The 115,337-nt window shown below is 36.1% G+C and overlaps 4 protein-coding genes across 10 annotated transcripts; 2 read left to right on the forward strand and 2 right to left on the reverse strand.

The window, feature by feature from the left end:
- The first annotated feature begins 1,097 nt into the window (after nucleotides 1-1,097).
- Nucleotides 1,098-69,458, forward strand: pde4dip (phosphodiesterase 4D interacting protein). Of its 6 annotated transcripts, XM_051874181.1 has the most exons (44): nucleotides 1,098-1,483; nucleotides 4,909-4,961; nucleotides 6,381-6,448; nucleotides 26,100-26,213; nucleotides 28,594-28,670; nucleotides 31,699-31,822; nucleotides 32,599-32,762; nucleotides 32,899-33,055; nucleotides 33,893-33,946; nucleotides 38,620-38,757; nucleotides 38,929-39,048; nucleotides 39,285-39,377; nucleotides 39,572-39,940; nucleotides 40,041-40,145; nucleotides 40,874-41,011; nucleotides 41,102-41,281; nucleotides 41,366-41,560; nucleotides 41,661-41,939; nucleotides 42,013-42,132; nucleotides 43,184-43,238; nucleotides 45,216-45,331; nucleotides 46,946-47,115; nucleotides 47,217-47,352; nucleotides 47,432-47,576; nucleotides 48,533-48,649; nucleotides 48,756-49,188; nucleotides 50,462-50,697; nucleotides 50,791-50,845; nucleotides 57,375-57,619; nucleotides 57,733-57,876; nucleotides 58,347-58,553; nucleotides 59,618-59,887; nucleotides 59,988-60,119; nucleotides 60,258-60,383; nucleotides 62,103-62,292; nucleotides 62,418-62,539; nucleotides 63,060-63,188; nucleotides 63,309-63,401; nucleotides 63,511-63,707; nucleotides 63,882-64,013; nucleotides 64,248-64,386; nucleotides 64,466-64,512; nucleotides 67,236-67,326; nucleotides 67,756-69,458. In XM_051874181.1, the coding sequence occupies exons 1-44, from the start codon at nucleotides 1,458-1,460 to the stop codon at nucleotides 67,944-67,946; spliced, it is 6,492 nt and encodes a 2,163-aa protein (XP_051730141.1). In that variant the 5' UTR covers nucleotides 1,098-1,457; the 3' UTR covers nucleotides 67,947-69,458. The 6 variants fall into 6 exon arrangements, with proteins under 6 accessions (XP_051730141.1, XP_051730136.1, XP_051730137.1 ...); XM_051874176.1 differs by lacking the exons at nucleotides 1,098-1,483; nucleotides 4,909-4,961; nucleotides 6,381-6,448; ... (4 more) ...; nucleotides 32,899-33,055; nucleotides 33,893-33,946 and adding an exon at nucleotides 35,213-37,091 and having other exon boundaries at nucleotides 58,347-58,535; XM_051874177.1 differs by lacking the exons at nucleotides 1,098-1,483; nucleotides 4,909-4,961; nucleotides 6,381-6,448; ... (4 more) ...; nucleotides 32,899-33,055; nucleotides 33,893-33,946 and adding an exon at nucleotides 35,213-37,091 and having other exon boundaries at nucleotides 58,347-58,535; nucleotides 60,261-60,383.
- Nucleotides 27,030-102,623, forward strand: elp3 (elongator acetyltransferase complex subunit 3). 2 transcript variants are annotated; one of them, XM_051874184.1, is made up of 15 exons: nucleotides 27,030-27,034; nucleotides 83,457-83,556; nucleotides 83,685-83,823; nucleotides 83,933-84,003; nucleotides 85,088-85,151; nucleotides 85,264-85,332; nucleotides 85,518-85,672; nucleotides 90,260-90,421; nucleotides 90,934-91,060; nucleotides 96,886-97,079; nucleotides 98,111-98,201; nucleotides 98,286-98,351; nucleotides 98,438-98,665; nucleotides 100,323-100,404; nucleotides 101,920-102,623. In XM_051874184.1, the coding sequence occupies exons 2-15, from the start codon at nucleotides 83,480-83,482 to the stop codon at nucleotides 101,994-101,996; spliced, it is 1,602 nt and encodes a 533-aa protein (XP_051730144.1). In that variant the 5' UTR covers nucleotides 27,030-27,034; nucleotides 83,457-83,479; the 3' UTR covers nucleotides 101,997-102,623. The 2 variants fall into 2 exon arrangements, with proteins under 2 accessions (XP_051730144.1, XP_051730142.1); XM_051874182.1 differs by lacking the exon at nucleotides 27,030-27,034 and adding an exon at nucleotides 82,710-82,895.
- slc25a24 (solute carrier family 25 member 24) lies at nucleotides 71,179-81,960 on the reverse strand. The gene is made up of 10 exons (XM_051874185.1): nucleotides 81,514-81,960; nucleotides 80,345-80,471; nucleotides 79,909-79,996; nucleotides 79,421-79,532; nucleotides 77,257-77,415; nucleotides 76,726-76,878; nucleotides 76,066-76,173; nucleotides 75,695-75,862; nucleotides 72,201-72,351; nucleotides 71,179-72,118 (listed from the first exon to the last, which is right to left on the reverse strand). The coding sequence occupies exons 1-10, from the start codon at nucleotides 81,694-81,696 to the stop codon at nucleotides 71,937-71,939; spliced, it is 1,431 nt and encodes a 476-aa protein (XP_051730145.1). The 5' UTR covers nucleotides 81,697-81,960; the 3' UTR covers nucleotides 71,179-71,936.
- A 1,680-nt stretch (nucleotides 102,624-104,303) lies between the features above and the next one.
- Nucleotides 104,304-110,349, reverse strand: si:ch211-63o20.7 (Serine/threonine-protein kinase pdik1l-B-like). Its single transcript, XM_051876328.1, has 4 exons — nucleotides 110,191-110,349; nucleotides 109,072-109,762; nucleotides 106,832-107,057; nucleotides 104,304-105,973 (listed from the first exon to the last, which is right to left on the reverse strand). The coding sequence occupies exons 2-4, from the start codon at nucleotides 109,684-109,686 to the stop codon at nucleotides 105,741-105,743; spliced, it is 1,074 nt and encodes a 357-aa protein (XP_051732288.1). The 5' UTR covers nucleotides 109,687-109,762; nucleotides 110,191-110,349; the 3' UTR covers nucleotides 104,304-105,740.
- Nucleotides 110,350-115,337: the final 4,988 nt, after the last annotated feature.

A 115,337-nucleotide genomic window follows, 5' to 3' on the forward strand; every position in this document is an offset into this window, starting at 1 on the left:
TTCAGTAAACGAGGCTTTGTTACGTCATAAGTGTTTTGAAATTTCAATGGTTCTCGTGACTTTGGCTGTTTAATACACACTCCGAACCACTGATTTGAAACAAAAGATTCGTAAAGCTTCGAAGCTTCATGAAGCAGTGTTTTAAAAATCGCCCATCACTAGATATTGTTGAATAAAGTCATTATTTTGTTGTTGTTTTTTTTGCACACAAAAAGTATTCTCGTCGCTTCATAACATTAAGGTTGAACCACTGTAGTCACATGAACTGTTTTAAATATGTCTTTAGTACCTTTCTGGGTGGTTGAAAGTGTAAATAATCTTACTGTCAATGCAGGCCTCACTGAGCCATCGGATTTTATCAAAAATATCTTAATTTGTGTTCCGAAGATGAAAGAAGGTCTTACGAGTTTAGAACGACATGAGGGTGAGTAATTAATGACAGAATTTTCATTTTTGGCTGAACTAACCTTTTAACCTTTATGTCATTGTGTGTGTGTTTGTGTATTCACTCTAACCTCCATAAAGTTGCATGCTATATCAGTCCCATTCTCATTGAGATTGCATGTAAGAAAATGAAGTGGATTTTTCTCTGACTAAACTGTTACACAACTCATCAGCCACTCCCCTGGAAAATATGTAATGCAATTTCCATTTTAGTCCCCTTGAGTTTAGTCACACACTGTGGATTTTATAAATCATCCTGGAGTGAGACAGAACCTCACAGTTATGTCTGTGGTGATATATATATAATTTCTCTCTCTCTCTTTCTCTTTCTCTTTCTCTCTGTCTTTTACAGCTGAGTTAACTTTCAAAGGCTTCTTGAACTTAGTAACGTCATCTTCAGCTGAAAGAGATATTCTTCTTTAATGCTGTGTTTTACCTACAGACCTGTCTGAGCCTGTCTCTCTCACCGCCCCTACTCTCAGCTCATTGACAGTAACAGCTAGGGGCGAATAGCCCATTTACAACTTAAAGGATGCTCCTCAAGCCTGGGCAGGAAGGCCCAATGTGGTTTGTACCAGTTGGAAACCACACACACCCTCCTCCCCACACATACACAGAGAAACCTGTATTTGAGCATGCACGAACAGATCATTCTTTCAGGGCAAGCCAGTGGTGCTCTGTGTGTGTGTGTACCCTCACCTCTGTGCTGTTTACCACTTAGCAACCCTGTATGTGTGTTTCACTGACTTCTAGTCTGGCCTTGCCACGTCAAATGACCGTCTCTTGCCTGCAGTCCAGAGAGAAAATAGCAGCTTTGCTTTGCGTGTGTGTGTGTGTGCTTGTGTTTGGTTGGACTCCTGACCAGCCTGGTCTTTGGAAATGAAGATTTCTTCACTAAAACACTGGATTGAGATCAGAGCCACAGAAGAGAGCCTGGCTGTTCCCCTCTTTAGGAGCTGAGTTTGTTCCTGTCTGTTCTTTTTCAACTTTCGTGTGGTTTGGATGTCGTGAAGATGAGTGGATTTCTGTATCGTGGCAGGTAAGGTATTCACCTCGAACAGAGTGGGAAACATACTTCAGGAGAGAAAACAGCTTGCTTTCTGTTTTTGAGGAATTTGTTTTTATATTGCTGTGTGTTCCGCCATGTCTTTGGGATTTGTTTGTTGTTAGAGTTTGAATCCAGGCATAACTCGCGGTAATTTGAAAAACGTGGGAGTACAATGTCTGGTTTGCCTCATCTTAAGGCTGAAATCATTACATTGGTACACTTTGCATGAGTAAATTAAGTAAAGAAAGTTTTTCAATGCCATTTATGTTTATGCTACTCCGAACGATTGGGAATACTAAACTATGCCCCTCTGTTTATGCAATACCACTGTTTAAACAGCATTCACGTTTGAGCAGACCATTTGTCAGTGTGGGGGAGTTCGTTTCTCAGCTGACCACCAGCGTGATTATGAGTGACCTAGAGCAGGTGGTCATGACTCAGGGATCTTCTTGGCATGTTTTGTTTGTATGTGATGAAGCTAAATTGTAATTTTTTCCTTCTCTATGGAAAATCTGACTGCAATGGTGGCTGTTCACAGAAACAAAGAGGTACGTTACAAACTTATTAGCATAGGCCCATCCCCCACGATATGCTCACCTTAGTGGGTGGATCGTGTGAAGTTGTTGACACCCTCGGTCAGCTGTGTGTGGAAGACCATCTGTTTATGTTCCTTTTGCTTGCTGAACCCTTCTGTCTATCACTCTCTGTGGGGCAATAATCTGATGTGAGATGGATGTTCTTTGGCTTTTAGGAGAATCTGAAATCTTTTGAGTGGTTTGGTACGGATCATGTAAATTAGGCGCATTCTTTGTCTCTCAGATCAAAGTGAGGGAATTGAACGGCCCCATCTATCACACTACTGTCTAGGCTGTATTATTGTCTGAACCCATTTATTGGATAAGTGTTAAGAGCTCAAGTGTGACAGTCATCATCTAATGGGCCTTTAGGAAGGGACTAGAGGTATATCGTTTGGAAGTGGTATTCAAAAGATCATGAGTGGAAGACCAACTTTATTTATGAACATTCATCACTGGATATGTTTTGTTGTCAAACCAAGGCAGTGATTATTCTGTCTGCATTGAATCTGTTACATCAGGCACCCAACTGTATAGATTTTAGGTTACTATTTTAATTAGAGGAGTGATTCCCAACCAGTGGTACCCCAGGGGGTATTTAAGCAGGTTCCAGGGGGTAAGATTTTGCTTTTGCTTTGTCAAAGCTTTAAAACTGTAAAAGTAATCTGATTTGGTGTTGGTGAAGCAGCACTGTAGCCTGATGGGGATGTAGGATACATCCATTTGTGAAAGAAATTGTTTTTATTCAGCATAAGTGAATTAAGATGATCAGAAAGTTAAAGGCATTTATGATGTTACAAAAGATTTCTGTTTAAAATAAATGCAGTTCTTTTGAATTTTCTGTTCATCAAAGAATCCTAAAGAAATGCCATTGTTTCCACAAAAATAGTGAGCACAACTAGTTTCAACACTGATAAAAATAAGAAATGTTGTTTATTAGAATGTTTTCTGCACATTACAATGTATTCATTACAATGATTTCTGAAGGATCATGTGACACTGAAGACTGGAGTAATGGCTTCTGAAAATTTAGCTTTGCCAACACAGGAATAACTTATATTTTAAAGTATATTAAAATAAAAAAAGTTATAATATTACTGTTTTACTGTATTTTTGATCAAATTTGATCAGCCTTGGTGAGCATTAGAGACTTCTTTCAAAAACATTTAAAAAACTTTACTTTTGAAAAGTAGTGTAGCTGAAAAGGTTGAGAGACATTGACTGATTTTGCAAGATTCTGCATTTACAGCATGTTCCTTTCAGACAAGCATCCATGTGTTAATATGTCAAATTCATTTAACATCTTAGTGAATTAGCCATTAAAAAATTGCAGTGCAGTCAAATGTTTGCTATTATTGAGACATGTGAGCATGAGAGAGCATCGTTTTTACCGTATTACCCTATTAGACTGTCACTTACTTTAAATTGGCTATTTACTGATGCAGCAACAAACAGCTGCCTCATGACAATTGTGGTATGCTACTGAATACGCTGGAATATACCAGGGGTCTTCAAAAGAGGGTCCGCAGGCAGGTTTGACAATTAATGACAAAATCAAAATATGTGGTAGAATAGAATTTTAAAATCCATGCAATGTACAAGTTTATGACTTTGTAATGGCTATATAAATGTACACTAATATTCAAATGTTTTAAATTAGTTTTTTTTGAAAGATATTAATACTTTTATTCACCAGTGACAATAAAGACAATAAAGACATTTATATAATGTACAAAATATTTCTATTTCAAATAAATGCTGTTCATTTGAACTTTATATACATCAAAGAATCCTAAAAAAAAATGCATCACGTCTTCCACAACAATATTAAGCAACATTGATCATAAGAAATGTTTCTTGAGCACCAAATCAGTTGTTTTCTAAAGGATCATGTCACACTGAAGCCTGGAGGCTTGGCTTAAAACCAAGGGGCCCTTAGCCTGAAAAAGGTTGAAGACTCCTAGAATATACAATTACAAAATCGATGTCATTCGAAAATAAGCCAAGCACTCAAGCACTGAGTGCATGTGAAAGACGAGTCTGTCTCAAATGTCCTTGTGTCCATTTGTGCTGATGATCTGCAATCTGAGCAGCATTTTAGAACCTGTGGGCAATAATCAATAAGAATGTTTTAGGGGGTTAAATATTAATGTTTAGAGGAACTGCACTAAATGAGCACTAAGAATTTTGCTGTATATGGGGCAGAATGAGAGGAAAGCTACTAAGTTATGTTGTCCCACAGCTCATGTCAGCATTATGATTATGCAATTATATAACCTCTTATTATAATCATATCACTATAATTATCATAGTGCCCAAATAATACCTGTTTATAAGCAGTACAACTGACTGTGCTGTCCCAACAGATGCTAACATTGCGGTCTATTTTTACATCATAATGTCTGTTTGATAATAGATATTTTTTAAATTTGTTGTTTTGTGTAAGGTGGTATAAAGACTAGACTATTTGTCATCTATTACCAAATGTGAAGTAAATGGCAGGTTACAGGCATTCAGACCAAAATTAGGCATTAAAAATGATCAGGTGTGCTGATCAGGTGTCACTCGTTTAACATGAAAACTCGGTTAGCATGGAAACTCTAAAGGTTTGTGAACTGGATATTTATCTGACATTTGAGAATGTTTAAATATTACTAGAATCTAGTAATATTTAAACATTCTCAAATGTCAGAACCAAAAAAAACATTGTTTCATGTTCAAAAACTTGAACTTACCTAATACTGCATACTGTATGTTAGTATGTATGTAATACTAATACTGTATGTTCTAAAGAAACTGATACAAGACCGTGAATGTTTATCTTTTTATTGTATGTTTCAGACACTATAATGGACATAAAGCAGCCCGGCCCAAGAGCATGATCGATATGGGTGGTAAGTATATAATTTTAGAGTTTCCATTTTAAACAAAGTATAGACAGTTTTTGCAAGTATTTCCAAATGTACAGTTATTTTCAATAATGTCACAACACATGCCACTTCATGACTTGCCTAAGAAGACCTCTTACCCACAGTAAACCCACTGTAATACATGGCCTCCTGTGACTTTTTTTTTTTATAGAATATTGGCCAAACTTTGCCAAATCAACTCATTTAATCTTAGACCTGATTGTGCAAAACACTGTGGCAGTGACATTATGAAAAATGTTGAAACCCTTTGAGTCTTTCTGCTTGGTTGTGTTGCTTCTTTCTGGACATCAATTTGCACAAAGCTCTTTCAAAAAGATGAAGAGGCCGTTTACACGACACGGTTTTCAACTAAAAACAGAAAACTTTTTATGTGCTTTTGGCGTTCATTTACATGACAGTGGCGTTTTGGGGGCCTGAAAATGCAAAAAAGTGCAAGTTTGTTATCGTCTCCATGTAAACTACAAAAATGTGAATTTGTGAAAACGGTGACGTCATGCGTATTAAGTGTTCAGTCTATAGGCGTGTAGTGTTTCTTTACAAAGTGACATCGCCAACTACTGGCCTGGCATGCATAATATATCTGTCTAGTTGTTTCGCGGATCCGTGTGAACAAGGATCATTTTGACAACGTTGTCACCTGTACTCAAAAAAACGCAAAGGAAAAACTTTTCTGTTTTAGTACATCATTGTCTTGTAAACGTACCCTAAATCATCTCTCCCTCATCCTTTCCCTCCTCCTCTCCTCAGATAAAAGCACATACAGTATATTTCTGGACATATTTATGAGTTGCTAATAATAAAAAAATAAAGCTAACTATGGCTTAACTATGTTGAAGTAAAAGTTCCAGAAAACTCCCTCTCAGACTAAACCTCGCTGTGAGAGTGTTTGACATTTCTCTGGCACAAGTTAAAGTGTAGTGCAACAGGCCTGTGCCATGCACTCTTCTCCAATACACCCCCAGGCTCACTTCCAGTACACATCACTGGCACATATTAAATAAAAGTCCTTTAATAAGCTTTAATGAGGCCATGCTATGGTTTTAAAGAACTGCAAGAAGATTGGGCCTTACCAGTGTTTCTGTGATTACGTCCTGTGGGGGTTCTCCTCTTCTCATGCTTGGAAAAAACACATCATTTTAGCCCTGTTCCTGGAATTTTTCTGCTAACTTTTTTTTTTGTAATGGTTCGGCACAGTTCTGCTCTTATATATATTATATTATATTATGTTAAGTTAATTGTTTGAGTCTGGCCTGCAGCATCCTATTTCTCTCTCTTTCCAACAAAATTTTAGTCACTATCTTATTAATAAAGCAAAAACCCTGCAAATATATATTTATTTATTTATTTTAATAGAGATTCTAACTGTTGGTTGTATTCTTACAGATTCCTCCAGTGATGATGCAGAAAAGAGCTCTGTTCTGCAGACACATAGCCTGAGAGAGTTTGAGCAGGTAGGTGCTTGCTTCCTTTTCCCCGAAATTAGCTTTTGTATGCAACTGTAAGCCTGTGAAAGCCATTTGTCAGGCCTCTGAGTGGCTTTCACTGTGCTGAGAACGTTGATCTTTGGCATTTGCCTGCAGATACGGTGATCCAGAGCTAGTTGGAGAGCTTACTTAAAACACAGATGTAAATACTATACTTTGTTTTCCTGAGTAATCAGAACCATCCTCTTGTTGCACAGCTAATCGCTCCTTGTACCAGTTCTGACATGTTAATACGCCATCAAGCTGTCCTAGTTCATTCTGGGAATGCCAGATTGTGAACAACATCACTATTGACATGTTCTTTCAGCTCGTTGTCCTCTCTAATCACATTTACCCATGCTGTTGTCCAGTAAACACAATGGAATCCATCAAGATTCCTAAAAACTACGTGTGTACACGCACAGCCGAGTAAACTTTCATATGGTTTTTGTAGTATTTTTTTAATGTGATTTCCATAAAACACACTCTGGAGCAGAGCAGAATCTGGAATGTCTGCTTGTACGCACACTGCTGTGGTCTATCTGCATGTGAAATGCTTTCTGGGAAAGGAGCCAGCCTATTATGGCTGTGATATAACCTCAGCCTAAGTTGCTACCTTCATTTACGAGAGGCCTCTGTGAAAGGCTGCAGTTTTTTTCTTAGGAAAGGTTCAAGAGTATGTAAAAAAAACATTAAATAAAGACACAAAAGATGACAGACCACTGATAAGAATATAACATATAAGTATTCACTATCAAAAATGCTTTACAAAAATTCAAAGTTGATTTAGCTATTGTATTCTAACCCACTTAATTCAGATCAGTGTTAGTCAGATTTATATGCAGTTTAATTATCATAAATCTGCATATTCACTGCTTTATAGAGGAGAAATCTCATCTCATGCTCTTCAAAACTGTTGTAGTTGAAACTGGTCTACATAGTGTTTTTCATGGCTGGGTAAAAATGTTACATTTTATAATCTATAATGTATTATTTTCATATAACATATATACAATATATTTAAAAATGTAACATTTTAATATTTTATGTAAATTTTAAAATATAATTAGTTTTTTTTTCAGATTAATCACAATCTTCATTTATCCTTTGTGTCTTCGATTCTTAAAATCAGTTAAAAATTAGTTATGCATGATATCGGCCACCATATCAGTATCGGCTGATATATGTTCATTTTTAATGTTATCGTTATCAGCCCGATAAGAAAATTTGGCCGATTAAAGCCGATATATAATGGATTATTCACTGCTTTATAGATACATTGTTCTTTATATTAGTAACCATTCATTAGGATGAATAGGGGGTGGGGTTAAATAAGTTCGTCTTCTTCCCACTCCTTTTCGAGCTATAATAATATACAAACTGTGAACATGTCTGAAATATATTCATAGATACTGTTATTCCGATTGTTTCTTTTGTTTGTTTTTTCTATCCAGTGTGGGTATAATGTATAATATTGTACAATATATTTATTTTTCTGTGTACAGTACTTTTATTTTTTATGGCTCGAAATAAAGTAATCAAATCAAATCAATTATTTCCTTCAGCTGAGACACTTCAGATGTGTACTGTCTGCCATTATGGTTTTGAATTGCTTGAAATATGATTTGAAATCACTTCAGAAAAGAAAATACAGTTAAGTAATGTACAGCACAAGTCTGTCATATAGACTACATAATATTATATTGAGAACATTATAATTGTGTGCTTGGGACATGGCTTTTAATGGTGAGACTTTTGTTTTTGTTATCAAGCTCTCAAAAATTACATAACTTTGATTTAGATTTATCGGTTATCGGCTTTCAAATATTGAAAATTTTTTTCCAAAAATTTTTATAACGGTGCATCCCTATCTCTGATGCTATGCCTTTTGTCAGTGGCTGCATGATAATATGAACTGTAGTTGGATTTATAAAGAAATGGCTAGTTTTAGTGAATTAAAAACATATGGCACAAGCAGTGTAGTCTGATTCTTGTGATGAATGATTTAAACTGATGAACCATTTGAATCAATCTGAAATACTGTACAATTTACAATATTAACAGAGAAAGATGTAAGCAAAATGAACATTCATGCAGAAATATACTTAAATGAATCAAAATCGAATCTAATAGAATCAGGGTTATCTGTATCGAGACCTAATCCTATTGTTTTTGCTTTTCGATGGTGCATTTTTGCTAATGTTGTCATATGTGCATTTGAATCATCTTTTTTGTGTTGTACTTTTGTGTTCGTGTATATGTGAGAGATTTAAATGAGTAGCAGTGATCTTTTCTCTATGGATGAAACATTGGTGCTATTGAACACAGTCGGCCTCTAGCCTATATTCCTGTCAGTTGGAAGAGCTGATCGTTTCCAAACTCTCTTGAAATATGAATCTGCCAAAATATCATTTGTAACTGTCAAACAACTCGGTGGGGTGTGATTGGAAGGTTGAAGAGTTAAAAGTAAGGAAAAAATCAAAACACACTTCTTCAAATAGCCCTTTTTGCTGTATTGAAGAAATTGAAAGCATATGGTTGCACATTGCTCGTACCGACCACAAAAGGCAATTTAAATTAATATAAAAAGATGGTTTGTGCGCTATTAGAACCTCAGGACAAATTACAATTGCTAATCTGTTATTTTGCCCTTATTTTGAAGACTTGGCAGCAATGTGGAGTTTTTTGACAAACTCTGTCAAGACCTGATCATTGTGGCCTGGCCCTCTGTGTACCTTTCAGCCAGGAGTCGCCAAAATTCAGAAAGCCTCAGAAAACGAGAGCCGGTTCTGTCTATCTGGAGATTCTGAGCTCTGTGCAGCACTCCCTTCATTTAGTGTTTCATTTGGATAGAAAATAGGTCAAAATTTTCTGCATGAAGTGCAACACATGCCTTGAAGCATTCATGATTTTTTGCTCCTCGTGTCTGATTCATGTCACAAAGGCAAAATAACTGAGGGTTTAATCGCTGATTCTTACTGAAACAAGCCCAGCAGAAGGAATACACAAAATGATGGAGAAAAATATTTTAAACTGAATCGTGTAGCGTACATTCAAGTGCATTTTTGGCTTTTTAGGGAATCGATCAGTATTATTCCCCTCCATGCTGGATATCATAGACTCCTGGTTCATATCTGCTTAGTCAGAATGGGTATAACCGCTAACATGTGGCCTTTCTCTCCCAATCTGTACATATGAAAGGTTTTTTTTTCGTCTCCCTCTCATCTCAGTCAAATTCATCTGGATTTATGGGTTATTATTCTCTGACATGAGAGTGATACTTGATACAGTCCATCTAAATTGCTTTCATTTCCAATATGAAGGCTATATAGAACCTCCTGGGAGGAGGAAGCGGGAGGAAACGTTTAAGATTAAGATTGAGGGAGTTTTTTTTTTTGTTCAATTTTGGGCTGTTGAAAACACATGTAGTGCCATAAGTGTCTTGCGCTGCCCTCTGCTGGTTTGTTTCACAATAATAGAATATTCAAACCACCCCCTGACCCCATTTCCTTTTCCTTCCCCCCCACACTCTCACTGATCAGCACCATCAAGCATACAGGGAGAGAACTGAGGCCAGACAGCTTAATACGAGCCAGATCTTTGTAGTAAATCAGTGGTCCGCATCAGAGGGACAGAGCCATCATGCTGAGTAAATTATGGAGACAGTCATGGTTGATGATGATAATGTAGTGTTGGATCTAATCTGTACCATGTCTGTCTACAGACTGGATGCACCACGTTACTTTACTGAGGGTTTTCTACTGGATTATTCGCTACATCCTCACAGATCACCCCTATGTGTTGTGTATTCGATTACATTGTGAAGTATAGGAAAAGACTGCAGTAGCCACTAGGAAGAAATTGGGGATCGTTCAGTAGCGGTGTCTAAATATACCAGTAGTTCAATACCAAGCTAATAATAATCTAAGATATGTAATGCTGCCGCATTTTCTGCTCAAACAGCCATTCAGATTTTTGTATTCACTATGGTGTTTATATTTATTATTAAAGGGTTAGTTCACTCAAAAATGAAAATTCTGTCATTTATTACTCACCCTTATGCCATTCCACACCCATAAGACCTTCGTTAATCTTCGGAACACAAATTAAGATATTTTTGTTGAAATCCGATGGCTCAGTGAGGCCTCCATAGCCAGCAATGACATTTCCTCTCTCAAGATCCATAAAGGTACTAAAAACATATTTAAATCAGTTCATGTGAGTACAGTGGTTTAATATTAATATTATAAAGCGACGAGAATATTTTTGGTGCGCCAAAAAAAACAAAATAACGACTTATATAGTGATGGCTGTTTTAAAAATACTGCTTCAGGAAGCTTTGGAGCGTTATGAATCAGCGTAGGAAATATTTCAGGTACTACATAATATAATTTACTTATTTATTTTCCTATTTAACATTTAATTACTGAAATTATTATGCTAATAATATAATTTGTAATGAAAAGTTTGTATTAAATTAGAAAAATACATAAATCTAGTGAAAATACTTCTTTTTTTTTTTGGGGATCCCACTGTATGTTTGAAGCAGCCTTGTTCTGGCTTCAGATTTCAAACCGTCTGCTATTTCAAGCTCTATGCACAATGTTTACAGATTGAGTTTTGTGAGTGTATTTTTCAGAGGAAGTGTGTGTCACAGTATCTGTGTGCTTTTATAGGTATATGAGTGTGTGCGAGTCATTTTGAATTCGCAAGCCATCCCTGTCTCCATTTCAGTATTTTTATTATTCCTTGAGGCCATATGGGACCAATTACAAACAAAATATGCAGGGAGGGGCAAAAGCCATATTTTTATGAATTGCTTCAGCACTTAGTGGCAGACCTAATGCCGCAATTATTGTACAATAAAGCAAAGACATTAACTGAGGTCAAAGAACCAGCAAACCATACTATACTCTGTAAATCTTGACAGTCGCCGGCCAAATTGCATGGCAGAGCTGGATTAAAAAATGAAGAAACATTCAAATTTACAGATTTAATGAGACCTCAGATGATAAATGAGTTGCGGTCGGATTCCTGAATGACAGAAAGATCGGCCGAGTCTTTTTTTCCCTATTCAAAAAGGCTTTTAAATCATGAAGCAAACTGTTCTTAATTAAATGTAACCTGTCTTTTGTGTATGCCAGCACTACTCATATATCAATGTAGTGAGTCACTGTGTAAATAGGAGCGAGTGCTTTAAGCCAGGGCTGTGACACACAACTCTGTGCTCTGACCCACTGACTCTCTCTTCTGCAATAGTAAAAGAGCTTTGAAGCAAAGAAAAGCATTTATGCGTTTGTTTTTAATTTAACTTCTGTCTTGCTATATGTATACAGTATACAGCAATCACAAGGAAAACTCTCACGTGATCTTATTCCTAAATTACACCGATTCAGCTATGTCTATTAAATCAAGTATGATCACAGCGAACATTCAGATCTTTGTTGGCGTTGCCTCTGATCCAGAGAGAGCAGTTGTCAGGTACAGGTATGAAACAGTCTTTTCAACAAGAGTATTATTATTTCTTGTTACAGTAATTCAAATTATCACAGAAGTACTGGGATAAAAGCTTATAGTTCAGATGTAAACACTGCCTTTTGAAAGTAACTTGATGCTTCAAATAAAGATTGTATCAATTGCGTCGTTACACCAGTAGGTGGCGTCAAGTGACTGTTAATAAAATTGATTTGTCATTGAATCATTAAAAGAGATTCGTTCAAAAACACTGATTCATCCAGCAATGAAATGAAGTGTAGTCTTTATGAGTGAGTCATTGAATCATTCATTCAAACTGATATTTTAATTTTTAAATAGACTGTAGCAATTAACATATTGTCAGAACCTAAATGTTATTTTGTTTAGTTGTCTATTCAGAATTGTGGGAGAGTTGTGATCCCTATTTTAAACAAAAACGTCTTGATTCTCAATTTATCCAGAATTGTGCAGCTCTAGTGGACAGTCTTTTTATGAATGATTGATATGAATGATAGTTTTAATGATTGCTTTGTTCACTTCTATAGAAAATGTGTAATGCATTATTTTTATTGAGCCAATTATTTTATAATAGATCTTAGAAATGTAAAAATATTTTTATTTAATTAATGTTGATATATATAGAGCCCCACATCCAGCTTCACATTTAGAGGTCTCATTGTTGATTTGGATGGAGCAGAATTGGACTCTTTTTTATTTTAATGTTTAATCCGTTTCTTCTCCAGATGTTTTGCTGTTGGGTTCTTCAAACAGCTCTGTTTTGTTCCAGTGTTTGGTGGTTTTCCCCTTCATTCCATCTTCTGTTTCCTTGGCCCACTCAGGTTTTGCAGTTTATGCAGTTACATTTTCTGACATCTTGCCAGTACTCAAATGTTCTTTAGTTTCTCTGTCTGCGCCGTGCTTGCGCTCTGGCGTGGTAGTTTGGAATGGTAATAATACTAATTTCATCGGGGGCACTCTTTCCTGGGGGAAACTTAAAGGCCGTGAGATCATATTTTGAGATCTCAGTCCAGTTTTGACATCAAACGCACAGGCCTGCATGTTCTCAGGCGAGGCCGTAATCCGATTTTGAAAATATATCTAACGTCTTCTTTAATGAGCTAACTCGAGTGCCTCATACCCCCTGTGAAAATATTCTAACTGCCTATGAAATACAAGAATTGAACCATCAAACCCTTGTTAAAGCACTCAGAGCTCAGGGGATGATACTGTGCGGTGGAAGTACAGTGCCGTTATGTGTTCTGGCTGGTTCTGTAGAAACGGTGGGCCACTATAGGCCTGGGAGGATGGAATAGCGGTGTTTGTAAATACCACTCCAATTATCGGTAATGCGCCACTAATAGGAACCAGCTGAACGTTTATTTAATTTGTCAGGAAGGTAAAATTAAGAAGAGCAAGACTCAGAGTCATGGAGCCCCATTGAGTCTGTATGGTTCTCCTGTGCCAGTGTGTTTTTGTTATTCTTGTTGATTTTTTTAAGGCCATAATCAAACTTTAGCTGGTCAGGAAATGCCGGGGGTCGACTTACTCTAATTGGATTTCAGAATATTTTTCCATATCTCCTAAATAAAGCATACAACTGAGACAGAATAAATCAGATTATTATTTCTGAATGAAAAAGAAAAAAAAAATGGTTTAAACTACTTAAATCCCAGTCCAATTAGATATGTACACTGTCTAATATCATGTTTTATTTTTTAGAACTTATTTCCTGAAGCTTAAATAATCACAAGGATCTTAGTTAACGTTACATCCATTTAAATTTGCAAAGCACATTTTTTGGGATATGGGTTACCGACCATGAAAGTTTAGATACGTAAAAATAAGGGCTGGGACAATATATCGATGCATCACAAATAGAGAAATGATTCTGGATCGATTGTGATATTTTCCGAATGTATCGTGATTCTCTCTCTAATCGATTCTGAGGTTAGTTATAGGTTTGTGATAGAAAGTGTGTTTTAGAAACAGCCGTACTCTGCTTCCTTCCAATTCCTTACACACACCACTTGAACCTTCTATAAAATAATCATTCATAAATTTCGAAAAGGTTGAAGTGAATTACAAGGGTGTTTGCAGTGTGCCTAATAAAAGCATTCTGATGTGCAAATACATTCTCAGACTCAGTCGAACGCACAAGCACTTTTCTTCATGAGCATTCGAGCGTTCGGTTAAAAACTAGCATTTGGAAAATATCAGTATCGATCGACGAATCACGATGCATCGATTTTATTGTCCCAGCCCTATTAAAAACCTCTTATAAACACGGAGAACCAGTGTGAGAGATTCTCTCCGTACTATCACAGGAAGTATACATTATTACGTCGCACAACCAAGGTTGAAAAAAGCCTCAAACTTTTGTGGCAAAAGCCAGAAGCACTTGGCTGAATGTGTTAACCACTGATTCTTATAAAAGATTGAAAAAGGGAAGCCACGAAAGATTCAGATGGTCTGTTGTTCATTTGAGTACGCAGTGTTTGACAGTAGTGCTCTCAAATGTCACTCTGTAATTATATATAATGATAAATGGCAAGTATAATTGAAATGTCAGGCACCATCATTCTGTGTATATTTTGTATTTTTCAGTATTTCTCTTATATTTGTGTACACGTGTACAATGAGCATGTTGAGCACCCCTGAGGTCTTTCCACCGCAGCCTGTTCTTTATATAAATCCTTTGTGGTCAAGAAATAGTAGGTACATTAACTTAAAGTGCCCTAAAGAAAGGTCTGTGATTGTATATTGCCATTCACCCATATATAAATGGACAGCAGCAAACTGGTACAAACACATACCCATGTTTTTTGTCAGTCTTAAGTGAATGCTTACTCTAGGCTATTTGTAATTAGCGGGATGTGTAGAAGTTAAATGAAATTGTAAGCACTGTGTAGCTGCTTTCAGTTAAACATTGATTCTAATCTTTTCTAATTTAATCTAATTGGATTTGAATAAATTAGTTTGAAGAATAGAATAAATTAAAATAAAAAAGATGAAAAAAGTAAACTGTATTCATTTTAATGTTTTTGAAAAGGAATTGTAGGAATTGTACTTCGTCACAGTGTTTAAAAGTTAGCTGTTAAAAGCTCAAAACTGACCGCTATAAAGGATTTTTTTTCCCAACTGCAGAAATCTGTGTTGTCTATATTTCAAAGGCCTGTAATTTCTCTTTTCAGTCAGTGAATCCACACGGACAGATGCTGGAAGACTGCAGTGACCTGTGGAGGTCTGGTTGTTGGCTTGGTTGGACTTTTTTCCTGTGCTCTGGTTTTAAAGAATGACTGCTCTCTTTGTTTCTGAGCTCTGTTTAATTCGAAGCAACTTTCCCAATCATGTTAAGCAGAAATAGACAGAAGACAAAAGAGAGTTCGAGGGGAAATTCTGTTGAACGTCACACGTGGACAATAGCATCCAATGCAAAAGTCCATGACAATTGGCAGTGGGTTTCGGAGCTGGTTGAACTTGATCCCATAATTTAGTCTCACCATAAACACGCTGAATTAAAGGCAGATTTAGTCTTTGAAGTGCGACTGAAAAACCAGTGTTTTATTTTGCTTCTTCCAAACAAAATTCAGCCTGTAACATGAAATGCTCGCGCAGAGGAGGTCTCGTTCGCCGTGTTTACGGTTTGCTCTGGGAAAATGCCTTGGTGGACAGCTTGTGACACAGTAGTCAATCTCAGTCGCTTTTTGTTGTACTTCATTTAGGAAAGCCAGTATGATCACAGTGACTTGATTTGTTTTACAGTGACTTTTATGTGTACATAAACATAAGTGATTATTCTTTCACTAAGTGATTTCTCATTTGAGATCAGATACTTCTGTTAGACATAAGAAGCTGATTGCTCGTTTGACATTCTGCTAGAAATGGCAAAATCTTGTTGATATAGCAAATCCATACAGTGACGTGACGAGAAGCTCTCAGTAGAACAGCTTTGTGTAGAAATGTGCGGTGTAATTCGTTTTTCATTGCTTACATTCAGTACGTATGGTGCATCAATATGTTTTACTAGATTTGACATCAGTGATGGTAAAATGTATTAGTTAGATTTTTTTTTTTTATTTGAATCAATAATATAAAATATTAAAATCTAGGAAGGAAATACAATACTGTTCAAAAGTTTGGAGTTTGTAAGATTTTTTTTTATTGTTTTTGAAAGAAGTCTCTTATGTTCACCAAAGCTTAATATATTTAATCAAAAAATGTAGTGAAAATTGTAACATTGTGAAATTTTATAACAATTTAAAATAACTGGTTTTTTTTTTATTTGAATATATTTTAAAAAATAATTTATTTTCGTGATGGCAAAGCTACATTTTTAGCATCAGTACGCCAGTCTTCAGTGTCACATGATCCTTCAGAAATCATTCTAATATGCTGATTTGGTGCTCAAGAACCATTTCTTATTATTATCAATGTTGAAAACAGTTCTCAGTGCTTCATTTTTTTGTAAAAAAAACTGTAATACTTTTTTTTTTTTCGGGGAAAAAAAATATGAATAGAAAGTTCAAAAGAACAGCATTTATTTGAAACAGAAATCTTTTGTAACATTATAAACGTTTTTACTGTCACTTTTGATCATTTTAATGTATACTTGCTGAAAAAAAAAATCTTATTGACTCCAAACTTTTGAATGATAGTGTCTCAAGAAAATAGAGAAAATGAAGATGAAATAAAATAACAATAAAACTAATTGTAAAAAGACAATCAAAATACATAAAGTAACAAAACAAAGAGGGAAAACATAATGATGAAAAAGATTAAATGATTAAACTACATGAATTTGATAAGCTTTAGAAGTTTACAATTTTCTCAGGTCTATTCATTGTTATTGTTTTCATATTTAAAATGGTTTTAATATCTGACCTTCACTGATTCAACTGAACCTGCAGTAAGTAGAGCTCTCTGAGATAGGTGAAGTTTCCTAATAACTTACCTGCACCCACTGCTTTTTTCCATTCCTCTGTTTCCACTAGGGATGTTGAGGTCACTTCCTCCCTTGGCAGAAACTCAGAACTCACACCTCTGAATGTTTTTAGAAAGATGGCACAAGAAAAAGAGGGAGCAATAAGAGTGAGGGAGCGCCAGGCTTTAAATCTTCTGCCAGTGCAGTAACACCTTGGCACAACATTTCATCTCTCTGTTTTCCCTCTCATTTGCTCTCTCTTTCTCTCATATACTTTTGCTCTGCTAGAAACAGAGAGAATATGACCAATGTGGCATAGAACACCATCAACACCCATTCTGCCTGCTGCTTTATAATAGGCCTAATTTTAAAGTATGTGACTTATCACATTTTGTTTATAATCAGTTATCATTGGGAAAGTTTTTGAAGTTTTAACCCAGTTTAAGTATGTTTCAAGCTAGAAAAAGGACCTTGGTGTTTCTCAGGCATTAAACATGAACATGAGGGTTATAAATGTTAAAATGTTCTGAAAGAACCAGACTCACTTTGCTCAGCATGATGAAGTGATCCCTGTTTTCTCTGATGGCTTTATGTTGTTGACTGTGGAGCTAAACCTTTCTTTAAAACTCAGATTACTGTCCTTCCTCTCATTACCTAAAACAGATGTGGAAATAATGAATCGGTTGCTATCAGAGAGTAACATGTGCTGCAATCGAAGAGATGTATGATGTATTTCCTGAGTCATAGCGAAGAGGCTTAGCATTAATTGGAATTTAGCGAAAAGAAGAAAGATGTGAGTAAACAAATTAACAGACAAAATGGGAGATGGGAATAAGTCATCTTGTGTAGTTTGGTCATTTTGCAGCCGTTTTGTGCTGAAGCCTGAATCGAAGCCCAGAGTCTCAGCGGGAGTATCGGTCTGCTGAGTGGATGCGAGCTCAACGACGAGAGCCATCTGTCACACTCCATGCCCAGGGACGTCCACGTTTGCCTGGGTAAAATATCACAACCCTGCAAGGGCCGGGGAACTCTGACAGGAGCATCAGATCTTTGGCCAAGAAGGCTCTGGTCTGGTATTCAGTGTCAAGCTGAAAAGTAATTTCACTGTTAAAATGTATGGCTTGGATGTGTAAATGGCACCAGGATGTGATGTTCTCTCTTAATTTCCTCTAGAAGTTACTGTAAAGAATGCAGCTGAAAACTAATTGAGCTTTTTTAGTGTTTTTGGTTGGTTTCTTACACTATACCATTCAAAAATTTGAAGTCAGTAAAAAAAAAAAGTTCATACTTTCATTCTGCAAGGATGCATTTAATTGATCAAAAAAGTAACAGTAAATACTTTTGTAATGTTACAGAAGATTTCTATTTCAAATAAATGCTGATCTTTTGAACTTTATTCATCAAAGAATCCTGAAAAAAAGTATCATGTTTTCACAAAAATATTAAGCAGCACAACTGTTTTTAATGTTCATAAAAGTAAGAAATGTTTCTTGAGCAAGTATGCATTAAATTGATCAAAAAGTGACAATAAAGACTTTTATAATGTTACAGAAGATTTCAATTTCAAATAAATGCTGATCTTTTGAACTTTATTCATCAACGAATTCTGAAAAAAAGTATCATGTTTTCACAAAAATATTAAGCAGCACAATCGTTTTCAGTATTCATAATAGTAAGAAATGTTTTTTGAGCACCAAAACAGCATGTTAGAATGATTTCTGAAGGATCATGTGACACTGAAAACTGGAGTAATGGCTTCAGCTTTGCCAACGCTCAGAATAATTAATTGGTTTGAGTAGGACAAACTTAAATTAAACAAATTAGTTCAGTCAAATCAACTTTTATGAGTATCTAGCACTTTCTTTTTCTTTCAAGTTCACAGACTTGATATTTTAAGTAAACTGAATTGTTTCATTGTTTTGAGTTTTATGAACTTATTTTTTTTTTTTAATTTAGATGAACTTAAGTTTAACTGAAACTGGGCTGGGATTTCTTTTTCCCAGCATGCTTTGTCTATGGCACTTGAAAATGGAGAGTAAATGCTAAAATTTAAGTGTTATATCATTTTTTGTGCAAGATTAATGTTAAGTTGGAGATTTAGTAGTGATTAATGTTTTGTTATGCTAATTTAGAAGAGTTTCTGTTAATGTGGGTTTTTGGAGAGTTACCATCATGGTGGCAAGTGGTGTATGTGGCTTGGTTTGAGGGCAAGTATGTTAAATGCTTTATATTGCTGTACTCATTCAGCAAGTGCTGTACCATGCTATTGTTAACATGTTAGCAAATTAGCAATTTAGCATTTTCTGAATTAGCTTGTTATTGCTGGCTAAGTTTACGCTAATAAATTTTTGTACATTGAGGTTACATGATAATTTAAAGTTAACTGTATGAATTAATGTACTCAAACATTTCAAGTTAAGAACAATTAAAATGTATGAGTATAAAATAAAAATCTGCAAGTTCTGCTTACTTAAACTATGAATTTCTTAATTTTAAAATTTTGAGGCAAATTTTTTTAGTTTTGCCAACTTATTCAGGTTTACATAAGTAAAGATTTTATAATATTTAAATAAGTTTAAATAAGTAACATTTTATAATATATTCAAATAGAAAACAATTTTTTAAAATTATTTTTCACAATATTTTTGATCAAATAAACGCAGCCTTGGTGAGCCTATAGACTTCTTTCTAAACCCCCCCCGAACTTTTGAACCGCAATGTAGCTGCTCCGAACATTTTCGTTCTGTTGACACCTTTATGTAATGTTACCTTTACACTCGACATCATTAATCCCATTAGCTCCTTCTGAGTTAGCCACCAGGGTGACTTTACCTCATAAACGTTCTGCCAATGAACTGTTAAAGCCAATACGAGGGACCTTGACTTTTTCACAAAAGTGTAGTCACCACTGTAGGGGGTAGTGGTTCAGATACAGAACCTGCTTTCTGTACGGCAGTGTTGGTGTGTTGAGGTGTGTTTCTCATATGTGCGTCTGGCGTATGGCTTTCATGTTTGTGTGAGTGCTTGTGCTTGCGTGTTAGGCTCAGTGGGGCTGGCATAGTCTGTGGAAAAGCTCTCCGCTCGCTTCAGTACGATGCTGGCAAACAGGCAGAGGCTCCAATGTACACGTACCACTAGCACCATCCCGTGCCATCGCATCTGGAAATTATTTACCAGTGAGAGAGGACGAGGAGGAGATTGTGAATGGAAAAAAGAGGTTGCATAGGGGGAATTGAAAAAGGGGTTGAAAGAGTTCTCCAAAAACTGACAATTCTGTCGTCTTTTAATCATCATGTCATTTCAAACCCATGAAACAAAATATGCAGCATAAATGTGATGACTTGTGCTATATTATAAGTATGATAGCTTTATGTAAGAAAAGACTGAAATTTAATCACTGAAAATGACATGAATTTCTTTATATTAATTTCTAGATATTTTTAAATATCCAATTGGACCTAGTGTTATTTTTGTGTCATTATTATAGGTTACATTTATTTTATATTTTTGTTAATATTTTGAATTAATTTTTTTTTATATTTTCCATTTACATTTTAATTAGTTAAACTTTTAGCTATTTTGTTTTGTAATTTTTTTTTTTTTTTGTAAACGTGTCTGTCGTTTTTATTCATTTTTATTTCAGTTTGAAGTTAAATTAAATGAAAATTAAAATCTTACCTAGGCAACTAGCTAAAATAAAATGTTTGATTTTTAAATTTTTAAAAACATTTTTTTCCCAGTTTACGTTTATTTTATTTCAAGTAACAATTTTTTTTTATTGTTTTAGTTTTGGTTAACTATAATAACCCTAATTGGACCCCACTGACTTTCATTGTTTATTTATTAACATTTTTCAAAATATCTCCTTTTGTGTTCCACAGAAGGGAAATAATGACAGAATTTTCATTTTTGGGTGAACTATCCCTTTATTATTTGACATTTTGGGTTCAAAATTTGTATTTTTGCACCATTAATCGAAAGGAATTGTTTTAGATTTAGGTTAATGAAACAATAGCTTGAATCAAGCTCAAAGAGAGGTTCCCATTCGCCTCCCTTCCATCTATCTTTTCTGTCTCCATGGCAACAAGAAGAATGTCCTGTGAAATTGGCTCAGGAATCTGGGTCTCTGCAAGAAGGCATGAAAATACATGAAAATGCCACAACAAACTGTTGCTGAACTCATTAGTCAGATGTAAGGTGACTCATTACTTAAGACGATGCAACGGTAGTTGTAGATTCCCAGTTGTGTACAGCGGAGTGGCCGTGACTGTTGATTTTCTGCTTGATTTATGTCCGTGTTAAATAGAGCGCAGGCTCTGAGCTCTCAACCCTCTCAGGCTTAGCCTGTCAGACTGAGTTTCACACAAACACATCAGCCATGTGCTTCGGTCATCATAATTACAAGATTCAAATAAACACAGAAATGGTCCAAAATAATTGACGTCTTTATTGGACTGTAAAATTGTAGTTAAAATAATTTGTTCTGGATTTAATTTGTATCAGATGAGAGACGTTGCAGCCCTTCAGCATGTTTATAGCACATCAGGCTGTTTAATATGTTTTTATAGCATTATCTAAAGGCATTTCCCCATTGAGCCTCAAGATTACATTTGCCAAGGGGTACTTGCTGCCTCAGTCTCATTTATCATTTAATAACTGAAATATTTCACTACATGAATGAAGGGTGTCAAATTTAGTTTGGCACATTTTATGCTTTGTTTTTGCGTGTGTATGTGTATATTCCAAATTGTCCCAGAGAAAAAGGTTATTTCTCAGCAGTTGCTCATTCATATTGTAGTGTATAGAATAGTAGTTTTACATTTAGATTACATATGCCATCATCTAAAACTCACTTAAAGAGTTTATAATGGGAGTGAATAGTAACCGAGATTTTGAAGCCCAAATAAGCACTTTTATAATAAATGGATGTGCTTTTTTGGGCTTCAAAATCTTGGTTACCATTCACTCCCGTTATAAAGCTTGGAAGAGCCAGAATATTTTTTAATATAACTCCGATTGTGTTTGACTGAAAGAAGAAAGTCATTTACACCTAGGATGGCTTGAGGGTCAGTAAATTATGGGATCATTTTCATTTTCAACCCTTTAAAGTTCATATTTAAAAAAACTAAATTTAATAACATATCCATTTCCATACTGTACTCTGTAATGTTGCCTAAAATCACTGTAGCATTTAAAATGATTAATTTCAGGGGTTTATTTAGTGTTCTAAACAAAATAGTATAGAAAGTAGTATAGAATTATACACTACTGTTTAAAGGTTTCATTATTACAATTTAAAATGACTGTTTTCTATTTCAATATCTTTTAAATGTAATTTATTCCTGCAATAGTAAAGCTGAATTTTCAGCAGTCATTACTCCAGTCTCAGTGTCACATGATCCATTGAAATATGCTGATTTGATAATAAAAATGATTCTTATTATTATCAATGTTGAAAATAGTTGTGCTGCTTAATATTTTTTGTGGAAACCATGATACATTTTTTTCAGGACATATACAACACAAAAAGAAAATGAGAGATGTGTGTATCATTTGCTGTGTATGTTTCTGTTCTTTGACACCCTGTGTCACCTACTCATATTACGTTACATTCATTAATCTATTTGTCAGTGCAGTATTCCATAAAACTGCTGGATACTGATAAGATATGAGAGAAGTGAAGCAGCAGTTGGGACTCAGGAAGCAAGTGTCTCTGACACAGGGCACCATAGCAACGTTAAACCGTCTACAGTAAATGCAAATGAGGGAGACACAGAGCTGTTCACGAATACATTCCTGCACAGAAACAAGAGCGACCCTGGCTTCAGTAATTAAATGTGCTTCACTGCAAACTCTGCATTTTATATAGCTGTTCTGTTGTATTTTTAAGAGATTGTAATCATAGCAAGATGAATTTGATTAATAAGGCTTTAAATGTACTCTGTGTCTGGGAAATATCACACTAATATTATAGGAACTGCTGACTGAGTTTGTTGCTCATTGTCTTTATACATAGTTATTATTATGATTAATGACTCCTAGTAATGATTGATATATACTTTCATTCCTAATTTCTAACCAAAAGTCCATATCACTTGTACGGTTTGTCATCTGGCATTACTTTTATGGCAGACAAATCCCTTCATTTGCATTTTTTCGGCATGTGTAATCCTTTAAACGAGCCAGTTCCCATTAGCCCGCTCATAATATCAAAGCTCAAGCATTCAATAAGAGTCAGTCAGTCAGCTCTGACAGTGAATGGAGACTGCATGTACATGAACCTCAGTACGGCACACAGAAGCTCACTGTCTTTGGCCTCCCTGTGTCAGACCTCTGCCCGTCAGACAGCGACAGAAAGACAGAGTCCAGACGCCGATGTGTCTCTTTACAAACATGTCAAACCTCCCATTTTCCTCCCACAACGGAAAAGCTCAGACCTGTAGAACTCAAGTTCCCTCGCTGACAGACTGAGCAACGCAATCACCCTCGTGATTGGGCACAGACAGCAAGCGCTAGGGAAATATCCGTGACAGAACAGTATTGCATTTATGTAATCCAGTCTCACTGCCTCTAGCAAAGTCTAAGACTGAATCCAGATTTAAATGAAAAGGGTTTTGCTTAAATTTAAAGTGCCCAAGGCGATATTTCTACAATATGTATGAGCCCCTAATGAGTTTTTAGGGGTCTCCAGTTGTCGTTCCCAGTTGTCCTAGACTTTGAAGTTTAGTCCGCCAAGCTTTTTGTGCATATGAAATTTATCTTTGTAGTGAAATCAATCATGTTCAACTTCATTATTTATTTAAACCTTCTATTGATTAGTATTATTTTGTGCAATATTTTTTCATCTTACAAAAACTTTTTGAAGCTTGAATTGTGAACCCTAGCAACGTATATATACACAAACCTTTTTTTCTCTCTCTTGTGTAAGCCTTTGTGAAATGATTTTATAGGGAAATGGTGAATCTGTCTCCACATAAGTGTTTGGCTTGTTGATGTATATGTTGGTTGGGGTTCGAGGAGAGATCCAGTCCAGAATTCCTTAGTGACAGCTGGTGTAGGATACCTCCTGAATATAACCCTGAAAAGTACAGGGTCTTACTAATGTTCACTTTCTGCAGAGTTTAGAGCCATACTGCCCTCCAATGGTTAAAATTGTGACAAATAAAGATAAATTAAAGTGCATATTTACATGTAAATAAATCTTTAAGTGGGTCATTCTTGTTATTTATACATAAGATAAATTATTAAACTCATAATGTTTAAAGACATACACTATCGTTCAAAAGTTTGGGGTCTGTGAGATCTTTTAATGTTTTTGAGAGAAATAGTGCAAATCATATTGATTAGTTTTCTTTTGTCAAAATGTTTTAAATGATATTAGAGTACTATCTGGAAGAAAAATGTTATATCAAAATATTACTTTAATAATAATTAACTGAATAGTGGTTGCCTAATTATATTGGTAATTTTTAAATACTCACCAATATGGAACTTCTAAAATGAAAAACTATCAATATATGAAGAAACATTCCAGACATTTCTTCATTTTTCCTGCTCTAATCAAAATATTTGATCAAACCAAACATAATATTGTATTAATTGGTAATAAATTGCTTGGCTGCTTTTGACATCATATTCAAGGAAACATTTTTTTTGTGTTAAAGGGGTCTTATATGCTTTTTTTACATTTTCAGTGTAAAAACTGTAATGTAAACAACTTTTTTTTGTGTGCGTGTGTGTAATGTTGCTGTTTGTCCTTTTAACATTTAAGGGGTTTTCCCGTGACTGACAGCACTAGTCAAAGCATTTGTCAGTTGCGTCTTGTTCTGTGTTCACAACAATTCAGTCTTTTCAGTGTAAAAGTCTTCGCTACTGACTGACTCACTCATAAAGACAGTCTTTGCTGCCATCTAATGGCGTAAAAATGTAACTTCTGTTGCTGTTCACGGTCAGGGACTATTTTTTCCGGCAGAAGGAAGGCTTTAGTGAATGTTTACTTCATGAAAGTTGCATTGATACACATTTTTGGCCTTAATATTTGTATTGTGTGGTAACCGTTTAATAAAAGCAATAAGGTACTCGAGGCTAGTGCTGTATCGTGACTTATTCACAATACAGCACAGCCTCTTGTACCTTATTGCTTACTTATAGTATATGTTAATTATTATATCAGTAAGCGCTGTTTCTGAACTCCCTGAAAAACCTCTATTGTAGTCTTGAGTTTTCTTCCGGGAACACACACGTTATATCAAGGCATACGCAAAAAAAAAAAAAAAAGGGGGCAAGGCCTCATTGAGTTGCGTTAGTAGTGTGTTTAAACTCGCGGTTATGGTAAGGAGCGTGATGTTTCTGAAACACGCTCAAAGTGGTTGACCAGTCACAACACTACTACATCCAACCAATCAGATCACACTGTGCTTTGGAACTAAACAGAGTGTTACTGATAGACTGGGAAGTGAGGTGCTGCGAAAATGTAAATGGGGGAAAAAAATGCTTTTTTTTTTTTGTTTGTTTGTTTTTTTAATCAAGCATGAAAACCTATTCTAGTAGACCCCAAAAACAAAATCAAGACTTTGTAAAAGGGAATAATAGGTCTCCTTTAAACAAGTCTGTTCACTTATTGTTGAGATACATTTTTGAGGTCTGCAGTCGACCTGAATCAGACTGACAGCACGCTGTCAGTCACAGCAAATTGTTTTGAGAGAGACTTGAGGAACAGGTTTAGTAATAGTAGTTATCAGATAAAGGATGGCAGTTGCAAATTCAGTTGAATCTAATTGAATCGTCCACTTTTGGAATGAGCAGTCTGTGATTTTTAGCACGTAAGCCTCCTCTTCTCTCTCTGTCTGTTCTATTTCATTGTCTGGATCAGTTAACACATCAAGTGTGTCCATGATCTTTGAAGTTAATTCCTTCTGGTTGCTGTTGAAGTAAAAAAAAAAGATCCCCATAATCACTCTGACACCCCTCCTTCTTTGCATACACCACACATGGGGGGTGGGGGGTTAGATCCCTTTGAGAAGGAGGATCCTCAGTGTGTCACTTACAGTTCATGCAGTTTATATTGATGTTGTTGTCCTAGTTTTTGAAAACCTACTATTTCTTAGTTGAATTCTTTTCGATATCTTTAATAGCATTTAATGTGAGCGCGTGATTTAGGCAGTATGGCACAGGTATGAGGGGTCTGAGAACCCCTACGTGAAGGAAGCAGTCATGTTTAATGGCTACCGTACTATTTCACAGCACCTCAATGACCTGAAGAAGGAGAACTTCAGCCTCAAGCTTCGCATCTATTTCCTGGAGGAGCGTTTCCAGCAGAAATTTGAGGACAGTAGCAGTGAGGATGTCAACCGCCGGGTGAGTGTCACTAGGCTATTGTTAAGGTGTTGATGTAAACAATTAATTTTTGCAACAAGTTATGTACCAATTATTAGCCTAAAGGTGAGATTTGTGATATTTTGTGCCAGAAAATGCATATTTTATGAAAATGCATGTTTTATGATCATAAGAAAATATAGGGGCAAGTCACATTTTACTCCAGTTCATTGAACACATGTTGATATTTTGTGATGACCAATGTTATGGTAAGTTGTCCTGCCATTAAACAGCCTATTATAGCATTTTCATCACAATTTAACTGCAATTGTGCAATTAAGCAATTATGAAATTCAAAACAATTCATGAAACACCAAAAACTATAACAACAAAATATCAAACCATTATTTTGGTCAACAAATATTGCATTTAATAAGTAGAAATAAAGGTTTTACATTTGATACACACATGATAATTGTCACTGAATATGTTGGAGGTGACAATAAGCTTTTACATAAGTAAATTCTAGTACTACAGCACTTGTTTTGCTGGCTTGACAAATGCAAAGACCTAAAATAGCCCATAGATTAGAGCCGCAGACACCCAACCATCTAGTAAGTCAAACAGTGAACAACAACTGCAGCCTGGATATGTGGCTCTATTTAAATAAACAACATTAATATGGATCAGCAGTCTCTTGCACCTGTTACAAACTGACTATCGGCACGGGAAAAACTGGATTATGGGTAGAGTTGACTGGCTGACTCTGGTTGGGTTTGGTTACTATGGGGAAGTAAAGGTGACACTTTCAGCTGTTATCTTCCATATACTACTATACCAGTCTGGAACACAGAAAAAGAAGAGTGTATCACGATGCATCACTATGAGCTTTAAACATACTTTTGTTGCATATAGAGTGACATACAGGTCCAAAAGTCTGAGATCACATTGAAAATCTGCGATTAATAAATCAAAACTCTTCACTCAAATTTTTTTGCTGGTAATTTCTAACAAAAAAATGTCAGACTTTTGAACCCCACTGTATAGTTATGCATCACATGTCAGTTCACATATAAAGGCCCATTATTCCTAAGGTGCATGGTTATAATGTTTATGCATGGAGCATTAATATTGTAATGAAAACCACACCATTACAGTATACATGGCCCAACAATCTTGATTGGAACAATTTGATTCATTTTGATTAATTAGATGAACATGCATTCATGCACAATTGGACTTAGCTTAGCTGTTCTGGTAACTGATACTCTCAACTGAAGTGTGTGTGTGTGTGTGTGTGTGTGTGTGTGTGTGTGTGTGTGTGTGTGTGTGTGTGTGCAAAGAAAGCCCAAAGACGCTGTATTAGTGCCAAAACCAGGCTATTTCTGTGTCTGACCTTTTCAAATGAACCTGATAAAACAAATATTAGTCCCACTGACCCATATAGGCGGCACAAATCATTAAGAACGACTGATATATGACAGCTGCTCCTGAGTGCTTTCATTCATTAAACACCATTTTACTAGCAAAGCTCTCTGAGGGTTATGTATGTATCATTTCAAAAACATACCTATGCACACACAAGTACAAGCAGGCACTGATCTCTTGCCAGCTACATTGAGTATCTGGTGGTGAGAGTTATAAAAGTCTCTGTTGCTGTGGCCTGGTGCATTGTGGGAAGAGAAAAGTAAAGGGGTCAGGTTTGAGTGCGTGTCAGAGAGAGTGAAAGAGCAGGTGGTTGGCGCCTCTTGTTCTATTTTAGGGTCTCCTCACACCCGTGAGACTGCAGCTGCACGTGCAGAGAGCTCACGCAGGCTCTGCAGACTCAGCAGAGAAGATCCATGAAATATTTACAACTTTATTTTTAGTGTTTTTAATTGAGCATATTAATTGCAGATAAATGTATTCAGACAAAAAGTCTGGGTAACACTTTAGCATATGGAACAATTCTCACTTTTAACTAGTTGCTTATTAGTCTGCATATTGGTTGTTTATTAGTTCTTATAAAGCACATAATAATGTCTTATTCTGCATGACCATATTCTACATCCCTAAATCCTACCCCATACCTAAACTTCAATGCTACAATAACTACCTTACTAACTATTAATAAGCGGTAAATTAATAGTTTATTGAGGCAAAAGTCCTTAATAGTGAATGTGTTCCCCATACCAAAGTGTTACCAAAGTCTGTTGGTAGAAGTAAATATTGTTGGAAGCATGAATTTCTGATGGATGATTATTAGCTGAACAGAAATAAAGACAGGAATGTGATGTGGTAAAACAGCATGCACACTCAGAGATTTTTTTAAATGCTTTTTTGAAAAAACATATTTTTGAATGCAGTATATGCAAAAGCAAAACACAAAACATTTGTCAAAATGTGATTGCAGTGATTTTCAAAGAATCGCTTTGTTTTTCAGAACATTGAGCTGAAGGTTGAGGTGGAAAGTTTGAAACAAGATCTCCAGGAAAGACAGGAACAGCTTGACAAGGCCCTGTAAGTATCAAACAACACAAATATATTCTTTATATCTTTATATATTTTCTGTTTACAAATTACAGTCCCTACATTCACACAGCAGAATATGGTTGTCAGTCCTGAGTGCTAAATCCAGTTACATTTGCACATTTCAGTTATAAATTAAAGTATAAATTAACTAACTCCCTTACATTTTTAACTACCTGCATTTTCAGAGCTTATATGGACAGAATAATCTATTAGTAAATGATGATGACAGACCGTGGGAATGTAACCTTTTAGTTGTTAAGCTACACAGCTATAAGAAAAAATGGTAACACTTTACAATAAGGTTCATTAGTTAAACATTAGTTAATGTATTAACTAACATGAACTAACCATGAGCAATACATTTGTTACTGTATTTACTAATCTTCATTAATGTTAGTTAATAAAAAAAAAGTTGTTCCTTGTTTGTTCATGTTAGTTCACAGTGCATTAACTAATGTTAAGAAGATTTTAATAATGTATTAGTAATGTTGAAATTAACATTAACAAAGATTAATAAATGCTGTATAAGTGGTTCATTATTAGTTCATGTTAACTAATGTGGTTAACTAATGTTAACTAATGAACCTTATTGTAAAGTGTTACCGAAAAAATATAAAATGATAATATTAAGCTAAGTATCATATCATATAATGCAGATAGTGAAGCCAAACATAATCAGGAAAGCTGTGAAAGCAGCTGAGACAGAAGTCTGTGGTCTATGAATCTGTCTGTTCTTCAGTCTGGTGATCCTCTCTCTCACTCATAATCATGGGCTGCTTCCAACTACTATCAGCACAACTGCTTCTCATAGGCATGTGCGACTTATCTTGCTGTACTGCCAAATGCAAAAGGCCAGAGCCCACCGCCAAGTCCATGTCGAACACTTATCAGGTTTGGGGGGCAGGGCAGAGTGTCATGATGCCCTTTGAAACATGTACTGCAGCACACAGCCCTGTGACTTTATTTTGCTGATGGAGAGGGTATTTGAGCCCCTTTTTAGATACACTATCATTCAAAAGTTTTGTCTGTATGATTTAAATTTTTTTTTTTTTTTTTAAATAAGTGTATATTTTTAAATACCATGGCTGCATTTATTTAATTAAAAATACAGTAAAAAACAGTAATATTGTGAAATATTATTACAATTTAAAATAACTGTTTTCTATTTGAATATATTTTTTAATGTAATTTATTTCTGTGACGATGAAGCTGAATTTTCAGCATCATTACTCCAGTCTTCAGTGTCACATGATCCTATAGAAATCATTCTAATATGCTGATTTGGTGCTCAAGAAAAATTTCTTATTATTATCAATGTAGAAAACAGTTGTGCTGCTTAATATTTTTGTAGAAACCTTTATTACATTTTTTTAAGGATTCTTTGGTGAACAAAGTAAAAAAAAAAAAGCATTTATTTGAAATCTTTTTTTTTTTTTTTTTGGTAACAATTTAAAAGTCTTTACTGTCACTTTTTTGATCAATTTAATGAATCCTTGTTGAATGAAACTTTCAATTTTTTTCAAAAAACAAAAAACATTTGAATTGTACTGTATGCACCTGTCTATAGCGACAAGAGCTAATTCATTCTCAGTAAAACACACAATGAGCAACTCAGTCCTCACGTAAGTGGGGTTAAATTTCGTGCTTGATGGCAGAAGCTTTGGTTTTTCTTGTACGGTTGGGTGGAAGTGTGTCAGTAATGTTTAAATTTACAGTAGGATCCATTGGCCTTCAGGGGATCACCTATAAATGAGAGACCCCCTTCCTTCGTGTTATTCTTCAGGTGACATCATTGTTCTGTTGAAAGGCCAGTTGCGGTGTGTCTTTTCCATCACACGCTCTGTTCAGTTCTGATGATGTGTTTGCCGGTGACCTGCGTCCGAGTCTTAGGAATCACGCAAAAAAAATCCCCTCATAATTTCTCCTCACTTTTTTCTTCTTCATAGCTTCCTCTAAGACCCTCAGAACTAACATTCAGTTCACTAAGGACTAAAAAAACAAGCAGAACTGAATGATATCACCTCCCCAGCTAAATGACATGTCTGTAGGCTGTGATTACTAACTGTTTTAGTGACTGATCAGGACGATCATTCAAACCGCTCGTTGCAATAATGGATGTCCTGGCACGGTGCAGTTAAAAACCCAGAGGTGCCATTTGCTCTGGATCAAACAATTACAGTGGGGTCAGTGCCGCAGCTATCATCACGTTCAAAAACAGCTCCACTGCAGTGGAGCAATGGGGTCTGGAAAAGCCGTTATGAAGTCCTCGAGAGACTTCCAGAGCATTGCGCTGAGTGAGAGGCTCTCACAGACACTCCAGAATACTTAAAATGTCAGAGAAACACCCTTCACACACACAAAGAACTGTTAAAAACATCCCAGAGGAGACGTGAGCAAAGATTGTTACGACTCACCTTTGTGACTCTCTTCTTTTGCTTTAATACTCTTTGGGGATTGAAAAATGAAATGAAACTCTTTTACAGAGTCTGAAAGGTATGAATGTGCTCAGGGACAAAGATTAAATAAATCAAACAAGACCACTAGTAATGTTTTTCCCCCAAAGGACACTGATACATTTACCCAAAACATGATTTTTTTTAATATAATTTTTGTATCATTTATTTTTAGAATTTGAAATAATTATCTAGAGTTTTAGAATTAAATTAGTAAGTTATATATATATAATCACTATAAACACTGTGCCGTGCATATATGAATTGTCATTTATTTCAGTGAAAACACTTCCTTTCTTTGTAAATTAGGCTTTTTATAGATTCAGCGGTGTTTGCATAACACAATTTTGTTAAATTATTGTAATAAGTACAGTTCTATTGATCATGGCAGAAGTAATTAATTGTTTTAGCCTCTTAGTTAACTTAGAGACAAATCCACAATGGCACAGGCAGCATTCAGATCAAAAGCGTCCTTTTTCTATTTGTATCTATGGATTTGTTTTGACGCATTCTTTCCGAATTGTTCAATAAATCTGTTTTGTTTGTATTGTGTTACTTCACAGAACCACAGCAGAGAGTCTGACCAATCAGAATGAGGTGGAGGTGCAGCGTCGCTGTGAGGAACGGCAGCAGGAGATCGGACACATGCAAGAGATTTTGGAGACCAAGATCCAGCTTCTGCAGGAGGTACACATTACATTCCCACACACAAAACAAAAAACCACATCTACAGCCCTTAGTGTTTAAAACACTTTTGCTGCTTTTGGTTACTTACTCTTTTAAGTGTGTTTTTGAAACAAAGTCTGTATAAGAGACTTTATAAAATCCTATACTTATTGTGTTTTTTTTTATTTTATTTTATTTTATTTTATTATGCAGAACCAAAACTATTTTTTAATTATTATTTTTTTTATTATGCAGAACCAAAACTATTTTATTTTATTTTATTTTATTATGCAGAACCAAAACTATTTTATTTAATTTTATTATGCAGAACCACAACTATTTTATTTTATTTTATTTTAATATGCAGAACCAAAACTATTTAATTTTATTTTATTTTATTATGCAGAACCAAAACTATTTTTTAATTATTTTTTATTTTATTATGCAGAACCAAAAACTATTTTTTAATTATTTTATTATTTTATTATGCAGAACCAAAACTATTTTATTTTATTTTATTTTATTATGCAGAACCAAAACTATTTTATTTTATTTTATTTTATTAATATGCAGAACCAAAACTATTTTATTTTATTCATTTCATTTCAGTGTAGTTTTTTGCAGTTTATTTTATTGCATTTTTTTTTTTCACTTTCGGGAGGCTCAATTGGCAAGAAGTGAAGCAGAAAAAATTATCTTATTAATATGCAGAACCAAAACTATTTTATTTTATTTTATTCATTTCAGTGCAGTTTTTTTGCAGTTTATTTTATTGCATTTTTTTTTTTTACTTTCAGGAGGCTCAATTGGCAAGAAGTGAAGCAGAAAAAATGGCTTCTCTGGCTGACTCAGAGACCCGACGTTGTTTGGCCCTAGAAAGGAGGATGATGATGGAAATGCAGGGGGGAAATGAAAGCTTGTCTGCCATGGCACAGCATGATGAGATGGCTGAGAAAGACAGGTATACATTACAGCACTGACAAAGAAAATTACTGAATATACTGCAGTTAATTCAGGGATTGTTTTAAATAATGTTGATTATTCTGATATTCTGTTACTCAATCTCTGACGCCTTCTCCTCTCTTTGTTTCTCTTAGGTTAATAGCAGAACTGAATGAAACCGTATGCAGGAGAGCGCAAGAAGCAACCGATCTGAGTGCACAGAGGGACGTCCTTACTGCAAAACTAACTGAGCTGGAAGAGCAAGTGCAGAGCCTCAACTTTTCCCTCCAGCAGAAAGAGAAACACACACAGGTAGCTATACAATAGGACTCTCATTCATGTAAACGCACATGCATAGATTTAATGTGGCTCAGATAATCGTAACCCCTGCAGCTGCCAGTGTGTCACAGAATAATGCTTTTGGCCAAATAGCATACACACTCAAACATACACACACACACACACACACACATAATTGTGTGTTATATGGGACTGTGCATGTGACATCTGGCTCTTCTGTACTCTTCAGTGTGGTTAACTAGGTCACTTTGGCCTCTGGCCCCTGTTCAACCCCAAAAGAGAAAATGGGTTCGGATATCAGACTGTATTTATAAACACATACACACACAGTCATGCCGTTGCAAATAGGTCATGGCACATGCAGGAGTGATTCAATGCTTCACCCAGATTAGTATATTTACAGTATGGGTATAAATCACATACACAGGAAGATTTATATTTACTTCACCTTAGATTCATATGTAAAGTGAGACGTATAAAATTAGTATAGCCTGCGTGTAGATGATAAACTTGTTAACATTGTAACAACAATGAATCAAATTGACTAGAACATGCAAATTGACACACATGCAAAGGAAATTGTTTAACCCTATAAAGCTTACTGTATCATGTTTAATATGCAAATATCTAAGACCTCTAAATTATCAACATGATTAAAACTTTGCTGAAAACATTTTGTCTAAAGGTTCAATAAACTGTTCCATTTAAAATAATTATATGGCTTTACAGAGTTAAACAAAATCAACAAAGTTTACAGAGTTAACCAAAATCAAAGGTTATTTTAGTCTTTAAACTGTGGACATGGCTTGTTTTGTCAAGCAGCAGGCTACATAATTTTCTCTTTTTTAGACCCGCAGAGAAGAACTGGCTCATGGAAAAAGCAGCACAGCGAAGGAGATGCAAGTAAGACTTTTTCTTCTACTAATATTTTATTAGTTATTATAAAGGTATAAATGAATTGTCCAATTTTTAGGAAAATGGCTGTAATTTAACTGAACAAGCAGCATACCCAGTGTGCTGAGAGCGACATCTAGCGACAGTGTACAGCAATAGCAAGCTGAGACTGCACATATTTACAACCATTTAAACTTGACAACTGAACTTGTCGTTTATCATCCAATCCAATCTGTTTTTGTTTTTGTTTTGTTTTTACACTTTTTTGGTCTTTTCATGTATTTTACATGAAAGTTATGTTACTTTCAGTGCTGCTATTTGCTCTTGTAAATATTTTTTGTCATGCCGTAGAAAAAAAAGACTTAACTGAGGGGTTAAAGTCTGTACACAGAATAATAATGAAAAATCAGTTAATTTTACTGTCTCTCGGCAGCTCCCTGCCATCACTGTCACTGGTTGACATAAACAATGAGATAATACTACATTTGCCTGATTAGGATAAATAGGTTTTTGATTAAGGGTGTTTTGTGTTTTAGCACTGTTATGGTGTTCTGTCTCCGTTGTCTAAATTCTACAGACATTTGAATGAAAAATCCACACAAGGACACCACAAACTGCCAGAATGTGCAAATATGCCATAAAACATGACATAATTCAGTTATTTCTAGCTAGAATCAATTGTAATTTATAAGAGACTGATCCATCTATCCCCACAAGGTTGGTGTGTGGGTGTTGATAGCAAATCTGGATGTTTAAATCTTTGTAAAATCAACATTCTTCACTGCTGCCATTTACAAGCAGTGTTGAAATGCAGATTTGTATGTCCCCATTACAACTGCACATTTACTATAATGTTAATGAAAACAACCATTCACACAAATTCAGGATTGTAACCAGGAATATTTAGATCAGTGGTGTAAATAGATGTTATGAAACCAGGACGTCTGAAAATAAAAATCACTTTTCCAGTTGCACTTCCTTTGGTGAAAATGGAAATGAGTATGTAAAGCAGTGTCAGCTTTTGCTTGGCTTGTTCCCTTTGTTCGACCGGTATCACTGCATATACTGAGGGGTGATCGGAGAATTTACAAAAACACCGCTGACAAACAATAAACGACAAAAGGGCGATTTAGATAATAATTGTAATATAATTGCGTATTCGGAAGTCAACAGCCGTTGCTACGTTTTAAATAAGGAACATTTATTGTAGAAACGCATATTTGTGACACCCCTTTTTGGCCAGAAAATGGAACGCGCCATTTTCCCTGCCTCACTTTTGCCACATCGTTTGCTGCTTCACTGTCTGTACAGTGAGACCCGATTATACACACAGAATGTTTGCAAACCTCTAATGTAACCATCCGGGGATAGAATATGATATTATTTCCGTTTACAAGTCGTGTAATGGTGGTTATATAAAAATGATACGTTTTTTTAAACCGGAGTCGGTCGGTGGGATTTAAATGATGTCCTGTCATGTCGGCGTCTTCACAGAAGAGCGAATGAAACATAATCTGGACCGCGCGAGTGAAGGACAAAACACGCATCTTTATTTCCATTGACGAGGACGAGCATCTCAACATCGAAAACAAAATTTATTTCCAGCCATATATATATTTAAACAACGATCTCAAGGACATAATTAAGGACATAAAATACTACACCTTTAAGATATAATGGAATGACGGGGATAAATTAAAGGCGTCATCGAATCTATGATAATCAACCTGACGTGAATTTATGATAATTTACAATGACTATACAGATATATATATATATTTAAAAGATAAATATTAGTTGCCTTTATTTTTTTGAATGTCTTATTTTTCATTGATGGACACTGAAAAAAATAGAAATTGAAGAACTTTATGTCATGACACATTTTCACTTTCGCTCTTGGTATAGTCTTGGAGCAAACACCTGTAGATTATTATTCAGTTGAAGATTTATGATGTTGGACTCAAAGATGAAGGACGTGTGTCGCATCTGTGCAAGGGAGCTGTATGGTAACCAGCGGCGATGGATCTTCCACCCAACTGCCAAGCTGAGTTTGCAGGTGCTGCTGTCCTACGTGTTGGGCAAGGAGATGACCAGAGATGGCCGGGGAGAGTTCGCCTGCAGCAAGTGTGCCTTCATGCTGGACCGAATGTACCGCTTCGACACTGTGATCGCCAGGGTGGAGGCGTTGTCTGTCGAACGGATGCAGAAGCTCTTGTTGGAGAAAGACAGGCTCAGACAGTGCATCGGTGGACTGTACCGCAAAAACAATGCTGATGATTCTGGAGTGGATGGCGGTGCTTCGGACTCTCCTGTAGTGGACTTCTCCAGGTTGGCTGAAGTTGAATACAGTGCTCTACTGCAGGAAGATCTGACATACTCTGTCTATGAGTCCTGGGCAGAGCAAGGCACTCAAGAGCAGGTTCAAGACCACCAATGCCCTTTTCACAATCAGTGCCACGCGGCAGCAGATGCCACTTCATGTCCCAGACCCAGGAAGTGCAAAGGATGCGCTGCGCTGCGAGTGCCTGATTCAGATTATGAGGCTGTCTGCAAGGTTCCCAGGAAAGTGGGTCGGAGCACTTCCTGTGGGCCCTCAACACGTTACTCCGGTAGTGTTCTGGATAGCGCTGAGGAGACCGTCCCATCCGCTCCTCCACCAGAACCCGAACCTGTAGAGAACAACCAAACATGCCGCCCCAGTGATCCAGAGCCCGTCGGCATAAGTCCTGCCTCCTCTGTGGAGTCTTTGGACACTGCTGTAGATGTCACCCAAGAGTCTCATCCAAAAGTCCTTCCTAACACCATGCAGGGAGAGTCTGAAGAGGAACAATCAACTATCAGGGGGCCCGAGTCTAGGCCTGGTTCTGTCTGTGGACTTGATATGGCCCTCAACCTGCTTAAAAGCTTTGAATATCACCCTCTCCAGAGTCACAGAGGTAGTCGGATTCCTGTGCTCCTCAAACCTAACGCTACACCCATGGAGAGCCCTTACCCTCTGCTTCAGGTGCCTCCCACTGGGATAGAGTGTCCCCTTTCCCCCCATCTTCCAGATGCTCCTTCTAGCATCCAGCAGGAGCTTCAGCTAGAGTTGGCAGAAATGGAAGACCTGTGGTTGGATGATTATGTTCAGTGCAAGCCATCAGGGCTTCAGAAGGTATATAAGAAGACCTAAAGATTCTCATAAAAAAAAAATAACAACATCAGAATGAAGAAAAGGAGGAATTAATGAGGGTTGTTTGAAAAGAATCTTCTGTGGACTGTCCGTTTGTACATAGTAGGCCTATATTAAGAAAGAGGAGAGATGAATTTATAGGGCACAAGCTAGATGTTGATCAAGGACTCCCTCAGGGTTTTTTGTTCCCGGAGCTCTCCAGCTCTCTGATTGCTTTTGATTACTAGGTTACCCATCATATTCTTAGCAACTCTTTCATAGCAACAGTTGTTGTGAGCAACAATGCTTCCTGCCACAGGCCAATTCCAAAAGGATCATATATTTTTGCTCTTCTGAATACATATTGGCTGTGTAAATTTGGGGTTAGTTTTTTATTAAAGAAATTAATACTTTTATTCAGCAAGAATGCATTAAATTGATAGTAAAGACATTTATAATGTTACAAAAGATTTCTATTACAAATAAGTGAACTTTCTGTTCATCAAAGAATCTTAAAGAATGTATCAAGAACAAAAATATTAAGCAGCACAACTGGTTTTAACATTTATAATAGTATAATCAATGTTTTTTGAGCACCAAATCAGCATATTAGAATGATTTCTGAAGGATCATGTGACACCGAAGACTCAAGTAATGGCTGCTGAAAATTTAGCTTTGAAATTATTATTTTAAGGTTATTTTATGGTGTATATATATATATATATATATATATATATATATATATATATATATATATATATATATATTATTAAAAAACACTATTAAGTATATATGATCTTTTTGGCAAAATAATTTTATGTAATATATAATCTAACCTATCAAAAGGTACACCCTCATTGTGTGAGCCCATATAGTGACAGATAAGGAAACAGGCAGTGTGAGTAATCTGATCTTTAGTGTTCACAGTCTGCAGTATTGTACTGTGCACAGCCAGTTGTAATCACTGTATGTTACTGTAGACAGGGCTGGATCAGAAACATTATCCTCCAGTTAATGGTGCTACTGCTATTGTGCTAGACAAACTTTTATTTTTTGTGCATTATAGAGACTAATATTTTTTATTACAAGACAATATGATAGTCAGTAAATAGAGAAAGAAATGATGCTAAGTGAAAATGAAAAACAAGGAAATGAATGGCATGCCGCCATGGAAAAATAGGACTTCCTGAGGAAGTTGTAGAGGGAGGCTATGGTCATAACTGTTTGTTCAGCACTGCGTGTGTCCTCTCACTCACATAATTACACAGTTTTGTATATGCTCATTTAGTAATTACAGACTTTGATATTATACAAGGTGTTTGTTGAAAGTAAAGACAGCATTTGCAATATATTTAACTTCCATAACATGAATAATCAGTTAGAGATAATAAAGGCTTAATTGGATTGGTTAATGTTAATTTCCCCTGGCCTGTTGATCTTGGTAACATCAGCAGAAAAGAAAATTTGCATCAAATTTCAATATATTTTGCAGTAAACATTTTAAAGTATTTGTGATCTGTCTGTGTCTCAGAGGTTGATTGAGGAGCAGCAGTGTCAGCTGGCGGAGTATGAGAACGCAGCGGGTCAGTGTGTGAGTGAGCTGCAGAAGGCCCAACAGCAGGTCCAATCTCTCCAGACCAAGATTCGAGAAAGCGAGGCCAGTAATAAGGTATTGACATCAAATGTAAAAGCTGTTTCATCAAGCAGCGGTTATTTGTCTTTTGTTATTGTGTACTCTTCTTTGCTGTGTGTGTTGCTATGGCATTTTTATGTCTCAGCAGGCATGAGAATCATTAAATCATTATTGCACTGAGCTCTTCTGTTTTGTTTGTGTTCACAGAAGTTGCAACAAAGGCTCGGGGACATGGAAAGTGAACTACGCTCTGTCAGAGAAGCAGCATGTGGTCAAGAGAGAACAATACAGACCTTGAGTGACTCACTTAACACTAAAGACTGTGAGGTATGTCTGTCCCTTAAGCGCAAAGCAGTGACTGGAATACAGGCATTCCTCACATGCTTGAGTCACACTGTATGGCATTTGGACTTTTAGATAACGTGTGGGAAAAGTTAGATAGATTTGAAGTAGTATAGCCACATAAATCTGTGAACAGTACGTTCAAATGTAGAAAACAAAAACGGAATTCAAACTATATTAATAATGTAATATTAATATAAAATAATGTCCCTTCTTGCTAGATCACTGATCTCCACCGGCTCATTGACGAGCAGAATGAGCTTCTGCGCTCTCTAAAGCAACAGAACAACCATTACCAGCTTCAGCAGCAGCAGGTGAGAATCCTCCTTCAGTAAAGCTCAAAGATCACACTCCTCAAAGTTTCATGTGTATCATTTCTGTTAAATGCTTAACATTAGTTTTACACTTTCTCGTTGTCGAACACTGTTTTATTACAGCCGCTAGGGAATGACTCTGAAAAACCCAATATGATGACTATATCTGTTTATCTCACTTCTCGTTGGTGTAGGTGTCTGGAGTGACTCCGAGCCGTCTGCAGGCTGATCTGTTGGAGCTCCAGGGCTCTCTGTTCTCAGCCCAGCTTGAGCTGCAGGGCCTTCAAAGAGTACAGCAGCAGGGCCAGAGGCGAGAAGATGACCTGGCCCGAGCAAACCAGCGCCTCCAGGCTGACCTGCAGGGAGCCCTGCAGCACCACCAGGAGGCAGAAAGACACAACCAGGATCTACTGGCTGCTCTAGGGAGGGCTCGCATTGAGGTACAGCAAATGGAGGAGAAATGGAGAGACGAAGGGAGACAGAGAGAGAAAGAGGTCGAGGAAAGAGAGAAGACCATCCGAGAACTAAAGACTTCACTAGAGCACAAAGAACAACTGATACAAGTAAGACATACAAAGAACATTTTGATTATTAGTTCTAGTATTAGTACCGATAGACTTATTGTAAGGATGTTAATCTCTGATGCTATATACTCTTGATCAGGACTACAGCGAGATGGTGGATGGTCAGAAAGAGCCTGCCGGAAATAAAGACAACCTCATCTTCAAGCTCAAACAACGCATTCAGGAAAGAGACAGAGCATTGGAGGTACATAAGCACACATTTACAAAACATACAGTATTATTATTATTAATATTAATAAAATATATGAATAAATAAAATAAATTAATAAATATTTATTTTTATTTAATTTTCTCTGTCTTAATGATCTTTAAGTGACACAAAAATGGCCTTATGTACATTACTAATTTTAACTCAGTAAGATTTTTAAAGTTTTTTAAAGAAGAAGTTTAGGCTCACCAAAGCTTCATTTATTTGATTTAAAAAAATAAACAGTTAAAAAAGTAATATTGTGAAATATTATTACAATTTAAAATAACTGCCTATTTTAATATATTTTTAAATGTAATTTATTACTGTGATGGCAAAGCTGAATTTTCAGCATCATTACTCTAGTCTCCGTGTCACGTGATCCTTCAGAAATCATTCTGATATGCTGATTTGGTGCTCAAGAAACATTTCTTCTTATTATCAATGTTGAAAACAGTTATGCTGCTTAATATTTTTGTGGAAACTGTGATACATTTTTGCCAAGATTCTTTGATGAACAGAAAGTTCCAAGAACAGCACTTATTTGAAATAGAAACCTTTTATAAAATAAATGTGTTTGCTGTCACTTTTAATCAATTTAGGATTTATGTAGTTCAAAAGAACAGAATTTATTTGAAATAGAAATCATTATAAATGCATCCTTGCTTTAAAATTACTATTATGTATGAAATGTGCAATATCAAACTTTGCCTTGCCTGTCTCAGCGAGCTGTAGACGAGAAGTTCACATGCATGGAACAGAAGGAAGATGAAGTGCGTAAACTGCAACTGCTACTGAGAGAGAAAGAGAGAGACCTGGAGAAACTTCGATGTGTGCTTTCCAACAATGAGGAAACCATCACGGTATTGATGTCACACCCGCATACTGCTAAAATTGTGAATACCAGTATTACAGTTTGTTCAAAACTATTTTGTATGTGCTTATCTTTACAGAGTCTAGAGTTGTTGCTGCGTGGCAAAGGTTTAGAGCTGGAGCAGGTGTGTGAGGCCTGGCGCAATGCTCAGGGTGTTCAGCGTGAGAAAGAGGAGTCACACATGTGCAGCCTGAGAGAAAGAGACACTTTAATCAGCCAACTGCAGACTTCACTGCACACACGCACCAAAGAGGCGGAGGTGAACACACGCTTCAGATATATTGCATATCTATGTTCTTTTCAACTCTTTAGCTTCATTCATCCAACATGCATCTCTATGCAGGATATGACTGCGGTTCTGCTCAGAAAGGTGTCAATCGGGTCCAGTGAGGTGGCTGAGGAGTTGAAATCTCGGCTGCAACTGAAGGAGCGCTTGTTCCAGGAGCTTCTGTCTGACTGCACCAAACAGACTCAAGAGCATTACTCACAGGTCCAAGACCTGCTGAACACCATCAACTCAAGAGAGCAGTACATAAAGGTGACACTCTACCTCTGATCTCTAAACTACAGGCTTCATAAAAATCTAATGTATCTCTTGAGGTTTATATAGCTTTTTAACATGACACTCAATCTCCCAGGATTCTGCAGGGCGTGTGGGTCAGTTAATGGCTGAACAGACAGCTCGATTGCAAGAGCTACGCAGGCAACTTGGGTCGGCAAACCCTCAGTTAACCGAAGTCGACGCGCAGGCGCTTCAGGATGAGCTCCGAATGACTCTGCGCAGAGAAAGAGAGGCCCAGAACCAGCTTACCGCCCTGCGCTCCACCCTGGCATCCCACCAAGACCAGCTCCAGGCCCAGGCCTCAGATCTGGAGGCCTTAAGCAAGACTGTTAGCATCAAAGAGGAAATCATCAAGGTTTGTGTTTAGGCTCTGAGTTTAAAATTTGATCTTTTAATACATGTGTATATTTATCAAGTTTATTTTTCAGGATCTGCAGATGCAGTTGGTGGAGCCATCAGGTTTACCACTGGTAGAGCGCCTGACCCAAGAGCTGCAGGTGCTGAGAGAGAAGGTGGAACATCAGGATGCCACCTGCAATAATCACAAAGTAAGTAAAGAGCGTCAACACAAATAACTGAGCTTAAAGGGATAGTTCACCCAAAAATCTAAATTATTCCATGATTTACTCACCTTCAAACCATACTAGGTGTATATGACTATCTTCTTTCAGACAAACACAATCTGAGTTATATTAAAAAATATCCTGACTCTTCCAAGCTTTATAATTGTAGTGAATGGTGCTCCTGATTTTGAAGTCCAAAAAAGTGCATACATCCATCATAAAAGATATCCATATGGCCCCGGGGGTTAATAAAAGGCCTTCTAAAGTGAAGCAATGGGTTTTGTAAGAAAAATATTCATATTTAAATCTTTATAAACTAAAATGATTAGCTTCTGGCAGACGGCCACTCAGATCTAGTGCCAAAAGAGTAACATTTGACATGACGTATTGATGAATGCGAAAGCTCAGAGGATAGAGCAAAACAAAACACCGGTCACAAATTAGAAATCTAAAACAAGAATTTTAAAGAGAAATGTCGGAGGATTTCAATATAAGACAAGAGGAGCTTGAGTTTGTTGCACAGCCCTATTTGTTTAAACAGAGAGAGGCGTCTAAGCTTACGCTACTCCTACATGCTACATCATACATCACGTCAGGGGTTACTCTTGTGGCGTAAGTCGACTTGCGTAGGTATTTTAGTTTATAAAGTTTTAAATATGGATATTTTTCTCACAAAAACCCATCGCTTCACTTCCGAAGGCCTTTATTAACCCCCTGGAGCCATATGGATTACGGTTATGATGGATGGATGCACTTTTTGGGACAAAATCAAGAGCGCCATTCACTACCATTATAAAGCTTGGAAGAGCAAGGATATTTTTTAATATAACTCCGATTGTGTTCGTCTGAAAGAAGATAGTCATATACATCTAGGATGGCTTGAGGGTGAGTAAATCGTGGGATAATTTTCATTTTTGGGTTAACTATCCCTTTAAACAATATAGATTGAATCAGCAAAATATTAAACTACATGACATGTCTGGTACTGTACAATTTCAGCTTTTTATATGTGTACTGTATGATTATTATTTTTAAGCAGGCTGTTTTGGATCCACTGGTGTCCATGGAAACCGGACTTGCTGATTTTGGAGGTGGGGACAGGCTGCAGTTTGGTCTGTAATGTGGCCTCTCCTAGGCTGCAGAGGACAAATGATGCTTTTTGCATTTCGATCATGTTCATAATTACTAGATAAGCATGTTCTGAGATTAACAAATGTTTAAAATTAATAACACAAGACTGAATTGTGCATTTTTAGTTATTTGAAGCCACTATAGCCTCATAAATACTATTATAATGGATTCTAACAACATGTTTACTCGTGTTTCCTCTTATGTGTGCATGAAGTTTTTGAACGTTTTTTTTGTTTTGTTTTTAACAGTGCAATCATTTGTATTAGAGTTCATTTTGTTTAATTGTATTCATATATATATATATATTCCATGTAGTTAAATGTACTTTATTAATTTGAAGAGAAAAACAAAAACCTTAATATATTAATTTGAGGACTACAACAAAAAGTTGGTCTTATATTATTTTACTGTCACTGTGTTCACTGTAGAAACCTGTAAAAAGATTCTAGAAATACTGTAGTACCAAAAAAATTACAGTTTCACCGTATTTAAGTGCTGCTGTGTTAATTTAGAGTAATGATTTATTCAATAGGTTTAGAGCATTATTTTAATATATCATAAGTGTGTCTCTGCATGCAAAATAACAAGAACTGATGTTTGTAGCATGTCTCTTACAGATTGTTTGCACTGCTGAATACATAATGTCACTGCCTAACTGATGCCTTTATGGACATTTGATTGATATGTGTTGTGCTTTCTTAATTGGTTTTCATATTTTTTTGTATGTACCATGATCATTTTGACTCTCAGTAAATTATTTGATGAAATATACTCAAAAGGAAAAACACTGGGGTGAAATGTTGAAAACCTGTCTATTCTTTTTATACTGGGACATATATCGGGCCTTTCGGGCTGATATTTCTCTTCTATATCTCTCTTCTCTTTCCGTTATTTTCCATTTCCCAAAGTCACAAGCACAATAAATTCCCAAGTTTAAATACGTCAGTAAACCTAACCAAACACGTTCCCTTTTGTGTGTTTATAACTGATCCATACAGTATATGCAGCTGAAATACTTGTCAAAAGTCCTAGAGATGTTGTTTTCGGATATTACACAACATACACAGCAGAGCTCCTGTGTCGAACACAGTCCAGAATAATAACCCGGGCAATCACTCATTCTCAAAACCCAAGGTTCTCAGACCCTATCAGTAGTTGATTTATATCAAATCTGTCATGAAATGATATGATAATATCAAATTTACTCTGCTCATTAGTAAATAAATGCAATACACACCAGCCCTTAGCTCCACTTTGAACATTCGTAAATGTTTAGTGCGTGTAGCAGCTTCCATTTTATAAATGCTCCAATTTTAATATTCAATAATACTAGAATCTTGTTGACTGTAAACAGCTAAACCTCTTTCCAGAGTCCAGTTTCCCTGTAGTTACAATATGCTGATAAATTTAGCATCCCATTAGATGCATACAAGTCATAACATTTACACTTTATTTTCTATTCCTTTTTTAAAGTTATATTACAGAAAACTACAGAAAAAATTAATATACCATTGAATTTATAGCACTCAAAACAGACCTTTCCAATGTTCTGTGAACTTGCGCAAAACATATTAACTTGTACAGTAATGGAACAACTGGGCAGTGCTGCCACTCAGGAAATGAGTATTTATCTATTTGCTCTTGCTCTTCCTGTCTTTCTGCTTGTTTTTTGTGTGCTTACTGGCCTGGTGAATCTGTTTGTCACTGAGAGTCAAAATGATCCTGGATACGTGTGGTTTTGTGGTGGGATAGTTTGTGAATATGTTGCTGATGAAAGGTTACTCAGAGAAGCCCACTGTCAGTAAGACGAGCCTCTTTAGAGTATTATGTTCTCTAGTCTCCATAGTGACACATGCAACAGTCAGTGTCTGTGTTTGTGTGTGACTGCGTTTGGGTGTATTTCTGTACTAACAATGCATTACTAATTTTTCCTCTAGGTTTCACATCAGATGACGGAGAGGAGGATGATGAAGACTGCAATAGTGAGTTTGCTGACAGTGCCGAAGATGAGGAGCGCTCCAAACTGACTGCTCAGTCTCTGCTCAGCATACAGGTATGTCAACATGCTGAAATGTACTGTATGTAATTTGGTCATAATCATAAATATGTTTTTTATAGATGTCTGAAGATATAATATGTAAAGCACATCTGAAACATATTTTGCATTTATATTCAACTTAGCTTACTATATTATACTATGTTGCAGCATACAAAAACTATTCAATTCTACAACCATGCTGACTTGAACTATACAATAGTATTGGCAAGGCATGTTTATTTACATAGCACATTTCATACACAATGGTAATTCAAAATGCTTTATGTTATAAAGGGAGAGAGAAAAAATTCAAATGTAAGTCAATATTTACAAAAAAACAACATAAATTGGGAAGAAAAAAAACATAAAAAACAAAAAACAAAAATGAATATGTATTATGTATAATAGTAATAGTATAAGTAATCGGTAAAACTGTATTAGACCAGAGTTATTAATATTTTAAATTAGCTTTTAATTTTATATTTTCAGTTTTCATTTTCATTTTAGTTTAATTTTAGGTGATTTGTTATGTGGTTTTGTCATTTTTATTAGTTTTTGTTTATGTATATTTAATTTATTTTTATTTTAGTTTTGATTTTATTTCCGTTTATTTACTTAAAAATATTAATTTCAACATTTACTAAACATTTTTAAGGTCAAAAGTTGTATCTGTTAACATTAGTTAAGTTTTTCATCTAATATTTATATACTTTTTTTTAATTTCAGCTTTATTTCACTTAACAAAAATGTTTTTTTGTTTTTTTTTTAGTAGATTTAGTTTTGGTTAACAATAACAACACTGTACTATATTCAGTGGTCGATAAATTACTTACAAACTGTAATCCATTACTGAATACAAATTACATGATGAAAATTGTAGCTAGTAACGATATCTATTACGTTACACATTTTAGATAATATAATCTTGACTACTTTTTGATTACTTTTGACCTAACTCGTTTATGACATTGATTTTGAATAGAATAATCTTGTAGAATACTGATTTTAAAAAGCAAAGAGAAAGAAAATTTATTCCACTCTTTGTTATCAACAATGTAAAGTGCATTAAATATGGCCATTCTTGTGTGCAATTCCACAAACCTGGAAGACTTTTTGAACATATATAAACAATAGGCTTTTTTTTTTAGAAAGGAACATTTTAAAAAATAAAATAAAATTTTAAAAATGAGAAGAATTAGGGGAAAATTAATGAATTATGAATAATTTATTGCCATTTTGTGAAAATTAAGTAATCATGTAATCAATAAAAAAGTAACTATAGTCTGAGTATGAGTATTTTAAAATGTAATATAATCTAATTACAAGTATTTCATTTTAGGAATCTGATTGCGTAATCTAGATTACATATAATCAGTTACTACATAGCAATTACTATATTACACAATAACTGTACTAAATTACAGATGCTATACCAGTCTTCCATAAGACATCTGCCTGAAGTGTTAAATATCAAAATCCTGGAACAACTAGGTTAAATCATTTGTTTTCTATAAGACATCAAATGTGGATTGATGCATATAAAATGTATTGTATATTCACTATATACAGAGGCTACAATCATAGTTTATTTTGAAGTATAGCACAATCATAGTCTTTCCCCTTTCATAGAGCTGTGATCAGCATAGCGGTCTTAAAGGCTGCCAGGATGCAGTAGCTGAGGGCCCGGGCCTGACAGAGGTCAAGCTACTGGTGGAGCAGAAGAGGGCAGTAGAGAGAGAACTGATGGAGCTCAAGTCCCAGCTGGAAAAGGCTGGTTTCTCCTCTCTCTCTCAGATGAGGTACAGCTATCTATATATCAAACAAAGTTACAGACTCTATTTTACAGATAATAAATGTGAAGAAGTGTGAAATTCTTTTAATGTGTGTGCTCTTGAAACAGGAAAGCTTTCTTCAATCTACGCTCTGAAAATGAGGAGCTCAAGAGTATGGTGACAGGAAGAAAGCCTCAGAATGATGGACGGAAGAACACATCAGACAGGTCCGATAGACAATTGTTGGATTCATTTGGTACAGAGGTGAGTTTGACTTTACATCTGAGGATAAAAATTGTCCATGAGATTTTACTGCAAACTTTCATGCATATTTGTATTTCAGCCTAATGAAAAGGATTCTGTGCGTCTGAAGTCTGACCTTGAGCAGGTCCAGCAGGAGAGCAGAGAGCTTCAGGAGAGACTCATGGTGTCAGAGGCCACAGTTCAAGCTCAAGCTGAACAACTCAAAGATTACAGGGAACTGCTCAGTGAGTGTAAACACAACATCATCAGTGAAACTGAAACTGGCAGAAATGTTTGTTAAAGAAGGCCTTTTTGCGTATATTGCCTAAGAATGTCATTTTGTGATCCCACTCTTTTTCGTAAAAGTAAAATGCATTAAATTAACTAAAATGAATAAATCTGACATCATGAAATACAATAATTTAATTTAAGACTATGATTATTACAGTATGAATATTAAAGTCCCCCTGCAGTCAATAATTTTATCGCTTAAAACTCATCTTTGATCACCAAAATGACATTTCCTGTAAAAAAAATTTCTTCATGCCTTAAAATAGCTTGAATGTAACTCTACACACTTGCTTCATTTAGTATACGCGGTTCTATGAATATGCTAATTAGCCCTGCCTCCACTCACTCACACGAGCTCAGAGATCCACTCGGTCAACTTACTGAGGCAAACGCTGCACTTGCTGCACTTATTAGCATTTGCTTGACTACGTTATCAAACAGCTAATAATGTGTTGCTAATGTTACACAAACCATGTTTTCGTTCGCCATCTCAGAGTCAAGACAGCTGCCTTCTAAAAATCAGTATCCTTACAAATGCTTTGAACAACGTCAGTGGAGAAAGGCATATAGTTCATCATAACATTGTAGTATACATCATACACCCGCTATATTGCTAAATCTACCCGATTTTTCATATCAACAGAAAAATATACAGCGATAACCTGGCTTCACTTTGAGACTGCTTCAGAGCGGTCATAGTTAATGATATGTTGAAGCCTGCCGGCACGTTGACGTGATTGATTACAAGGTAGTTTGTGACATAAGAAACACCAGCGATTTCAAACCGCGTTTTTGAAACTGTCTGAAAATACTCTGCAATGGTGTTGACTTAACTTTCACCACGGGGGTACTTTAACAATTCTACACAAAAATAGCATTAAATGAAAGGTTTTTCTGGTCATTCATTTAGCGGAAACATCAGTAAAGCAGGACAATAAGCAGGTCCAAGTGGACATCCAGGATCTGGGTTATGAAACATGTGGCCGCAGTGAGAACGAGGCAGAGAGAGAAGACACCAGCAGCCCAGGTAATATATTTGGTGTTACCACTAGGGGGCATTAATATCTTATAGTCATAGTGCTTATTTTTACTTTCTGAACACAGTATCTAAATGTATGTATGGTCTGCTGCAGAGTTTGATGATCTGGAGCTGTGCACATCTCTCTCCTATCGTGATGGTGGCTCTCAGTGGTGGGGTGGTCCCAGCTCACTGAACTCTGGGAAGACTGAACATGATGTGACGTACCTGCAGCAGCTGGTAGAGGACATGCGCGGTCAGCTCTCCCAATCTCAAGCTCTGATCCGTAGCTTGCAGGCCCAAACACGTGATCAAACTCCAGGCAGCACTCCTCGTAAGGTCAACTGGGGCTTGGATAACTCTGAGGCACAGAGTACAGCTGAGGAGGACGAGGGCTGGCAGTCGTCTGACGGCTTCGGTTCTCTCCCCCGCCAGCCCAAGCAAGACCGAGAGCTTCAGGAGCTCGTCTCCCGTGTGACATCACTGGAGGAGCAGCTCAGGAAGGGCAAAGGTCATGCAGAAGATGGCAAGGCTGTAAACTGGCCGGGGTGAGTTTATTTATGTAATATTCTTGCAGGATGGCAAACTATACACTACGTTATAGTTTGCTTTTAGAAGTTAACATATATATTGAACGTAAATGCAAATAAATGTAACATTAATTGCAATTAATCACTTAATTAGCGATTTATGCAATTTAAAAAAAATTTACATTTAATTTATATTGCCTTTTTATTGATTTGTGTGTGTGTGTGTGTGTGTGTGTGTATATATATATATATATATATATATATATATATATTTGTGTGTTTGTATATACTGTATATATATTAAAAAGTATAATACATATTAAAATATTATAATGTATATTAAGTGTTTAATTGCAATTAATCTTACATTTATTTGTATTTATATTAAACATTTATGTAATCTTGTAACATTTCAAAATTTGCAGTACAATATTATTGAATAATTATATTTTTGAATACTATATACTGTGTGTGTGTGTGTGTGTATATATATATATATATATATATATATATATATTACATATGCAAGTTTAAGATTACAATTATATTAAATTAGTGCTGTCAATCGATTAAATTTTTTTTTAACTAATTAATCGCACATTTTTCTGTAATAATCACACATAACATTAAAGTTTTTAATTTATTTTTATATTGTAATAATTTCACATTTAATCTCCAAATTAATGTAGAAACAACATACAGACAGTATATTTTAAATATTTGATCTAACAGGTAGGAAATATCCAGAATCAAAGCAGTAATCAAACACTTCACAGACTTCACTGCATAATTTAGATTAAAATATAGATTAATGTTTATTCATTTCTATTAAAGCTACAAAAGTTATTCAGTTAAGAGCAGTGAGTGATTTTCTTTTTCTTTTTTTCTTTGATTATCATTAATGGTGAACTGCTTGGCATTAAATATTTTTAACACGGTAAACTGAAAAAATTAATCACATGCGTTAACGCATTATTTTGACAGCACTACATTAAATATAAATAAACATATGATTAATCGCAATTAATCACTTGTAATTAGTGATTAATTCTTTAATATTTTTCAAAATATGACATTTAATATATTTTATAAATGTATTGGGAATGTAATATAAAAATATATTATGATATATTGTGATTGATTTATTGCGATTTAAATATTGCGATTAATCACTTGAATTAATCAGTTTATCTTATAGTTTATTTGTTTAAAAATTAAATCAATTGATGACACAAAAATTTCACACCATGTATTTTCACTCTAAGTAATACTCTTACCATTCTCCATGCAGTAAGTTTGACACGCTGATCCAAGCGCAGGCCCGTGAGCTGTCTCACCTGCGTCAGAGGATGCGGGAGGGCCGTGGCGTGTGCCATATTCTGACTCAGCACCTGGGAGACACCACCAAGACCTTTGAAGAGTTGCTGCGCTCCAATGACATCGATTACTACATGGGACAGAGCTTCAGAGACCAACTGTCTCAGAGCATCTCCCTCGCCCAGAGAGTCAGCACCAAGATTAGCGGCCGTGAGTGACACATGCATATTTACCCATATACACCTGACAGTCTCTCCGAATGCCTTTCTGTAACAAAAGCATTTAATTATTTTATCATTACAGGGGATCACTCTGAAGTCCCAGATGATAAATCAGGCCATGAGCTGCTCGCAATACGGTGAGTCAACTAAAAGTATAATTGATCACACCTTGTCCTTATACCACTTCAGAGCTGAATAAGGTTTCCCTTTGCGGTCAGTACACCAAATCAGCCAGAACATTTGATGGGCTATATTGATTTGTTGAAATTTGTTTCATATTGACAGACTGTACTGACACAAATTTCAGTTTAAACTCCTAATAAAGAGCCTTTGAGGAGTGTCTTAGCTCAGCATTTTTCCTCAGTAAAAGCTAATTGCTTGCAGTGCATTAAAAATATGTTTTGTGTGTTCATAAAGCAGAGCAGCTTGTTATGTAATGATTAATTTTTTGCATTGCATGCATATGGTGGAATGATCACAGAGCATTTTGGTGTACTATTGACCTGGACACCAGCTGTGATGAGTTTTCACCCAGTAAGCATCATGGAAACGTTCGGTCTTTGCTGGATGAATCAATGTGAGAGACTATTTCAGTAATGAGACATGGTCAAGTCAGTGACTGGCATTTGAATCCTACATACATCCTCAGACTGGTTATATGTGAAATTGCATATTAACGTATTAATTTTGTCACTGCAAGTATATTATCGGCAAAGCACTCAAAAAAGTTTAAGTTAATCCAGTTATACTGAATGAATAAGTCAGGTTTTAAAGGACTATTTGGGGTTAAGGAAGTACAGTTTGTAAACTTAATTACGGTAATGCACTTACAGAGGAAGTGTATGGGATAAATTAACCTTTTAAAAGGGTTTAAAATGGGTTAAAAAGCTTGTATTTTGATTATAACACTAATAAATTATTCAGTAAAAAGTTTGATTTTTCTGATTATGCATTACAAAATTGATTGCATGCTAAAGTTGGTAAAGAAAACATATAGTCAAGTTCATCAAATATTGTTATAGTCAGAATGGAACTTTTTTTTTGACAGTTTTACATTTAAATCTGTTGACATGTGACCTTTAATATCGAGAGGTTGTTTAAGGTATTTGATTTCGGGAGTCTTTATTTCTTTTCTGTTTCCGGTCCTCTTTTCTTTCATAATCTCTTCCCCTACACCTCCATCACTTACTTCATTCTACTCTTTCGCGAGCACTGGAGTGGACTTATTTGACTTTGCCCGCAGGCCGGTTAAGCGATGCTGTACACTAATGCTAATGTGAACTGTCAGAAGCTTGCTACATAATGTCACTGCTAGTTCTAGGGCATCTCTGAAATGTTTAGAACTCATGGGACATTTTAGCAGAATTCATGCCCCCATTCCTCTACAGGAAATGACCCTTATTTTTCTTTCCTTTACACCATCATGCATTGTGTTGAGCGGTAGTCAGCGGGTGAGCATGCATGAGCTGGGAAGATCTGCACTGTCTGCCTGTGAACAGAATCATCTGTGTTTGTACATTGAACACAATGGCGGAGAAATGGATTTCTTAAGCATTTTTTTTGCAATATATTTTAAAAATATCAATATTTTTGAAGTTTCTGCTGGAACATCTAGACGGATTGACCTGATTATGAGAAGGACTTGCTCATTGCTCTCATCTCTGGTGGAATTGAGCTCTCCTGCATCCTTTTACATTTTTTGTGTTTATCCATATGCAACCCACTGTGTCTGGAGGCATTCCGAGTTATCCAAAGCTAGGATTGATTGGTTTGCTGGATGGGTTAGTTGAAGAGATGGTCTTATTTTGAAGAGAATAAAGAGACAACCACTAGACATCAGAGGAACAGTATTTCTTGTGAAATATTTCTGGTGACCAAGAAAAAATTAATTAATTTTTTTTAAAATATCAGAAGTGAACAAGATTCGGTTGTGTAAACGGGTTTCGCACATTAAATTTTCTACAGATACAGATGGAACACCGTACAAAGATATATAAAGTTTCCTGCACTATTCATTCAGTGGTGCTGCAACATCGCTACTGAATTTACATCGTCGAAAAATACAGCACGACCAATGTAAGAGTCAATAATTTCCGAATTATTGATTCTTTTTAGTGAATCAAAATTATACAACACAAACAGCTGGGATGCGAGAGTGCTGGATGATCACTGACGTACCGCAGGCTAAATTATATTGGGGTAAAGAGGTTAGGGGAACGTTCTGGGAAGATTAGGGGAAAGTTCTCCAAACTAACAGGGAACATACTTTTTACGTAAAGAAAACTTTCCTGGCTAACCAACAGAAAATGTTAGGATGTCTGTTCTGGGAACGTTCCCAGAACGTTCACATAACCAAAAATTTGTTACCTGGGAGTGTAGTCTGATTCGCAAATGAATGACTCTTATGAGTTGATTCTTTGTAGTGATTCATAAACATGCAGCGTAACCAGTATAATCCGACCAATGTAGTCTGATTTCCGAACGAATGACTCTTATCAGCTTGTTCTTTTTAGTGAATCAAACATGTACAAACAATCAGTGCAGTCCAATTCTTGAACAGATGACTGTAATGAGTCAGTTCTTTTAGTGAATCGCTTTAGCTTAAATCACTGTAGTTACTTACTGGTTGTTCAAATGACAATGTGTAGTTAATGCTGATGCACATTATGAGTAAATGAATGAAATATGTTAACATGTGTTTTTTGTTTTGTTTTGTTTTAGCAATGTTTTTTTAATATATTGTTAAGAGGAACCGGAAACAGAACCATTAAGTTCTTTATGATTCCCTTCCCTACTGCACCAAACCATAAATCATTTCCAAGGGACCATTTAACCAATAATACAATTCACTTCTTACATCACAGTGGATCTGTCGCCTTCATAATGGCTTTAATTGCAGTTTAGAGCCATCTTTGTCGATCTGGTAGTGCATGTCACCTCCTCATCCCTTATTTCCTTTGTAGCTCTGTCATAATGGAAGCTCACAGCCAGAAAAGGATGATATCCAGTGTGTAATCTCCTTCTGGAAATGTCTCTAATATTGCAGCCTTTAATGAGGTGGAAGAGTGAAAGGGTGCGCAGATGGCCAACCAGATGCACGGCTGGACTTAACCATATTTTGTTGCCAGTCGGCTCATTTGGCTGGAGCTTGTAATTGAGTGAAAACGGAGGGGATTTGCATCGGTTTGATGTCCTAAGTGTTTTATGTGTGTTTTCGTGTCCTCTGGAGAACATTTGCCCTGGGACAGAGCTGTCACATGGTTGGTAGCTGTGCTGTGACTACCCGTCTCTGGATTGGGTGTTGACTTCAGCACTAATCAGGTTAAGTTATTAAAACCTCATGAGTGAAATAGGTCAGAGGCAGCTAAAGCTGACAGAGAAAGAGAGCGAGAAAGATGAGAAGACGGTGGAAGAAGAAGACCACATCTGAGGCCATGTGAAAGAAGAGTGTGACTGAATGCCAGAAGAGGTGGGACGACAGAATATCGTCACATTTTCCTTTTTCGTATGTCTTCATTTGGATGGTTACGGATTGGAAAGCATACAGAAATAAGAAGGAACTTTTACCAAAAGCAATGTTGTGATGATTTACAAGAGGCATTTTTTTTAGGTTTCCTAATTTTATAAGCATTTAATAGTCTGGATATGCTTTGTTTGTTTATTGGCACACAGATGTGTCTCTTTTGACTGAAGCACTCTGTTTATGCGCAGTGGAACACATCAGCCCAACGGCAAGGACCACACATACACGCACACTTCACCATGAGGGTTTGTTGTGTTTAAGAGCTCATGAGGAAGGATGCTGCGTTTCAGGAAGACACACTGATTACCCTTTTCCTCCTTTGGGAATAAATAGAAAAGCACTGGTCTCTGAGAAGAAGGACTTACTGAACATTCAACATCAGTGGCTTTTGTTTCGTTGAAATTGAGACTCCAGGAATTTCAGGTTGGCTTTGTGATTATTAGTTCCTCAAGGATGTGTTTGATCTGTTCCTGTTGTCCAGGAAGGACTTGAAAAAGAAGAGAAGTTTGGGTAAGACCACGCTGGATGTCACAACAGTTGGTATTTTTGCTTATGTGGATGTATTAAAACTCTCCATTGTGTTTGGGAATAAACAGATCAGTCTCTTTGCGTTTAGTGTAATCTCGGGATTTGCTTTGCTCTTCACCCAACTGCCTGCTGGAGAATTCCCAACTCCTCCCCCATCACTCTCAATCTGGGCAAACCCCCCTTCCTTCGTCACACGAATGATCGCAGCCCAGTTACCACGGAGACCCAGTTGACAGGCGCTACACCGGCTGCCAGTCCTGCGGCCCCTGATCTGCTCCTCTGTGTTTCCCAGCCAGCCGTGAGTTTGGAAAGTCAGGATGAAGTGGCAGTGACCAAGCCTCAAGAGAGCATAAGGGGTCTGGCTGGGCGGGGGGCCATGGCTCCACTTTGGAAGAACATGCTGTCCAAAAGCAGCCCCCTGTACCGTGACTCCCTCTTCTCCTTCTCTCTGTGGGAATGGCAGGTGCAGAAGAGAGAGTTGGCTATTGTCAAGAAGCAGACAGAAAGGGAAAGAAGAACCTTGCACAGACAGATTGAGAAGTAAGAGCTTCAAAGTGTTTTACAAGTGTAAATAATTTTGTAAACTATATAAAACCAAAATTTGTGTTTGTATACTCTAATCTTACCATCCCCAAACTTTTGAACTGTAATGTTTTTGAAAGTCTCTTACGCTCACCAAGGCATTTATTTAATCAAAAATACAGTAAGGCATCTTACTAGGTCTTTAGCTTCTGAAGAAGTTGCTAGGTGTGTGGAATAGAAGAAATGCTTCACACTGCGGCGACAGACGGCAACAGACACTTCATCAGTTTTTGTCCGATCAGTGTGTTACCCCTGTCTGCGTCTGTTACCATCTGTTGGAGTGTGTTTTCGCCAATTGAACATATTGAATCAGCGCTTGTTGGGTCGTGGAATATCTGAGAGCTGACGTAGTGTAATCTAGTGATTGTACACATTGATCGGCGTCAGTCGGTCCAGTGTAAATTGACCTTAAAATGTGCAATGGATTTTGTTAGATATTATGTAGGAAATAACTGTTGCTGGTGTTAAACTTTGGTGCATATGATTGTGTGTGCGTATAATTAAAGGATAAGTGATTTGGAGATGGAGCACGTGTGAGATAGATGGCAGATGGTGTGTGTGTGATCTGGGTAAACCCTAAGTGACCAAATGTCACTGCGAGGACAGTAAAATGTGGCATTTTTGACCTTGTGTGGACATTTTCTTTGTGGTCCCCATGAGGAAAGCAGCTTAAAAATCATACTAAATGTTTTTTTTTTTTAATGTAATTCAGAAAGTTTTCTGCAAGGGTTGTGTTTAGGGTAGGGTTAGTGAATAGAATATACAGTTTGTACAGTATAAACATCATTGTCTATAGAAATTCCCCATAAAACATGAAATGTGATGTGTTTGGGAGGGGCGGTGTTTCATGTTTACCCTACGTTATTGGGACAAAATGTCCCCAATATCCAAAATAATTGACATTGTGGGGACATTTTTTGGTCCCCATGAGGAAAACAGCTTATAAATCACACTAAGTGATGTTTTATTAAAAATGTAAAAATGCAGAAAGCTTTCTGTGATGTTAGGGTATAGAATATACAGTTTGTACAGTATAAAAATCATATCTATGGAAAGTACCCATAATACATGGAAACCTAACTCTGTGAGTGTGTGTGTGTGTGTGTGTGTGTGCGTGCGTGTGTTTTTGTGATTTATGAGGACACAAATTTGTATAATGACATAGGTATTACACTAGCATTACGACGTAAACATGAAATATGAGGACATTTCATGAGTCCTCATAGCTTTAAAAACATACTAAACATAATAAAACTGTTTTATTAAAAATATAAAAATGGAAAATGTTTTCTGTGATGGGGGTGTGTGTGTGTGTGTGTGTGTTTTGACTCTGACAGAACAAAAACAGGTCTGTCCTAATTAATCCAGCTTGGAACAAATTGTGGGTACAAAATTAGCCTAATGCCCTACATGCGGGACACACCTGGCATGTGCCGAACAGAATATGGTGACAATTTGCATGTACAACACGCTTAATTTGAATCCACATAAGCATAATAAACCCAAAACTCACTTTTATCAGAACCTAACATTTACAATTATTCATTTAGCAAATTCGACTTACAGGAGAGGAAAAGCATGTCACAATCGCTTCATCATATGTGTGTGTCACATGAACAAAAGTAATCGTAAGTGGGAAATAGCATTTACTTGTGTATTGAATGAAAAGCAATGAAAAAGTGAAAAAGAATGCTTATTTTGTTCATATTCTGAAAATATAGTTATATATTTATTGTTTGCAGTTTGTGCTCAATGTTTGCTTTTGTCCTAACCATCATAACTAGCCTCAGCTTCAACAAGCAACAGGATATTTTGATGATCACTTGGTTTCTATTTCTGCAGCTGGGTAGCCCCACCCACTGTGATATCTGATTAGTCCAAAGTCACTGCTTCTCATAACTGTACATTAATAATCAAAATATCTTCTGAATGGTTTACAGACATACAGTGGTCCCTCACTGTCATCTCATGGCAGACAATTAGCTTAATATGAAATACTACCTATGTAAAATGTAATTTTTGTATGTTCTCAGGCTGAGTAAGGAGCTACAACAGAAAGACAAACTCATCGAGTCCCTACGCTCTAAACTTGACCAGCAACAACCACGATCGGATACGCCTACTAGCAGTCATGCCCTCTCTGTGGCCACAGACCAATCAGACAGGATCTCTTTTGTGTCAGATGACCACGGCTCAACGAATGAGGATCTAGAGCTGTGCTCCGAACTAGATGCTGCCAGTGAATATGGCCAAGAGGAGGCAGCAAGAAGTGCCACAGGTTTTTGACTTTATTATCATCATATTTGTACATTTTCCCCCATGTTATCATATTCAGATTAGCTTCTCATCCAGGTTAGCTTATCATTTCATTGTCCATCTGTTTTGTTTCAGATTCACACCATCATAGAGGCTCAGCCTCATTACATCCATCCAATCCTCCATCTATTACTTCCTCTCACAGCCACCAGACCTCCAACACCTGTCCCAGCATGCACTGCACACCACACAGGCCAATGGAAACCCAGGCCCAGACAGGTAGGAAGAGTGAGAGGGTATCAAACCACACGTCCATTTTAGTATCTCTCATAACAATGTTATTTTATCACAATGTACACTACCGTTCAAAAGTGTGGGTTCAGTATGATTTAAAAAATAAATAAAAATTAATGCTTTTTTCCAGCAAGGATGCATTAAATGCAGTAAAGACGTGCTTTAATGGTGTTATAAATATTATGCAGTATTTTCAACATTGATGATAAGAAATGATGATAAGAAATATTTCTCGAGCACCAAATCAGCATTAGAATGATTTCTGAAGGATCATGTGACACTGAAGAGACATACCTTAAAAAAAAAAAGTAAAAAAAAAAGACCCCAAACTTTTGAACGGTAGTGTGTTGTTTTTAATTAATAATATATGAAAAGGTTTAGTTTGTTCTATAGGCCAGCAAAAGTTTCACCCAATGAAGTATCTGTAGCTCTTTCTCTATGTGTCCTCCCATCAGGCCTCTCTACTGTACCTCTGTCCAGCTCCATTTCTTTCTCCAACTCCCTCCACTGTCCTCAAATGTCCTCTTCATCTGTGTTTGACCCTCAAACTCATCCCTTGAGATCCCGTCACCCTTATGGTGGGGGATTCTCACTGGCAGAGGTTCACCAAGAGCTTCAAATGCTCCAGAAACAGCTTGGAAACAGTGAGCCTGCATCTGAGTGTGTGTGGCACAGAATAATTCATACTAATTCCATCACTGAATCTTCTTGACTAGAATAATGCTTTTTCCAAATAGAAAATCAGATTTTGTTGTTAACAAACTTTTTTTCAATCAAACTTGAAAATGTATTGTTGCATTATGCAAACGGTAAATGTTGACTCACTAATACGCATGCAATTTTTTTTTCTCAATCTGTATTTTTCTAATAAAAATATCTAAACATCCTCTAAAGTCTTATTTTTAGAGGATATATTGTAAATTCAAATTATTTATCTTACTTTGTTGACGTGATTTTGTTTTCTTGTTAAAAGCATAGACCTCATTACATTTGGTTAGATTTATGCCTTAAACAAGGAATTATTTATTAATGGTCTAAGTAAAATTGATGGCATGCAAAATTTTATTTCTCTCACTTAAATTTTCACAAATTACTGAGATCATTCACTTGTGAGGTAGCTTCACTCACATTTGCATCTTCTTCTTTTTTTTTTAACCTGCATTTGCAATATAATTATGTTCAGTGTGCACTACCATTCAAAAGTTTGGGGTTGGTAAGATTTTTTAAAAATACTTTTATTCAGCAAGGATGCATTAAATTGATCGGAAGTAAACAGTAAAGTCTTTTAAATTGTTACAAAGAAAAACTATTATAAAAAAGGATTCCACAAAAATAGTAAGCAGCAAAACTGTTTTCAACATTGATAATAAGGAATGTTTCTTGAGAAGCAAATCAGCATATTAAAATGATTTCTGAAGGATCATGTGACACTGAAAACTGAAGTAATGGCTGCTGAAAATTCAACTTTGCTTTCACAGGAATAAATTACATTTTAACATATATTAAAATAGAAAACAGTTATTTTCTCATATTCATTGATATTTCTCAATATTACTGTTTTTACTGTATTTTTGTTCAAATAAATGCAGCCTTGGTGAGCATACAAGACTTATTTTAAAAACATTAAAAAAAAATTTCATAGACCCTAAACGCTTGGAGTAATATGTATAATCGCACACTGTTTACATTATCTCTATTAATATTTGGTTTTCTTGTCCCGGTACAGGCTACCATGGTCCTCAGATCAAACCCCTTCCTGCATTTCCACTGGGCTCCCATGCTCAGCTTGACCATAGCAGTTTACACCCACTATCCCATCATGCCTTTGAACAGTCACCTGTCAGCAGCAGGCACACCAGTCCCGCTATGAAATCAGGGTCAAGCCTTCTGGAGAGCAGTGCGATGTGGGATATGATGTATGGCCCAAGACCTTTAAGACCAGGCGTGTATGGAGACGTGTCCTCTGGTTCTTCAGGATATCAGTCAGGCCATACAGGTACTCCAGCTGTGGAGAACACATAGTTAATTCTAATGCTAATATAATGTTGTCATATATTTTGGTAAGCTTATCATGCTGTTTTTATAATATACTTCAGGCACAGACTTGATGGAGGAGCACCTTAGGGAAATTCGCACTCTCCGACGGCGTCTAGAAGATTCTATCCAGACCAATGACCGTCTGAGACAACAGCTGGAGGAGAGGCTGGCCTCCTCTGCACGAAATGGAGGTCAGAGACTTACACAGTCACATTCATCCAATCAGAAAGTTTTGGCTATAAACTGTAATAATTTTGCTTGTATACATAATATGTCTATGTTTTATATAAGTATGAAATGTATTTATATTTCTGCCTACCTTTCACTAGCAGGAGGAGCACCCACTAACATCTATATCCAAGGCCTTGATTCTGTCAGTCAGCTGTCCAATGAGATTCGATTGCTGAAAGAGGAAAATCACGCCCTGCAGAACCAACTCCAACAGGCCAGGACAGGTAAGATCTTAGTCCTTCTATATTCATAAGGAATGTTAGCAGTAGTACTGTATACCAGCTTTAATATATTAAGAGTAAAGGAGCAAGCATAATTCTTGTCAGTGTTTGCAATGGAGTGGTAGCTTACTGCATACTGAATACTGCACAGTATACACTGCATTGGCATTTTTTCCAAGTTATCATCTTGGAAATAAAAAGCATTATTTTGCATTTTTAATATAATTTTGTGTAAAGATGTGTTTAACATTTGGCAGAGATTATATCTTAATACATCAGATAATACTCAAGTCAAGTGCATTGCATTGTGGGATACAGTATTCCATGCAGGAAGCTCTGTTGTATTTGGCACATTTTGCCAAATGTATCATGTAATCTGGATTTTTATGCATGCAGAAAATTTGTATTCTGTGCACAGTATGTACATACTATATACAGGTACTGCACTACAGTACACTCTTCAGTATTGCATTATGATTAGGATGGTAGTATGCTATTCTAAACCAGTGTTATTTTAGTATCTTTGAGGTAACATTATAATTTTTGTTAATATTTTAGTTTTTATTTTCTGTTTTCTTTTTAATTTTAGCCTAAGTTTTTTTTTTTTTATAAATATGTCTATATCATTTTCATTAATGTTTATTTCAGTTTTAGTTATTTTAGTACATCAAGTTAAGGTAAATGAAAATGTTGCCTTGGCACTTTTGAATATTTTGAAAAAAAAAAAAATATATATATATATATATATATATATATACTGTATGTGTGTGTGTATATATATATATATATATATATATATATATTTCAGTTGTTTAATTTATTTTAAAGGCACAATATGTAATATTTTTGGATTAAAATATCCAAAATCCACTAGAACATTGTTATATATTTTGTTGACTTGTGTACTTACATAATCCCAAATGTTTCCAAGAATCTTATCCAGAGAAATAAGCAATTTTTACCAGGACACGGACCGTGTCTCTGCGTCACCTATCAATGTCATCATACCCACGTTACCCTCGGTTTTTACCCTCAAAGTTTTATTTTGTAGAAACCATGGAAACACCAAAGACATTTTAATATTTTGTGTGTTTATTAGACAGGTGAGCAACTGTTTCATTGTTATATAGCTCAAAACAGTAATTCTTACTGTTTAAATCTTGTTTTCTTGATTTACCGTGAGTACCATGTTTTACCATGCCTAAAATCGATCTAGCTTACTGCAAGTGTCTCATAGTAGCCGCCGAGCGAACGCACAGAGTAGCATTATAACAACTTTAAACACACAAATGCATCTAATATGAGAAAACAGCGCTGCGTTACCCCACATACTCATGACCGGAAGAAGAGGATACGGCATAATAAAAGCTCCGCTGCTCTCGAGACGTGTGTTGCGTTTGTCTCTCATTAGCAATCGCTCCAATGGCCTCGTTCCGCTCCAACGGATTTCAGCCATGCCCTGCTTCATACTACAGTAATGTTAATAAATCTTTAATACATTAGCACATCCATGAATATGATTTCTGCCCAAGTCTCATCTGATTCTTATCCACCGACTATAGACGTAAAGACAATACCTCTCATGATTCCGTGAAATCAAGCCGTCATGAAGCTACACCTTTGTTTTGAATAAGCGACCTCTAGCGGTGAAAATTACATATTGTGCCTTGAAGTAACAAAAATGTAGCTAATAGTCCTGAGATGTTTTGCATTCTTGTGCAGATGGCAGTAAAGAGATGGAGCGGCTGAGAGAGGTGGTTCTGTCTGGGCGTGGCCAGTTAAAGCAGGCGGAGCTAGAGGCGGGCAGGTGGGCGGATCAATGCAGGCAGCTGCAGGCTCAGATTAGAGAGCAGGCTCAGGTAGTACTACAGCTCAAGCAAGACAAACAAAACAGCCTGGACAACAGCACCAGGTACAGTGTCAGTCTACAATGTCCCTTTGTGCCCTCTTGAAATTTCAGTATTTGTTTTGAGATTTTGCGCTCAACAAAAATGAGTCAGACTGCTTTGAATAATATGTATGTGTATCTGTGAACAGGCTACAGCATGAAGTGAATGTTCTCCAGCAGCAGTTGAGTGAGTGTCAGTGTCTAGTACACACACTGCAGTGTGAACTACAGGTGTATCAGAGAGTCTGTGGCACTACTGAGAGCAACACAGGTAAGAAACAAATGCATCTGTCTGAATCTCATGAAGCAAAATTACTGAAATTTGTGTTAGTTAGACTGTAAAATTACAACAAAAATCTTGAAGTGTGCATCTGGCTTTAGATTCAGGATAGGTCAACCAAATTGGTGATTGTATAAACAGTAAGTGTGTAACAGTACACAAAAATGGCGGTTCGGTACATACCTCGGTTTCAAAGTCACGGGTCGGTATGTTTTCAGTACAGCAGAGAAAACAAAACTTTTTTTTTTTTGTTAAACAGTGGTTTACTTAAAAACCACATGAATTTCACATGTGCAAAAACACGTGGTCACATGTGAAACACATACTTTGCACATAGGAAACGTGGTTTTGGAACAGTTCCTATGTGAAATCCATGTGATCACATGTGGAAAACATGGGGAAATTAATGTGGTTTTTCTGTAAGGGATATGTCTATACACCCTAATAAACAGTGTATTAAAAGGTTAATTAACATTGATGTACTGACATATTGTACCCTCTACAACTCTAGGGTCAGGATTGAGTTTGACCTTTGACCTACGTGAGCAAGAGTCTAAAATACCTTTGTTGGAGCAGCAGTTGAGAGAAAGGCTGGACCAGTGTATGCCTCGCCTCTCAGCCAAAACACAGCTATTCCACGGTGAGTTAACTAATTACAGTATAAGAAGAAGTTTATCATGACTTTAAAACACACATTTGCAGATTTATTGTGACATGTTTATAATATTTCCATTGACCTTGGTCTCACCGTCTGCTGTAGACCAATCACCATCTCCCCCTGTTCGAGATACAGGGTTCTCCAGCCCTGCTTCACCAGCCGTGGAACCAGATGACCCAAAGTCTTCTGCAAGTGGTAAGAGTCTTATATAAAACACATTTGATGCTTTATATAAGAGATAAACCTCACTCAATTGAGTGCGAGTCACAGAAAACTGATTAATCAATGCACATCTTCTGATTAGACTCGCCAAAGTCTGCTGCTGAAGAACTGGAAGCTGAGGCTCCTGACGGCTCCTTCGCCTGCAGGACAGGGCGTCATATGATTGGTCACGTAGATGACTTCTGTGCCCTTCAGCAGCAGCTACTTGAGGGGAAGGTGGTTATCTGCAAAATGGAGGCGGCACTGCAGTCCAGCACAGAATCGCATGACCTACCAGAGGTCAGTATAAAGATCTGATTTAAGATGAAAGGCTGATGTGATACTAGGGGAACAGACAATACAGAGATATGAATTTATTTTAATAGGGCTGGGAGTCTAAAATGGAGAACGTGCTTAAATGTTTGCGTACTGCAAATGAAATGTTATTCACGTGCAGTCTCTCTCTCTCTGCAGGGTTATGTGAGGAACTTGCATGCCAGCACAAAGACACTGAAGCAGATTCTGGAGGAGACAAGCTCTCTCTTAAGAATGTTCTGGAGGGCGGCTCTGCCCAGCACTGACGCCTCGGCTCAGCAGCTTAAAAAGGTCAGAGGGCACTTAGAAAGTAAACATTTCTGTTATCACAATAAGTCTTGGAAACACTACCTACTTTTGTGCTCCTACTGTATGTGACATCACATGTGAAATTCACACCAACAGCAACAGAAAATTATTTCAGGAATGCTCCTTTACTTGATTAAACCATTAATAAAAACCATATTGAATGTTAGTTATTGGTGTAATGCTAAAGGTTTTTTTTTTTTTTAATTGTTTGTATAGGAGCAGTCTTTGAGAAAAGAGGTTGTCGCACTGAGGCGCAAGTTGTCAGAGCAAGAGCAGCTTCTCAGGGACACAATGGAGAATCTACGGACCTCCAGTTGTGCTAAAGACAACATGGAGCAATTCATTGTCAATCAACGTGAGTTACTCTCTTCTATTTTCTCTTATCTTTGTTCATGTTTATTGCTCTTCTCTTGACTGTTTTTCTTTATTTCCAGTGTCAAGAACGCGGGATGTGTTGAAACAGGCTCGCTCAAATCTAGAGGTAAGCTTTTTCTACCATTCATACATGCATCTCTTTTACAACCTCAAGCATGTTTCTTTTTGTAAAATGTTGGTTGCGCACCCAAAGTGTAGCCCATTGGTGGCTGGCCAATAAAGGGTGCTAAGGTGCCGCCCTCCCTGAACCACACCAAAGGAAAGGAAAATCTGTTCACTTGGCAGCCATATTTGCAATGCCTCTGGGCAGCTATTTCGGGCATCCAAGACCAAGTCCTATCTATTTGAATGGGGGAATCCTGAAATTACAAAACTGCTTGGCAAACTCACAATTAAATAACATATTTCAAATCAGCAACACACGCTATATGTCCCCTCTTTTTGTCCAGCTCTGGGGCGATAGAGAACTCACCCACTGGAGGCGGGTCTGTATAGCAGTTTGGCTAATTGCTGATTTACGATAAAAACATATTCAAGATATGACATAAAATTTATCCAATCAGTGTCCTCAATTCTAATCCGAAATGAGCGACTGCTAAAGTCAGGACTAGGGGCTGGATAAAGCAAACCAATGTCTTGTTAGTAAAGTTTTTATGGATGAAGATTGTAATCATGGTAAAAACATGAGCACATTTCAGTATGGTCGAGTGTTTTCTAATGGATGCTCGCCTAAGAAGCGTGTTTTCGAGGAGTTTGCGAGGGTCAGTGGAGTCTATGTACATGTGAACATCAGACACTCCAAGCACAGACACAAACCCTCGCTCTGACAGAACTTTTCACTGATGCTGTTGACTCACCTTCAGTTTGCTGTATTTTGCAGTGTTTAGTAATTCTGAATGGATCTGTATAGTATATATGCAGTCAGGTCAAGGTGGCGGCTGATATCTCCATGTGGTCCTGTTTGGTATCGCACACTGACTTGTAGTTATACAGTGCACAGCATAAATGAGTAAACCCCCTCTGAACAAATACAAAAGATGTATTTTCTTTATGATCACTAATACAATTCATGGAAAGATGGCAAAACTAAAATGTATTAAACATATACATAAATAAAATGGAGAAATATATGTAATTAATTAAATAAGTAAATTAGCCAATTTTGTTTAAATTAAGGATTGCAGAAATGAGTACACCCTAGATTTAATTCAACAAATGTATAATATTCTAGTGTGCTTAGTATGCCCTCCATAATTTTGAATATACTGCTCTGACCCTTCTTGGCACGGAGTGTACAAGTTCATGACAAATTGTCACATCTGTCCTGTTTAACTCCTGGATGATGAGCTCCTTAAATGCCCTGATCTCTAATGGGGAGTGTTGCTCAACTCGTCTCTACAGAATCCCCCACAGATGCTCAAGAGTGTTAAGATTGAGTGCAATACATGTCCACAGAAGGTTTTTCACCTTGGGAGAATGCATATCCTCATTGTCATGTTGAAAAAATGCCCTACAATCCAGGGAATGAGGAAAGGGTAACATCTTCTGTTTCAAGTTTTTTGTATTAAATTACACAGTGGTGTGGGAATTCATGACAGCATTGATAAAGCACAACTCCCTCACACCTTCAGCATACATACATCCCTATATAAGAGCTTTACTAGCACTGAACTTTACTGTGGGAACCAGGCACTTCTCACTGTACTCCTCCTCTAGCAACACCATAACATTTTGGATGCTGTTAGATCCAAAATGATTGATTTGGTCTCATGAGACCAGAGTATTGATTCCCAGAATCTATATTTTGTAAATATGGGCTTTGGAAATGGCTAACTGACTTTATTGTGCTTTGGCTACCATGCATGTCATTTCTGCAGGCTGCATCTTACTCTGTGAGATAAACAGTCACTCTTTTCATAGCTTTTGCTGGCTCTGAGACACTCGCTTGGTATTTCTCCTGATCTTTGTATAGCAAATCACTAAATGAAAGCTTAAAATGAAGGCCTCATTATTTCAGGGGCCTTGTCACAAGTCCATTGTTTTTGAATTTCTGTGTTACTTTTGCTATATTTTCACACTTAAAACAATGATTTGGTAATCCTCTTGTACTACTGTCCTCTTTTGTGCTAAGAAATAAGTCTCCCGACAGTTCTCTCCCAAGTGTTTCCATTGTTGTCAGCATTAAGTCTGAGAATGATTCAGTGGGCTATATAACACTTTCAATTGTCAAGAAATGACTTCTCTTTAAATGTTTTGGTTCAACATACTTACCTGATCAAACATTGCCTTAAACTTACACCAGAACATTTTTATTTCATTTTATTTAGTAACTTTTAGGAGGGTGTACTCATTTTTTCTACACAACATTTTATCACCTTGATAAGAAAATCTTATTTTCCTGAATAATTTTGACATGCTTCTTTGGTAATTGATTAAGCAGACTTGCTGGAACATTATATCTCTAAAGAACCCTAAACATGTCTTCTAAGTAATTAAGTAATTGCTGACGTTCAGAAGTTTCAGAGGGGGTATACTCATTTATGCTGTGCACTGTATATGAAAAAGCTCTAAACAAATGTAACATTTATTTTTTCCTCAGTTTTTGCTGGAAGTTTTATTCAGGAAAATAAGATTTTCTTATCAAGGTGATAAAATGTTGTGTAGCAAAAATGAATAGTTTTTAGCTGAATAGATAGATTTCGTCAAAGGAGCAAAACCAAAAGGACTCCATCAGATGATTGCTAGCTATTAAAGGCTCTATCTCCGGCTCTTTCTCACCGGGTTATTTTCCTTCTCCCCTGTATCTCTATGTCTTCTGAGTTATTCCAGAAGAATGAACTCAAGATTGCCTCTCTAGGCTGTACCTCTCTCCCTTCATCCTTCTATTCGGTCTCATCCACTCCTTCCTGGTCTGATAGAGGTACTGGTAAAAGTGTGTGTTAGTGTGTATGTGTTTGTCTAGCAACACATGCATGCCTGACCCAATCTTGCGTAACCAGCATGAAGTGTCATCCAGCTTCTTTTTCCATCACTTTTTCAGGCAGCAAAAAAAACAGATTTTTTGTCCAATTGAAATTTGTTCATTTTTTTGTAGGCTAAACACATGAAATGATTTCTAGCTACCTGCTCATTACGCTGAGGCTAGTTAGACCTGACAATAAAGTAGTCATCACGTAGTATGCTGCCCTCTCTTGGCTTGGAGGGAAACTACAGAACCAGTTTTTGTTTATTTGTTTGTGCATAATCTAAATAAAGAACATCACTTTTGCTTTGTCCTTTAATGGCACAGTGCATTATTAGTGATTCTTATGTAAAATTATAATGACTCTTCCTGTCACTCTTTGTTTAGGTGAGGTCTCAGCAGCCTCCCTCAAATACGCCTCCTCTCTTGGTTGGAATTTCGTGACCCCTCATGCTCAGGATCAGCACAAAGTGATGACTGCCTCATGGCCGGCACAAGGGAGTGACAGACAGCGCCTCCTACAGGTGTCCTGCAGAACAGACTCCAGACTGAGTGCTGCTATCCCTCCCTGTCTCTGAGTGAATCAGTGTTATATTATTTCACCATAAAATGCATTAGATGTCCTGGATTATGCATAGATCTATTATTCAGTTTTATTTGCTACATAAGAACCACCAAAAAGCTCTCAAATTTGCTTTTGAGTAGATTAGTATTATAGACATATGGATTGGTAATCCATGCCTTTAACCAAAGTAACATCTTATGGGTTTATGTTTAGTGTGAGGGTTTATATTGAACCAGCAACACAATTAATGTGCAATTATGATACTACTGTGCTGCCAGCCAGACCTGCTACACTGTAAATGAAAGTCACCCCAGGGACGAGCTGAAGAGTGATGGTGCAATAATCTTTCAGTCAGCCTGCTACTGTAGTCTTGAAATTGGAATATCCTAATACAAGATCTGTTTGTTTGTTCTCTGTTATTGCCAAAGTTTGAGTCTGTTGCTTTTAATGAATGAACTAACCTAATGTACATTTTTTTCCTTTTTTTTATTTTTTACTGTTCATCTTTTTTTTCCCTTTTTTTTCCTTTTTTTTTTTTTTTACAGTTTTTATTTGACCTTTTTTCCTGTTTTATATAAATTCTCGTACTGGAGATTATTGATAATTTTTTTTTTAATTACTTTTTGGTTTTTGGTCCAAAAAAAAAAAATAGTGTTTTATATTTCTATTTGCTGTATCAGCTTTTCTTGATGGACCATTTTGGATTTGTTTTTTGTTTTGTTTTCATTTATTTAGTTTGTTTATTTTTGTTAGTTTTGTTTTCATTTATTTTGTTTATTTTTGTTTTGTTTTCATTTATTTGTTTTGTTTTCCTTTACTTTTTTATTTTGTTTGTTTTTGTTTTGTTTTCGCTTTTTTGTTTTAGATTTGCAATGTCTGTAAATTGTTTCCCATGAGATCAAAAATACTACAGTGAAACATTATCTTAAGTTAATAAGTTAACATTACCGAGTTAAATTATTATTGTGTTAGACACTGCAGACAATTTTGCAAATTGTAGATTGTGAGACTGGTCATAATGCTACAAAACATGTGCATAGCTTTACTGTTCTATCTGTATGTGGGTTTGAAAGAAAGCCTGTTGCTCTTGCATGAACCACCTAACTTTACGCTGTGCAGTATTTCAGTATTCCACCACAGTGCAAGAAGTCCTGGGGTTTCTGCTGTATATGTCAACTGAACTGGTGCCATTTTGTTTGTTCTGTATATTATGTGTTTATGAGAGTCCGGATTGCTTCCGTCAATACATCAGGCATGGACATGTTATGATGAATTCCTGAGACAAAGGAGAGCCATGGGTCATTTCAGTTCAACCTGCACTCATTGTTTTATGACAATCAAATATTTCTCAGGATTGTAATTTTGGACTGTCAGTTGTTTAAAATATTGGTAGCAATGCAATTTGATTTTAAATTTCCCTTTGTAAATTAATGTACATTGAGTGAGGATTGTTAAAGAGAGTAAAATGCATGTGTGTGGAGGAAACTCTCAAAACAAGGGACATTTTAATAAAAAGGGAATCATACATGTGTCTCATTGTATATATATATTTTCCTCTATATTTCTTATAGTACTTTCTTCAGTTGTGTCTTATTGGCACACAAAAACCTAACAAAAATATTTTCCACCTCTTCATACAAATGTCCCATTTCTTGGGTCTTGGTTTTGTACTTCGATGTTTTATCTATAGAAGCGCTTTTCTCAATACATTGGTCTTAATAATATGTCTTTACACCAGCAGATGGCACAATAGAGCTGCTCCACATTAAAGGATTAGTTCACTTTCAAATGAAAATTACTCCAAGATTTACTCACCCTCCAGCCATCGTAGGTGTATATGACTTTCTTCTTTCTGATGAACACAATCAGAAATATTTTAATAAATATGCTGACGCATATCCGAGCTTTATAATGGCAGTGAACAGGGGTCATGAGTATGAGCTGAAGAAAGTGCTTCAATCCACATCCATCCAAGTTACAAATAAAGTGTAAACTGGCGTCGCGTCAGTTACACTTTTTCCGTAAGTTGAATAGGGAAGACATAGGACGTAGCGTAAGCTTTTTAAACTGTGAGAGTTTTAGGCTTTTTTCGTACGTTAAATACGGAAGGCTGTCTGGCCTTCATAATTTTGGTAAATATGGATTTTTTTTTTTTTTTTTTTACACAAATGCATCACTTTGCTTCAGAAGGCCTTTATTAACCCCCTGGAGGATGGATGGATGTGGATTGAAGCACTTTCTTCAGCTCATACTCATGACCCCTGTTCACTGCCATTATAAAGCTTGGATGCGTCAGGATATTTATTAATATTTCTCCGCTTGTGTTCATCAGAAAGAAGAAAGTCATATACACCTAGGATGGCTTGAGGGTGAGTAAAGCTTGGGCTAATTTTCATTTGAAAGTGAACTAATCCTTTAAGTAATACATTAAGTATATTAGCCACATCAGTAATGAGGAAGTAATCGAAAGCTTTTATCAGGAAGAATTTCTCTGTACTGTCCAGTATAATGTGTACTTTAATAATTCACACCAGCGTGCTGTTTAGGAAGTCTAATTGAATCCAAACGTAATCAAACGCACTGAGAATCCAGCTTTTGCGTCAGAATTGTGTAAGCCTGTCCAGTCAACTATTCTCAAGTCTTTAATTGGTATCTTTTTGTCATTTGTTACATGCTGTTGCAAGGGGTGGCCTTCTCACAATGTCAAGTTAACATTACTCCAACATATTAAAAAGAATATGAGCTATTCCGCTACAAGGTAGCTCAATAGTTTGGTATAAGAATATTTTATGGATTTTTTTTTTTTCCTCAAACAAACAATCTCTCACAAAGGATGCATTTATTTGATCAAAAACAGTAAAAAAAATAGTAATATTGTGAAATATTTTGGTTGATATTTTAAACACTTTGGTTACTGAGAAAAACATTTTATCCCATCATGGAGGGTGATTTCAAAGAGAGGAGGTTTAAAGTTGTGCGTGTAAAAACATGCAAGACTCTATCATACGAATATACAATTTAATACATTTTAAAATAATTAATTCCTGTGATGGCAAAGCTTAATTTTAAGTAGCAATTACTCCAGTTTTCAGTGTATAGAAAAAGTTCAGGATTCTTTAATGAATAAAAAGTTCAAAATAACAGAATGTATTTGAAATAGATAATCTTAACATTGTAACATTTTGAATTTCTTTACGGTCACTTTTGACAGTATCTGGTAAAATGTGCAATAAAACAAAACAAAGTGTATTAAAATACCACCTTTAATATAAACAAGGGTTCCTGAAATATCCAAACATTGGGGATAAAAGGCAACACAAATTAAAATTCTATTTCCAATGTATAGCTGAGATGGAAAGGGACCCACAGAGAAACTGAACCAATGATATAAGGCACATTTAGCTCTTTATGTCATGTGGGTTCCCATTTTGCATTGTTTCTCTGCTTCTTGTTTTACTGTGGATATTTAGCAGTTTTCACAGAACATATAGAAACACCGACTGACTGCAGTGTTTAAAGACTTGAATACGGCCCAACCTAATTCACTTAAAAAAATTATACCCTGTATAATAAGGTACAATTACTTTATACAAGAAGGCAGATTTTCACGGTCTGTCTATGTATCTATCTATCTATCTATCTATCTAGTGTAAAACAGAGACTGATACTGCATAGCATTATAGTGCACTGGCTCACAATGGCTTCAGGTACTACATGACCACAACATGGTCACATGATAAAATCATATAAACGGATAAAATTGTAGAATATTTCAGATATTCATTAATTACATATAGGTACATTTATATTTCAGTGTAAACATTAATTAGGTTGGGCCCAACCTCAATCCAAGACACCATCATGGTTTTTTCCAAGGTTGATATTTTAAACACTTTGGTTACTGAGAAAAACATTTTATCCCATCATGGAGGGTGATTTCAAAGAGAGGAGGTTTAAAGTTGTGCGTGTAAAAACATGCAAGACTCTATCATACGAATATTCATCATTTTGAGATGCCTAATCCAGACCTCATATACTCATACACCACATAGCTGATGCTGACAGCTGGGATCACTTTCATGAAGTTGGGCAAGATCCCGCGGTATAGCCCGAAAAAGCCCTCCTTCTCCATGATCTTCTTCACTAACTTGGACATGGACACCTGCTCCCCTCCCTCCAATGATGCTGGGAAGAATAAAAGGAAAACGTTAGGTAAATCACAGTGCAAAAGCATTGATGAGGTGTGTATTCTGGCCTGAGTATTCACCTTGGGCCTGCATGCGTGTGCGGATCAGAGCGAGAGGGTAACTGGCCAACTGGCCACATGTGCTGGAAATGGTCCCACAACCGACAAGAACCAGCACTCCTGGGTTAGCAGTGTCTTTAGCATAGCGAGACAACCAGGCGTTCTTCAAGGTCTGTTGAGAGAGAATGGATAAAATGATACATTTGTTCATGCTTTGCATTAAAAATGCATGTCATTATCATCGAATAAGAAGATAGCACAGACATGCCAGTTCCATATTGCGGAATTAGCAAGTTAGTTTTAGCAGCTCTAGTTTCTTGTTCTTGTTTTATCTAAAATGTATAGACACCCTCAGCAAGAGACCAGTCTTATTTTAGTATTATTTATATACTATTATAATATTTATTAATATTTTGAATTAGCTTTTATTTTTATATTTTCAGTTTTAAATTAATTTAATTTTGTTATGTATTCATTATCTTTATTTAAATTAACACAAATAATTTTTAATAGTTCTAGTTTTTAGTTAATCAATAATACTTTTTGTACCCATTTATTAAAGGATTAGTCCACTTTCAAATATACTCACCATGTCATCCAAGATGTTCATGTCTTTCTTTCATCAGTCGAAAAGAAATTAAGGTTTTTAATGAAAACATTCCAGGATTATTCTCCTTATAGTGGACTTCAATGGCCTTCAAACGGTTGAAGGTCAAAATTACAGTTTCAGTGCAGCTTCAAAGGGTTTCAAACGATACCAGACGAGGAATAAGGGTCTTATCTAGCGAAACGATCGGTCATTTTCGAAAAAAATACAACTGTATATGTTTTATATAAACAAACGTTCGCCTTCTAAGTGCCTCCGCCAATTTTCCAAAATGCTTACGCTGTATGTCCTACACATTCCCTATTCTACTTACGGAAGAAATGTAACTGGCGCTGCGTTCGTTTCGTAAGTTGAATAGGGAAAGCGTAGGACATACAGCGTAAGCTTTTTGAAGAATACAGAAATGCGGTTTTGGCGGAGGCACTTAGAAGGCGAACGTTTGTTTATATAAAGCATATACAGTTGTATTTTTTTCGGAAATGACCGATCGTTTCGCTGGATAAGACCCTTATTCCTCGTCTGGTATCGTTTAAAGTCCTTTGAAGCTGCACTGAAACTGTAATTTTGACCTTCAACCGTTTGGAGGCCATTGAAGTCCACTATAAGGAGAATAATCCTGGAATGTTTTCATCAAAAACCTTAATTTCTTTTCGACTGAAGAAAGAAAGACATGAACATCTTGGATGACATGGGGGTGAGTAAATTATCAGCAAATTTTCATTCAGAAGTGAACTAATCCTTTAATACTCAATAAACATGCCTAAAAAGTATGTTTGTGCACTTCAGAAAAAAAAAGCTTTTTGACTTTCGACCAATTGAAGCTAAAAAAGAATTTTTGCTTTATCTGATATGCAAAGTATACTTGCAATGTTTTTTTTTTAAAGTTTTTAGGTTTTCATTTTTGGGTTAGTTCACCAAAAAATGAAAATTCTATCATTAATTACTCATTAAAAACCTTCATTCATCTTCAGAACACAAATTAAGATATTTTTGATGAAATCCGAGTGGTATATGACTCGCAGGAACCGACCAATAATGAGTCGGCGTTTTGACGTAGAACCTGAAAGCGCTGAATGTAAACAGTGTATGAGAATGACACAGAAGAGAAGATATTGCTGAATAAAGTCGTTATTTTGGTCTGCCAATACTGACCCAGCATTCTGAACATTCACATTTACAAAAGATATTCCCGTCGCTTAATAAAATGAAGGTTGAACCACTGCAGTCACGTCGACTGTTTTAACGATGTCTTTAGTACCTTTCTGGACCTTGAAAGTGGTAGTTAAATTGCTGTCTGTGGACGAGTCATATACAGTGGCAAGAAAAAGCATGTGAACCACTTGCAGAATCTGTGAAAATGTTAATAATTTTAACAAAATAAGGGAGATAATACAAAATGCATGTTATTTTTTATTTAGTACTTACTATGTAAGATATTTTACATAAAAGATGTTCACATATAATCCACAAGACAAAAAAAAATAGCTGAATTTATTAAAATAACCCCATTCATAAGTATGTGAACCATTGATTCTTAATACTGTGTGTGGTTACCTGGATGATCTACGACTGTTTTTATGTTGTTCATGAGTCCCTTGTTTGTTCTGAACAGTTAAACTGAGCTCTGTTCTTCAGAAAAAATCTCCAGGTCCCAAAAATTCTTCAGTTTTCCAGCATTTTTTGTATATTTGAACCCTTTACAGCAGTGACTGAATGATTTTGAGATCCATCTTTTCACACTGAGGACAACTGAGGGACTATTAAAAAAGGTTCAAACATTCACTGATGCTCCAGAAAAAAAACATGATGCATTAATAGATGGGGGGTGAAAACATTTGGAATTTGAAGATCAAGGTAAATTGTATTTAATTTGTCTTCCGGGAAACATGCAAGTATTTTCTGTTGCTTCCGGAGGGCAGTACTAAATGAAAAAAAAAATGATATTCAAGCGAAATAAGAAAAATTTGGACCTCTTCATCCTGTTCAAAAGTTTTCACCCCCTGACTCTTAATGCATCATGTTTTCTTCTGGAGCATCAGTGAATGTTTGAACCTTTTTTAATAGTTGTGTTTGAGTCCCTCAGTTGTCCTCAGTGTGAAAAGATGGATCTCAAAATCATTCAGTCACTGTTGTAAAGGGTTAAAATATGCAAAAGATGGTGGAAAACTGAAGAATTTTTGGGACCTGGAGATTTTTTCTAAAGAACAGAGCTCGGTTTAACTGCTCAGAACAAACAAGCGAATCATGAACAACCATCACAAAAAAAACAAACAAAAAAAAACAGTCGTAGATCATCCAGGTAACCACACACAGTATTAGGAATCAATGGTTCACAAACTTTTGAACTGGGTCATTTTAATAAATTCAGCTATTTTTTTTGTCTTATGGATTATATGTAAACATCTTTTACGTAAAATATCTTACTCAGGACAGTACTAAATAAAAAAATAACATGCATTTTGTATTATCTCCCTTATTTTGTTAAAATTTTGCACATTTTCACAGATTCTGCAAGTGGTTCACATACTTTTTCTTGCCACTGTACCTCTCGGATTTCATCAAAAATATCTTAATTTGTGTTCCAAAGATGAACGAAGGTCTTGCGGGTTTGGAATGACATGAGGGTGAGTAATTAATGACAGAATTTTCATTTTTGGGTGAACTAACCCTTTAATATATATTTTTTTTAAAAGGGCCAAATCTGTTAGAAAGTTCTTTTCATGTCCTTCATTATGAGTCAACTATATTTTTGAGAATTAAATACACAAACAGGTTTTTCACAAACCTGAAAAACTTGAAAAATGCCCAGAGGTGTGAAAATATGAAACCGAAAATATTCAGAAACTGGGTTTATAGTTTAACAATATAATCTTGAGGTATTTCACAGTGTTTCAGAGTTTGTACTCACCTCATAAACTGCTAAATCTATTCCAGCATACGGAATAATTCCCAGGATATTGGGCACATAGCCTTTATAAAAGGCCTTCACTCCCTCCTTCTTCAGAATCTTCTTAGCACAGTCAAACATCCCAGAATACTGGCCGGTCTTCCTTAGAGTAAGTCTGGTCTTCATTACCTACAATTTAAAAACATTTGTTTTAAATATCACTATCATAATCTTTTACCTGAAGATGGGTACCATGTGTAATTATTGCCACTGAGGGCTACAGTTCATTTTTATTGGGCAATGTTGGAGCCACTATATTATATATATATCATATCATATAGAACCAAGAACATCATATAGAAAAATCCATTTCCATGGGTCTCATTTCTCACCTCCATTGGGTAGATGGCCGTTTGAGCGGTCGCCCCTGCAAGAGAGCCAGCAATTAACCTTTCATGTGACTGGATTTTCCCACCTTCTTTGGTCAGCAGCTTCTTGTACTGTCAAAGCACAACAAAAAACACATTATGCAAGACTGATTTAACATGTGAAAGCTGGTCTACACAAAACTGAGAAGGGTTTAAAACAGTCTGTTAGGTAAAGGAAATGCGATCTTCTCCATTGCAATTATCCTCTGTCCTCCACACCGGATTACCAGTTCAGGGTTTTGTGAATGACTGCTGTTAAAATAGCTCCCACTGACACGCTGCTTGTGTAAGACACTTAAGCAATGTCACATGAGCATTTGGCCATCGTAATCACAGCCGTGTTGATATTTAGTAAAACAGTTTCATAATCTACAAGTTAATTTTGAGCGATTTTTGCACACAATATGGTTAGTTTTTTTGCTTATTCTTGCTTCACCAAAAAAATAATAAGATTGTGGCAAAGATAAATGCAAAAGTGGAAGTGGTTTCAGTGTTTGTGGGTTTCTTGGTAACGTGGGTTTCTCAGTGTCACACTGAAAATCTAAACCAACAATTATATTTCACTGAGCATCTGTCTCATCTGTAGTTCAGTATTATTTGTTCATTTAGAGGGGAGTTTCTCACCTGCTCATACGCCATGAACTTGATTGCAGTTTCTGGGGCGATTTTTATGACGTTGACTCCATTACCCCTCCAAAGTGAGGCCACGCCACCTTCTTTAATCATCTGCTTAAATCCGCCCATCAGACTGATTTTGTTGGTTTTTGAGGAATGAACCTATGAAAAGAATAGATTTACTGACTCATAACGCCATTCAAGTAAATATTAAGTCAATTACATTAAATATATTGTAATATTCATCAGCCAATTCAAATACCAGTTGATCACAATTTTTATTCCTTGTAATAAAATCATAATCACAGTCGTGTTTATACTCAGTAAAACACTTCCATAATCTACAAGTTAATTTTGAGTAACTGACATTTTACATACAATATGGCCAGTTTATTATAATATCTATTCTCTGAAAAACAATTTTGTATTACCTCACAGAATTTTATTTCTCAAGTAAATGTATCTTGTTGTATGGACGTGTACACATTTTACTAGAAATTCATATTGATAAGGAAAAATTATGAAAAATCTGAACTGCACCTGCATGAAGACTTTCATTCTGTCCAGGGGGGCGGTGCCTGTTCGAGAGACCGCCCCTGCCACAGCCCCAGCAACAAGCTGCCTCCACCAGACGCCAGTGGTCTTCTCCTCTTCAGTGAACTCATCTGGAATAGTTAGACTGTCACCTATATCCAACACCTAGCACACAACAGAAGTGAAGTTAGTTCCTAACCAGTTATACTGCAGAGTAACTTACCAAACCATACTGAATGCTACATGTGACTTATGTTTGAGCACTGAGAAAAAAGCTTCTTTGTCTTAGTGATGAATTAAAATATGAAATCAATATTTTGTTTTGTGACTGGTCATATACAGTGACATGCAAAGAATATGAAAATAGGCAAACATCAGGGCCACAATATAAGAGTTCATGTGTGAAAGCTGCAGTGGTAAGCAGAATGTACATGGGCCTCATTGCTGGACCAACTCTGACCTTTAACCTTTCACAATGCACTGCTACTGACTCCCTGAAGATTTATCATTCGTAAGAGCAAAATAACCCCCAAAACACTGAAAGGGGTTCATTTGTAATAATGTTATTTTCCACTTATCACACATCTAATTCATAACACATATCCCAACCTGTATCTAATTACAACCTAGCTCCTAATCCAAGTTAGTGCAATCTAATGTCATCATCTCCATCATCTTACATAAGATCAGTATTGCATCACAGACTTTATTAAAGGGATAATTCACCCAAAAATGAAAATTACATCATCAATTACTCACCTTCATGTCATTCCAAACTTGTATTACTTTCTTTTTTCTCCAGAACACAAAGGAAGATATTTTGAAGGATGTTGGTAACCAATCAGTTTTAGTTCCCATTGACTTCCATTGTATTATTTGTCCATATTATGGTCAAATGGGAATAGTCAATGGGAACTGAAACTGTTACCACCATCCTTCAAAGTATCATCTTTTATGTTCCACAGAAGAAAGAAAATCATAAATATTTGGAATGACACATGAATAAATTACTAATGTTTAAGTACCTTCTTAATGTTTAACAACCTTCAAATATTTTTTGTTAACTATGCCATTATGAATAGGAAATTACACTATTTAGAAATAAAACACCTCAATAGCAGAAAGAATTTCTATCACTAAACAAATTCATATTTTCAATTTTTATCTTTATATCATAATATGGAGGATATAGCTCAATAGGCCAAAGCTGCTTTGGCCTCTATGAAATAATGTGGATCAGAGGACCTACCATATCTACATCCATCACATATACAGCTTCTTCATCCTCAATATCAATGATGAGCCATTCCCTCTTGTGCTCCTGCAGCAAAGCCATGCTGACCCTCTGCTGCCAGCTCGTCTGATACCAACCTTAGGCGATAACAACTGCAACGAAGATCTATTGCTTTACCTGCTCTCCTCACAATCACTCCTTCATCTCTGCCCAGCCTCACTGCACTTCCATCAGTGCTGCAGTCAGATGACGAGCACATCCTGGGATAATCCCAGTGCAGGACAGTCTTAAATTAGCTTCACTGCAATTGGTTGTAACAGCTCTCACTAAACTTGCACTGCTCAAAAATCAGTGTGATTCAGGGTGATTTTTGCCCTTCACTTATTTTAAATCTTAAATCAACCTAAAAAGATTTGAGATTAAGAAATTAAGATTAAGAAGTGGACAACCAGAAACATTTTAATTTTAATAATGCAAAAAATGTTAGTTAATCAGTAGTAATTATAATTAGCTTTATTTAAAAACAATATAAGTCTGTGATATGTCCTCATTTATATAATAAACGTGTGTGTGCAAGAGATGCTAAGTTGTCTTGCACATTGAACATTAGTATTAGTGTGACTTTCGTTAACATTTGACACTTAATCAGTTAAGAGACTCCTTATCCTTCCTGCTCTCAACACTCTTCTCACGATTTATCAATCCCGTCCACTGACGGAGGGATATAAATGGCTGGCCAAGCTGATTACAGGGCTACCCAACTGTGTGCCTGACTAGACAACTGACTGGCCGTCTGACCAGCCGATGACATGTCACCATTTGAATACACAAACCTGGGTCGTCACCATAGCATGTAGTGTTCATCATAACTGATACCTGCTTCAAATCAGATGGTAATGGATTTATGTAATATCTGAGTTCTTTTGTGGAACTTACAGTGGAGTGTTTCCAGTAGCGTATGATTTCCTGAAGGTTATCCGCTGGGTTGAAGAGGAAATGTTCCCTCCATTCATTCCAATCCACAGTCATAGTTCCATCCACATCAATACTGGAAGACAAAGGTCAAATTAGAGAGGACAAGTAGGTCTGGAGAACAATGTCCTATGTGATAAAGTTACCAGCTTAATGGTTGAATCAATTGAAATTGTCAATAAAATGGACAATGAAAAGGTCTTATTTCAGCATATATATATATATATATATATATATATATCACTTTATTACTACATTAAAGCAACTAAAATTTGTATCAGGTGTGTAATATTAAGCATTAAAGTGAGAGGAATCTGTGTCCGGTGAATTATAGTCTGCATTTCTATAAATTAAATGACATCTCAGACAAATTTTGATCATGGTACGAACAGAACAAATATTCTTTTCACTTTTTTAATTTTGTTCTTATTGAGAATAGGCCTTAGGAGTACCTGTGGAGGATCTTCTCTGCATCTTGATCTGTCAAGTTTATGCCAATGTCTTTAAGTGACTGCTGAATCTCTTTGGCATCGATGCGACCTGCACACACAAATAATGTTGTTAATTAATGTTTATTTTGGGATAAACAAGTGTTTTAATTTGACTCTAAATTAGATTTTAATTACTGGATTTAAAGTCAAGTCAAATTTATTTATATAGCACTTTTCACAATACACATTGTTTCAAAGCAGCTTTACATAAATTCATACTGTTAAGTCTGTATAATGCCTTATTGCTTTAACATGATTTTAGGGCTGGGTAAGATTGCAATATATAACAATGGTATATATTATCCCATGAATTTAATGGTTAAAACAGTCCGAAAGTGCTTCAAGATCAGTCCTCAAAGAAGGAGAGCAAAAAACACACAGTATACTTTAATCTTACCATCCTCATTTTTATCCAGACTCTTAAAGGTCAATTTGAGTTTTTTCTCATGTTCTTTCAGATATTTTGAAAACTCCTCAAAGTCCAGCCCCTCATCCTTATCAGTGTCTCCAGAGGCAACTATTTTCTGTAGGAGAAAAACATAGCACAGTCCATGAGGTTCCTTGAAAATGCCTATCACTGAGTACAAGAAACTCTGTACTGTATCTGTAACAAAATATACAATACAAACTTTTTTCTTTAAACATTGTACAGATTCTGTTGAAGACCTATACCCAAAGGAAACAATTCAAACAACTGACAAACATGACTCTGTTTCTCTGACATCAATGTGGGCTTTTAAAACACTGCCACCCATTGTTGTCATTTAGGTGCAATTATAGACTTCTACACACTTTAGTATAATGCAGAAATACAGGTTATACAAATCAAATGAGCAACAAATTATCACTCAAAACAAGACAACTATTATAAACCCAATGTATGTGACCTGATGAGTTTGCTGGCACGCTCTCTGTCTTTGAACTTTGATACAATGAGCCTCATTTGCTTAGGCAAGGTGGGGTTATATCAGCTGTCTCAGGTGTAAGGAATGTCAAGGGATAATGGAATGTGGGTTTATATGCGCAGTACAGGAGTGTCTTTACCCACCCTTTTGCTTTAAGTGCACGTCCTGACAAAGGACAGGAAATGGCATAACCTATAAGAGATTGGAAAACCCTATTTGAAAGAAATTCCTAATTGGGGGACTGTTGAGGCTAAATGCTATTACTTACTGTAGTCAAAGTGACTATTTCTATGAGCCATAAACCTAAAAAAAAAAAAAAGCATGACTACATTTTCTCCGATCTGCGAATAGTATCAAATATTACTAGAAGAGGAAGAAGAGGAGGATGTGGGCTGGTACTAAATGCATCATTTCCCATCTTTTGTTTGAACTACTACTAGTATTTTCTATTAAGGGTTCAGCTTTGAAGCATGTATCTGCATTTGTACATCGAACAAAATGGTGGATTTTTCTTAGTAGTAAATTTCCCTGGCACGCGAACAATGTATCTGAACAGCCTGTCAGCGTGGTATATTTGGTTTATGTGGTTTATACTGCACGCAGATCTATAACAGAAGTGAGTCAACAACAAAAATGCAATGAGCCATTGAACTGGAATTACCTGCGCTTCTCCTTTCCCCATAGAAAAGCCCATAGCAGCCAGGCCCGTCTTGAGCTCAGAAACGTCCACTTTGCCATCTTTATTAACATCCAACTTCTCAAACAACTCCGCGAAACTTTTCGTGCTGTCCTCCTCCAAACAATGCGACTCGGTGAACACGAATTTCCTTATAAGCTGATACATGATGAACTGCGATATTTATACTGTATATTTTTTCCGCACGGAATCCAAAGATTGCAGGGAAACTGCGGAAGAACAACAGATGTTGCCTGGCACTGGAGAAAACAGACCCTCCCTAAACGTCTTGCCCACTATGTCAGACTATCGTAGTCATTCTTTTATTGCTACTATCTCTTGACACTCAACACTGTATTATTAATATGTAGGCGTCTGACTGAGCCTAAGAAGGAGGGACTAGTATTACTGGGTTATTTGCCCGCGGTGCCTCCTCATTTTAGACGGACACACCCAAATGTACACAAGCTCAAGCCAGCCAGTTGAAGGTTTTTTTTTTCCTATTTGACTCGCTGTCAAGAATTACTTAACAGAGGTTGCATTTAGTAATTCATGCTCAACTTCTCATTTTTCATAGCACTATGGGCTGTAATGCATCCTAGATAAAAAAAATAAAATAAAATAAAAATATTCTGTATTATTTTTTCTATATATATATATATATATATATATATATATATATATATATATATATATTATTATTATTATTATTATTATTATTATTATGTGCAATGCATTATTAGTTTAGTGTTGCACAGCTGTTGAAACAAATCCCTAGATCCTAAATATAGCAAGTTACTACAGTGGTCAGATATGAATGGGGTAAATATGGCTTGAATTATTATTATATAATTGCAGTACAAGTGTCAGTTATTACTAAGGACAGCCATAATAGTAGTTGATGGCCAGAGGCAATTCTGAAACATTCACGATACTATACCGAAGTTCCTATATCTATAGTCTTTGACTATACTGTGTCATTACACTATTACAATGACACTTTTATTATGTTCATAACCACTGTATTTTTCTGACAATAAGTTTCAATTTATTATATATTACAAGATTTATATTACACAAATAGCCTTAATAGACAAAATACATTACTACAGAGATCATTTGAACACTAGAGGTCCTCCTCAGAACTGCTGTAGCAAAGTGGCTGACAACTTTACGACAACTGTACTTACATGTGTTGCTTTACGACACACGCATTCGCTTTACGGCAGAGTGTAGCATGTTCACTGATGTTGACGTTTTTATCTGTGGGTTGATGATCTAACTAACTGAAAGTTTTAGTGTTTATAGTATACAAGTTGTGGATTATTTGTAGATTGTTTCCAAGATGGGAAAGCCGAAAAAGAAGAGTAAGTATTTACTGCTAAGTTTAAGCAGGACGTATTCTGTTAGCTGCTAAGAGCATGTTGTACTGTCTAATCTTTAATCATCTGCTATGACTTGGGTATTGTATGTTTATGGGAATTATATATTTCGGTTTTAATTGACATAACCAGTTTAGTAACTGTTCGTCACTATTACAACGTCAATGTGGCAAAAAGTTAACAAAGTTTTGTGAATGAATGCACATTATGGGATTCTTGCATACTAAATTAACTTTATATATATATATATATATATGTTTTGTAAAGGAGGCATCAATGTGGGAAATAATTTGACTGTGAGCACACATGGAATTACTAATGTTTTCTTTTTACTCCAAAACATCAAGCCACATGTGTGTCAGGGTTAGGTGTAAAGTTTATGATAAAAGGTTGTATCAATCAAAGCTGTCAGTCCATCCCAAGTAACTAGTTCTATCCTTTAACAGGTCCTTAACAGTAGTGATGACACAAGAGTACACATAGAAATTTGTGTTTCTCTAACAATGACCTGTCTGCTTAACTCAGAGCTTTCTGTGTCCACACCAGGTGACTTGAGCCGTGCAGAACTGATGATGATGACAATTGCAGATGTCATCAAGCAGCTGGTTGAGGCCCATGAACAGGGAAAAGATATTAACCTTAACAAGTCAGTGCATTTTAAAGATTAATTTATTTGAATTATAATCTTAAGTTTCAAAAACACATTTGGAACTGATTTCTTTCTGGATAACAATTAACCAAGAATGACTTACAGATAAAATTATGTCTTTATAGAGTCAAGACAAAGACATCAGCCAAATATGGTCTCTCTGCACAGCCACGGCTTGTGGATATTATTGCTGCGGTGCCGTCTCATTATCGAAGAGCCTTGGTGCCCAAACTGAAAGCCAAACCCATCCGCACTGCCAGTGGGGTAAGGATGGCTTGTTGGCCATTTGTTATTTGTATTGGGGGTGAGGTAAAGATATCATAATATAGAAATGAAACCAGTGCTCAGACTTTGAATTGATATTTCTTTGTAGATTGCAGTTGTTGCTGTGATGTGCAAGCCTCATCGCTGTCCACACATCAGCTTCACTGGCAACATCTGTGTGTGAGTATGTCGAGAATAATGTGTCCTTGTGTTTCTTTTACACTACTGTTCATAAGTTTGGGGTCAGTAAGAATTTTTTTTTTTTTTTGAAAGAAAGAAATTAATACTTTTATTTTGCAAGGATGCATTATATGAACCAAAATACATTTCTAATGTTATAAAAGAGTTTTATTTTAAATAAACAATGTTCTATTGAACTTTCTGTTCATCGAAGAATCTTGAAAAAATGTATCATGGTTTCTGTTTTTAATATTTTTTGTACTGTTTTCAACATTAATAATAATGATAAATGTTTCTTAAAGGGATAGTTCACCCAAAAATGAAAATTCTGTCATCATTTACTCACCCTCATGTTGTTCCAAATTTATATGAGTTTCTTCTGTTGAACACAAAAGAAGATATTTTAAAAGAATATTAGTAACCAGACAGTTGACGGTAGTCATTGACTTCCATTTTTTTCCCCTACTATTGAAGTCAATGGCTACCGTCAACTGTCTGATTACCAACATTCTTTAAAATATCTTCTGTGTTCAACAGAAGAAAGAAATTCATACAGGTTTGGATCAACATGAGGGTGAGTAAATGATGACTAAAATTTCATTTTTGGGTGAACTATCCCATTAAGCATGGTTTCTGAAGGATCATGTGACACTAAAGACTGGAGTAATAGCTACTAAAAAATCAGCTTTCCCATCACAGGTATAATTTACAGTTTTGAATTCTAATATTACTTCACAATTTTACTGTTTTTACTGTATTTTTGATCACATAAGAGACTTCTTTCAAAAACCTTAAAAAAAAATACCAACTACCCGATCGATACACTACCTGAACAGTAGTGTAAATTTATTCATTTAGCTCATGCTTTTATACAAAATGACTTGCAAATGAGCAATTCTACAACACAATCTATTCATCCTAAAAAAAGGTGCCTTGAACCAGACAGTGGGCCTGCATCTTGTTCTAGCATATTATCATTGTGTATCATTTGGTGGGGAAACTTTTATGAGCAGGATATAATCATAAAACTGGTCTCAGTTTTGAAGTTGACATAGTGTATTATTGTTTTTATTTGCTCAAACAGCTACTGCCCAGGGGGTCCGGACTCAGATTTTGAATATTCCACACAGTCTTACACAGGATACGAGGTAATTATCCTTCTGTCTCCCAAAGCAATGCTATCACACATATTTTTATGAGTTTTCCACTGGTGTCATGCAGTATGCTTCATTTTGACTCTCTATTCACACTCTCACCTAGCCTACGTCAATGAGAGCCATCCGTGCACGATATGATCCCTACCTCCAGACTAGGCATCGAGTAGAGCAGGTGAGTCATCTTCACAGCTCATGTTTATCAGCTGCTTTTTTAGTACAGTTACAATCATAAGGGATCATTTACTACTTAATGGTTTTGATTTTACGGTTTAGATCTGCAGGGTTGATGATCCTCTCAGCTTTTCCACTCATTTAAATGGTGTTAAAGTCATTACGCTGCTGTGTTTGCACATCTAGCTCAAGCAGCTGGGTCACAGCGTGGATAAAGTGGAGTTCATTGTGATGGGAGGCACATTCATGGCTCTGCCGGAGGAGTACAGGGACTATTTCATCCGTAACCTCCATGACGCGCTGTCAGGACACACGTCCAACAACGTCACTGAAGCTGTCAGGTACCAGCGCCCCATGATAAACTTGTCTGAGTGATAGAATCAGGCCACTCTTAATTATGAGATTCGTGACACAAATTCGCAGGGCCAGGAGAGGGCAAAAAACAGTCCATCACCAATGGGTGCTATGCTTTAGGAAAGACAGCATTCTTTGTGGCAGGATGTGCTTGTCTTTTTAAGAATTAAAAAGTAAGAATTACTTCATAATTTCTGTTATTTGTCATCAAATGTTGCTTGAAATTAAGTTATAATGTAAAAATAAATGTTGATTTATGACTGATGACTGAATTCTATGCAATTTTGTTTAAATAAATAAAAAATAAAACACTAAAAACTGAACTTAGTGAATTTAGGCATCACAAAAACCATTTTTGTTTTTTATTTCTCATAAACAAGCATCACAATACAACATGTGGTGAAATGCTTTTTATATGTACGTAAACACATAAATCATGTACAATTAAATAAATTAAATATCGGCTGATATATATCCAACATCAACCAATTAATAGATGTATAGATAGACAGATAGATATAAATACTTATAAAATATTTATATATATTGACCAATAAACAATGTGGTACCGATATATCATAAATGCCTACTCACATTTTCTTCAGAAGTAATTATACATAAATGTACTTGTCGTCAACCAATTACACAACTGGTCCAAGATCAGTTGATAAGTGCAGGAGTTAGATAAAAGTAGAGGGATTGGAGCAGCTGTGTTGTCTTATTAAGTGTATCTGGGGAAAATCACTAGGTAATACTCTCTGACCTGGGACCAGTGCTTTTGCTGCTGGATAATTTAAGTCTGTATAAGCAAAATGAACAAATGCAGCACTTGGATCAGTTAAAGCACAGTGCCAAAACCCCCTGGTGAGCAAATTTAGTAGAGTGGCAGTTTTGGGAGGAAGAACTGGTGCTTTTGTATGGAGTTAATATTGTGCCATAATTAAACAAACAAATCCAGCATTTTGCAAAAAAACAATCTGCTTTGCAAAGGAAAACTCGACTCGCAAACAAACAGAAAGTGATGTGTAAATACAAAGGTCAGTTTGAGCGAAAACGCAGAGTAACAAATATATATATATTGTGTTTTACAAATGTAAATAAATGAGCCTACATCATATTTCAAAAATAATACAAACCATCCTACAAATGGCATGTAAACTTTGAACAAATACCAAATCTAGTGCATACAAACGCACACCTGTCTGTTACGATTGTAAGACAATTGCCTTTTTATGAGATCTCTCGGCTTGATTTTCTCACAAATGTGTGCAGGCAGATTTTCTCACAAATGCAGTTGAGCAACTTCCTTTTCCAAAACAGCAGATGGCGCTATGCTATGGGTCAATTTACGCTAGTCTCTCGAGTGAAGCCCCGAAACATGCATTTATAATAATAATAATAATAATAATAAACTTTGTTTTATAGCGCTTTTTAAAAGTTGCATCTCAAAGCGCTTTACAAGAACATACAAATACAGTGGAATAGGGGAAATAAAAGATAGAAACATACATCAAAACACATTTCAAGACATATATAGTTATATATAAAACAAAATAGTCACGTATAGAAAATAAGTTTACAAGGAGTTTACAGCTGACGTAAATGAGTGGTGAACAGGTGAGTTCTCAATGCCAAGTATGCAAAGTTTGGTAATTCTATGTAATGCAATTTTCATAACATCACTCGGCTCGCTCTGGCTACTCCGGTTATCTGTATTGTATGTATTTATAACCGTCAGCAACATGTTATACAAAACATGATATAAAACACCAATCTGCCTCTTTTCATTTTCATTTAAACATATTAATAATAGCCACTCAAATTTGGTTAAGGCAACGCTTACATTGATTATCTTCACTGCATGTGTACCGGTCAAAAGTTTGTAAACATTAAGGTTTTTTTAATGTTTTGAAAGTCTCTTAATCTCACCAAGGCTGTATTTATTTGATCAAAAATAAAGTAAAAACAGTAATACTGTGAAATATGATTGCAATTTAAAGTAACTTGATTCTATTGTATATTTCAAGATGTAATTTATTCCTGTGATCAAAGCTGAATTTTCAGCATCAGAAATCATCATACTCACCTGTTAACCACTCATTTTCGTCAGCTGAAAACTTCTTGTATACTTTTCTTTCATATGTAATTTTTATATATATATAATAGCCTATATATGTCTTGAAATGTGTTTTGATGCATGTTTCTATCTTTTATTTCCCCTATTCTATTGTATTTGTATGTTCTTGTAAAGCGCTTTGAGGTGCAACTTTTAAAGGCGCTATAAAACAAAGTTTATTATTATTATGATGATTATAAATGCATGTTTCGGGGCTTCACTCGGGAGACTAGCGTAAATTGACCCATAGCAAAGCGCCATCTGCTGTTTTGGAAGAGGATGTTTTTCAGCTGCATTTGTGAGAAAATCTGCCTGCACACATTTGTGAGGAAAATCAAGCCAAGAGATCTCATAAAAAGGCAAGTGTCTTACAATCGTAACAGACAGGTGTGCGTATGTATGCACTAGATTTGGTATTTGTTCAAAGGTTACATGCCATTTGTAGGATGGTTTGTATTATTTTTAAAATATGATGTAGGCTCATTTATTTATATTTGTAAAACACAATACATATATTTGTTACTCTGCGTTTTCGCTCAAACTGACCTTTGTATTTGCACATCACTTTCTGTTTGTTTGTTTGTTAGTCAAGGTTTCCTTTGCAAAGCAGATCGTGTTTGCAAAATGCTGGATTTGTTTGTTTAATTATGGCACAATATTAACTCCATACTTTTGGACTGGTCTTCCACTATTAGAGCAGCTGCATTGGCTCTGCTTTCTGTGTAGTCACAGAACAATAAGACAGAATGTGGAATTTGGGCTCTTTGCTTAAATGATGAAGACAAGACAAGATAAAGTATGTTATTAGTCACATCTCCTGATATGTTATTTAACAGTTTAGCCGGCATTGACTTGGCTAACCAAGCAAATAAAAGCCTTCTTTTCACTTAACATTAACATTAGTAAGACCGTTTAAATAGGTGATTTATGCGATTTCTGTGCCACTAACAACATCAGCCGAAACTGAAAAAAATATTTTATAACTTTTTATATATTTGTCAGGATTTTATAGCTTTTCAGAAAACTTGTTTGCATCAGTTTTGGTGTGACTCAGACGCTGTTGACCACCCCTGTGACATCAGCTCCATGAGGAAGGCAAACGCTTTGAAGTTAGAATGAAAGCCAAAGGAGATGATTGTAAGATGTTGATAGACTGCCACTGCAGGGCGCTGTTAGTTTATTACTGCGTTTTTGTATTATTTATTTTCTTGATAAGAGAGAGTGTGTATGTGTGTGTGTGCACGTAGGCAGAGGTCCACAGGATTGTCGGCACACCACAGCTTATCAGCGGGTTTGTTAAGATGACACGATTGCCATAATTGTTCCGGCGGCTAATCAGCCAGAGATGGGGGAGACAACAGTTCGATTTCAGGCACATTGCTTATCTTAGGAGGATGTGTGTGTGTGTGTGTGTGTGTGTGTGAGAGAGAGAGAGAGAGAGAGAGAGAGTGAGTGAATAAGTTTGTGAGGGAGAGAGAAATAAGTACAAATGGAAAAAAAAAAAAAAAAGTACAAATGAGAAACGCTCTGTTGGTTTCATAACTATTTTGTCTAAAATCTGGAGCAAGAAACAGGAGCTAAATGGACAGAAAGAGTTTTTGGGCTATTAAATGTCCATTAAAACTTCAGAACTATGTCAGGCATGACAGGAAGCCAAAAACCACACATTTCTGAATTATTATTAAATAGACGCAAACCAATTCTGTTGGCCAATTGAAGCCAATTCAGTCGTAAAATAGTTTTCATGTTATCATCTGAAACTATAAAAGGAAGATTTTTGTATTTTATCGTGCATTCATTTAGACTTTCACAAAAGCTTTTTTTAAAGCCATTTAAAAAAAAAAAAAAAAAAAAAGGTTTTTGTTTGTTGCAGCATGCATGTATGTATGTATGTATGTATGTGTGTGTGTGTGTGTGTGTGTATATTTTTTATATATATATATATACATATATATAATACACACACACACACACACACACCATTCAGAAGTTTGGGGTCAGTTTTTGAAAGATGTCTCTTATGCTCAACAAAGCAGCTTTTATTTGATCAAAATATAATAAAAACAGTAATATACTGTTTTCTATCTCAATATATTTTAAAATGTAATTTATTTCTGTGATGGTAAAGCTGAATTTTCAGCATCATTACTCCAGTTTTCAGTGTCACATGATCCTTCAGAAATCATTCTAATATGCTGATTTGGTGCTCAAGAAACATTTCTTATTATTATCAATGTTGAAAACAGTTGTGCTGCTTAATATTTTTGTGGAAACTGTAAAACATTTTTCAGAAATTAGCATTTATTTTGAAATATAATCTTTTGTAACATTTTTAATGTCTTTACTGTGACTTTTGATCAGTTCAATGCATCCTTAATGTGTCATATAAAACATTTATAAATATATACATATATAATATAGTATCCAAATTTCTGAGTTGTTATTTATTTTTTCTCAGGTACTCTGAACGCAGTAACACCAAATGTGTCGGCATCACGATTGAGACCAGACCGGACTACTGCCTGAAGAGACACTTGAGTGACATGCTGGCCTACGGTTGCACCAGACTAGAGATCGGCGTACAGAGTGTTTATGAAGATGTGGCTCGTGATACCAACAGGTCAGAGTTGGCTGCTTTTAATATGAAGGACTTTAAATGGAGGAGCCGTAGAGTGAAGATAAGTGTTAGGTATTTGGTTAAACTTGATCATGGGATGTTAATTCACATAACATCAGTGTTAAGACTCATTTTGTTCCAACAGTTTCTGTCTCATGTTGGTAATTGCAGTTTACTCGCTTGATTATGTGTCATTTAGGAATCACTTCAAGGCATTAGGAGATTTAGCAACTATGCTAATTACACTATACTTACACCCTTTGGTGTAGTTGCAAGCACTTTGCTGAAGGACACAGTGGGATTTTACCAGAGACCTTTTTAACCATTAGCCTCAATATTGAGATATTTCTAGATCTATATCAGATTGTGCAATTGAAAATCATGATTAATTGGAAAATCAGTTTTATTTTACCCAGCTGTATGACCACACAAAGTTCAGTCCTATAAAACTTAGGATGATATTCCATTTGTAACTGCATGTATCTTTTCATATTGACTTTATGTTCTTTTTCCAGGGGACATACAGTTCGGGCTGTGTGTGAATCTTTCCAGCTTGCGAAGGATGCCGGTTTTAAAGTTGTAGCCCACATGATGCCAGACTTACCCAATGTCGGCATGGAAAGAGATGTGGAGCAGTTTATAGTGAGTACTTCCTGGATCACTTTAATTCTGCAGCATTCATCTCTCGCACCCAACACAATGTAAGAATGGCAGAATGATTCATAGGCAGCTAAAGTATGGAATCATATCAAATTTTTGGGTGTATTACTTTTCAAAATATTTGGTGTGAAAATACTCTGTAGAAAACAAATCTTAAAGGGATAGTTCACCTAAGAATGAACATTCTCACCCTCATCATTTACTCACCCTCATGTTTCAAGCCTGTATGACTTTCTTGGGATGTTTAGCAGAATGTAGAATCGAATGCTATATTTTGAGTTTTTTTACTGTGAGGAACAAATTTTTGTATTCACTAATAGTCTTTGGTGTTATTCACATTCATACTTTAATACTTTTATTCAGTATGCATTAAATCGATCAAAAGTGACAGTAAAGAAATTTATGTTTCAATTTCAGATAAATGCTGTTCTTTTAATTTTATTTTAAATAATATCTCACAATATTATAGTTTTTACTGTATTTTTGATCACATAAATGCTGCCTTGATGAGCATAAGAGACTTCTTTCAAAAACATAAAAAAGTTTCCATTTCCAAATTTTTGAATTATAGTGTATATTCAAATATGTGCAACAAGACATGTCACGGCAGGTTTGATGTCAGGGATGTCAAACATCACTTTGAATATACACATTTAATTCAAACTAGTGAGATTTTCAGTGAATAACAACTTAAATTTTAGTCTGTTCCTCACACAAAGTAATTGTATGCCTTCATAAGACTTGTAATATAGCACACAAGTAGTATAGACTACATTTATGATACATTTATGGTGATTTTTGACATTTTTGGAGAGACAGCATTGAATATTCTGCTAAATGTCTCATTTGGTGTTTCCTTGAATAAAGAGAGTCATGCAGGTTTGTAGGAAATATGGAAATAATGAAAAAAATAATAATTTCAAGATCCTTTCAAAAGTGTTAATTCAATAATCATGTTTGAAAGGATTTCTTCAAATAAGGTGCAAATGTACACTTCAAAAGGATTATGGGAACTTTTGTAATTTATGGTCTTCATACTTATAACTGTTTATTCTGTAAGCTCTTTTAATGTAAATGAACTGAGGAGCTGAGAGACAGACAACTGATTCCTCATGCACAGGTTTATCTCTGTCTACCTCACAGGTTACGCAGGTGGTTTACAAAATGTCATTTTCATCAACTAAAAGAGTCCAATTAATCAACGTTTCTGTGAAATAGCTGTTGGGATATCCAAAATTTCCATATTACTTTCGGGTGCTCTATTAATTTTGACACTTGAAGTAGAAGGAACTACTGAGTCATAGTCATCATCAAGCAGACTGCCCAGAGGTATTAGGACAAAAATTAGATTAGAGAAATGTTGCTCCTTTATAAAAGTTTGAAGTAAAAATAAATAGCAAAATGAATATTACACAGCCCTAGGTTACAACGTGAAGAGGCAAACAAGAGGTTATACACAAGACGTACAGTAAGGGAACACAATAACACGACTATCCCAAGGAAAATTTCACTATTATCGGGTGCAGTAGCTAATTGTCACATAGCGGGAATGATGGGTGAATGTAAATGAAGTGGGGAGTGATGTGCCATGGCAGGCTGCTCTTTTATGGCCCCTGTCAGTGTCCAGCTGTGACGCATTGGTTCGCATTATCAGGGGCTTCATTACGTGAAGTGAATAGAGCATTCATTATGGTGGGTTTCATTACTGAGGCATGGAGATCCAATCAGTGACTGCGCTCTGGAACCCATTCAAAGTGCTTCTCTGTGAAAGACTGTATTAAACACCAACTGGGAGCTATCCAGGTTCCAACAGGTTTCTTTGATGTCTTAAGTGAATGCTGTCAGTGCTCAATCTTGGGAGTTTAGCGATTTTAAAGCATGTGATTATTTCCCATTAGGAGAACAGAAGAGCCTAGAATGAAGTGAGTGACATTAATGTTGCATAAGAAACATCATGATTAACTGAGTGCCATTATATAAATAATATTTTGCATTAACAGTCACATAAATGCCACTTAACTGTAGAAGAGAACCATTAACTTTTTATTGCAAATCATCCAGTCTCTAGAGTCTATGAAGGCATGTGTCTCTAAAGCTAAAAGTCTTCACTTAGATTTTTACATTGTTGTACCAAGCCCACATTACACCTACCTCATTTCCCCTTGGGAGGCTCTTTTCGCCTCCACACTGCTGCAATCAACTGACAGCTCCAAAATATTTGGACAGCAACACCATTTGTACTCTATTTGTACAATTTGTAATTGTAGAATTGCAATTAGAGGCTAATAGAGCAAACAATCTACTTTATTTTAAAATAACCTCTCTTTTTTACACTTTTGTCGAATTTTTTTGTCCTCTCTTTAAATGTTAGTCAAAGTTTCTTGTACTAGAAAAACAGAATTGTGTATTCTGAAGAAATAAAATATTACCAGTGCAATTATTTTAACAAGAGCACTTAATAGGGAAATAAACTTATATATTTCCCTTTCTGCTTCTTTTTGTCACAGCTCAGGAAAGTCCCAATAAAGGGTTTGGAATTTTACACAACAATCGTTTGTGCATGATCTTTGCCATGACATTATTTCCTGTGGCTCAAAAGTAGGGATGCACTGATATTAAAGTTCTGGCTGATACCGATAAGAAAATTAGTTATTATCATGCTATCATTAACCATTTAATGACTGATAGTAAAATTCTGGTTGATACCGTTAAGATTAATTATATGATACCGTTAATTATTTTCATGCTATGGGTGTTAACCGATAAATGGCCAATATTAAAAAGTCTGTCTGATACTGAGAAGATGATTAATTATTTTCATGTTATGGCTGTTAACCGATAAAGGACCGATATTCTGGCTGATTCTGATGATTAATTTTTTCATGTTATGGCCATTAACTGATAAATGGCCGATAGTAAAATTCTGGCTGATACCGATAAGATGATTAATTATTTTCATGTTATGGCCGTTAACCGATAAAGGACCAATATTCTGGCTGATTCTGATAAGATAATTAATTTTTTCATGTTATGACCATTAACTGATAAATGACCGATATTAAAATTCTGGCTGATACCGATAAGATGATTAATTATTTTCTTGTTATGACCATTGACTGATAAATGACCGATATTAAAATTCTGGCTGATACCGATAAGATAATTAATTATTTTCATGTTATGGCCATTAACCGATAAAGGACCAATATTCTGTCTGATTCTGATAAGATAATTCATTTTTTCATGTTATGGCCGATAAATTACCGATATTTATTAAAATTCTGGCTGATACCGATAAGATGATTAATTATTTTCATGTTATGGCTGTTAACCGATAAACGACCAATATTCTCACTGATTCTGATAAGATGATTAATTTTTTCATGTTATGGCCGTTTACTGATAAATGGCCGATAATAAAATTCTGTCTGATACCGATAAGATGTTTAATTATTTTAATGTTATGGCCATCAACTGATAAATAGCCAATATTAAAGTTCAGTACTATTTTATATAAATAAATTAAAAATAAAATGCTTAAAACTGAAATCATTTAAATTGCTAAATCATTTAAAAGCGAATTTAGGCATCACAACATTATGAAAACAGTATAAAAATGTATATTCATTCTAAGATTTGCTGAAGATTATATTTAGCAATGTTTATTAAATTATTAGCATTATTTGTATTTCTGTACCCTCTTTAGTTAGGAACAAGACACCCCTTCTTTCTTATCTGTAGATTTGGGTCGGCATGACCATATCCATTCCTGTCATTTTGTTTTTTACTTCATATTCCTGACCATGTTGTTACCTTTTCTAATTACCATGAAACGTTTTTACCGTGTACCAGGACCCATATGAAATGCAACACTTTGTGCAATGTTTTGACGATAATCAGCTCATTGCTTTGCTGATTTGCCTCCTAATTCCTTCAGCATTTTATTCGGATCCATTTTACGCATAAATTTCAATGTCCATTAAATCGTCTCACTTCACGCACCTGTTGTGATATCTTCATGATAGAGAGCCATTAGTAGGCAGTGTGTCCGAGCGAGAGAGAGAGAGATTAATGGCTCTGGAAGGTGGTCTCTGACCCCACCGCTATCAGCTCCGCCACCATGTGCCCACACAACCTCACCTGTGTCACCCATCGGCAGCGCTCGGCTAGTTTATCTCACCTAACCTGCTTTCTCTGATGCTCGTGCTCTCCTCTTCCCCTCCCACTTGCTCGCTCACTCTCCGTCACGCCTCTCCCCACCTTTCGAGACGGGGACCTGACGGCGCTATCTCAGGATGAGTGTGCGGTGGAAAGGAGCGTGGCTTGGTGATAATGGAATCCCATTACTGGCTCGTCCGACTCTCACTTCTCACTTATCAGACTGTGTGCAGGCTTCCCTCCCTACATAATAAAAATAACACTCAGCGTAAATATATAACACAAAGTCTCATTTCATTTGACTCTTAGAGTAAGGAGAAGCTCAAACCGCAAGGCTAGTCGTGACTCGAGTAATCCGTCGTTTCAGTTTGCCTTTGAAAGGCAACTGTTTTTGTTTGTTTGCACTATTTAGAGTCGCTGTATAGTTTAGACCCATGCAGTCACTGTTTAAATGCACCAGTGTCCAGTCCAATGATTCGCTAGTATGTCAGGAACTTGGACAGTTCCAATTAAATGACCATTGGCAGTGTCTCTTTGATTGTAATGGTTTCGTTTCTAAATGTGCTGCGTGAACCCTGAGGTTTTCAAAGTGATGGGTAAAAAAAAAAAAAAAAAATCCCAGCACTATTACGTGTTAAGTAACAGACGTAAGCAGGATCAGTGACGGAAGTCATGAGTCTTTATTTAGCAGTTTACCAATTCTTGAACTCGTGAATGATGTTATATCCCAATTACGTTTGATCCATTAAGTGAAATGAATCAGTATTATAATCAGTATTGTAAAAAGAGTACAAAGCATACCAGCATGCAAGCTGAGTATGCTTATATTCTACTTAAAATTATCATGAATCTCATATCTTCAGCTTCTAATTTCCGTTAAGAGATATCTTCAGTGGCAACAGTTCAGAAAAAGATTAAAAGTTTGATAACTGGTAAAAGATATCTTTATTATTTTGTGCTATAATGATTTGTGAAGTGTGTTAGAGCCAGCAGATGCCACTAATTAGTGGTAGCAGTGTGACTGATATTATGCATACATATCATAAATAATTTCATTTTATTATGGCAAATGAGATATGAAACTTGCAATATAGTAAGTTATATATTGTATGAAACTGCTTAAAGGAACACTCCACTTTTTTTGAAAATAGGCTCATTTTCCAACTCCGCTAGAGGTAAACAGTTGAGGTTTACCGTTTTCGAATCCATTCAGCCGATCTCCGGGTCCGTCGGTCTTAGTACACGATGTAACTACAGAAGTTTTAAATAGGAAAAATATTGAAACTCTTTGGTCATTTTTTAACGAGATGCTAACGGTCTAATCAGATTCAATGAACTATGTTAAGCTATGCTAAAAGTGGTACCGCCAGACCCGGAGATCGGCTGAATGGATTCGAAAACGGTAAAACTCAACTGTTTAACTTTAGCGGAGTTGGAAAATGAGCCTATTTTTAAAAAAAGTGGAGTGTTCCTTTAAATTAAAAACATATTTTACACAATATTTACACAATTCACCAGTAAAAAATGGAATTGAAAATGTTTTTTATGCATTGGCATTTATTGCTCTTTAGTGCTCTCATTAGTGGTCCTAGATAAATGAGTCTCATGTAAGCACTGCTCTGCAAAAACATCTCTCATCTCTGTCCCAGGAGTTTTTTGAGAACCCTGCATTTAGACCAGATGGGCTCAAACTTTACCCTACGCTGGTGATTCGAGGCACTGGACTGTATGAGCTGTGGAAAACGGGCCGCTATAAGAGCTATTCTCCCAGTGCATTAGTGGACCTGGTAGCACGAATACTAGCATTGGTCCCACCATGGACTCGTGTGTATCGTGTACAGAGGTAAGAGGGACTTAACGTTACAGTTTTCTAGATACTACCTTTCAGAGTTAGAGCTGACCTTTATGTTAAAGTGCGGTCAGGTTTTCTATTCAATTAAAAATGTGAGAGAGTAAATGCACAAATGTGAATTTCTCTTTCTGACCTATGAATTCATATTATGAAAAGAGTATCTAAACATCATAAATTGACCTCACAAACATGGAAAAAGCTAATTATGAACGTCACTTTGAACATGTTATGGCTGATTATTAGGCAATATTAACATTTTTACTATTTTGTATAAATAAATTAAAATACTAAAAACTAAAACCCATCATTGAATTAATAAAGTGAGTTTTAGTATAACAGCACTTTAATGTGCTATTTGAAATAGTAACACTTTAAAATAAGGTCACATTAGTTAATGTTAGTTAAAATATTATCTAACTTTAACAATTAAGCAATAAAAAAAAATTTGTTACAGCATTTATTCATCTTTGTTAACGTAAGTAAATAAAAATACAACTGTTTATTGTTATCTCATGTTAACTCTGGTCCATTAAATAAAATGATTTTAATAATGTATTGCTAAATGTTGAAGTTAACTAAAAAGTATTAACTTTAAAAGTATTTTTCATTGCTGGTTCATGTTAACTTGTGTTCTTAACTGTTTTTAACAAATGGATTCTTACTGTAAAGTGTTACCGAAAAACGAATATTCATTTTGAGATTAGTTAAAGATTACATTTAACAGTGTTGAATTTGTGTTTTTAAAGATTAACTTGAGCATTAAATGATGGCAAAGGTAATTTAAAAATTTAAAAATAGAGGAAATGAGCATTAACAGTCAAATATCCAATATAATTTGATAATGATAAATAACAAAACTCTAATATCAGTAACCGATATGGTACTGATGTATCATGCATCCCTAATTTATTATTTATTCAAAACAGAAGCATTTCTTGTTGCCCATATTCATTCTAGTGTGACCAACATTTAGTTTATAAATGGTTTTGAAGAAAAGTCTGATAATCTGTGTCATTTTTCAGGGATATCCCCATGCCATTGGTGAGCTCTGGGGTGGAACATGGAAATCTGAGAGAGCTGGCATTGGCCAGAATGAAAGACATGGGCACTGAGGTAACATTAAATCTTTATCATTTAATTTGTTTGCTATATGAGTTCAAATCTATTAATTACAATCCATGTTGTTGACTCCTGCAGTGTAGAGACGTACGAACCAGAGAAGTGGGCATACAAGAGATTCATCACAAAGTTCGACCATATCAGGTAATTCATGTTCATCGTCAGCGATTAGCAGAAACTTGTTAAAGCATGTACAGTTATCAACAGAAAGAGATTCATTGCTCTCGTAGGTCGAGCTGATCCGCAGAGACTATGTGGCTAATGGGGGCTGGGAGACCTTCCTGTCTTATGAGGACCCCGAGCAGGACATTTTAATTGGTCTCCTGCGTCTTCGCCGCTGCTCACCACAATCCTTCCGGCCCGAGTTGAAGGGTGGCGTGTCCATTGTTCGGGAGCTGCATGTCTACGGAAGTGTGGTCCCTGTCAGCAGCCGAGACCCCAGCAAGTTCCAGCACCAGGTAAAGACACCTTATTTCTGACAGTAGCACAAGGCAGAAACTGCTTTAACTTGATTTTACATTTAACTCTTTCCCCGCCAACTTTTTTTTAAGTTGCCAGCCAGTGCCAGCATTTTTGATCATTTTCACAAAAGTTTCATGGCCCCCAGAATATTTTGTTGTATGAATTTCTGAACATTCAATATATCAAAAGAAAGAACAAAGCCTCTGCTTAAAACAAAAAAAAAAGTTTTTTTTTTTTTTTTGTTTTTTAAAAACGTTTTATTCTAGCTTCAATCATTCTTTTTTTTAATCAACATTTGAATGTGGGAAAGTTTCATAAAAAAGCAACATTTTGAGCAAAAAGCTGAGAAAATTAAGTTTTTGTCTAAGACTACGTCTGGATCGGATTCACAACGATGATCAAAACACAGATGGAGTAGATCGAGTCCATCAACCCAAAGCTTGCACAGTCCTATACCTCTTCCTGGGTTGACATTTCATTCGGTAACGTTAGGCAGTTTTGATTTATACGCCATTTAATGTTGATGATCGCGTTATTTTACATATGCATCTGCTTACATATGCCGTCGCTTGTTTCTGCTTCTTCTTCGCCTGTGTTTTGATCAGGAGATTCAGTACTCTTTCAGAAGATGTGTAATAGCGCCCTCTACCATATAACAGTGAAAACACGGAAAGCCAGAAAATTACGTCAATGGCGGGGAAAGAGTTAAAGTACACTATGTAACTTTTTAGCCCTCCTGTGGTTAAAAAACAAAACTGCATGCATTTTGTGGAAGAACAATATTTTAGTTGTTTGCTTGTGCATGAACATGACCCTTCACAATAGATAACGCTTTATAATGAACTCTGTTAGAGTGTTCATTGTAAAATGAACAACATATGGCAATTTATCTGTTCAGTAAAATATCTTACTCACCTGTTCAGTAATAAAAACATAATCTCCACTTTGCTTTTACAACATTTCAAATCCCTCAGTTCTCGCCATGTCTTAAAAGCCAAGCCAATGTTGATTCCGGTTTTATTACGCGCTCTGTCGCATTCTCTTTTTGCCAGCAAACTGTTCTCTGTTCGGCATCTTTTAAAAATGGGTGATTCCCCGGAGGTTCGAGATTTAGCTCCATTTACAGATATGATGAGACACGCACGGGCGAGTGACGTATGTACACAATTTCCTGCAAAAACCATCCCGCTAGGTCTTAAATATAAACACTCATAATAGGCTTACCCTAGTAAATCAGAGTAAGACAAAAACATGTTGTGGAAGAAGGATTTATGTATTGACTTGTTTCAATTTTGGACAAAATAAAGTTACATTGTGCACCCTTAATGATGTCTGATTCCTCATGAAGGTCTCATTACCAAAATGTTGAATTAAAATAAGAATAAAAGCAATAATAGCAGTGTGCAAGTTTCATCTGTTTTTGTTAGTTTATGATTGATTTAAGTAGTTGCGGTGGCATGTCATCTACATTAATGATGGTTAAAAGTGTATATTGAAAAACATTTCCTCTGGTGTGAGAGCTCGAGATGAATGTGTAAATTTCTCAGAATGCCTATTTTATTTTTATTTAAGGCATATTTTTTCCCATTTATTGTACGTAGTCTCACTGACTTGCATTCTCATATGTTCTCTTCCCCCCGTGTGCATTTGTAGGGTTTTGGGATGATGTTGATGGAGGAGGCCGAGAGGATAGCCAGGGATGAACACGGCTCGGGCAAATTGGCTGTTATCTCAGGTATCAAAAATATTCTCAGCGTTAACGGAAATGGCGCTTTCATTTTGTTGGTTCTTCTCTTGCCCTCGCTTGAAAAGAATGAATAGGAAATTTTGACATGCACCTCCCCAAATCAGCTGCAGGATGGAGATAACAGCAATTGGAAAATAAATGAAAATCTGCATTCATATTATTCTGGCTGTGACTATTTAATACTTGTCTGACAAGGAAAGCAAAGCATCAACAGTAGAGTATATTGGACATACAGTGGGGTTCAAAAGGCTGACAGTACATTCAGAGTTTCTCTTTTTTGTAATTTTACTGTGTTTCTTGCTTTAAATATTTTGAATCTGGCAACATTGGCTGAAATTATGGTTCCTCTCACTGACTGAACATAAAAGGGTGATATTTTTTTCCTTGAGTCAGAGCAAATTCATTAATATCACAAGATATACAAGTAATATAAATGAATATATTTTAAAATTTAATATGTTGTGATGACAACTGAATTTTCAGCATCATTACTCAGTCTTCAGTGTCACATGATCCTTCAGAAATTATTGTAATGTGCTGATTTGGTGCTCAAGAAACGTTTCTTATTATTATCAATGTTGAAGACAGTTGTGCTGCTTCATATTTATGTAGAACTGTGATCTTTTTTATATAATTATTTGATTAATAGAATGTTAAAAAATGACATTTATTTGAAATATAAATCTTTGTAACATTATAAAAGTCTTTACTGTTACTTTTGATCACTTTAATGCATCCTTGCAAACTAAAATCATCAGTTTCTTTCAAAAAATCTTACTGATGCCAAACTTTTGAATTGTTGTGTATTTTGTTTAACCCAAGTAAAACAATGGTACTTCGAAACCATGTTAAAGGGTTAGTTCACCCAGAAATGAAAATTCTGTCATTAATTACTCACCCTCATGTCGTTCCACACCCGTAAGACCTTCGTTCATCTTCGGAACACAAATTAAGAGATTTTTGATCAAATCCGATGGCTCAGTGAGTCCTCTATTGCCAGCAAGATAATTAACACTTTCAGATGCCCAGAAAGTTACTAAAGACATATTTAAAACAGTTCATGCGACTACAGTGATTCAACCTTAATGTTATGAAGCAACGAGAATATTTTTTGTGCGGCAAAAAAACAAAATAACGACTTTATTTAACAATATCTAGTGATGGGCGATTTCAAAACACTGCTTCATGAAGCTTCGAAGCTTTACGAATCTTTTGTTTCAAATCAGTGGTTCAGAGCGTGTATCAAACTGCCAAAGTCACGTGATTTAAAATGAGGCTTCGTAACTTCATTAATGTTTCGTGGGGCGTGACTTTGGCAGTTTGATACACGCTCCGAACCACTGATTTGAAACAAAGGATTCGTAAAGCTTTTTTGGCTTTTTCAAATTTACATGTTTTAGTCCAAATAACATTCTCCATGGTGCTTCCATTAGAGGGTGGAAAAATTGGGAAAAAAAGGTTTTCTACTATAATTCTTAATTTTTGGTCATATGTTTGTTTCAGGTGTCGGAACGAGGAATTACTACAGAAAAATGGGTTATGAACTGGAGGGGCCGTATATGGTGAAAAACCTTTACTGAAGCAGAGAGGAATTCAAACCAAGATGCATCATATTCCCTGGACAATTTCGTCTGACATGCAGGACACCGATTTTAAAGGCATCTTTATACCCCACCAATAATTGGACTGGGCATGAGGACTAGAGAGGGTGTGTGTGGTCAGCACAAAGCAAACTGCACTATTCTGTTACATGCCAGCCAAAGAGAGTTTTCTGTACATGTTTTGTTATGAAGACCATGATGAGTATCAGTGTTTGTTAGAAATGTACAACATTCTCCCTTGGCCTTAGCTCCCATTTTACAGAGTTCTCTCTCCAGTATACTTGCCAGTGCATTTACTTCTCTGGGTTAACACTCATTATTTTTTCGTCACATTATTTTCGGTTTCTACTGACAACTTTGGACATAAAGGAGAAAAAAAGCTGCTGAGGCTCTCAGCTATCTGTTATGAAAGCACATATTTTTCATGTGGATTTGGGAGGGAGAAATAATTTATGCTTGCAGCTTAGCGCATTTGATTAATCCACCATTTTTCCTGTTCTTTTAATTCTGAAGATGGATTAATTGCATTTTCATGTTTTCTTGGCTTTGCATGAAAAGTGTTCATCTGGTCATTTTTTATTGTTAATAAAAGATATTTATCCAGGATTTCAGTTATCACATGATTGTACATTGTCATAAATCGCATGTTGGCACGAAGGCAGGCGATTTGGATGAAGTTGAATAGACATAATACAGCCATCACTGAACATTCAAAGGAATTAATGGGTAAGAAATCATCTGCGGTGGTCTCCTGTCCGACTCAGATATGAAAAACTGTCACCAAAATGATTGAAATTCAATTGCCTCTATTTTTGACAGAATGAAAAGTTCACTGGAACTACTCTGCTGCATTTTAGTGTCTGTCACCACACCACCAATTTCTGAGAAATGTCCAGCGTGGCGAGACTCTCCTCCACAGAAGACCTCATGATATGTCTGCTGATGGGTTTTTACTGCTTCATTTGACATCGCAATACCCGATTATATCGCTGTCTCTGCCTGTGAGTCAAGGTGTCAGGCGAATGATGTCCGACCGCGCTTTAAAGCTAAGCTCAGAGGTTTGTCATAAAAGAAATGGTTTCCAATAAACGGCAAGATGTTGTTTTGCCGCCACCACCCCACAATAAAGTGATGATTTAACAATCGTTGATATCGTAATTTCCCAGCACAGACCTTTTGTTATGACTTTAATGGCTTAATAACCTCACGATTAAAACAATGAACAGTGACACTGTGTCATCCTAAACACAAATCAGCAGCTTTCACTAAATCTTAGGAAGTTTTAACCAGACAATCCCGTAGTGGATTTTGTTAATTAAACTGGCTCATTGCGGTCATTATTCCTCGTGAGTGAAGTCTTGGGCTACCAATGCAGAATTAATACTGCTGTAGCCAATGATGACCTCAGAGAAGGCTGCGTTTAGATAATGTGCATATTTCGACACCGAGGTCAAGATGAGCCATCGCAGTGTTTCATTTGCAAACCAGCGATGCGTGAGGAAAAGGGCAAAGTGTCTCTAGAGATGGAAATGTCACAGATGAGATCCACTTAGAAGGATTCTCAGATGCGTTATATTATTGCCGGTGAAGCTCTAAGGTTTCGAAACCCTCTGTGACCCTTTAACACTCTTTAAAGTCGTTAATATTCAACTTTGCCATTATTATTGCCCTTCATCAACTCAACACTGCTCTTTGTCTTGATCACAGAGATCTGTTAAAAAAAATATCTGTCTTACAAAAGGTTTTTCATTTTCTAAACCTGAAAACTATTGGACACATACTACAAATACAGCCACATATCATTAATATCCATCACAAAGGGAGACTTTAATTTCCTGTAAAAGATGGAGTACTTTCCCAAACCAAAAAGCCATCTGAAGCATCCTGCCATACAAACAAAACCAACTACAAGACTGGCCACTAAAGCGGCAGAAACCAAGACGGTCTTGTCTGTGGAAAACAGGCGATGTGAATGATTGATACGTGTGCCATCTTTCACAGATACACATTAGGGGAAACCGAATTATTTCCCTTCCTATCTAGATGTTGAACATGCGTCACCAGCTAAGAAACTTCAAAGGTTTCGGTCATTTTGACTTTCTATAATTACACTGCCGCTTCAAAGTGGCGATTTGTGGTGTGACCGTTCTGAATGCATCGTTTGCTGCATCTGACAACACGACTGAAACAGATTATGATTGGCTATCCTTATAAGCATGAAGGCTGTGTTATGTTTTCTACAGATAAAGCAAGTTTGGACTTGGAAGAGATGTTCTTCACACAGTATTGTATTGTTTCACTTGTTTGTATTGTTCTTTAGTAGTCTTCTAAATAAATACATAAAATAACATTTTAATCATTGAAAACACCACAAAATAGAGCAATATCTGAGTTATATTAATAGGGCTGCAAGATGTTGAAGAAAAACACGACATGATAATGCTTTAATTCTGTGAAATTAAATTATATTTAAAAACTGTAAATTATATTAGTAACGTGAATGTTTTAAAGGGTTAATTTACCCAAAAATTAAAATAATGTCATTTATTACTCACCCTCATGTCGTTCTACAGCCGTAAGACCTTCATTCATCTTTCGAACACAAATTAAGATATTGTTGATGAAATCCGATGGCTCAGTGAGGCCTCTATTGAGAGCAAAGCCATTCAAATGCTCAAGGTCCATTAATGTACTAAAAACATATTTGAAACAGTTCATGTGAGTTCAGTGGTTCTATCTTAATATTATAAAGCGACAAGAATACTTTTTGTGCGCCAAAAAAACAAAATAAAGACTTTTTGTCTATATGGGCCGATTTCAAAACAATGCTTCAGAGCTTTACAAATTGAATCAGTAAATCGGAGCGCCAAAGTCACGTGATTTCAGCAGTTTAACCGTTTGATAGGAGATCCGAATCACTAATTCGAAACAAAAGATTCATAAAGCTCAGAAGCTTCATGAAGCAGTGTTTTGAAATCAGCCTATACAGATATTGTTGAAAAGTCATTATTTCGTTTTTTTTTGGCACAGAAAAAGTAGTCTTGTCGCTTTATAATATTAAGATAGAACCACTGAACTCACATGAACTGTTTCAAATATGTTTTTAGTACCTTTATGGACCTTGAGAGTTTGAATGGCTTTGCTCTCAATAGAGGCCTCACTGAGCCATCGGATTTCATCAACAATATCTTAATTTGTGTTCGGAAGATGAATCTTACGGCTGTAGAACGACACGAGGGTGAGTAATAAATGACATTTTCATTTTTGGGTGAACTAACCTTTTAAGTTCTATTTAACAAAATAAAGCATCACTACAACTTCTGAATCATGTGAACAGCAGTGTTTACAGCAGCATTACATAAAAAAAAATATTTTTAGCAATGTAAACAAACAATTAAAATACCACCAACTCTTTGACAAGTATATAATTATATACACTTTTTGTAGTATTAAAATCATTGTTTATCGCAAGCAGTTGCGATATTTCAATATATCGTGCAGCCCTATATTCTAATTGCATTGAAATTATAGTACAATTCATAAAGCATCATATAGTAACAGATACACAGCCCTAAATGAAAATGCAAGGCAAGTAACACATAAATCTATTTTTTTAAGTCTCAATTTCCAACTGGACGAACAGTACCACATCTGTTCGATAACTTTTATTGGCTTCATCTTCAAGTTATTCAGTAGACTGGTTGTTAGCATGCTGCTCTGAGATCAGTGCAGCTCTATGGCATGCCGGACCCTCTTCTCCAGCTGGTCTGCAGTGGGCCGGGCGTCAGGGTCAGAATCAAGCATGTCCAGCAGTAGCTCGCACATAGCGTGGTTTGGAGGCGGCGGCAGCGGCGGAGCACGTCTTGCCCTCATAGGGATGGTCAACTGCAGGTCGGGATTCTGACACAGCGCTTCACCTAATGGGGTGAGCCAGCGGCCTCGCATTACATATGCACCTAGAAAAACAATAAACAGGAAACTCTGTTATGCTTAAGCAGGAAATGTTATGCTTAATCAGTTTTGAAGCATTTTGTGAAACAGGTCCTTCATTCATTCCTGTGAGGAGTTTCCTTTGATCTCTGCATTTGAATTTGCCCTGTTCATTATAGTTCATCACTAAAAAGCGGCAACAAAAACAAACCAATGCATTTCTTCAAAGCACATATCTTACCTAGCACAAATTCATTATTATTCACAAAACTTCAAGGCATACCCACCACACTGAGAGGTTAATGAGAGGAAATATGTTAATTGCCCTTATATAAATAAGCTATGACATCTGACCTTTTTGTATGCCTGCTAGCAGCACAGAAAGTCGCTGGGTTTGAGTAATTACGGAGGACTGCCTGAATAGCTTATGCACTCCATTGAAAACCTGCGTTCCCAGACCACTTCACATTATCTCAGTTATTACGCATTAAGTTAATGGGCTACTATGTCAAGCACTCAACAACAAGGCTTTCTCACTGATCTAAAGTGGTCCGGATGAAGTAAGCAGTAAGAGGAGTAACCAAAATAGCCACCTGCCTGCCAATGCTAGTGAAATGAGGCTCTGAAAACTGTGAATGTCTATTCCTGTTCCTATTTTTATTCCCATTCCTGTGAAGTAGCTGTGACAATCACAAGATGGTGAGTTTTATATTAATCAGCCATCATAATACCTCATTTACTGCATATTCAAGTTCCTATTTCATTTTAATCATAAAAATACATGCATCATGGATCCAGATTGATTAAGTAACAAAGACAAAGACCTTAAAAACATTAAATGGGTAATGCTAAATGAGCCAAAGTATTTTCCCCCCTCGACTTACCCAGTTGTTCTTGATTGGTGCCATCTTCTAGGAAAATGATTCTCTCCAGCACAGCCCAGAAAAGCACACCCACAGAGAAGATGTCAGCCTGGGCTGTGTAACTACGGCCTGCCCAAACTTCTGGAGCCATGTAGAAGTCTGAGCCGCAGGTAGAGGAAAGAGCCAGTCTATTCTGGACACCATCTGTAGGATTGTCCACCATCTTACTGAGGCCAAAGTCTGCCACCTGTAATACATGAGGAGGGAGGTAACATGTTGTTAATAACTAGAATCATCTTTCAGACATGGGGTTATATTAATATATTAATTATATTATTTTATTAATATTAATTTACACATTCATATTAAAGGGTTAGTTCACCCAAAAATGAAAATTCTGTCATTAATTACTCGCCCTCATGTCGCTCCACACCCGCAAGACCTTTGTTCATCTTTGAAACACAAATTAAGACATTTTTGATGAAATCCGAGAGGTATATGACTCGTCCATACACAGCAATTTAACTACCACTTTCAAGGTCCAGAAAGGTACTAAAGACATTGTTAAAACAGTCGACGTGACTACTGTTCAACCTTAATTTTATGAAGCGACAAGAACACTTTTTGTGCACAAAAACAAAACAAAAATAACAACTTTATTCAACAATATCTTCTCTTCTGTGTCATTCTCATACGTTGTTTATGTCCGACTCCTACTACTTTATTGGCCGGCTCCTGTGTCAGCATCACACGCAAAGCTGCTCACGTGATCAGCTTTGGCCAATACTGGCCATTTGGACGTAAACACGGATCCTTCACTGTGCTTACTGCGGCAACTGCGTAAGGATAATGACAGGGAAGAGAAGAGATTGTTGAATAAATTCGTTATTTTGGTTTTGTTTTTGCGCACAAAAAGTATTCTTGTAGCTTCATAAAATTAACGCTGAACCACCGCAGTCACGTCGATCTGTTTTAATGATGTCTTTATTAGTACCTTTCTGGACCTTGAAAGTGTTGATTATATTGCTGTCTATGGACGAGTCATATACCTCTCGGATTTCATCAAAAATATCTTAATTTGTGTTCCGAAGATGAACGAAGGTCTTACGGGTGTGGAAAGGGTGAGTACTTCATTTTTGGGTGAACTAACCCTTTAATTTAACAACTATTAAAATTGTTGTTTTAAATATATATTTTGTATAATATAAAATTTTTGTTTTTAAATAATTATGTCTACAAAACCATTTATATCTATTTAAATCATGTCTTTGTCTCTGCAATAGCTGTCTCATTCAGTTCCACTGAATGAGAAACGTATTCAAAAAATCTTGTTTAATATTATTGAAAATAGCAGACAAGACTACAGTAAAGTCTCAGATATACTTGCAATGGAAAATATTGTAAACTACAAAAGCACTTATTTTAACACTTAAAAATAGAAGTTCATGTCCTTTTTCTACAACTATAGACAACTCTAACTCTAGATAAGCCCAAGGCAACTTATTATCCACATTGTGCGATGCCTAATATTTGACTGGATTTAGGGCACAATGGATCTGTCGCTTCAAAGCACACTACATTGATTGTCTCTACATGCAATGAAACGTAAAAAAACTCATTATTTGAAACTTTGGAAGAATGGATTTTAAGATAATCCAATTCAAACTTTATCTGTAAGGTGATTGTTTTGCTAGACCTTTTTCGTTGATGCTGACAAACCCAGTCTTTGTATTGATTAACAGAAAAGGCTCAAAGGGTTCAGGGACATTTTGTGACTATACACAAGTCATTTGTGGGGGGAAAAAACAGCAATATTCCAAATGCATTCTTATCGTCTTTCCATCTTATAAAATGTTCTCTGGGCACTCTAAATTGTGAATAGTTTTTATATTGTAGGGGAACACCAAAGCCTTCTGTCTATGTATAGCATGCAAATTCAAGTACTTTGTTATTTATCACAGTCAAGTTATAAGTGGAACAATTTTCATGCCTACAGACTAATAAAAATTAAATAAAAAGGGAAGGCGGTAGAAAAAAAAAAAAAGACAATGTGGCTCCATTAGCAATATAGGCTATTTCAAAAGCAACATGAAAGCATGTAAAAATGCAAATCAGGCCCATGACAATTGCACTTAGTTTGACTCCAAATACTTCATAAGCCATGAGCACTGAGCATTTTAACCAGTATTTTTGTTTGTTCGAAGTAGATGTTTGTAAAAGTTGATATAACAACGTATTTTTAGACTGCATCCTTTTTGTACCTTCATGACCGGTCCTGCTTTAGTAAGACAGACAAGAACATTATCTGGCTTTATATCACGGTGCACTATTCCATGCCTGTGCAGGAACGTAATGGCACTGCTAAGCTGCTGAACCACCGCATGGTTGCACTCAGCATCCGGCGGCCTGGACAGAATGTACTGGTTTAAATCCCCTCCCTCGCAGTACTCCATCACCAACCAAAAGGCAAGGCAGCGCCTGGGAACCTCCTCTGTGGACATCAGCCTCCTCTTTGACCTGGAAGGATTCCTTATTTGGGTTTTCGAGTCTTTGTCCACCACTTTCCCTTTGAGAACACTCTCCACCAAATCCAATGGCAGCTTCCCTGATCTTAGGGGCTGCAGTGTTCTAGGTCCAGTCTGTAAGAGGCAGTTGTATAGAGCGATGACATTGGGATGGTTGCGTGCAGTGATTCTCATAGCCCAGAGCTCCTGCAGGTACAGCTCGATACTCTCCGGGCTACAGCATGGTAGACGTTTAATGGCCACTGTGTCACCCCTCTCGCCCCACCAGCCAGTCTCTGTCACGCGTCCCTTGAAGACCACTCCATAGCTGCCCCGTCCCACTTCTTGTTGCAAAGTGTAGATATCATCCATCCTATCAGCCTTTGTTGTTCACTGCATCAAATGCAAGATTCACTGGTATTCGCAGGTGTTGTTTTATTCCATTGTTCTGATATTACAAGCAAAAAAAGCAGTACAATAAAATTAAATTACAATAACTACAAAAGAATGCAAATGATCCTTGAGCGGCTATATATACAGTATATGTATGTATATATATGTATGGGTATATATGTATGTATGTGTGTATATATGTGTGCATATATACACATATATATATATGTGTGTGTGTGTGTGTGTGTGTGTATACACACACACACACACACACATTTAAATGTAAACGTAAACAAAGTCCTTTAACTAATCAACACAATTGTTTACAGTTCCTACTGATAACACAAGATTAAATTAACTTTACTATATAAATATTTGTCTTTACAACAACAGAGACATAGACGCCATCAAATTATTAAACTACTTTAGCATTTCCACTCCTGTTGCTTTTTGTCTTTTAGTCAATAATGTGAATAAACTTACCCATTAAATCGTGTCAAATGGAAAGTGTACTTATTCAAATGTTTTTTGTTTGTTTTTCATCCACATATAATTAATATAAAAACGTATTGTCAGTGTGCGATCTAAAAGCACTCATAATACAACTCTAACTTAAACAGCATTTCCGTAATAACACTTCCGTATTTTTTTAGATCTTCGCGCGTCTAGTTGTGTTCTGCGTTTCTATTGGTCAATGTCGTTGCAGATGACCGCGTTCACCAATAAGATAGGAGAACGTCAAAGTGACCATTGAAACTTTTCAACAAGGCTCGTCCTATGGGCTCGTCTTGATAAAAATCTTTTAAAGGCCGTTAGTGTTTGAAAATGAAGAAACGTAATGAATAGTTTTGTAACATTACTATTTATTAGTTTTGTCAGGTTTTGCGTGTAATTTGGTTTGGCTTGATAATCATAACAGCGCAAGCCCATTACACTAATCTGTTTGAAACCCAGTTAAATTGTATAGTTTGAAAAATTATATATATATTGTGAATTCTACTTTCTAAACTTAAAATTCAATATAATCATATTTTTATTATAGCTTGTGAGTGAGCACAACAAAACTAAGCATACATTCAGACAAGACGCAGCAACATAATGAAGGTAGGTTGAGCTAGTCAGATCAAGAGTAGCCTACATATAAATATCAGGTCGGGGCAAGTTGTCACATGTACATTTATACAATTTGTTGGTCAAAACAGTTATTTGACATTTCAGTACATTTCCTGTTACATTGTTGCTGGTACGATTTAGCTAAAAATCCTAATGTTATGCTGTTTAGGCTCCATTATGACAACTTACCCCATAATAGGCATGTTCTCACAAAGTTGTTTTGTTTTGTTTTTCCCTTGGGGCAATAACAGAGGAAATGTTCAATAATTTCTTTCTTTCTTTCTTTCTTTCTTTCTTTCTTTCTTTCTTTCTTTCTTTCTTTCTTTCCTACCAGAATCAAGGATTATCCAACTTTAAAAGTGGGATTAAAAGAGTTATTTTATAGCAATTTTGTGTTAAAAGCACTAAAATCCTCCATAAGAATCTAAGTCCTTGCAACTTTTAAAATGTCATAAAAATCCCTGACACAAGTCTAAAGTTACCTAAATGTCAGGCACAGATAAGGAAACCTCTATGATAACACAAGAACATCCGCTGACTATCTGAACAGGCTGTCACTCCCATTCTCACATTACAGAAAATACTCTACCAATTATTTTCTTCTTATTTTACTTCTAACTATAGCAGCACCTACATTATGTCTAACCAATGACCAATGAATTTCTCATTCCTCATCCAGTCAGTGTCTTGAGATATATTCTTGGCTCAGTATTTGTGTGCTATGTTTTATCTAGTCCTTCCAGAACTAAATCATTTTGTGTTGATTTTCTATAGCCTTGATTGAAACTTCCTTCAAAGTTCAATCTCTCTCACCCACTGGCTTTATATTTCTCACATTTTCTAATATATTGAGCTATGTCTTTGGGTTATTCTGCTGAAATCAATTAAGTGTCTAGTATTAATAGTCATCATTGAAAATTATTGCCAAGGGCTTCCCATAAACCATAGTAGTGTCTCACATAGACGTGGACAAGCCTCAGTGCTCTTCATCGCCTCATATAACAGTAAAACTTTGCCCTGGAATGATGAAGGGAATGAAACAACATTGACCAGAGAGGCCCCCCAATCATTCTGTGTCACAGAGGTGAATAAGCCCGCTCGTATAATTGCATATCTTGCATAGAACTGACTTCAATCTTACTCAGAGGTTGTCTCTCACCACAATACATTCAGGTGCTGGTTCTGTTATTCAGCCACTGCTGTAATATGATATGGCACAGAATCTGATGAGTTCCTCTGTAGCGGCAAGGCGCATTTCTGATTGTCTGTGTATAATATCTAATTCCAGACTTACTGTATGGAACAGTATGCAAATGCATGGGACAGGGACTCAGGTGATGGGTTATTTTGGTTGTTTATTATTTAGGAACGAGTTATCAAAGACTGAATATTGGACGCATCAAATTAATAATTGTGATGCTTATTGTTTGTTCATTTCGTCAGTGGCACAAATGCATGACACATGCTTTTTATAATCACTATGTGCATTTAGAGATTAATTACAAATCAGGATTTGTGTTTATTTTTGCATCTAATCCATGTTATTTAACAGCCTCTGAAATGACATGATTAGGGAGATCAAAGCAAGCTATTGTTACTTAAAGTGTGCTCTTATCCAGACCTATATTAGCTACTGGTCTTACCCAAATTAGTTTATTTTTCAACAGGCTTTTTCTAATGCTGAACCACTTACAATTAAAATGTGCTCATTCTAAGTAATTATCAGCTAGAACACAATGTTACAGTATTTCAATTTTCCCCAATGCTTTGGCTGAAGTAGGTAGGGTTTTTTTTGTGTGTTTTTGATGGCTTGCATGCTTATATATGCTCATTATGTAAGATCCCAACATCCCTGCTGGAAAGACCAGGGCCTATACCATGATGGTAGTTGAGCAAACTCAGGGTTACAGGATTAGTTTCAAGCTGACAAAACCAGACCAATTCAATCAGGCTTCGTTTGTACCATGACGTTGATCATCAACTTTCACTGTCAACTCAGGCTTTGATCTTGAGTTCACGGAGAGCGTGCACATGAAAGTGTGACACCAGTAGTGAACAGCCAATCCCATGCCTTGAAACTTAGCAAAACTGCAATTCACTTCTCACGAGAGACTCAAAGCAATTCAGTTATCTCTTCAGCTGAAGATTAAGAGATTGAACAATATGAAGTACATAAATGTATTTAAACAGAAAGAAAAAATATCTTGCTATATTAGTGCAAGTGAAAGTTGTGTACAGAGCATGTAAGCTCAGATGTAGTCATTTTTAATGATTTATCTATCTACTGATTCCAAATCTTATATTATATATTATCTGTATGTATTTATATTCATTTAAACTAAATGCTTAATAATAATTGTTAAACTAAAATTGCTCATGTGCAATGGATTAGGGGTATAATAATTCTATAAATAATATATTAATCATATAAAATAATTATAATAAATAATCATCGCTATAGCCAGACAATTTTGTCTTTAAAAATCTGTAACTATGTTGTGACCTTTAATTTGGAGCAAGAGAAACTGGGGGAGCTCACAGCTTTTTGGTCCAATTTCAGTTTGAGATCTCTTACACAGAACCTGCCCCGGAGCAGGTTAGCTGTGCAGAGTACGTTACTATGGTGATGAACACCGCTAAAATCCGAGCCACTTTAATGGTGCCTAAAACCCAGGGTTGGCACAAATTAAACTGAAACATACCTGGCTAACCACTTAAACCACAGCTTCATGGTATAGACTATAGGTTCAAGCTGGTTTATGCTGGTTTGGTGCTGGTCTACCTGGTTTTGAATCTGAATTGAAATTGGCAAACAGGGTGCAGAATTCCAATTTGAATTTGAATTTAAGTTCTTGTTTCAGTTTCATGGATTTTTAATTTGTATCCAATTATTTCCTGTGTTTCCTTCTGTTGTCATGGTTGCTAAGTGTGTTTTTGTTTGTCGTCATGGTTATTCATTGTTTCATTGATTTCACACACCTAAACCTTGTTGTGTTCATTGAGTTTGCTTGATATATTGCCCTTAGTTCTCTGTTCTTTGTCTGGTGTTTGTGTTATCTCACGTAGTGTTTGCATTATTGTTTTGTATATTAAAGTTAATACACTCTAAAAAAGGGCTGGGTAAATATAAGATAGAACACATGTTGGGTTAATTTTACCCAGCAAATTGGGTTGTTTATTTAACCCTTTTATTTTTACTATAATACTATAATACTAGCTTCTTTTTTTTCTTTTTTTTTTAATTCATACATGAATTTATGTTTACGGATTAACTTAAATTCTCTAAACTTATAAATACTGCACTAATAACTCAACCTTTAGGTTGTTATGTCTGACCCAGGATCTGGGTAAAACAAAAACTACCCGCACACTGGGTTATTACGTCTGACCCAGGAGCTGGGTAACACAAAAACTACCCAAACACTGGGTTATTACGTCTGACCCAGGATCTGGGTAAAACAAAAACTACCGAAACACTGGGTTATTACGTCTGACCCAGGAGCTGGGTAAAACAAAAACTACCCAAACACTGGGTTATTACGTCTGACCCAGGAGCTGGGTAAAACAAAAACTACCCAAACACTGGGTTATTACATCTGACCCAGGATCTGGGTAAAACAAAAACTACCCAAACACTGGAAAAATAACCCCCCCAAAAAATGACCCAAAAGGCTCAACCCAGAATTTGGGTAGAAAAAAAAAAAACCCCAAGATTTTTTAGTGTAGTGCAGCAAATTAGATCCCCTCGTCTTCTTCCTGATCACCTGATACACTGTAAAAACCGTTTTTGATTTTAGTAGAATAAACTTAATTTAGTGTGTTTATCCAATTGAGATATCCAACAGTTGAGATTTTGCTCAGTGCAGAATTTAGATTTAACTAGAGAAGCAAGATTTGATAAGACAGACTTTGAATATTGTCTTGACAAAGCCTTGTTTGAAAGATTTCAGACCTTTGAATGTTTTGAAAGGATTCATATTTCATGGATTTCATGGAAGGATTCAAGGTTCATATGGCTTACGGAAATTACATCATATAAATGAGCTTTCGTGGACCAAAGGGTAAAAAAAACACTTAATTTCCCAAAAAGCATTACCTGTGTTGAATTTCTCTGAATTACAGTTCAGTTAATTCCTTTTCCTCTCATTCCCATTTAAATTTCAAGTCAACTTCCTGTGGGGTGTGGCCAATTCAATTAACTTGTAATTCAAATTGCAACTCATGAATTGAGAGGGAACAAAAAACAAATAGATTTTATTTAAATGCTGTATAAAATCAAGTTATTTATATAATTGTATGATTCATTAATCTTTTAAGCATTGCTTTCCTAAACAACAAGTTTTTCTTTTCTTATTCTTCCTGGCAAATCCTGTCTTTCCTTTGGAGAGGATATGAAGTGCCAGCGTCCACAGAGACTTCTCTTTGCCTCTGGGACATTTTGTTTTTCTCCTGTATGCACCGCTCAACTGTAAATTGCATCTCAGGCTTAATTTGCAACTCTCACTCCCAAGCCAGCG

Source organism: Ctenopharyngodon idella, chromosome 20, assembly GCF_019924925.1.
Source record: "Ctenopharyngodon idella isolate HZGC_01 chromosome 20, HZGC01, whole genome shotgun sequence".
NCBI classification, from domain to species: domain Eukaryota; kingdom Metazoa; phylum Chordata; class Actinopteri; order Cypriniformes; family Xenocyprididae; genus Ctenopharyngodon; species Ctenopharyngodon idella.

Bases quoted from the DNA above. Each gene is read 5' to 3' on its own strand.
- pde4dip (XM_051874176.1), top strand. From the start codon at position 35,886: ATGATGTTGGACTCAAAGATGAAGGACGTGTGTCGCATCTGTGCAAGG. The intron at 43,239-45,215 runs GTGGGGACAGGC...TTTTTCCTCTAG, and splicing joins CGGACTTGCTGATTTTGGAG to GTTTCACATCAGATGACGGA. The intron at 47,116-47,216 runs GTACAGCTATCT...CTCTTGAAACAG, and splicing joins TCCTCTCTCTCTCAGATGAG to GAAAGCTTTCTTCAATCTAC.
- slc25a24 (XM_051874185.1), bottom strand. From the start codon at position 81,696: ATGTATCAGCTTATAAGGAAATTCGTGTTCACCGAGTCGCATTGTTTG. The intron at 75,863-76,065 runs GTGAGAAATGAG...TTTAAATTGTAG, and splicing joins CGGCCATCTACCCAATGGAG to GTAATGAAGACCAGACTTAC. The intron at 72,119-72,200 runs GTGAATACTCAG...TATTCTTCCCAG, and splicing joins CACACGCATGCAGGCCCAAG to CATCATTGGAGGGAGGGGAG.
- elp3 (XM_051874182.1), top strand. From the start codon at position 82,874: ATGGGAAAGCCGAAAAAGAAGA. The intron at 83,557-83,684 runs GTCAGTGCATTT...ATGTCTTTATAG, and splicing joins AAAGATATTAACCTTAACAA to AGTCAAGACAAAGACATCAG. The intron at 84,004-85,087 runs GTGAGTATGTCG...TTGCTCAAACAG, and splicing joins TTCACTGGCAACATCTGTGT to CTACTGCCCAGGGGGTCCGG.
- si:ch211-63o20.7 (XM_051876328.1), bottom strand. From the start codon at position 109,686: ATGGATGATATCTACACTTTGCAACAAGAAGTGGGACGGGGCAGCTAT. The intron at 107,058-109,071 runs GTACAAAAAGGA...CATGTATTACAG, and splicing joins AAGCAGGACCGGTCATGAAG to GTGGCAGACTTTGGCCTCAG. The intron at 105,974-106,831 runs GTAAGTCGAGGG...TTGTTTTTCTAG, and splicing joins CACCAATCAAGAACAACTGG to GTGCATATGTAATGCGAGGC.